At 41.7% G+C, this 144179-nt stretch overlaps 3 protein-coding genes, 1 long non-coding RNA gene and 1 pseudogene across 5 annotated transcripts; 3 read left to right on the plus strand and 2 right to left on the minus strand.

Annotated features, from left to right (window-relative positions):
* Nucleotides 1-4984: 4984 nt before the first annotated feature.
* Nucleotides 4985-11663, minus strand: LOC107542660 (uncharacterized). The gene is made up of 2 exons (XR_001603739.2): nt 11454-11663; nt 4985-10045 (listed from the first exon to the last, which is right to left on the minus strand). It is a non-coding gene; the product is annotated as an uncharacterized LOC107542660 (long non-coding RNA).
* Nucleotides 11664-18892: 7229 nt separating this feature from the next.
* SLK (STE20 like kinase) lies at nt 18893-63076 on the plus strand. Of its 2 annotated transcripts, XM_016219940.2 has the most exons (19): nt 18893-19159; nt 28726-28890; nt 30941-30989; nt 31319-31468; nt 35126-35198; nt 35356-35550; nt 36549-36630; nt 37207-37335; nt 37660-39030; nt 41449-41579; nt 41783-41906; nt 43939-44118; nt 46472-46564; nt 53028-53157; nt 53799-53923; nt 54449-54637; nt 55191-55316; nt 56195-56308; nt 59507-63076. In XM_016219940.2, exons 1-19 carry the CDS (start codon nt 19010-19012, stop codon nt 59651-59653), a joined length of 3723 nt encoding a protein of 1240 aa, XP_016075426.1. In that variant the 5' UTR covers nt 18893-19009; the 3' UTR covers nt 59654-63076. The 2 variants fall into 2 exon arrangements, with proteins under 2 accessions (XP_016075426.1, XP_016075427.1); XM_016219941.2 differs by lacking the exon at nt 46472-46564.
* A 1751-nt stretch (nt 63077-64827) lies between these two features.
* On the minus strand, nt 64828-112093 carry COL17A1 (collagen type XVII alpha 1 chain). Its single transcript, XM_087823928.1, has 54 exons — nt 111936-112093; nt 107104-107166; nt 105079-105123; nt 103968-104072; nt 102858-102989; nt 101172-101219; nt 100237-100272; nt 99131-99178; nt 97492-97635; nt 96031-96189; nt 95351-95419; nt 94015-94086; nt 93178-93246; nt 92079-92240; nt 91615-91695; nt 90521-90565; nt 89286-89492; nt 88492-88713; nt 88119-88148; nt 87725-87751; nt 86282-86308; nt 86117-86179; nt 85239-85343; nt 84440-84493; nt 83721-83756; nt 83033-83086; nt 82746-82781; nt 82226-82261; nt 81539-81601; nt 80288-80323; nt 79971-80042; nt 79462-79488; nt 78518-78553; nt 76517-76552; nt 76165-76245; nt 74755-74790; nt 74154-74231; nt 73236-73289; nt 73076-73117; nt 72459-72482; nt 72297-72362; nt 71939-71980; nt 71228-71353; nt 70540-70677; nt 69969-70040; nt 69469-69609; nt 68802-68891; nt 68592-68702; nt 67935-68081; nt 67358-67657; nt 66669-66806; nt 66344-66406; nt 66115-66195; nt 64828-65797 (listed from the first exon to the last, which is right to left on the minus strand). Exons 2-54 carry the CDS (start codon nt 107153-107155, stop codon nt 65745-65747), a joined length of 4317 nt encoding a protein of 1438 aa, XP_087680054.1. The 5' UTR covers nt 107156-107166; nt 111936-112093; the 3' UTR covers nt 64828-65744.
* A 4429-nt stretch (nt 112094-116522) lies between these two features.
* Nucleotides 116523-116623, plus strand: LOC148091568 (U6 spliceosomal RNA; annotated as a pseudogene).
* A 23658-nt stretch (nt 116624-140281) lies between these two features.
* On the plus strand, nt 140282-143918 carry SFR1 (SWI5 dependent homologous recombination repair protein 1). Its single transcript, XM_016212111.2, has 3 exons — nt 140282-140791; nt 141585-141992; nt 143256-143918. The coding sequence occupies exons 1-3, from the start codon at nt 140696-140698 to the stop codon at nt 143445-143447; spliced, it is 696 nt and encodes a 231-aa protein (XP_016067597.2). The 5' UTR covers nt 140282-140695; the 3' UTR covers nt 143448-143918.
* Nucleotides 143919-144179: the final 261 nt, after the last annotated feature.

The following is a 144179-nucleotide window of genomic DNA, read 5'->3' on the forward strand; positions in this document are numbered from 1 at the left end:
TCACCCCCTCACAGGAGCAGCTCCTGAAAGCTCTCCCTAATATCTCTACAGGCAAATCTAGAATCTGAGAGCTTGGATGAACCTGACCTCCAACAATTGAAACAAGTGTGGGGTAGTCTTAGGAAGCAGATTCCAAAATAAGATTTTGGATTTGGATCACCTGCTGACTGACTTGTAACAAGAACCCCTTGCTAGTGGCAGGAAGAGTTTCTGAGGAAGTAGCAGTGCAATTGTAAAAATTTCAGCGGTGGCAAACTGGGATGGGATGCCAGCGGAAGAGAATGAGCTGCAGGGTGCAGCATCCTGACCATCCAGAGGTTCAGGGAAAGTAGCAATTTAAAGCCAGTGGACTGGGATAGTTCTTACTGGAGAGAGACAAGAAAGGCTGAGTGATTAATCACCAACTGAAGAGACCAGACATCCTGAGGCTGAGGCACAGAACTTAAATTATAAGGTAGCAGAGCTCCAGTGAAGGCAGAATTCTCAATCCTAGCAAGTCAGCTATGTCAAAGGCATGGCCTTATTTGGGAAGAATTGAGATCTTGCGACATGGGATGAGGGCATATGGGTCTATATTCTTGTAAATCTTGACTCCTCAGGTTTCCTCTGAATCCTCTGGGCTGCAGAAGGGGCCCACTCTCCAGGTTAAAAGCTTACACTTCCTACTCTTGAGGTTGATACAGAGATTTTTCCCTTGCAAGACAATACTCCTTCCCTCAAAGAATCTTAACTCGCTCCACCACTCCCACTTCCTACCACAAGCTAGTAACTAGAATTAAGTCACAACATGAGTGATAGTCCTGCTAAGGAGAAAAGAGACTATTCCTTGAATGAACTATATTGGCAGAAGCTGGAAAAGTTTAGATTTTGAGTGTGCGTGGTCAAGGGGAGTGGGCGTGGGGGGAATGAAAAATTGGGTAAGGAAGATTTCATTGATAAGGGAGCCTTCTCCCATGACATAGGAGTTCACCGTGGCAAGGACCCAAGGAGATGATGCTCTCACACTGCTAGGATGACTCTTGGAAGCTTGGAGAAAACAGCACGTCAAATAGGTCTGCTATATCGATATCATATTAATCCCACCAGGTGAGTAAGAAACGCCAGTATGTTGAAGGCCTTGGTAAGACACTTGTGCTCCAGAGGGAGGAAGTTAAACCTACAAAGATTCAAGCCTCTGCCACACCAGTGAATTTGCAGTAGTGAATTTTTGGGGGTGTAGAGGCTGGGCTGTACTGGGATATCCCTCCAAAATAAAGGCCAGATTGTTGCATTTCATGTCTCCCACTACTAAGAAGGAAGCACAATGCCTGGTAGGCTCTTAGGATTCTGCAAGCAGCACTCTCCACACTCATAAATACTTCTGCCCTTTTGCTGGTAACTGAGATGTGTAGCTTTGACCGATGCTTTGAAACAAGGCCAGGGTGCAGTAACAGCAGCTCTGACACTCGGGCCTTTCTAACCAGCACACCTGTTCATTTAAAGTCACTGGCATTGCCAGGTAAACCCCCCTCCATCGCTCCCCTAAAATCTTCAGTGAAGAGGTACCTCTCTCCCAGTGCCGGTGCAGTAGGAGGTGGAATTTGCTGTCCAAACTCCTGTGCTACAAAACAGACTAATACAGACATGTAAAGCCCCAGGCAGCAGAGAACCTAAGTACCCTGAAAACTTCAGAAAACCATGGAAATTGAGCCAAATATGGGATGGGAAGGAAGGCCCCAGCTGACAATTGGGTGGCACATCTAATTTATCATTATACAAATTGGGAAGGTGGTGAAGAGTTGTTAAAAATGAGCCTAATGAGTTATAGAAGGCAATAAAATATTAATGCTTTTCACAGATGTTCTCAAACAGTTTGCATAGAAAATACAAAAGTGCTGCTGAAGCTTTAACTCACGTTCCCTGATTATCCCAGAGAGGGGATAAAACTGGGATTCCGATATAAAGTCGTGTTTCTCTGGCTCTTCCCTCTGATACCAGGTGGCATGACCATTTCCCTCCTCTGGCTCTGCTCCAGCTCCCCAGGATTCTGTCTGCGGCTGAGGCAGCCAGCGCCTGCCTGGGACAGAAGTGCCTGATTTCCCCAGCAGATGCCCCGGCTGCTGCCCCAAAGGCAGGGGAGCCACTGAGGAGGCTGCCAACCCCCAAGCTGCCCCTGCGGCTGCTGGCCTTTGGGCTCGCACAACCCCACAGAGAGTCCAGACAAACTGCCGTCATGGCTTTGACCTCCCTCCATCACAGACTTTTCCTAGGACAGGAGCTGGGCTGGGGGACAACACAAGTAACCCACACTCACTTGTGCCCACCTTTGGCATTTCTAGTGATTTGATTCACAGTGGGAATAATTTTTAAACACCCTTCCATATGATAAAATTATTTTCAGCATTAATCATGCGATAGAATGAATAGTGATAACGGCCAGAAGAGAATTGCAACAGTGAAAATTTACTTTTTTTTGAGCTTTGTGTGCATCATCATGCTGGTAAATAAATAAAAAAGGAAGAAAGAAGGAAAGATTACAGTACAGAAAAAAAAGGAAAGATTAATAAGATTAGTTTTAATTACATGAACATATTTTCCCCACAATTTTATTATGAATTTTTCAAATATATAGCAAAGTTGAAGAAATTTTAGTGAGCACATATACCCAGAATCTAGATTTAACCAGTAATATTTTGCTATATTGGCTTTGTCACACAGTTACCCATCTGTCCACTTCTCTATCCATTTATCAATTTTACTTTTTATATTTAAATAGACTATTTTAAAATAGTGTTAGATTGGCTCTGGCCAGGTAGCTCAGTTAGTTAGAGTGTCATCTCCATACACCAAGGTTGCAGATTCAATTCCTGGTCACTGCACATACAAGGAGCAATCGATGAATGAATAAGTAAGTGGAACAACAAATTGATGTCTCTGTCTCTCCCTGTATGTCTCTCTAAAATCAATCAATAAAAAATTTAATAAAATAAAGTAAATTAGTGTTAGATTAACAGAAAAGGTGCAAAGATGGTACAGAGTATTTTCACATAACCTGCATCTTATTTCCCCTATTAGCATCTTACATTAGATAAGTACATTTGTCACCACTAATGAAACAATATTGATACATTTTTATTAAATAAATTCCATACTTTATTCAGATTTCCTTAGCTTTTCCATATTACCTTTTTTCTGTTCCAGAATCCCATCCAAGCTATCACATTACAGTTTTTAGTTGTCTTGTCTGCTTAGGCTCCTCCCAGCTGTAAGAGTTTCTCAGACTTTCCTTGTTTTTGATGATCTTGACAGTTTTGTGGGGTACTGATCAGATATTTTGTAGAATGTCTCTCAATTTGGATTCATGTGATGTTTTTCTCATGGTTATCCTGGTGTTATGGGTTTTTGCAAAAAAAAGACCACAGAAATCAAGTACCATTCTCAACTAGTTCTGTTTCAGTAATGGGTGATGACATTTCTTATGAGTAATAATATTAACTTCTGCAAATTGGCTAATGACTTCATGAAAATTATCTTTGCTTCTTCATAGTCAAAGGAAATTTGACTTACAGTTAATCAAAGAACACTTTTTATTTATTTTAATTTTGAAAATCTTTTTCACATAAGGTAACAGATGTGAAAAGTTCACAGAAAGGTAAAATCTTATGGCTGTTACATCTATAGGAAAAGATGTTCAATCTTGCTCTAAGGTAGATAGATAGGAAAAAATTATTAAAAAGTATAAAAATTGGCTCACTGGAGCATGGAGGCCAAGAAGTCTCAAGATCTGCCAGGAAAGCTAGTGGTGTGATTCGGTTTGAGTCTAAAGGCCTGAGAATCATGGAAGCCAACGTTGTTAAGTCTAAGTGCAAAGGCCTGAGAATTGGGGAGCTGACCGTATAAATCCCAATCCAAAACTAAAGGCCTGAGAACCAGGAGCACCAATGTCTGAGGGCAGAAGATGGACCCAGCTCATACCTTTCTTCTGCCCACTTTTATTGGTAAGGGAGACCTCTTATCCACATATGAGATATTTATGAGTGTACTTGTTTGATTACTTCACCAACTGGACTCTAAGCTCCATGACGTCAGAAACCATGTCTGTTTTGCTAAGCACTATATTCTTAACTAAAAATTTTGTGTTAAATGAATGAACTAGATTGTGAAACTCACTGAGAAACATAGTTTTGTATATAATGGGAATGTTTTTAAACTACATTGAGGAGAAAAGAAGGAGATAAGTTATTGGAAGCAATGTGTCCTTGGCCATGGAAGATGGTCTGGAAACTATGCTAGGCCTTTTTAGTCTCCAGCCTCCACAAGTGTGCACTGAGACTCATCAGCCTAGATGCTCCAAGGAGGCATAAACTGAATTCAGTACCAGGAAGTTGACCAATTCTCCTTTCCATTGGGAACCGGTTTCTCTTATTCTTCTTTTGTGTAGAAGAGCAAAGGACTTCTTATTTGAAAACATAAGGTTGAACAAAACTATATTATTTTAGCAGCTCCTCCCTAACAGGTCTGTACAGGCTGAGCATGAATTGGATGGAGTTCAAGGCGAAGTTCTACTTCAGGAATTTCCCGAAATAACTCCCCACAAAAGTTTGGCTCTCATAATTGAAGATTATATTGACCTTATGAACTGCTCATGCACATTTTAAAACTTTCTGGGAATCAAGAGGATCATAAAGAAGTTACCAGGTTATAATGATCAGGAGCACTTTGAACATACTTTTCTCCATATTCCATTGTGATCATTGTAATATATTGTAATAATTTGTTTATGCATCTGTCTTTTCTACCTCTGGACTGTGCCCGCCTCAAGGGCAGGCATATAATACAAACAATAAGTATTTCTCGATTTCTTAGAGACAGTCCTAGACCAATTCACCTCTTGTTCTCTAACACGAAACAGATGATTTAAATTCTCTTTATTTACTCTCCTGTAAAACAATTATAACAAATTTAAACATACAAATGTAAAGAGTAATGAAAATTAATGTCTACCACCACTTTCATAAGATTTTATTATTTTGTCAAATGTGACAAAGAGAATGACATGTGTTCATCAAATCCTACTTTCCTTTTCTTCTTTCTGGGCACACAAAGGGAATGTATCTCCCAGCTACTTCGTGGTTAGACTGGTACCTGAGACTAATCGTGCCAATGGGCTGTAAGTAGATGTGCTGTGTGTCCCTTCCAAGGTAAGCCTAGAAGAATGGCTGAATTCTCTGTGTTCTCGTGCCCTGTTGCAGAGACCATGGAAGCCATGCTTTAAAACGGTGGTAACAGAGGACTCTGGAACCTGTATTCCTAAATGAATCAGTGTTTGAGAATCTCCCTTGATCTATCTACATCTTCATCAATGCAGAGTTTTGTCAGCTTTTCAAACTTTTTGTTAGTTTGATGATCTGAGATCATTGTTTTAATTTGTATTTTGCTTATGATTATGAATGAGCAGGAATACTTTATATAGCATTTTGGAAATTGTTTTATCAGTACATTCACTGCAAATACTTTCTCCAGATCCATAGCCTATATTTTTACTTTGTTTAAAGTATCTTGTTTCCCCTTTTCTTTTAAATATGTTTTTTTATTGATTTCAGAGAGAGGGAGAGAAAGATAGAAACTCAACGACTGGCTGCCTCCTGCACACCTCACACTGGGAATGTAGCCCCAACCGGGAATTGAACCATGACTTTCTGGTTCATAGGTCGATGCTCAAGCACCAAGCCATGCCAGCTGGGCTAACGTATCTTTGATATATAGAAGTTTAAATTTATCAGTTTTGTTCTTTTGCTTTGTGTAAGAATTCTTTCCTATCTCATGGTCATAAAGATATTTTTTTATATTTACTTTTGAAAAATTTAAGGGCTTGCTTTTCATTTTTAAGTTTTTAATCCATCAGTAATAGTGTGTGTGTGTTGTGTAATGTAAGAATCTTGGGCCCCAATAGCCGACCAGCACCAACTGCCAGACATGTGAGTGAGACCATCTTGAACCCTCTAGCTCCAGGCAGGTGGCCGTATGGCTACATATGTGACCCCAGTTAAGCCTGAGAAAAAGAAGCCCAAATTGTTAACACATAGGATTGTGAGTCATCATATAGCACAGATATTTTAAATTACTATGTGTTGGGGTAGTTTGTTATACATGGATATCTGAAACACTGTTCCTCATAGATGTCCAACAGCTTCTACTTCACAGGGACTGTAGAGAGAAGGGATTTCTCTTCAAACATATTAACTTATTGTCCAGTTAGTAGAGAGTAAAAAAATTACTTCCTTTTATTTTTGCTTTGTGACCTGAATTTAAGCTTAAATTAATGTTAATCTATACAATTGTCACTTGGTAGTTCTATTTTCTCAGCTACCTACCACCCCAGGGGCAAGAGTACTCATTTCCAGGAGTTCAGTGGTTGAAACTTTTGGGAAACAATATCTTTTAAAATTTTTTTACTTCTCATAGCATTAGATCTAGGAATTTTCCTCTATGAATTTATGCTCTAGATATATCACACAAGTGGGCAAAAATAATATTCAAGGATGTTACTTGCAATATTATTTGTGAAAGGGAAAAACAAAAAAATACTGATCTACTCGCGTAGGAAAGCCTGGTAAAAAAAATTATGGTATATCTATATAATGGTATAATATGGAACCACTATGAAAAAATCTGTGTGTTCTGACACGAAAAGATACACAGAATGTATTCAAATAAAACCAATCAGGTTGCACAACACTTTGCATATTACACTCTCATTTGGGCAAAAAAGTGACATATGTGTATATGATTGTAGATTTACAGGACATGTAGAGGTACAAGCAATAGTTAACAGTGGGTTACTTCTGGGAAACTAAGGGGAGTAGTGATACAGGATTTTAATCTTCTACTTTATATTCTGTTTTGTTTAACTGTTTTTTACATATAAGATGAAAACAAATAAAAGGGTTTTTGGCTTCCATGTTCATTGCAGCATTATTCACATTAGCCAAGATATGAAAACAACCTAAGTGTCTGCCAGTGGATGAGTAGAGATGTGACACACATACTGAAACACACACAATGGAATAGTATTCGCCCATGAGAATGATATTCTGCCATTTGTGACAACAAAGGTGGGCCTCGGGGGCATTATGCTAAATGAAATAAGTCAGACAAAGACAAATACTGTATGGTATTATTTATACAGTATTTTTAAAAAGTCAAACTCATAGAAACAGAGACTAAAATGGTGGTTAACGGGTGGGGGTGGGGGGGTGGAGTAGGGGAAAAAGAGAAGATATTGGTCAAAAGGTACAAACTTCTAGTTATAAGATGAATAAATTCTGGGGATCTAATACACAGCATTGTGGTTATAGTTAATAATTTTGTACTAGACATTTGAAAGTTGTTAAGAGAGTAGATCTTAAATGTTCTCACCACAAAAAAGATATGGTAATTATGTGATAGTTAGCTAACAGCTCTGTGGTGATCACTTTGCAATATGTAAGTGTATCAACATGTTGTACACCTCAAGCTTACACAATGCTATATTTGTTAATTATATCTTTAAAAAGCTGGAGAGGGAGGTTTTGTGGAAGGCAGCCCTGAGACTGAGTTAAGCATCCTGAATGTTTATTATATGGAGAGCCTGGTTGGGTCCAGCACCTGTGGAAAGGAAGGGAAGGAAGTAGGACTGGGCAGGGAGGAAGCGGACTGTGAAGTGGACTCAGCAAAGGCCTCCACTGAGCCTGTTGGGATCTCTGGAGTTGGGATGGCCCCTCAGGGTTGTCCTGCATTGGGGCACATGAGCCAGGCCTTGATGTACCCTGGCATCAACAAGTCGATGGATGAGACAGAGGATGTGACCTGGGGAGAGGGGACTCTTTAGCTGGGTCATTTCTGGAGAGGACTGTCCCCATCACCTGAGGGAGTCAGTCTTTCAGTCCTGAAGTGGGTAGTGGGTGATACATTTAGCACCACTTCTGTAGCAAAACCAGTTTTCTGTCATTCTGCACAATGGCGCTTTAAATTTGTCAATAAAACCCCAGGTAGCCCTTTCAATGACAAGTGATACAGCTAAGAATAACACTGGCTTTCGGCTCTTGCTCCTCAACTCTGGCTTCTTATATTAAAATATTGACCAACATTATTTAGCTGCTGGTCCTCCTGAGTGTTTAACTTCCCATGTTAAGCAAATTGTAAAAGACAAAATGTCTTCCGTATCAGAGACAACACTGTTTTTTTTTTTTACTTTCCATATTATTTTGTACTGGTTTCAGATGCACAGCATAGTGGTTAGACAATCACATACTTTACAAAGTGTTCCCCCAGAAATTTCCAGTGCCCACCTGGCACCATACACAGTTATCACAATATTCACTGTTCTTTTCTTTAAAAAAAATCCTGCTTCCACCCTCTCATTGTTTAAGACTCATTGAAGTAGTTCTAAATCCTCTGATTAATTTTCCACCTGCTCGTGGGAATTAAGGGAATACTGATTTTTTTCCTTCTGTGTATGTAGCACACAAGTAAGAAATATTTCCACTATACAGAAACCTCTGTTCTTTAATAAGTGGTGTTTCATTGAAGCTGAAGAAGCACATCACCTTACAGTGCTTTTATATTACTAATCGAGCCCACTTGTTTTGCCAGCTCAGTAGGGTGAGTAATTTGAAAATAATTCAGTTGGCCTGGTTTACAGGAGTGTACCACACTGTAAATGAGTTTATCTGGGGAATCTGGATGCTATCAAAACATAATGGAACACAACCTCCCTTTGGAAAAGTAAATCATGCAGCTTGAGGGGAAGACAAAGGAAAGCCCTCTGGGAGAGAGCTAGTGCTTCTGAGTTTGTTGGTTTAGCAAGATTGGTTCTGGGGTTGGATGGAAGTAATACTTGGCTTCAAAGCAGTCTTGATCCTTTGGTAATTCCCTAATCCTTGTTTTTATGTGAACCAGCAAACATTGGAAAGGCAAAGCTGTAGAACAGAATTAGGATGGTCTCCTGAGTAAGGCAGAAAGTCTCAGTGGGAGCACAGGACTTGCAGTTCCACTGGAAGCCTATGTTTCAAGGACTTCAGAGAATATTGATAAGAAGCAAAATGTTCCACAGATCTGGGTATAATTATTGGTGCTAACCACAAGTATAAAAACCACCAAAGCGCTTCCATATTATAGGAAGAGTCACAAAAATGGGGACACCTCGCCCATTTAAAGGACGTGTCTGAAGTGCCATGGAATAGGACAGAACCTAAGATAACAGAGAAGATAGGAAAGAGAACCACCGAGATGTTTAAACGACAACACTGAGGTCTAAGAGGCCAGCACTATCACTGTTTTATAAATCATCTTAGTTAAAACAGAAAACGGTGTCCCTTTGGGGAGACAGACTCACAGGCTCTCAGCCTAGTTATTAAAATATGGACTGAATTTCAGCCTCCCCTACCCTTTCAGGGGTGTGCTTTTGTGTGGTGCACAAAATCCAAACACCTGGTCTTTCCACAAGCCAAAGAAAAATCTAGAAACCAGAATTTCCAACTTGGTTGTTTTGGGAGTGAGGTGATTAAAGTCAGCACAGTTTGAACACAAAAGTTCAAACAGAAAAGAACTTTTCTAGCAAGCAGGCACGGATCAGGGCAGATAAGGCTTGGCAGTGAGGTCACGGGATGGAAATCAGGGCACCGTTGACCTAGGCAGGGTATGTCCGAGTGGAATGAGGAAGACTGACTGCAGAACTCTTCTGTCCCAGGGGTCAGGCTCTAGTAGAGGATCTGCAAGGAGAATGATGACCTGGGGAAATGGTCAGTATTCTAGTCTGTGTCATGCTGCACTTGGAGGCTGAAGTTTTTATTCCAACATTCCCTCGTGCTGAAGTGATACATCTGAGCTGAGACACAGGGGAACTGAATGTGTGGGGAGGGGCAACTTGGAATTGGTCTTTGATAAGAAAACCAAAACAAAGCCTCCACTTGATTTTGAGTGGTGACAATGAAGAATGAACTTGAATTTCACCAGACATGCGACAGGATATAAGCTCTCAATTTATCTGCTTCAGTCCAATGCTGTTGTTAAGGCCTGGACAAATCTATAGGCAACACAATAAATTTGTATCAGTATATTAGAAGTATGCTATGTAGTTCAATTTAAGATCAAGTGAGAATTTAAGGAAACATGGAAAGCATTCTATAAAATTCAACATCTAAGTATACATTGCTATTAGCTTCCAAGTAAAAACAGAGTTTATGGTTTTTTGTTTGTTTTTTTGTTTTAACTTACATAGCCATTGATCTTAGGAACTTTGAAATAACTACTGAGATGCCACCTAAGTTTTTTAACTGCCATTAATTTTTCATAAGTAAAAAAATTTCATTAGGCAAATTTACGGTATTTTGCCTGATAACCAGGATTGACTATATTACATATGAATTTTCCAGTTCAAACTATCCTGATGTTAACTCTGCAATTTTAAGGGTTAAAATTTCAGTTTACTGAATTATTGAAAGGTTAGTCTGGTTTTTTTTCAGTCTGGTCCATTTAACACCAATCTTGCAAGATGGTACTTTACAGATTCTGGGTTAAAAATCTTTGAGAAATACTGGATACTCTTGAGCAGAAACACAAAACACATTAGACCATCAAAAGTTCTCTAGCAAGCCCTGGCTTGTGTGGCTCAATTGGTGGGAGTGTCATCTGGGTACACCGAAAGGTCATGGGTTTAATTCCCGGTCAGGGCACATACCTAGATCGCAGGCTTGATAGATGTCTCCCCCCCCCCCCCCAAAAGCAATGAAAATGTCCTTGGGTGAGGATTTTTAAAAAAATTCTGGTGTAAGACAAACTTTAAAACTTTATTTAACCAAGAATTTCCCCCAAGTTCTATGGCTATAGTACTCTTTTTTAAAGCAAAACTTTGATTTACTTAATATTATTTCAGTCATATATATTGCTTAACAAACTTTCCGACAACTTGGTGCCTTAAATTAACAGCAGTTGCTTATTTACTTCATGAATCTGTGGGCAGGGATCAGTGGGGAAGGCTTGGCGCTTCTCCACTTGATGTCAGCTGGGGTCATTTGACTAGAGGCTGGATGATAACTTCAAGATGCTTTACTCACATGGCTGGCACGTTGATGCCAGCTGTTAGGTGGGAGTTCAACCAGGACTGAGATCTCTCCACATGGGCCTTTTCATGGGTTGTTTGGGCTTTCTCAGAGCATGGTGGCTAGTTTCCAAGACTGAGTGTCCAAGTGAGAGGAAGTATAAACTGCCAATTTCTTAAGGAATGGGTCTGGAAACTGGCAGTGTCACTTCTGTCGTATTATATTGGTTAAGCAGTTATAGCTCTAAGATTCACAGAGTACCCCTCTCCTCACCCCTCACCTCTTGACAGGAGTTTCAAAAACATGTAGTCGCTATATGTTAAAATTATACATGCAGAAAAGCATATGGATAATAAGTGCAGAGACTAGTGAATTTTTGCATAATAAACTCACCCAGCCTGGCCTGTGTGGCTCAGCAGTTGCGCATTGACCTAGGATCCAGGAGATCACAGTTTAATTCCCAGTGAGAGCACATGTCTGGGTTGTGGGCTCACTTTCCAGTAGGGGGCGTGCAGGAGGCAGCAGATCAATAACTTTCTCATCATTGACCTCTCTCTCTCCCCCTCTCCCTTCCTCTCTCTGAAATCAATAAAGACATATTTAAATAAACAAATAAACTCACCTATGTAACCAGCATCCAGAAGTATCCCCCTGTGTTTTCTTCTGTGTTCTCTTCTAGCCACTAACCCCTCAAGGGTAACCAACATCCTGATCTCTAATACTAAAGTTTAGTGCAGGGTTTCTCAACCTGAGCTGGATAATTCTTTGTTGGAAGTGGGGATGGGGAACTGTCTTGTGCATTGTAGGATGTTTAGCAGCATTCCTTACCCCTACCTACCGGATGCCAGTAGCACCCCCTCTCCCAGTTGTGACAACCAAAAAAGTCTGCAGAAATTGCCAAATATCCTGGGGTGGGGGGGTGGGGGTGGTGGTGTGTGTGTGTGTGTGTGTGAAAATCACCCTCAGCTGAAAATCACTGGGTTAGAAGATAAGATCTGTCTTTTATTATCTGTCTACATCCCACTTAACCATTGAGAATATAAGTTCCAAGAGGGCTGCAGGTTTTTGTTTATTGTTGTTTTTTTGGTCCATTTTGATTCTGATTGTCCAGTCATCCCTGCTGGGGTATATAGCAGGATACTGCCTAGCATATAGTAGAAAATTGAGACCATCTGTTGAATGAAGGAGTGGATGAAAGGTGGCAATTCTAAATAGTTATTTAAAGAGTCAACTCTGGAATCCATTTTTTTCCAGCTGACCCCTTGATCACAGATAATTGGTTCATTTTCGTTAGAAATGGCCATTTTATAAAGTTCACATGGATAAAAACTCGAAAATAGAGAATGGCTCTAATAGGAATCTATATTGGTTAATTTCCTCCTGCAGCAGCATGAAACATGAGCCAGAGAAATAGAAAACTTTGTGATTTCCCAGACAAACAGGCAGTGTGTTGTGACTGTAATAAGCCACAGATTTTGCTAATTGTTGTGGCAGCTTTGTGAAACAGGAATGCGCAGTAATAAAGTTTTCATTAAAAATCTGCTGCTCTAAAGGTTAGAAGAGTTAAGGAGGAAGATTTTAAGACGATAAAGAACTTGTTATTATAGGGAAAACCTGAAAATGTGTTTTGGAAGGCAGCCACTGACATTACTCTGAAATCACCCCAAGGCACATGGCAGGCTTTCTTATCTTACTAGGTGCATTTCCGAAGGGTTATTCCAAAAATAGTTTTGAATGGAATCAGGATTCTCAATGAATTTTGACAGATAAGTCCTTCATTCTGAAATTCCTAACTGCATTTATTTACTTTTCAGTCATAAGTGTGTCAGAAAAATGGACACAATTACCAGGATATGTATTAGGCAACTAAAGGTGGGGGCAAAATGAAAACAGAATTTTACAGTTACAAGGGCTCTTAAAGATCATATTGAAGAAGCAGTCTACTACCAAACTCATATGTTAGCAGTCATCCTATTTTCTGAGTCATTCTGAATTGTTTCATCTCCCTGAAGCTACCTCTGTTAAAAGTGAAACTGATGCCCTGGCCTATGGTATGGTTCAGTTGGTTGAGATTGTCCCGTGCACCAAAAGGTCGCCGGTTCGATTCCAGTTTGATACCCAGTCAGGGTTCAATCTGTGGAAGGAGGCAACTGAATATCGATGTTTCTCTCATTCTCTCTCTCCCTTCTTCTCTCCCTAAAAAAACCCCCCCAAACCAACCAAACATATATATAAAAAGAAAAAACCTTAAAAACAAAATGAAACTCATGGGTAAGCCTCAAAGTGTACAGTAGTGACTTGCCCCCAGAGCTAGTTAATGAGGGGACAAATAATTTTGAGACAGTGCTCAAAATGATCACATCCAGCTTGCTTGCCTTATAAAACAAAGAAGAACTGCAATACATAAAAGTATGGACAACAGAATGGCACAAAGGCTTTTATTAACTCAAAGGATTGGCTGCCTGAAAGATGCAGCTAATGTCTGAATAGAATAAATTCAACACTGACCTCCCAAGTCCTTAACGTTCAAAAGATTATGGTATCTAAATTTTTAAACTGGAATTTGAGTGCCGCTTGTAACAGAAGTATGTCTGTACAGTTTTTATTTTTTAATTCCCCCAGGATTTGAATATGTTAAGACTTGCCATTACCCTGCCAAGTGTTTATGATTCATTGCAGCAGAAGCAGCTAGGGATGAGGAGAGGGTGGGAGTGTGAGTGCAACAGTTCTGTATGACGCAGAAAGGGACATGAAGTAGAAGGGAGGATATTTTTAGATTCTCTTTTTGAAACAAAAATAGCTTACCAGGTAATTTGTTTTCTTTTAAAGTAGAGGGGAAAAAATGGCCAAAAATCCGTTTTGGAATTTTCTGAATGACACACACTCCTATTTCAGAAGAATGACTGTCATGATTGCAGGTTACTTTTTAAAAATACCTGAGAAAAAATTTCTTTCTAAAAATATAACTCCACAAGGATAGGCAAATGTACTTACACCATAATCCTTGTACACCAAATGAATTTGCTGCTCCCATGTAACCTACGCAGTAGCATTTAAAGAACTCAGTAGTGCCCGGCCGGCATGGCTAAGTGGTTGAGCGTCGACCCATGAACCAGGGGATCACAGTTTGATGATGTTTCTCACCACTGACGTTTCTCTCTCCCTCTCCCTTCCTCTCTGAAATCAATAAAAACATATTTTTAAAAATAAAGAAAATAAAGAACTCAGTAGTAGCCCTGGCCCTGTAGCACAGTTAGTTAGAGCATCATCCCGTCCCGATAGCCAAGGTTGTGGGTTCGTTCGATCCCAGGTACGGGCACACACAAGAATCAACCAATGAGTGTATGGATGAGTGGATGAGTGGAACAATAAATTGATGTTTCTCTCTGTCAAATCAATAAGTAAATTAAAAAAAAAAAAGAACTTAGTAGTAAATTTGCTGCCTAAATTAGAAACAAGGAAGGGAAAGGAATTGACATGCAATTTGCTTTCAGTAGGTATAAAGTTCTTTCATTTTCATTCATTATTCAACACAAATTTATGGAATAGGAAGATACGGTATTGGGCTAGATGCAGGGGTTGTAGGGATGAGCAAGACACAGTCCCTGACCTCAGAGTGCTCTCAGCCTAGAGGGAGAAACATATACATATCATTATACATATACTCAGACATACGCATGCCTACACACAAATGTGCCCTCAAATACCCATATACATATACAGTCACACACATGCTCATACACAAACATGCATGCTCCCATACACTTCCACACATGCACACATATACACACTCACATATAAACACATATACAGTATACATATATACCTACATATACACACTTACACACATACACCCTTGGGGGCTAACAAAGGAGAGACAGTGAGTAGAGTACATTTTGAAGTTAAGAAGGAAAGGAGAAACAGCAGTGGGTGGCAACAGCCCTGTGAGATAGTTATTACAGAAGCTTAGTAAAGCTAAGGAGACAGTCTTAGTTGTTCAACGCTAGCGACTTTGGTTTACCAAGACCTGGATTCCAGTTCATATCTGCTATTATTATCTCTGAGTAATCTTGTCTCAGTTTTCCTCGCTTTTATGGGGGCTATTTTAGAACCTATCTCATAGGGTTGATATGAGGCTTAAATGAGATGATATGTGTAAACCACTTAGCACAGAGCTGGCATGTAGTAAGCAGTCAATACATATTCAATTTTTAATTAAAAATGTTTTTTATTGATTTTCAGAGAGAGGAGGAGGGAGGGAGAGAGGGAGAGAGAAAGAAACATCAATCTGTTGCTCCACTCACCCATGCACTCATTGGTTGATTCCCACAGGTACCCTGATGGTGATCAATCTGAAACCTTGGCCCATTGGGGATGCTCCAACCAACTGAGCTGCAGGGCCAGGGCTCAATTTTTAATTTTTAGTGATATCCTTATTATTTTAGTGAAGGTTAGTTACCTAGAAAATTGTGAAGATAGTTCTCCCCTCACTGAGCTGTTAGTGAGAATGTCTTAAACTATTTTTAAGGTGAGTGGAGCCAAAAAATTGTGTATTATGTGATACTTTACATGACCACTGGTTAAACTTCACTTTTAAAGGTTTAAAAATTCAAGGAAGCCAAACTATGATTTACAAATAACACAAACATCTAGATATCAGGGTCATTACTGGGAAAATCTGAATCTGTCTAAATGATATTTCACCTGTATTAAATAATTTCTGTGGCTATAACTTCATAAAAAAATATATAAGCTACCATTAACTTCATCATTTCACCAATGTTAGACTTGATCACCTCATTTATACAATATTAACAATGACACTTGATATTATTCTTTGATATGATGAGGCAATTCATAAAATAAGACAAATTGGCCAATATACATATGAAAAGGTGTTACATCACTCATAATCAGAGAATTGTAAATGAGAGGTTATTTTGGGCTATCAACTTGACAAAGATTAAAAAGATGAGATAATACCTTGGTGCTATTGAGGGTGTGGTGAAACTGGCACTCTCATATATTGCTAGTAGGAGTGTAATTTAGTACAACATTTCTACAGGCCAATTTGGCAATACAGGTTAAAAACTATTCTGAATATGGTCTTTGACTCAGCGACCCCACTTCTCGTATTTTATCTTAAGGAAATATAATCAGACAAATACACAAAGATGCTTGTACATGCATGCTCACTGTGGTATTGCTTATGATAACAAAAAATTGGAAACCACCTAAATGCCTACGAATAGAGTAATGCTTAAATAAATTGTGGTCAGGTTATACGCTGGGACCCCCATGCACCTATTAAAAAGGATTGGATACATCTATTTGTGCTGGCATGTAAAGATATCCATGATCCATACTGGACACCATTTTTATATTTAAAAAATGTATGCATAGAAAAAAATCTGGTTAAATCTCTATATCTATATCTAACTTTTTAAAAGCAGCTTTATTGTGGTATAATTTACATACCATAAAATTCATCCTCTGTCAGTATACAATCCAATGATTTTTAGTAAATGTATACAGTTGTGCAATCATTACTACAATCAGGTTTTAGAACTTTTTTTGTTACCCACCAAGTTCCCTCATGCTCATAGGCTTAACTTTCACAGAGGTTAGGTTAGGACTGAAGTTGGGTAGGGAGAAGGCAGAGGGGATAGTTATAGACAGCTTCCTAGTTTATTCTATTTTGAAAAGAACAAAAAAAGGAAACAGACTTAAACCCTTTGACCCAAATTTGTTTCTGGTAATCTGCCTAAGGAAATAATCAAATATGTGGAAAAGGATTTGTAAACAGAGATACTTATCAATGTTTTATCTAAAATAGAGAAAAGTTCTATGTAACCTAAATACCTCATATTTGAAGGAAACAATTACTAATGGTACGGGAATATGAAAAGTGTAGAATGCAAACCTTTATGTTCAGTATAATTTAATCCACATTAAAAAAAGTTAATCCGCAGCCCAAAAGTCCTGTGTGGAAATATAATGCAATCTTACCAATGGTTATATCTGGATGGTAGAATTAAAGTATTTCTTATTTTATTCTTTGTGCATTTAAAACTTTTCCACATTGAGTATATATTATCTTTAGATCTAGTGCCACCTACATAAATGATCATTAAAAATTGATTATTGTCGTCACAGGTGTATACATCTGTCAAAGCATAAAAGTGTGTATTTTAAATATGTATAGTTTGTTGTATATCAATTAACCTTAATAAAACCATTTAAAAGAAGAGGGATCTTGAAAAACAAAGTCATTCTAACCCTCTTACTGGAAGAAGAGCTTTGTTAGACTATTTTGGGGCTGGAGGGCAAAATGGTTGGGCATTATATAGATAGCAACTTGGCCTCTGCTCCAGATAACTTCCATTTATTCAAGGGATCTGCCTTCCTATTATATGCCAGGAATGTTGTCAGGTACTTGGATACACTGATGAGCAACAAGCCACTGCCCTGAAAGTGCTCCCTTTTGGTGGAAGACAGGAAGGCAGGTCACTATCTGGTAGATTCCAGCCAACACCCACATGGCCCAGGCAGTCTTCCACCAGCGCTGTCCAAGCGGCCCGGAAGCCAAGGCCTTAGGAAGTGGTCCGGATGGAGTCACGAAGGGTGGCACGGAAATACGGCTGAGGACGTGGCCAGGAGGAGGTAGATTACCCTCAAGGAGTGTCATGGTCATCACTCGAGAAGTGAGCTTAAACGATTTTTATATATCTATGGCTCTTACCTGCACACTTGTCACAACAGCAAGAACTCAAATTGAGCGTTTGCCTGTGCAGGCACCGCGCAAAGGGCTTCCGTCCATTGCCTCCTTCACCCCTCTCCGTAATGAAGAAACTGAGTCTGGGAAAGGTCACCGCCCAAGGTCAGAGCTGGTACTCTCTGGCTGCAAGGCTCCCAGCCAGCACACATACTCCTCTCTCACTGTACTCCCGGACCCATTTGCGAGCGAAAAAGTCCACTTTCGGGCCCCCATCGGGACAGCTCAGCTTTCAGTCTTTACAGAGTCTCCCAGATCCAGAACGGAGGCAACATCCGCTAGCAAAACCAACAGGGTCGAGCCTGCCGGGGCAACTCCACCCCAGCCGTGGGCCGATACGGCGATAGGATTTTAGGACTTAGAGGGTAAATGGGGAGCAATCCTCAAGGAGCGACGAACGCCAGCGTCCACGTCGCGCCCCGCGCGGGACGCCCGCGAGCCCCTCCAGGCCGCCAGCAAGCGGAGCTCAGCGCGCGTGCGCGGGGCCAGAGAGCACGCCCCCCGCCCGAGCGCGCGGCGAGCGGGGCGCGCGACCGGGGGAGGCGGCGGGCGCGCTGCGGCACTGGCGTCGGCGCGGGCGCGCGCTCCGGAGCGAGGCAGTGTGGGCTGGGAAAGGAGCGGGGAGGCGTCGCTGGCGCCCGGGAGCTGAGGGGACGCGCGGGCCTCGCGCCGCGGGAGCGGACAGCTGCGGAGGGGACCCCGGGCTCGCGGCCCGAGGCGGGAGAGCCCGACCCGTCGACTGCTGGCCTCAGAGGTCGCTGGCCGGGTCCCTTGCCCGGAGTGGCCGCCGCCCCTGGAGACTCGCCGTGACACGGGCCTAAGCCGCGGCGACCGCGGGCGTCCGGACCTCTCGGATCCGTCGGGCCGGACCGGCCGGGCCGAGAGTGCGGGCAGGTGCCGCCCCCCTGAGGGCCAGCCGGGGGCGAGGCGCCCATCGCGCGGCCCGCGGGCCGGGCTCGGCGGAGGGACCGCCCGCGCAGCCCCCCTCCCACCCTGTGGGTCGGAGCCCGAGGCGCGCCCCGCCTTCTCCGGGGACGCCCGGCCGGAGCGGCGGGAGCCAGGAGAGCCCGCGCCCGCCGCCGCCCTCCGGGCTCGCGCGGGAGAGGAGGGAGGAGAAACTTTGCCTCTTGTTGTTTTAGCCCCTTAAGTGCCGGGAACTCTGTTGGGAGGAAAAATGTCCTTCTTCAATTTCCGTAAGATCTTCAAGTTGGGGAGCGAGAAGAAGAAGAAGCAGTACGAGCATGTGAAGAGGGACCTGAACCCCGAGGAGTTTTGGGAAATTATTGGAGAATTGGGCGACGGAGCCTTTGGGAAAGTGTACAAGGTAAGAGGGAGAAAAGGGGAAGTTGCGCTGGTGAGGTGGACGGCCGCCGTCCGGGGCGCCTCGAGGTGGTCTCGCCGCCCTTGCCCCGCGCCTGCCCCTCGCCTTCGGAAGCGTCCATCGGAACTTGACTCAGGCTATCAGCCGCGGAGCCGCCGAGACGGGAGGCTTCCAGTGAACAAAATGGGGCCTGGATGTAGTTGAGAGAGTGATTGCTGCAGGGAGGCGAGCTTACACAGGCTCCTCCGTCAGGCTTGCAAGGAAACGCGGGCGCTCTTCAGTTTACAGCAGGGGTCAGGTTGTGGCCTTCAGGTGTTTTAAAGTCGTACTTACTCTAGAAACTCGTGGTACTTTTCAGTGGGTTTATAGTCGTGTACTAGCTGTTTGCAGTCGTATGCATGGTTGTACTAAAACAGTTTCTGTTTTGGAGCCCAGGGCATACACTTGGCTGTGTCAGTAGCTAACACATAAGCAGTCTCTTGGGATGGGAGCAGAGCGATGGCCACTTGCAGGCTCTTCTTGAGCTGGTCGCCTCACAACATACTATAAAATGGAGTGGGATTTCTGGTAGAAAATTGCCAGAAGACAACCTGCATCTGGTGCTAGTTTCAAAGTAAGCATGGGCTAGAAGTCAGTACCAGTGCTTAAGAAATTAAAGACACACACAGATATTTTATATATATGTATATTTACTTTAGTAGAAAGAGCCTTGATGTTTCAACCTGAAGGCATTCGTGTTCATTGTTTACTACCCCAGAAGGGTATATGAATGATGTCATTGGAATATTTTCATCCTGAAGGGTGAGGTTTTTATGAGGCACAGGTTAGGGGGAAAGATCCACAGGGTTGCCTAGAAGTGAAAACATAAATAACTAATGTTTATACAAGACGTCACAGTTTTTAAAGCACTTGCACATAACTTGGCCCCTCGAAAGTCCTGTGAGGCAGACAGGGCAGTAGTATCTACATTTCACAGATGAGGACACTGAGACTCAGAAATTGTTCCGAGTCACACAAGTCACAGTCTAGATTTGAACTCGGGTCTTCTGACCCCTTATTTACTATTGGTTTTTTTTTTTTTTTTACTTTAATGTCCATTGGTAAGAATGACAGAATTTTTTTTCCTCCTTTCTAAGCATTAGCACACTTCTGCTTTTGCCCTGCCTCTGATGTATTTCACAGCCCCTTGTTTTTCTCACTTTACTCAGGCTGAAATACCCACTCCTATCTGTGTGCTTTCAGAACGCATTGTTCACATGGCTCCTGATGACAGTTACATATTCTAGTTAATATGTTTATGTTTTTTATGATAAAATGGGGTGCCATAATTATGATATACATTTGGGTTCATCAATTGCCTTAGCACATAGTGTATCTGTATATTTGTTGAAATGAAAATGTTACCTACATGCGAGTGCTATTGAAGTTATTGTATGTGTGAAAATTGGCAAAGTAAACTTCAGTGCTTGTGTGCAGGGTAGAGAATGGGTTTCAACAAGAGGTAAGGTAGGAAGGAAGGGCTTTTAGTGCAGTGGGAAGGTCACTCCTGGGAATTGTGCTTTAGTGCTGGCTGTCACAAACCAGCTCTGTGGTCTTGGACAGAGTACTTAACTTCTCTGGACTTCCATTTTCTTAGCTGGAGAATCATAGATTTCCCCAAACATTTGTTTAGATTTCTTCACCCATTAGCATTCTGTGAGTATGCAGTTATCTAGGAAAGGCAAAAATAAATCCTCAAGACATCTGGAATCTGGTGTTTAGAAGGCAGTAGGTGATTATGGGCAGTTTTCATGGTATAAGTGTTTTGTTGAATAGAACACAGTAATATTAAGACACTGACTCTGGAGTTGTACTAGATCTTGGCTCCCTCAGTAGCAGCCTGTGAGCTTGGACAAATTATGTTCCGTGTCTCAGTTTCCTGATCAGTAAGACCTGCTCCTCAGTGTGTGAAAATTCAAGGAGATGGTAAATTTAAGGCACATAAAAAGGACCCAGTAAATGGTAGAAATTACTGTTATTATACTTACAACTTAGAAGCAAAATATAGGATGGGACGGGAAAAGGGACCTACGAAAATAGTGAACATTTTCTTATTTTTCATGGCACAGGATGATTGTGTGGACATGCTAATGCTGTGATTTAATTATTTAATGACTTTCTGCGAAGTGTAACATATCTTTCTATAGTGAGATATCAGTTGAAAAATTTCTGAAAAATAAGAGACTCCATGTAGTTGAACATGAAAAAATTGTGTCAAGGATAATTTTTGTGGGCTTGATGACTATTTGTGTGATATTTGAAGAGCTTCAATCCTTTGTATCTTTTCATTTCACTATTCTATGCTTCTAAGTCTCTCAGATTTCTTTAAAAGAAAACTTAAACTTATCTGACCTGTTTTTTCTCTTTTTCCTGAAGGTTTCTGTTTTCCAACATAGTCTAGAAATTTTAAATTATAAACTTCCTTCGGTGTGGGGGAAAAAGCTCTTAAACCTTAATATTGTATGAAGTAGAAAACTATTTCTAAAATTGATTCTAACTATCATTTACTTATGGAAATTAGCAACTATTTTAAAGATTAAATTATAAACAGGCAATCATCTTGTATACCTAGTTTATTTGAAACATTTTATCATCATATAGTTGCATACTTTCCACTCAGTTTAGCACTACACAAATCTGTCTTCCCTATTTTTAATCTATTTTCTCTTTTTTTAAGTCTGACTTTATTTATTTTTTAATTTTCTCTTTTCAATGTAGTATCATTTGACATGTAAATGAAAATATATCCCTCACAACTTTTTTGAATTTCTGTTGTCATTAATGGGAAAAACGGGGAAAATTATGCATTGAATTGAAGCTGACCTCCTGACTGTGTGCTGGATGGAAGTGATTCTTTTTATGGCACTGATAGGTGTGCACCTTTGAAAAAAATAGTGAAATATATCATCTTTGTATCGAAAAAAATATGTGTACATTTAGCAAATAATAATAAATTGAACTAATGTTAATCACCAGAGTCAAGGAATTCTGTTAGCACCCCAGAATCCCTCCCACCTCCCTTCTGAATTGGCCCCTTTCCCCTCCTAAAGGGGGAATGTATGTTTGTATCCCTAAATATTATAATTTAGTTTTGAATGCACTTGAACTTTATATGAATGGACTCATATTGAACGTCTTGCCCCTTTCAAAGTCAGCATTATGTTTGTGAGGTTCATCTTTGTTATCACCTGGAGCTGTAGTGACTTCATTTTCATTATTGCATAGAATTCCATTATATGGTTATATCACCAATTATATACCATTGTACTGTTAATGGTAAATAATGGGTATATCAGTTGTTTCCAGTTTTTGGCTTTTATACACAACCCTGATGCATATATGCATGAGTTTCGCTAAGACTTAGGAGTAGAATTGCTGGATTATAGGGTACTGTATCTTTAATTTTACTAGATGATGCCAAACCGTACTAATTTACATTCCTACCAGCAGCTTATGAGAATTTCCTTGTTCTGCATCCTTGCCAACATTTGATATTGTCAGAATTTTTCAGTTTTGACAATCTGATGTTACATGTTTTTTGTTTTTAATGTATCTTTCTCTGACTACTAATAAGTAATTTCTTTCATATTTTTATTGGTAGATTGGATTTCTCCTTTTGTGTTCAGTTCTCTTGTTCATGTTCCTGTTGGATGTCTTTCTCTTGTTTATTTGTGTATTTTGGATTTTAACCATTTTCCAAATCACTTTTTTACCTTGCCAGCTGCTCACGTTTAATTTTTACAGTTACAGAGCACTATGGGCAGGCTACAAGGAGGCAGAGGAAGAAAGGACTTGCACCTTTCTCTTTGTTTTCTGTGGGCTTCCTGTCTGCTTTCCTGTTACTGTGACACTCATCCTAGTGGAAATTCTTCACCCAGCAACAGGAGTTGAATCCAGTTAGTAATTTTTGCAGAACTCACAGAGGTAGCCTTATCATAACCCTTCCTAACACCAGCTCCAGTTGGCTGTTCCTATCTTCCTCAAAAGTCCCATAAGACCCCTCTTCCAAGTTCAGAGACACCAGCAGCAGCTAAGCAGCCCTCTCTCCTCAGAGACCTGAGTTTCAGCTCTGCAGAACCTTTCCTCCAAGCTTCTTAGTTTTAATCATTCCAAATCCCTTCCCTTGGCTCCTCAGGTCCTAGGGTAGTAGCTTTTTCCTGCAGTTATTACCTCCACCTCCCATACTCTTCACTTCTCTATTTTTTTAATTACCTAGTTAACAACAGAGGCAATAATTATATTAAATTCTCTCTATTAAAATAATCAATATGATTTCTTTTTCCTGGCTGGACCCTTATTGGTACAAAGATTAAATAAGCGAATAAATGGAGAGTGTAGAGAACAGTGCTTGGCACAAGGTAATTGCTCAACAAATAGTACCATCTAATAGCATAATGGATACTATTATATAGAGTAGCATACTTGAAATTTGAGGTTTTTATACCCCATTTCTTTGCAAAATACTAAAATTTCCAATTTACTACATAGCTCAAAAAACAACAGCCCCAACCACATAAAGATAATCATTGAACTTTATTGATACCGATATGCTCAAATATCACCTTCTCAAATATCACCGTCTAACTTAACTACTCTATTTAAGTTGTAACTTCTTCCCTGTGTACCTCCTGCCCATTTCCTCAGCTTTATTACCTTAATTATTTTTTTCCACAGTACTAATCAGCAATATACTATCTTTTTTTTTTTCTTTTGCCTATTGACTGTCCTCTCCCTACAATTATAAGTGTCATGAGGACAGAGGGATTGTGTATATTTTTTATACCATCAACATCTGGAACAGTGCCTAACATATAGAGGGTACACAGTCTCAGTAAGCATTTCTTGAAAGAATGAATTAATTTTAGCAGACCAGTTCTTGAGCATACTTTATTATAATAGACTTTTGTATTACATTTCTTTCTGAGAACAGACTTTTGTGGGGTGTTGTGTTTGTGTTTTCTGCAGCTCCGACTAATACCTTGCATGCAGTAGACGTTCGTGAACTGTGATTTGGCTTGTTTAGTTTTCATATTTTCTTATGCTTGGATGTCCTTATACACTGGACAGGAAGGGACCTCTTGTCCTGATGGGAGGAGGAATATCTTTGAGTTCTCAGGCTTGAGAGCAAATAAATCATCCAAATCAGTAGACTCAGTCCTGGTGATTACTGAAGTGGTCAAATTCATCCCTTTTTATTCTTTGTCTTTTAGAGTCTTTTTTGTTGTTATCCTATTTTTTCCTTCCCCCTTTGATTGACTAACATCTCTGTGGTACTAAAATCATCTGTATTTTCTGTGCTGGTCTTTCAGTGTTCAGCTGAGCATTTCACTAAAATGTATTTCCTATTATGAAAGTGTTATATATTGTCTTAGAAAGTGTAGAAAGAAAATAAGTGAAAATTAAAAAATTACGTGTGTCCTCACCACCCAGGGAGGTAGTTAAACGAGAGTAACATAAAAGGATGTAATTTTTACCCTACTTCATTTAGAACATGAAAGCGGTACGGGAAACTCAGTCAGTTAGGTTTCCCTGTAGCCCCTAGTTGTTTATATAAAGTGGCCAAGCTCTAGTCCTGATTTATGAAAATAACTGATTTTTATGTGATCATGACTGATCTCTGAAAACATTTTATCAATTTAAAGTAATATCTCAGTATGTGGTATTCCATTCTTGTTTTTATTAACATTTGTTTAGTTATTTCATTAAGTCTTTATGTGAACTGTTTTCATGCTTTTAGGTAGTAGATAGATGAGACTGTTTCTTTTTAATACTAATATCCATTATATTTGTTTAAAATGTAGTATCACATGCTTATCAATGTTTATTTCAGTTTTGATTTTCAGAGTTATCTAGAACCAGATCCTGATGAATAATCAATTTATTTTCAAGCAATAATGTAGGAGGCACTATGCTTTCTAATGTAACTTTTATTTATTATTTATATGAAAACAAAAGGTACCATTGTTGATTTAATCAGTATATCCAGGGGAATGCAATAATAAAATTTGTTACTATAAAGAACTTTAGAGATTATCTAATGTTATTTCTTTCCCCTTCATGCTATTCCATTCACAAGGAAAAGACATCTTTAAAATCTCTCAGGACATGAGTAGAGCATGCAGAAGTAGGATGACTTTTAACTCCACTTACAATATCCTTAGTTTCCTACCACACTTTATATTTTATAATGTTCCTCTTCAAGGACAGCTCTTCTGGTCTCTTTCTTCCCAGAGTGTTACATTAAAAGGATGAGAGGAGGGTTTATCTTTCACTGGCTTATTTCCTCTGACTTAGGGGAGGGTGAGTTCTAATTGTTACTGACTCAACTGTAGTATCTTTCTTAGCGATACAACTTAATGCTGTATTTTTACCAGTTATGACAGACTTCTTGCTTTTTAATGCCTCTGAAATTGGGATTGATGCCTTAGTAGTATTGGTGGTCAGGTAGAGGTTATGATATATCTGTCACTGAACTTAGTTGTATCCCTGGTGTCATACAGTTGCAATCCCTTGATGTTTCAATTAATAAACTATTTAAGGACCTTTTGAAGAAAGAATATGAGTCCTGGTTGTCACTTAAAAATCTTTTAGCATCTGTGGTAAGATCAAGGAAGTGGTATCATCATTATAGTTGCAAAATGGGAGACAGTGGCTTCAAAGAAAATTTTGGAGACAGTAGTTAAGGAGCAGTGTTATATCACTGAAGCTTTTAATTTAATGGCCAGAGAATGATACTGTGTAAAACATAAACATTAGGTAACTCAGTGAAAAAGTGATTCAGAAGAGTAAAACTATATGAAGTATTTAATTTTTATGTATGAGCAAGGATAATAGATAAATAACAATTTTTGTCTAAAAGTTCTTTAAAAAGTTGTAAAAAAATTCTAAATAATAAAGTGTTGACATAGTTTAAGTGGAAATTTTTCTTCATTAGTGGAGTATAAGATAATGGCGTATCTTAAAAGGCATTGTAGATTTGTTAAAATATGAGAGTTTAGAATATTCTTCTAGAGTGGTAGTGATGATCAGTATGAAGTTTTTTTGTGTGTGTGCAAAGCATTCTCTGAACCCTAAACATTAGGGTTACTTAATTAGTAATTAGTATTTTTGCCCCTATTTTTTCCTAAGGAAGTAAAACATAGCAATAATGTACTTAGAAAATGTTAAACAAAAGACTTCACAGCCAAAAGTTTTTTGAAAGAAATGTTTTATTGAGCCAAGTGCTAGCCAGGAAAGGACCAGGTCCTGGGGCATGAAGTCTAAACCACCGGCAGCATGGTTGGATGGAAAAGATGAGCGTGTATGTACTAGCATTGATGGGTGCTTTTATACCTTCTGTTTTGGGGAAGAAAGATATAAGTTGTTTTGAAAGAATTTACATTGGTTTCAGATAAGGGGGTGCGGGAAAAGGTGAAGTGGGGGCAGTTTTGTGATAGTTGTACAATCTATATGGAAGAAATATTTACTGGTTTTGATTAGTTACAGGCAGCAGTCCTGAAAGTTCATGCACAGCTGTCTAGTGATTGGCCAGTAGATCCTGGAGGCTGATACAAAGCTCCGACATATGTTCAGGAGTGTGGGCAGTCTTGTTGGCCCAGAGCTAACAGAGTGGAACGATTAATGAGTTGTTCTCTCTCCTGAGTTCTTTCTCTCTCTCTCCTGTCCACTGTAATTTAATTTAGGATGTACAGAATTTTCCTCTTGACAGAAATTCCCACACACAGGCTGACACCTGCTTTGTTTATTTTTTTCTTCATCATTGCCAGAGTTAGGCAATAGATCACTAAGAAATCTCCTGTACACTTTATAGATACTTCTTACACAGCTGTCCGTATGTGAAAATGGATGTGTAGTTTCTGTAAAATTACATACTTCTCATGTTTAATAAGTTGCCTTTTTCCCTGTTCACTGATGTTGTATGGCTACTATTCCATCTTAAGTAATATTAATTGATTAGTCAATTAATTTTGGCTGCAGAATATTTCATTGTAAATTATATTGAACGATTTAAGCAGATTCTTGCGAGGGGACATTTAGGCTGATTCAGTTTTCCTTACCGTTAATAGTGCTTTGATGAATATTTTTATATATGCATATTTTTTATTTTGTTAAATTACCTTCTTATGATCAATTCTTAAAAGTTGAATTTGGGCATTTATTTATTTATTGAAACAGTAGCTTTTAAAAGTTGGATTTTTTTTTTCTGTTAAAGTAATATATTCAGTTTTGCTGCAGTGATAACATAATATTGAAATGTCTTTAAAAAACCTAATTAGTATTTTAAGATCTGATTAAGATATGCACTTGTATAATGCATAGCATGCATTAATTAATATTTATGTTTAGGCTCTCATTCAAAATAAGCATGTAAAAATAACAAGCCACTAACTGGGAGAAAATATTTGCAAAAGATATCTGATAAAGTACTATTACTCAAAAAGAACTCTTAAAACTTAACTATTAGAAACCCAACAATCTGATTAAAAATGGGCAAAAGATCTGGGCAGGCACCTCACCAAAGACTTAGAGATAGTCAATGAGTATATGAAAAGGTGCTCAACATCATATGTCATTAAAACAAGGAGATACCACTATACACCTATGTTGGAATGGTGAAAATCCAAAACACTAACACCAAATGCTGTCAAGGATGTGGCATGACAGAAACTCTCATTCATTGCTGGTGGGAATGCAAAATGTTACAGCCACTTTGGGAGAGAGTTTGGCAGTTTCTTACAAAACTCGACATATTCTTACCATCTGATCCAGTAATTGTGCTCCTTGGTATTTCCCCAAAGGAGATGAAAACTTATGTCCACACAAAAACCTGCACATGTATGTTTATAGCAGCTTTATTCATAGTTGCTGAAGTTTGGCAACAACCACGATGCCTTTCATAGGTGAATGGGTAAATAAACTGGCTCATCTATGTAACAAACTGTTATTCAGTGCTAAAAAGAAATGAGCTGTCAAGCCATGAAAAGACATGGAGGAACCTTAAGTGCATGTTACTAAGTGTCAGAAGCCAATCTGAAAGGCTACATACTATATGATTCCAACTATAGGACATTCTGGAAAACCAAAACTATGGAGTAAAAGATCAGTAGTTTCCAGGGGTTAGGAAGAAGGGCGGGATGAATGGGTAGAGCATAGAGGATTTTTAGGGCAGCAAAACTATTCTTATATTATAGTGACGGATACATGACGTACTTTGTCAGAACCCATAGACTGTACACCAGGAGTGAATCCTAATGTAAACATTGGTCTGGTCTGTGGGTGATAATGATGTGTCAGTATAGGTCATTAATTGTAACAAATGCACCATTCTGGTACAGAATCTTCATAGTGGGGGAGGCTGTGCATGGGTACGTAGAAGCAAGGAGTAAATATATAGGAACTCTTTGTACTTTCTGTTCAACTTTCCTGTGAACCTAAAACAATTCTAAAAAATGAAGTTTATTAAAAAATAGAAAATAAAATTAAAAAAACAAGTATGCATTGAGACATTTTTGATACTTACATTTTTTTAGGCCCAGAATAAAGAGACCAATGTTTTAGCTGCTGCAAAGGTGATTGACACCAAATCTGAAGAAGAACTTGAAGATTACATGGTTGAAATTGATATTTTAGCATCTTGTGATCACCCAAATATAGTCAAGCTTCTAGATGCCTTCTATTATGAGAACAATCTTTGGGTAAGTGTTTTCTGTTAATCTATAGGAGTAGTCAAAATGAGTTAATTGTCCTAAAGAGGTCTGTGAGTTGTGAAAGCCTATTTTGTGTATAACCTCTTTCCTTTAGTTCCTTGTGTTGAGAGTTGATCTGCTAATGAGGGGGTCATTAACAACATAATTACCCTTAACTTCAACAGATACAGGGGTGGGCAAAAGCAGGTTTACAGTTGTATGGAAAAAAGACATGCAGGTAATGATTATTACAATAACTTTATTAACTCTGTGTTTTGCGACTCGCAGCTATAAACCTACTTTGCCCACACCGTGTTCAGACTGTGTATTTCAGATTGTACCATACATATTTCATGATTGTTTGACATTGGACCCAAATGGAGAAACTTGGTTACGAATGTTGTTTCCCAAACTATGAAATTAGATGGCTTTCTCTTATTTTTAAAATTTAAGCATTTACTTAAATTTTTTTTAAAGTTTCTTGTTTTCCTAGAAATTGTTTATAATTTTATTACCCTAAACTTTTTCTAAATCATGTAATAAATTATAAAATGCTTACTAGAAATGTTAAATATTTATCTTAAATAATCAGACCCAGTTTTAGTATATGATGTAAGTGGCTCAAGCTGTATGTATAAATTACGTTCATTTTTAGAAAATATTAGACACAAATAGATATAGAAATAAAAATATTCATTATAATAACCAGTCACTTGCTCTGCACCAATGCTTATTTAATCAAGAGAGTTTTTTGAAATTGAGGTTTTGTTTTTCTCCTTGAAGGAAGAAGCAAAGTGTTGTGAGAGAGGAGTAGGTAGTGCAGGTAATACCTGACTAGAAATCAAAAGCCTTTATTTTTTGATCCTGCTGTTGCTAGGTAGGAGCTTAAATAAATCAATTAACTTTAATGAGTCTGTGTACTCACTTACAGAATGAGTAATGATCTACCTCTCAAATTATTTTTTAAATGATATAATGCATTTGAAATCAATTTGTAATTGGCAAGCATCTGTAAAAAATAAAGTGTTATTCTATAGAGGGAAAACAAGCTGGGAGCTGTACAATTTGTTAAGATTTGTAATTTTAAAAAGTTATAGTTATTATTAGCGTGGTATCTTCTAATACAGTTGCTCAGGTCTCTAGCAAAATGTTTCCAGAGATTATAACGAAAATGAACTCCTAGACAATAAGTAGATAAGATATTTACTTGAGACTATTATAAAATAAAAAGTTGGACATTTGTGAAGGAACATTCTAGTGGGGAGGATAGAAAGTAGTGAACCAAAGCATCATAGTAAATATAAAATTACAACTGTGATAAGGCTTAAGAAGGAGAGGTACATGCTGATATGTATCACGGAGGTCTGGGAAGGCATCTATCAGGAAGTGAGAGCTGAGCTAGGATCTGAAGCTTTTGTGTTTATTTTTTTTCTATTTTTTTTTAAAACTCAAAGAAGTCTCTGTATTTTCAGAATTTATTCCTATTAGTAAAGCTAAAAAATACTACATTTCATTACTTAAATCACAATAGTTACCTTAAAAATGAGAGTAATAAAATCATTCAGGAGTGATGAAATGGATTATATTACTGTCCTGGCCCTGGCAGAGTTGCTCAGTTAGTTAATAGTGTTGTCCCTATACACCAAGGTTGGGTTTTGGTTCTCTGTCAGGGCACATACAAGAAGCAACAGGTGAATGCACAGATGGGTGGAACAGCGGGTCCATGGTTTTTCTCTCTCAAATCAATAAATTAAAAATATATATATATATTCTCCTGAAGAAAAATTCTGTGCCGGTTGTTTTAGAGAAGCAGGGATACTAAAAATGGTGATTAACAAAAAAGCACCTACTTCCAGAATGTGTTCTCTTTGTGCTTTCTCAAATGTATATCATTTAGACTCCTAACACTTTGGACAAAGGTAATCTTTATGGTTAGCATAATATTGTTTCCTTAGCCCAGGTTATTTGATAGCTATTCTTTAATCCTTCTTGCTAAATTAAAGAAAAAATACTCAAACTCAGTGTTGTGTTAGACACATGCTTTTTTATTTGCCCACAGATCCTCATTGAATTTTGTGCAGGTGGAGCAGTGGATGCTGTGATGCTTGGTAAATACCTTTTTCTTTATGTTAATATCTTAAATTATACTTAATAAAAATAAATGGATTTCAAACATTTATACATATATCTTATTGATGGGTGAAGTTCAGTCAATTAAGAAATCAGCTTAATTGTATTTTTATATTCTTAGATAATTATAATAGAATTCTAGAATTAAATGTTGAGTATAAATGTGACGAAAATAATCTTTATATATATTCAGTTCTTCTAAAATAAATTCACTGTATATGATCCTTGACAGTGATGGTAAAAGTAAGAGTTTGCTGACATGTTTTCACTGTGTAAAAATGAAGATTTGTTTACTTTTTCCTTACAGAACTTGAGAGACCATTAACTGAATCCCAAATACAAGTGGTTTGTAAACAGACCTTAGAGGCGTTGAACTACTTACATGATAATAAAATCATCCACAGAGATCTAAAAGCTGGCAACATTCTTTTCACCCTAGATGGAGATATTAAGTTGGGTAAGTTTATTCCCTTAAATAAAACATTTGAATTTGTGCTCTGAAATTTCCCCCTGAATGTATGTGACTTAATATTGTTTTGTTATGACTCAAATATGTGAAACATGGAGAATTAGTCCATATTAATCTTTTAAAATACTCCCTTGGATAAATAATTATTCATTAACTTCCAGATTTCCTAAGTATAGTCATCTAATATAAAGACACTTTAAAAAGAAAGTAAGAAAGGGTAGATGTTTATTTTCAAAAAGGCAAGCTTTTAAAAACTGGTTAATTCTTTTTTCCCCCTTAAATTTCTGTATGTAGGCTTAATACTTATTAATATATATTCAGAATATGATATAGTATGTAAAACTGCTAACTTCATTTTTAATTCTAAAACTCATGTCTAATGAAGTTCTTTTTCCATGTTTAGTTTTATACTCTATACATATGGTATCTTGGCAAAACTAACAAAGTAACTAATCTTAGGTCTGAAAAGGATGTCTAGAAGAAGTATAAGAACTATAGTTTTTACTTTTGTTTTTTATGCTGAGGGAATAAATAAAACTTCATGAGAAGAAATAGATGTAGATTTAAGTGGGAAATTAATTTCATGTATGTACATACAGATGGAAGATATAGTCCTCTTTAAGTACACCTAAGATTAAAAAAAAATCTTGTGATGATGTCTACATTTGTGTAATTGGAAGGACATTAAAAGGAAAAAATATGTTCAAAAAACCTTATTGATAACAGTGATCATAGGCATTTCACCTTACTTTGCATGACATCAAAACAGGTATAATGTGATGTACTACATTTTAACCTTTATATTTTGAAGTAAACAGATATAGGAAACTACACAGACAACCTAGCTTAAGACAATGAATTGGTTCTCTGTCATCCTCAGTTGGTGACCAGTATTTTAAAAAATCATTAATTCATGAATTATTTTTATTTTATAGGTTTCAAGTCTTCCAATTTTTATCCTTATTGAAGCTCACATTATATAATCTTTTGTTTGTTTTGTTTAAACATGTCTATTGATTTCAGAGAGAGGAAGGGAGAGGGAGAGGGAGAGAAACATCAACGATGAGGGAGTCATTGATCGGCTGCCTCCTGCATGCCCTCCACTGGGGATCGGTCCCGCAACCCGACCATGTGCCCCAACGGGGAATTAAACTGTGACTTTCTGGTTCATAGGTTGATGCTCAACCACTGAGCCTTGCCAGCCGGGTTTAATTCTTTTGGTTATTCCAGAAGTGAAATTGCTGGATCATATGGTGATTCTGTGTTAATTTTTTTGAGGAACCACCATATCATTTCCCATAGCAGCTTCACCATTTTATATTCATACCAGCAATGCATGAGGTTTCCAGTTTCTCTGCATCCTTGCAAATACTTGTTATTTTTTGTATTTTTGATGGTAGCCATCCTGATGGGTATGAAGTGGTAATGGGTATGAATTCGTTGTGTTTATCTGCTCTTGCATTCCTCTTAGTTTAGTCTTTTTTTCTAAAATGATTTCTTTATTTATAATTTTAGTTAATACCACCTCATTTCTGAGTTTTTGTAATTCTGACTTATGCTACTCTTTTATGTCTTACCACACCCGAGGATATGTTTTATTGATTTTTTTTTTTTTTTTTAGAGAGAGAGGAAGGCGGGGGAGAGAGAGAGAAAAATCAGATCAGTCACCTCCCATACGTGCCCCAACTGGGGATCGAACCTGCAACCTAGGTATGTGCCCTGACTAGGAATTGAACCTGCAACCTTTTGGTGTGTGGGACGATGCTCCAAGCAACTGAGCCACCTGGCCAGGACTGTCTTAACATTTTTTTAAGTCTGGTAGCTCATTTTGAAATAGTTGTGATATAATTTTGATCCATTTTTGGTGAATGTTTTTCTGTAAATGTATTAAAATCTTATTTGAATAAAAGAACATACTTTTGAGTAAATTAGTGTATACTTTAAAAAATACGTATATTTTTGAAGATTTAGGAATGCAAAATAGTTTTGAGTTGGTTGATATTTAAAATAGTTTCAATTTCACTTTTATTAATTTGTAAATACACAGAACCTTCCATCTCTTTCATACCCTGAACAGTACTATCCTCAAGAACCATAGTACAATACCCAGATTTTTATGATCTTACTGGATCATGTCATTGCAAATGGAAATAAGTAGGTAAAATTCTATTTTAAAAAACCAGTGTGTACATGTCACATCATTATAAGCAGAAATACGAAGCACATAGCAAACTTAATCTTCCCCTTTGCACAGAAAAGAAAGATGCCTTTTGTCCCTCTTTAGTTTATCTCCTGTTCATTGGGGCACTTAGAGAGGTATGGATGTTGACAGTAGACAGTTGTTTAGGCCTGATTCTGGACCCTCTTCCCAGGCATGTTCTGAGGGGAGAAAGTTAAAAAGAATAATGTTGATAGATTCCAGGAAAACACTAGAATAAGTACTGAGCTGACTTTGCATAAGCACAGAACCTCTTGTGGCAGAATTTCATACTGTGATCTCAACTCCTTCCTCCAGAAATAGAAGAAGCTTATAAGTAGAGGAGATGGAGGCTGTTAGTAGGGGTGAGGAGTCCTGAATAAATGTGTTTATATTGCATTTTCTGTAAATAGTATATTCCAGTTATAATATGTTCTGTTTTCTTATTTATTTAATTATAAAACATTAATTAAATATCTAATATTATGAAGGACTTTGTATGTTAGGAAGTTTGAACTTCATTCCACAGGCAATAGGTAGCTGCTTATTTGTGTTTAAGTAGGAGAACTACATGGTCAAAAAAGAAAAAAGAGAACCATATAATAAATACAAATAATTAGATTACAAAGCAGTACTTAATGAGTTTTAAGAGTTCTATCAACAAAGTATCACAAAGGTTAGAATTATAGATGTGGTTAATAATAGTAGTTACCATTTACTGAGTATATATTCTGTGCCAGGCCTTGGGGCATGAGCACTAAATGCTGGATTTTGGTATTTATTTAATTTTGAGAATTGTGTCATGTCAAACACGAAACCTTGAAAGATATATGTATGTATGGCATGAGGTAATTTAGGCAGCAATAGCAGTTTTATGTTGCTATTAATGGTTGTCTGAGCTGTAAGCTTACAAGGTGGAGTTTAACAGCTATTAAAGCTATATTGTTGCTGTTCTCTATAATTTAAATCAGAAAACGTGGTTCCTAATTTTTCCTTTGTACTGTAATTTTATGAGGAAGTTAGCAAGCCATATGCTGTCATAATGGCTGCTTTGGTATAATTTCTGTTTTTCACAGTATAGAAAAAATGTTTATGTCTATTGATTTCATTATAATGTAACACTAGTTGGCATTAGTTTTGAAGTGGATAGACTGGTTTATTTTAAAGTTACTATTTTTTCCTTCAATTCTGGAGAATTTGTGATCTGAAGATGTATAAAGATGGTGATATTAAGTATATTAATGATGGAATCTTTTCTGTGGCAATTTTTGGGATGGGTGTGGTAGAAAGAGGGTGGTCGAAGTTAGAATGGTATAGAAGTTACTTTTCTTACCCTTTAATAAGAGTGGTCTTATGAAAGATTTGATATGCTTTCCCAAACTTTGTTGACTACAGTGAACTTTGCTTAAAAACTATCGTTAACACCCTGTGTGATTATTTATTTCAAGCGGATTTTGGAGTATCAGCTAAAAACACAAGGACAATTCAAAGAAGAGATTCCTTTATTGGCACACCATATTGGTAGGTATTCATTTTTGTGGATTTACAGTGTTAGTTATGTCAGCAGTTACTATACTCATTAACTTGTCCACATAATTGGTGATACTGTCTATCTTTTATGAGTGTTGCCATCACTATTATGTTAAACATTTTAACTTTCAATTTTCTGTCTTCATAGGATGGCTCCTGAGGTAGTCATGTGTGAAACATCGAAGGACAGACCCTATGACTACAAAGCTGATGTTTGGTCCCTGGGTATCACTTTAATAGAAATGGCTGAGATAGAACCACCTCATCATGAATTAAATCCAATGCGAGTGCTGCTAAAAATAGCAAAATCTGAGCCCCCTACATTAGCACAGCCATCAAGATGGTAAAATAAACAAAGCTTTTTATTCTTCCAACTTTCCAAGGGTATTTAAATTTGTGGTACAAAGACTATGTGAAGTAGAAAACGGATTTTTTTTTTTTTTTTTTTTTTAATCCTTCCCCCAGATAATTTTTCCATTGCTTTTCAGAGAGAGTGGAAGGGAGAGAGAAACATTGATGTGAGAGAGACACATCAATTGGTTGCCTCCCACATGCACCCCAACCAGGGCTAGGGATTGAGCCTGCAACCGAGGTACATGCCTCTGGCCAGAATTGAACCCAGAACCCTTCAGTCCACAGGCTGACGCTCTTACCGCTGAGCCAAACCAGCTAGGTCTAGAAAACTGATTTTTGGTATAGTTTCAAGACTTAAGGACCATTTAAACTCTTATAACTAACTTTTCCCATAATTTAAAAAAAAAAAAAAGATTTTAGAGAGGGAGGTGGGGGGGCGGGGAAAAACAAACATCGATGTGAGAGAGAGACATCGATCAGTTGCCTCCCGCATGTACTGACCAGGGATCAAACCCACAACCTAGGTATGTACCCTGACTGGGAATTGAACCTGTGACCTTCAGGTGCACAAGACTAAGCTCTTATCAGCCAAGCTACACGAGCCAGGGCTTTTCCCATAAATTTGAAAATACCAGTAACTTGAGTTCTAAATGAAAAAAGTATTTTCTGTACTATGAGAAAGTGAAGCATATATTTATTTGATCTATACTTGTGGAATTTAATATAGAAGAATTTTTGTGACTTTTGGCATACTTGTGAATACATGGTTATACATCTCACTGGTTAAAACTTTTGAACCTGTTTACATATATGTCTAAATTGTATTTATAAATAAATAACATAAAATCAGTATTCTCATTAACTAGTATTTTTATGTTGAATTAATACTATTGCATACATAATGAAACAAGTTTAATTTATTAGAGTTTTGTTTGATTTTAATAAGAAAGTAAAATAGAATGTCATGGTTAAAATTTTATTTTGAAGGTCTTCAAATTTTAAGGACTTTCTAAAGAAATGCTTGGAAAAAAATGTGGATTCCAGGTGGACAACATCTCAACTGCTGCAGGTAAGATGGGTAGCAGTACAAAACCTTTATTGTACTATCATAAGAGTAGTATGATAAAACAAACCATGTAATTATTTTAACATCTTTTTAAGAAGAATACAACTTCAGATCCATTCATTGTGCTCTCTTTCCACTTTTAGCAGGACTTTTAACACTTCTAACAGAACTTTAAAGCTTTTTGTTAGTCTTTCCTTGAGGCTTTATACTAGATTTATATATATTGTTACTTTTTAAGAACTCATGTTGTACAGTTAACTTGAAACTTACTTTAAATTTTAGATTATGAAATTTTCAAACATACTATGTATGCCTAGTATCCAGATATAATGTGTTGTTATTTTTGACATATTTCCTTCAGATTCTTTAAAAATGGTACCGTAGGGGTTGCAGGCAGCCTCTACTGCTGTTGAATCCCTTTTACTGTCTTCCTTTCCCAGGTGTAACATTGTTTCACGTTGTTTGTATTTTTCCTCCTTACGTATTCATGTTTTTACCACGTAATCATGCATTTAATTACTACTTTACGAGCAAGCGTTTCAAGTGTTACTGAGCATGCTTTTTTTAATGATCAAACAGCATCCCTTTGTTACTGTGGATTCCAACAAACCAATCCGAGAGTTGATTGCAGAGGCGAAGGCGGAGGTAACAGAAGAAGTGGAAGACGGCAAAGAGGAGGATGACGACGAAGAGGCAGAGAGTTCCCTGGTTAGTGGGACGGGCTGCGCGGGCGGTTAGTGTGGGCTCAGGTACCGCACCTGCAGCTAAGGGTTGATTGACGGTAGCAGTACAAGACCTTTAATTTTAAAGGTGAAGGTTAATAGCAAGTTTACTCTTGCTTCCCATTTTTGTCATATGAAGTTAAGATATGTCAGTTCTTTATTTTTATAACTTCATCAGATTTACTGAACAAAGATATTAAATCATTATATATGAATTAGATAATTTTTAAATATAAATAATTAAATAACTAAATAAAACGTTTTGGTCACCATCTTGTTTTAACACTAAAATGTATAAAATCTTTTTCAGCCAATACCTGCAAGTAAGCGTGCCTCCTCTGACCTTAGCATTGCCAGCTCTGAAGAAGATAAACTTTCACAAAATGCTTGCGTTTTGGAATCTGTCTCAGAAAAAACAGAACGTAATACTCCTGAAGATAAGTTTAACAGCAGAGTTCTTAACGAAAAGCCCATTACTAATGAGCCTGAAAAAGCTGTGGAGGGTATTGATGAACATATTAATGATACTCCTTTAGAAGCTATGGCTGAGCTCCACAATGGAACAGTAATAGTCAAGGAAAGTGGGAGAGAGGAGAAGAGACCCAAGCTTGAAAATCTGCCTGATACAAAAGACCAAGAAACAGTAGACATGAGTTCAGTCAGTGAAGGAAAAGAGAATAATATGACTTTAGAAACAAATATTGAACAGAATCTGAAACCTGAGGAAGAAAGGGTTCAGGAAAACCAACAGATATTTGAAAATAAGGTTATAAAATCTGAAGAAGAAATTAAAGATACTGTGATTCAAACAATGGATTTAGTTTCTCAGGAGACTGGAGAAAAAGAGGCAGATATTCAGGCAGTGGACAACGAAGTTGAGCTTACAAAGGAAGACACCCAAGAGAATTTGGGAAAAGATGAGAAAACTCAAAAAGATGTGATCAGTGATACAAGTAATGCAATAGGAGCAAATGAGGCTGTGGATGTTGCTCATAAGGCAGCTGAAAACAATGCTAAGGATGCTCAGAGCAGTGATGGGAAAGAAATGGTTGAAGCAGGCCAGAAATTAGCAAGTAAACCCACAAAGGATCCTGAGGTTGGTGGTACTGAGGAAGTTTCTATTAGAGAAATAGTTGAACCTGATGAGATAGATCAAAAATCTGTACAAGGTAAAGGTGAGAAACAGTTAATCAGCAGTTCCGAGAACATAGTGGAGACCAGTGAGGAACCCAGGACAAATGAAGTTGAAATTACTGAGTCAAGGAGCACTGAAGAAATAGAGGTCAGAAGTGCAGTGATTCATACTGACCAAGAGGCTTCAGGAACTGAAATGCAGGATGCTCATGAAGCCTCTACTCAGACAGATATAGAGCAAAAAGAGATTCCATGTGAAGTGCCAATTAAAACAGAACCTGAAGTTACTGCCGCTTCACGGCCCAGTCAACCTCAGCCTGTTCCAATACCTAGTATTAATGTCAACTCTGAAGATGCAGAAAACAAAGGGGAAATAGGTGTTTTATCAAAAACTGAAACCATGTTGCTACCAGAATCTGAGACTCAAAAGGAAAATGATACTGATTCAGGCACAGGTTCCACTGCTGATAATAGCAGCATTGACTTGAATTTATCCATCTCTAGCTTCCTAAGCAAAAGTAAGGACAGTGGATCAATATCTTTACAAGTAAGTGCATGTGGGTCCTTGTTTGGGTTTTTCTTTGTCGTTTTGGCAATTTAGAGTTTATGTGAAACTGATGTCTTGAAAATAAGACAACACTAAATCAGTGTAGTATTTATTACCCTTATAAAATTCTTACGGCCTACAAAGCAATCAATTAAAAAGAACCAAGGAGAGAGGTTTTGGGTGAGACCTTTAAGTTTTTTGGTAGTACCTACTTATTTTTGCCAACTTCACATAAACAGTTTAATATAGTTGCTTAGTGTGATTTCGGTTCTCTTACTGCACATATGTAGATACTATTTTAGCAAGACTAAATCATGTATGAAAGAATTGAGAAAGAATAATCTTTTTAAAAGCACATTTAGGGTGTTAACAGCCCTTCATTTACCACTGGCCCACACAGATGACCACTGTTGAGTCTTCCTCAGTCATAGCCATCATTGTTGCCATGAGAACCATCGTAGGAAAACAAACAAAACCAAAAGCTAAAACCCAGAACACTTGTTCCTAAATATTAGTGTGCTAAAGAGAACAGGGGGAGCTGTGTAGAATTATGGGGTGGGGCCCAAGAATCAGTATTTATAACAAAAGATCCAGTGGAATTCTGATACAGATGAGCCATGGACTAAAGACTTTGAGTTGACAGGTGGCAGAAGAGAAGACTATAAAAATCAGAAACAACTTAGGAAAACTGACCTTAGGGACAAGACTCTAAGGCATAACTGCCCCAAATTATTACATGTTTTGCCTAGATTGTCTTCAGTTATTTTGTTTCACTGACTGAAATTCTGTTAATCTGAAGTCCATTCACTGACTTAATAGGTAGTGTAACTATGTATACTAACTTTTAAGTTACACTATAAAAATATACTAATATTTTTTTAAAATGCAAATACTGAGAGAATTAAGGTCATGTTAATTATGGATATTTTAGTAGGAACTGAAGAAATGAAAAGTTTGGAGGTTACGGGGAGGTAAATCTATTTTGGGGGCAAGCCCACTTTAAATTATTAGAGGAAGTCTAGATAGGGTGCTTAGGGAGAGGAGCGTGAGGATACTGGAAGCCTGGAGAATAGAACAATAAGAGGTTACAAAAAGGTGACTGGAAAGTACCAAAGACAAAGTTTAAAATCTAATGCGTTTTGAATTTAGTATTTTCACATTCCACTTTTGCTCCCTCTGCTTTCTAACCTTTCCCCATATCAAAACCAAGTAATTATCTTCTCTCAATACTTATGTTTACCAAATCTATTTATAGGAGTGTTATATTTCTGTTATTTCTATTTACATTTAAAAAGCATTTGGGCCCTGCCAGTGCTGCTCAGTGATTGAGCATTGACCTATGTATGATACAGGAGATTGCGGTTTGATTCCCTGTCACGGCACATGCCTGGGTTGTGGGCTCGATCCCCAGTATGGGGCTTGCAGGAGGCAGCTGATCAATGACTTTCTCATCATTGATGTTTCTCTCTCTCTCTCTCTTCCCCTCTTCCTTCCTCTCTCTGAAATCAATAAAGAGATATTTAAAAAAAAGTTACCATCACTAAAAAAAAATAAAAAAGCATTTGGATACCAGTTGAGGAATGAAGAGTTTGGTCTTAATAAAGAATGGTAGGCAGCTCTACCTCTTGGGAACACACCTGAGTCTTTCCCTCTCTCAAGTTCCAAGGGCCGTCTTTGTAACTTGTTTCCTGAGCTTATGCAGCCCCACTGGCTCACTTCTAGTACCTTTGTAACTTTCTAAATGTTTTCTTATAGTTTGAAAGAAAAAAGAATGGTAGGCAATAGCTAGCAGGCAAATGGTTCTTTTGAGGTGCGGTAGAGATGCTTCCTTTCTGTAACTCTAAAATCACACATTCATCTCCAGCCCTGGGATGGAGGAGAGCTGTTGATATTGTTGCTGATGAAATAGATTTTGATTCCCAGTCCCGGCAATGTTTAAAAATTACCTGGGGAGCCTTTTCAAAATACAAATTCCCAGCTACTCTTAGCCCTATTGATTTAGAGTCTTTAAGGGATGAGCCCCAGGAACTCATTTTTATTTTGCCAGTGGTTCTAAAACTGATGAAAAGCAGAGGTATCTGAGAACCTATAAGGTGAAAAGAGGAAGAAAAAAATGTTTAATGTGTAAAAGTTATTATGTTAATTGATCCTTACTGCTGTGCCTGATTATGATTTGGTACATGCACATCATGAAAAGTGATAATTTCACTTGAAAAAATTTAGATTTCATCTGTAAAGTCATGTGAAAGCCAAATGAGGTATAAGATGATATAACTGGTTCCACAGGTGAGTCTTACTGCTTTATATTCTTTATATGTATAGTCTTCATGGCTGTTCAACTTTTTTTTAAAAGAAGAAAATGTTTTCTATCTCTAATATTGCCCATATAAAGCCTAACTAAAGTACAATCTCACTCAGGAAACAAGAAGACAAAAGAAAACATTGAAGAAAACACGCAAATTTGTTGTTGATGGTGTGGAAGTGAGTGTAACGACATCAAAGATAGTTACAGACAGTGATTCCAAAACTGAAGAATTGAGGTTTCTTAGGTGAGTGGAGAAACAACATAACTGAAGCTGGTTTTGTGACTTCTTTTTAGTCTCTGCAAAGTCTGAGAGACAAGAGAAAGAAAGACTTGGCTACTTTTGGACTGTTATTTTAAAAATTATTTTAAAAGGTTTTTTTAAAAAAATCATTACTTCAGATGTGTAATTTTGTTATCTTACCCCGTCATTGCTTTACATTTTGTCAGACGTCAGGAACTCCGGGAATTAAGATTTCTTCAAAAAGAAGAGCAGAGAGCCCAACAGCAGCTCAATAGCAAACTGCAGCAGCAACGAGAACAAATTTTCCGGCGCTTTGAGCAAGAAATGATGGTAAAGTCTTAAGATACTTGTACCATTTTGTTAATTATGAAGTTCAGTGTTTTAAGATAAAATCAATTGGTGGTTTAGGTCTTGTTTTCTGATGCCTGGAGTTTTCTGGCTTTGTGATATGTTTTTGTCCTTTGCCTGAAAGGGCTTCCATTCCGGTCCTATCACTGACTTGTACTGATGGGTGTCCTTATTTTTCTTTGATTAAAATTTGTCATGAAGCCCAGCCGGGCGTGGCTCAGCGGTTGAGCATCGACCTAGGATCCAGGAGATGGGGGTTCAACTCCCAGTCAGGGCACGTGCCCCGGTTGCGGGCTGCAGCCGATCAGTGACTCTCATCATTGATGTTTCGATCTCTGTCTCTCTCCCTCCCTTACTCTCTCTGAAATCAATAAAGATATATTTAAAAAAAAAAAATTGTCATGAAAACCTGGTACCATGAAGCTAGTAGATGGTTTGCAAAGTTCTTTGGTGTGCCTGTTGCTGGATAATTTTTCAGTGTTCAAGTTGACCTCTCAGATTTGGAATCCAAGATTTTAAGCCGGTCTAGAGCCGTTGTCTCTAAACCTTGCTGAGTATTAGAACTTCTTGGGGGATTTTTCAAGATACCCTTCTCTGGCTGCTATAGTTAAGCTGCCATGTCCCTATTCATAGCTGCTAGATGAATTAGTGCTGACTAGTCAAGGGTAATTGTGACTGAGTCTTTTGGTTTTTACCTTGTGTTCAAAGTTAAAAAAGGAATTAGTAATGTGATAAAACATTTTGATAACTTATGTTGAACATCTAGCTTAATGTAGGTTAGAAAAAAGATAATTTGAAATATTACATTGTTTATGCTTTAAACATAGTTCTTTTGCTCTTCTTTTAATTGTAAGTGCTAAGAATTGTGTGAAGTGTGGTATTGTTGATTATATTTGTTGGGGCATAACTCAGAATTCCTAAGAAAATAATTAACTTTTATTTTCCTCACTGAGTATTTTTATAGTACTTATATTCTATTTTCCAGAACCTTATAAAAGCTGGGTTTCTTTTTCCCCCCAAATATTTTTCAGAATGTTTTGCCTTTTAATTTGTTTAAAGAAAACACTGTTTACAAATATTTAACTCAACTTTTATCCAAAATTGCAATGTTACTCAAGTTTTATATAAAGAGCAATCTTTTGTTGAAAGTGCAGATTTATAATTCCAAAAGATTTGTTTCAATGAAATAGAAGTTTATTTTAAGAATCTTAATGAAGAAGAGTAAATCTGAAAATAGATTTACATAATTAAAATAGATTTCAGATAAGACCTTTGATTTATCAAACAACTGATTGTATAAATACTGACATTTTTCTTTCTTTAATACTTCAGAGTAACTGGATGTTCTTTTGGATTGTCTAAAAATTTTGAACATTCTACTACTTGTATAATAGAAAAAAGTACAGTTGGCTCTTGAACAATGCAAGAGTTAGGGGCACTGACCTGCAGCCCTGTCCCCTCCCCAGGGCAGTCGAAAATCCATGTTTAACTTTCAACTGCTTAAAAACTTAACTACAGTTGTCCCTTGGTATCTGTGGGAGATTGGTTTCAGGACCCACCCCCATATATACCAAAAACTGTAGATGTTCAAGTCCCTTCTATAAAATGGTGTAGAACAATGCATACAATAGGCCCTCTGCATCCATGGATTCCCAACTGTGGATCAAAAATACTGTTTTCAGTTTGTGGTTGGTTGAATCTGCCAATGTTAAACCTGGGGATATAGAGGGCCAACTCTATATTTATTGAAAAAGAAATCTGTATATAAGTGGACCTGTGCAGTTCAAACCTGTTCAGGAGTCAACTGTATTTATTTTCCATGTTAGAAGAAAAGAAATGCATGTCTTTGTAAAAAATTTAATATTTTAGTTCATGACTTGCTCAGGACTACAAAGGTTATATATATTACATTACTAAATAAAAATGCTAGTTATGTCTTCCTGACATCTTCATTATAATGAGTTAATATAAGTGATAGAAAAGTTAAATGATCTTGAGCTACATTGTTTCACAGAGCAAAAAGCGACAATATGACCAAGAAATTGAGAATCTAGAAAAACAGCAGAAACAGACTATTGAACGTCTAGAACAAGAACACACAAATCGCTTGCGAGATGAAGCCAAGCGCATTAAAGGAGAACAAGAGAGAGAGTTCTCCAAATTTCAGAGTATGTTGAAGAACCGGAAGAAGGAGGTAAGTGTAACTACTGTTTTTAATTACTAAGGCTATTTTTACTAGTTAAATAGGACTCATTTTTCATTTTTATTTTTGGTCTTCCCAACAGTCATGTAGGGTGGTGGTAAGGTCAGGTGTTGCCCCATTTTACTGCCAAGGAGACTGGAGCAGAAGAGATTTTAATGGCTTATTCACAAACTACCATTAAATGCCCAGCTAAACATTCAACCAGGTCTTCATTTTCCTTCCCAACTGTCATTTCTCGTTTATTAATGCAACATTTAAGGCCTGTTACAGAAGTATATTTTCAAGAAAACTTAGTGTTTTATTGGCAATAATAATTTATCTTAGTATTTCTTTGTAATATCTAATTCATACTTAAACTTTTTTTATTAACTTGTCTTTCTTGCACATTGTGCCAAAACAGAAGCTGAGTAACCTGAAATTCTAAATAGTATCTATAAATTAATCAAATTGTGAGATACTTTGAAGAATCACTGGTAGAAAATATCTGTAAAGTCATTCGAGTAGAATGAATTTTTTCATTTTTCCTGAAATTGTTTCATATTGTGGTAGAATCTGTTTGTGGTATGAAAGATTGCCGTTGACTGAGAAAGAAGACTTATGTATTGTATCAGTGCGTCTTTTTCTCCCCAAGTTAAATAAAACTAAGAGAGCAGTTTTCAGAGGTAATTTATGATTTATTTTATACCTTTAGTGAAGGAGGAGAAATTACCTTTTTATGATTATTAAAGATCCCAGGAACAATAATTATGATCATTACTATTAGATTGGGACCAAGACATCTCAGCCAATCTAGTGAATGTATTTTTACTTTTGTATGCTCTAAATACCCAGCTTCATTGACTCTACTACTTAAATTATGCAGAAAATTGAGCATTGTATTGCTGAACTTGAGGGTCTACTTTAAAAAGGATAGGACCAAATATTAATAAATACAATGTGTTCTATGATTTCTTTAGGTAAAGATGAACAAAATGGTATATAATTTTTTTATGTGGCTACATTTCTAAAAATTACTGTTTTGTCACATTATTATATTTTACATAGAATGGCTCTGTATATCATGATGTATGACTTTTACTGAGGCTACACGTTAATTCTCTTGAAACCACAGGTAGCTTTCATTGAGAGGTTATTTTTAATATCAGATTTAATAAATCAAATTTTCAGATAAATATATGATTTGATCCTAAAGATACAGAAGTCTTTAGGTATTGTTACTGTTTTGGGTAGGAGGGTTTTAGCCAGTGAATATGTTTGAGGTAATGATAATGCATATTTTAAATAATTATATTATGTATTTTTTTTCCATATCACTAAACTTCTTGCATTTGGGGAGTCTCTTCCTTTTAATGGTGATTTGGTTTCATGAGGAATTACTGATGGGAAATTTTAAATACAGTGTTAAATCAAAATCATTCTCTTTCATGGACCATCAATAAATAGCATGTGGTGATTTGGAATTGGGTTGCTTTTGGTGCTTCTACTTGTGTAAACACATGACCGTTTTTCATAGTTGGATTACAGGTCTGTTTTTAGGTGGAATACATATCTAGAATTTTGAAATGATTTAAAAGAAGGAGTTCTAAAATATACTTCATTTTATAATATGCTTTATTGGGTATAATAAATCAGCATATTAAACTGTTATTTTATGAGTGCTTATATTACTGATTTTAAACTTGACAATTAAGCTTGGCTTAAATTGTCAGCAAAGGAGAATGTTATTCTAATCCAACACAAAATCATCAGATATATTCATTTTTATCACACTGTGTATAAAATGGCGTGTTTAATGAAAAAGAAAATGTAGTATCCATTTGTTTCTCCTTTGTGTATTCTAAGGCTTACTTTCCCTTTTGTTTTTCTTTTGGCCTCATTTAATGGATTTTATTTAAAATTATTTCTTTAGTTTTATCAAACCAATTATGAAATGTTTTGCTTTTATAAGTGGCATTAGCTTTCCTTATGCCCACTATTTCAAACAGTGTCAATAGATATGTTTATAATTTTACGAGGTCAGTGAAGCTTATTACCTTTAGTTCAGCATCAGTGCTGTAAGTAATCCTTTACTGACTGTCTTTGGATCTTTAAGAGGGAATTATATATATAGGGATGATTAAGCAACTAATTAACTTCTACATGGTGTAATGTCCCTTTTCTGCACTGAGATTAAGCATGTTCTGTCCTTTCATTCTTTTTCACCAAACTAACACCTATGCTAATGCTAATGCATGTTCAACTTTTTAACAGCTTTAATATTTCACTTGTAGCTTGTCTGCTCACTTAAATGCTTGCTGTGGAGAAAGTATTATTTCCCCACCTCCTGCATGCTTATACACTGTAGGTTATAAATGAAGTGGAGAGAGCACCCAAAGAGCTGAGAAAAGAGCTCATGAAACGCAGGAAAGAGGAGCTTGCACAAATCCAGCATGCTCAGGTAACAGCAGCAGCTTAATGCTACTAAAAACAGAAAGCAGCATTATTCTCACAGCTCAGTAAACCATGGGTGAAAGGGTAGTTTCTAAGTGTACTTATTATATGGTATTGACTTTTCCTCATAGAAAGGTTCCCAGAGTGTTCTTTACGTAGCACTAAATGCACACTAATGGTGACATTTAAGTTGCTAATAGGAAGTTAAGTGGAATGTTTGGAAAGCTGACTCCAGATGAAATAAACAAGTATGCTAATGTATAATCCACTGTATTATTATTTTAATCATAATGGAAGCTTACATTTTTAAGTAATAATGTCAGTGTTTGATCAAAGATATTCAGGACAGAAAAATATGGAGGGTGAGTATGAAGAGAATGCCTATTATTTCTAAAAAGTTCAAAGTTAAAATATAGTGTAATGTTAAATGGTAGATCAAACATGTATTACTGTTAAACTCAACTACAAAAGTAACTTAAGACTCAATTTTAAATATTAAGTCTTTTGTTTTTCTTTTTGACTCAGAATCTAGAGTTAAAAATAAAATAGACTGTTTTTACCCATATAAATTTGATTCTAGCTTATAAGGCTGAGCCAATTAAGATGGGTGAATTCTTTATTAAATTAGGTAAATTAGTATTTTCAGCATATTCTTGTAGAATTGTTTCATATGACTCTACAAGGTTTATACTAGGAATCAACTTTCTTTTAATTAAGTTTGTACTCAGCCTGGAGGCAAAGAAAAGTGAGTTTAATTTGTAGTTACATATGTCAATGAAAAGAAGAGACATGGAATATGTATTAACTGTTGTTTTATATTATCTTTTTAATGTGCTTTTGCGTAACTTAAAAAGTGGTGTCTAGACTTTTAAATTTTACATACCCATGAAAAGAAACATAAAAATAACCAAAAACATTGGAGGCCATGACAAATGGATTGCCATTAAAAAAAATTTATTTTTGCCGAGTTAGGATATTTTAAAACTGCATTTACTTGTCACCATCATTTCAAAGGAAAGACTATTTTAACACCATGAAAAATAAGAAAAATATCTCAGAATTTAAGATTTTAATAGTGAAAAGTTTGTCTTGGCCAGTGTGGTCACTAAATAGCAAACAGCATTTACTGTGTCAAGCACTGTTCTAAATGCTTTACCTGTATAAACTCATTTAACCTCACATCATATGAGGTAGTTACTCTTATTACCTCCATCCTACAGTGAGGGAGCTAAAGCATAGGAAGGTCGAGTGACTTTTCCAAGGTCACACATCTGGTTAATGTAGAACCAGAATTTCTGTCCAGGCAGGTTTGGTTCCACATTTCATACATTGAACCACTGTACCATGCTGCCTCTCATATTTAAGCAACGCTTTCTGTGCCAAATCTAAACTCTAACCAGCCTAGCTTAGTGGTTGTTGGCCATGTCTTGTTATTAGGTGAAAAGGAAGTCCTTGCTGGTTGTACATACATTTTTGGATAATTTGGATTTCAAACCAGATATTATAATAATAATAATAATAATAATAATAATAATAATGTTTTTGCCTTGTAAAGGAATACAGACTGATTAAATTTCCAAAGGTAATACATCAGACTGTAGAGTTGAAGTCGAGAATTTAGTGTTGAATGAATTGGGTGATCCTACGCTTTAGTGAAACTTTGTTGGCGATTATTCATATAATTTTGAGTGCTAGCCTGTATTTTCCAACAAAAGCTAAAAGCAATAATACATTTTTGGGGGGTAAATTTAATAAAGAACTTAGTAGTCTAACAAATTCAGAAGTATTTCTCTTTAGCTACTGCTAAAACTTGGTTACAGAGTCTATTTTAAACTTTTTTGAGCATTTATAAATAATAGCCACATAGTCATGGAGCTAGAATATATTTCATCATCTGGTCCAGTGGTTTTCAAATTGTGTTTCCAGGAGCTCTTGAGTTTGGAAGAAGCACCTCGAGATTCCTTCAAAAAGTGAGGACTGTGGGGCTCTGGGGCCCTGCTTCCACTTCAACTCAAGCAGCACTACTTTTTATCTGTTTTATAAGTTTTATGTATTTTTGGTGAGTTTTTAAAAAGAAGGTTTGACTGATTTAAAAAACAGCACCAGCAAACTAGAGTTGGAAACCACTGATCTAGTTCAAATCCTTCATTTTACAGAGGAGAAGGAGGCCCCTCTGTTCCAGGCCTCAAGAAACTCAACATTTGTATTATTATTTTTCCATTTACAAAAAGTCATTCAACTATATTCTCACCTGGGAGGTGCGCTGTATTCTGATCCACAGGGTCTTGCTCAGGTCATGATTCAGTCTTTTCAGTTGTCATCTTGTGCAGTCTTCAACGCCCAATTGCAGGACGTAAGTCCCGCGTGCCTGTAGGAGGATGCCTTCTCCTGTTTTCCCTGCTGTCTCTGGCTCACATGTGCCTTTTCAGTGCTAGCTTTATTCGTTAAAATCTTAGAAGATCGATAGATGATAATGTCAGTAATGACAAAACAATGGTAACTTGACCTCTATAGAACAGTGTTCTTCAGTTTTCACATTTGATCCTTACTGCCACCGCCCTAATGTAGGGATGGAGTGTATTCATTTTACAGATGAAGAAATCAAGGCACAGAAGTCAAGTGACCTGCCTGAAGTCACCAAGAGATTAATGGTAGACCTGAACTAGAATACTTCTAATACAGTGTTCTTTTCTGTCTACCTGAGCACAAATTTTAACTTTGAGATTTTCATATTTTTCAAGACATATCTTCCCAATAGTATTTTATGAGCTTTGCACATGTGAGAAATGGAATGCTGTGATCAGGTTTTCATCTTTGTGTGAAGTGACATTTTGATTGCGTATATGTAGATGTTTTGATTATGGATATGGTCAGAAAAGCCCTATTAAAAGTGGTGATTTTAGTTCCATTTAACTCTAGTTTTCACTATTCAAATTGCCCGTAATGAATAGTGAGTGGCTATCCTCTTTGTTGTAGTTTTAAATTAAGTCTGGAATTCCAGGCTGTATTCTCTCTCTCAGTTTTTATAGGAAAGCGGCTAGCTCACTTAACACTGTAATTTTTGTTTGTGATGCTTGATATACAAAACTGGAGTAGATAGAATACAGCTTGATTTCAACCCCTTCGTTTCCCCTCTCCTGAAATTAGACTTTTTTTTTTTATTGGCAGCTGTTGGACTCTATAGTTTTCTAAAAGAGTAAACAAAAAAAATGTTTTTTTTAACGAGAGGGAGAAATTATGAATTACGATCACTTTTCTGATCATTACCATTTTTAGTTTTTCTTTTGCATTAAAATGATCAAATTCTGTACAAATAGCCCAATATATCATAACCCTTTCTTACAGTTTTCTAGAACCCAAAGTTGTATTTTTCATGTTCATAGCTGTCTTAATATGATAAAGTTACTTATCAAAATTCAAACTTGTACATTTAAAGGGCACTCATTTTACAATTCATGTGTCCATTTAAAAATTATTTATTACTCCTAGTAATCAGACTCGTTTCTTAATATTTTGTAGGATGAATGTAATTTGTACAGTCTTTTTGAAATGTAACATCACTTTTCATATAGAGCCTAAGAGTAATTTCTAATTAAAAAATCCCATTGTGACGATATTATATTTGGCTTTTGAAGGAAATTTAATGAAAATGCAATAATATTAAAATTTCATTTCTTTTGAGGTAATAAAATATATTAATATGTAAGGGATCTTTCAGGTAATTTTTAGCTTTACTGTAAAAAATTATTTGTGCATTATCCTTGACTATGGAATCGTCCAGACTCGGCTTAATTATTCAAGTCTGTAGCTCTGTAAGGCAGCTGGTGTTTTTCCTAGCTCTGGTTGTTAGCAAGCACTTCCATATGTTGCCTACTTTGACTCTTACCTGGCGATTTGTATTTTGCCTTCTGGAGCAGAGCAGTGCAGCTCTGTCTGCTTTTATACAGTCTTAGCTCTTCTTTTCCCTCACTTGTTGTGAGCTGCTTTGCAGCATGCTTCTGTAGCTCCCTCGGGCATTCATTGTATAGGATGGTCTCTGGACCCTTTATTCCCAGTGTTGAGTTTTCTGTGGTATACTTTTGAACTTTTAAAAGTGCAATATTAAGAGAAGGGGCCCACTATTGCTTAATAAAGGTTTTCTTTTAATTTAATTATTATATTATTTATCTAGACATAAATATGTTATAGTAATGTGACCAAAAATTGCGCTGACAAGAAATTATATTTCCGTGGCACTGGTTTGTATATACTTTTAAATTTTCACATAAATATGTATTCGTCCTATCTTGTACTTTTGCAATAGAGTTCTTTGAGCCTAAATGTGATATTTGTATTTATGCTGGCTAATTTGGACCCATTGTTTCTGTACACAACACACATTTTATTATTATTATTTTTTAAATATATCTTTATTGATTTCAAAGAGAGGAAGGGAGAGGGAGAGAGAGAGAAACATCAGTGATCCGCTGCCTCCAGCATGCCCTCAACTGGGTATCGAGCCCGCATCCCGGGCATGTGCCCTGACGGAATCGAACTGAGATCTCCTGGATCCTAGGTTGATGCTCAACTGTTGAGCCACACTGGCCGGGCCATATATATATTTATCCTCACCTGAGGATATATTTTCTTGTTGATTTTTAGAGAGGAAAGAAGAGACAAAGAGAGAAAAAGAGGAGAGAGAGAAAAAAGAGGAGAAAGAGAGGAACATCAATGTTAAACATCAATTGGTTGCCTCCACTATGTGCCCTGACCAGGGATTGAACCCGAAACCTTTTGGTGTATGGGGTGATACTGCAGCCAACTGAGCCACCTGCCCAGGGCCATGCATTTTTTTTTTTTTTAAAGTTCTTTATGCAAACCAATGGCAAAAATGTTCAACAAAAGAGAACTCTGTGATATGTCTGCAGGTTAATGTAAGTTTATTTAACAAGTTTGCATGTAGAAATTTTATAATGAAATTAGAAAAACAGTTTTTATTACAAGTGATATTTATTTTAGGACAAAGAGAAATTTGAACAACTTTCTTTGTTGTAGCTGCTTAAAAGACAGAGAGATTTTTGCATCTCTTTAAAACTCAAAAGGCCTTATTCTATGTAGTTTAAATGTTTGTTTATTTTTTGCTGTGATAAAGTTATATAAGTGTCTGTAGTCAAGTTGGCAATTGTATTTTACAGAGGCAATTCATTAGTATTTTTTGTACTGTATATTTACATTTATGCTAAAATACAAATTAGGATGCAGATGAGACAGCAGCATTCCTGACTCGGAGTTAATTTAACAGGGCGTCATGGATGCTAAGACCCGATTCTTACCTCCAGAGACAGTAGTAAGGCAGGCGTCTCGAGGAGCACTGCTAGACTTGTTCTTTGTGCATTGAAGGCCAGGCGGGTTGTGATCTAGATCTGTGAGACTCTGTTTAAGGCCTAAAAAATAGTTCCAAAAAGGATCTTGGGGTTTTATCTTCTCTAGGATGTACAAGAGGAGGGATTATAGGTGAAGTGGAGCTTTGACACTAAATTTTAAAACCCACACTCAAATTAATCAGAATATCCTTTGAGCTAATTGCACACTGCTGTAAACTGCCAAGAGAGGGATGGAGATCCAAACATTTACTGGCAAAATTTACATTTCTTCAATTTAGATATTGTTCCTTTTCTTCAGTAAATGTATATTCTAGCACAATGACCATAAGTCACTTTAACATTTCCTTTCTTACACAGTAACCAAAGGATATTTTTAAAGCATAAATTTGGCATTTAAGCAAGTAGTATGTACACTTAGTCAATATTTGTTAAATGAGTGAGTGAATCCCAAACATGCTAGTAATGTTCTCTGATTGTAAGGAATTTTGTTTATAGATTTATAAATGTAGCTCAGTTTCCTATTCCTAGGTCACATTTCTCTGGCAATGCACTCTTTCTTATTAAGTCCTCAAACTATTCTTTTTAGGCACAGGCTGTCGATATAGAAACTGTCTTTCTCTCTTAGTGTAGGCATGGTATTTCTTCCTGATTCTTTATTTGTTAGAAAAATGGAGAGTTTAAAATTCTGGTATCTGTTTTACTTACTTGCTCTTCATTGCCTTTCTCTCTAAAGGGCATTTCGTGCTTGTTCATGCTTATCCACACCATCGTGGGATGGATAGTTGGTTTTAAAGGATGTAAATTTATTTCCCAAAGATGTCATTGTAACAGGGCATTTAAATTATGAGTGGATAATAGACTTTTTTGTATGCTTAATAATGAGTTCAGAATAATATGTATTTTGGTACTTTTTTCTGGGCTTGAATTGACTGATTAATACATTTATATATACACTGTATAATCTTGGTATTTAAAAAATTTCACTAACTTTAGAAACTTGGTTTAGAAATCTTGATAACCATGTAGTCATATATATGCAGTCATATAGCTAAATGGATGTTTTGCTTAGTAAATACTTATTAACTGATGGTTAACTATGTCTAATAGGAACAAGAGTTTGTTCAGAAGCAACAGCAGGAATTAGATGGCTCTCTGAAAAAGATCATCCAGCAGCAGAAGGCAGAGTTAGCCAATATTGAACGAGAGTGCCTGAACAACAAGCAGCAGCTCATGAGAGGTGCGTGAAATTACACAGCACATGTGTAAATGTGGAGTAGCTCAGAGACGTTGCTCAGATGCACCTTGAAAGTTATTTGAATGCTTTCCTTTGCCAGAGTGGTAGAGGGAAAGATAAAGAAAGTTGAGGTAAATAAGAGGGGAAAAAATTATAAAATTAAGAAACACCGTGAGATACAGAAGTCCGTTATGACTGTAGGAGTGAACATAAACTTAATCCTTAAAACACATTTTTGTCCAGATGATGCTAGAAATATACCTGAATAATTTATATACTCATTATGTCTTATAATTGTTGGTATACTTAATGGCTATATGATAGAATGGGATTTTAAGCACTTAGTTCCCCTAAGAAATAGCTTACATTTCTTTTTTTAATTTCTCATGAAGGTGATGAAATGGAATTTTGGTATTAGGGGTGGGGCACTCTCTGTTACAGGACATTAGAACAGAACTGAAAGTACTAATAGATATTATCTTTACATTGGTAATATTTCATTTATAGCTCAGAATTTCAGCATGTGTATGAGTTAATGTATATAGAACACTCTTATGTAAATTTATGTAAATATTAAAGTGAAGACCAAAGTACATTAGTAAAAAGGTCAAAGTGATATTTTGAAAACTGCTTTCTTCTTCTAGCTCGAGAAGCTGCAATTTGGGAGCTTGAAGAACGACACTTACAAGAAAAGCACCAGCTGCTCAAACAGCAACTTAAAGATCAGTATTTCATGCAAAGACATCAGTTACTTAAGCGCCATGAGAAGGTTAATGAAAGGAAAATTTATTTACTTTTTTGTTCATTTTAAAGTTTGCAGAGTGAGAATTTTATTTTTGAAACTTATATTTCTTAGAGAATGCATTTCAGATTTCTTTATTTTATCCTAAAATGTCTTTGATGAAGTTTGGAGTAATTAATTATATGTTGAGCATGATTGCAAACTTTTCTACAAACTCCATGGAAGGTAACTAATTATAATGCCTAATGACCTTGATAATCTTCATCTTGTTCTCAAAGGTAGCTATTGTGGCTCTATTTATGGTTCAGGTATCTCAAAAATGTGGACTCCCTGTACTTAGTAAAAGGGAGCTTCAACATAAGACTCTTATTACTAATAGTTTTGTTTTTCTTATAAATTATTTTTTGCCTAATATTTTGCCAATTTGTATGCAGCAAGGAAGAGAGTAATTTTGGGAAACAACAACAGCAAAATGGCATGTTTGAGCATATGCGTGGGTACTGAGTATTAAATTATATCTACATCACTGGATTCTGTTTAAAACTTTCTTAGGAAACGGAACAAATGCAGCGTTACAATCAACGACTTATTGAGGAATTGAAAAACAGACAGACTCAAGAAAGAGCAAGACTACCTAAGATTCAGCGCAGTGAAGCCAAGACTCGAATGGCCATGTTTAAGAAAAGTTTGAGAATTAACTCCACAGCCACACCAGATCAGGACCGTGAAAAAATTAAACAGGTAAATAAGCAAATTACTCTGTTTTAGGTTAAAAAAATTTGAATGATGTTTAGACATGTCACATAATTGTGCTGTAAACATTTAGAGCCACCTTGCATTTATTGATGTTCACTTTGACTCTGTGGGTTGGGGCTACTAGATATGTGGCATGTACCAACTTAGTCTTCCTAGGGTGGTGATGACAGAGGGCAGAGCCCTCCCTCCCATGCCCCACACCAGATCCTGGACTATACTGTTCCTAAGACTAGCCCTGGGAATGAGATGACTTGGACAACTTTTTAAGTAAAAATATGTGGCCTCACTGTATTTCTATAATCACAGGTTCCACACACAGAGTAACTGAGGTCACTGAGCAGGTAGGAGGAAGAAAGTTTTAGTCAGAAGTCCTCCCTTCCCATCATACAGACTCCAGCTTTGAGTCACAGCATATTATTACATGCAGCTCTAATTTATTGTACTTTAAGGTTTGGTAAATTCCTTAATTATGCCTTTGGAAGATGCAGAAGTTACATTGCTTGTTAACCATATTTACTTTTACTTTTCTTATTTACAGTTTGCTGCTCAGGAAGAAAAGAGGCAGAAAAATGAGAGAATGGCTCAGCATCAAAAACATGAAAATCAAATGCGGGATCTTCAGTTGCAGTGTGAAGCCAACGTCCGAGAGCTGCATCAGCTGCAGGTTAGATACAGGAGCACGAAGACAAAACTGGTAGTAGACGGACAGCACAGGTTTTGGGGAAAGGATAGCTAACCTAAGTAAACTGCACCTTACTCATGAAAATGCTGGGATTTGTTCCTCTGTAGACCCAAATGACAATCACTTGTTTAGATTTTCTATAACTATGGTTAATATAGCATGAAGCTAAATTATAACCTCAGAAGTTGAATCTTTCAAAAGCAGTATTGAGTATTTTTAATATATTTTGCAAAGAAGATGAACAAAGTTTTCAAAGTGATGTAAGCAGTTATGTCAGATTCTGAATTTGAAATTTCATTTAGGGAGAAATAGTTCATTTTCTTCTAGGTTTATGAAAAAGGTGATAAACTAAGCCTATGAGACTTTTTCCCTAAGAAATTTAAAGGTTACTTTAGAGAGGATTATATTTGGACCTTACTTGGAATTCGCAGCACATCTAGTATATAGCCTAAAGTGTTTAAAACTTCAGAGTAGAGTATGCGTTGTGGATACTTTACGTAGTTGCCTAATTTACCAGAGCAGAAGAGTTCTGAATCCTATGTTTGGCACCAGCAGGTACAATGCATACAAGCTGCCTCCTGAAGTGTCAGTTTTATGAGCAAACCTTTGAAAGGGAAAGCAGGATCAAACTAATTCTTTCTCTTTCAGTTCTTTTCATGTGGTAATAGACCCAGCTTCTGAACTTCAAAAATGAAGCTATGACTCATTTCATAATTCTTGGCCCTTGGTTTTTAGAGGAGAATTTAAACCTCAGTAATCGCCTAGTGTTTGATGAATAATTTATTATTTTGGAAGATAATTATGTTTGTGAAAAATTGCTTTGTTGATCTGAAGTTTTTTAATCCAAACTTTATTTTCAGAATGAAAAATGCCACCTTTTGGTTGAGCATGAGACTCAGAAACTAAAGGAGTTAGATGAGGAACACAGCCAGGAATTAAAAGAATGGAGAGAGAAACTGAGACCTAGGAAAAAGGTAATTTAAAAAGTTTTAATTAAAATATGTTTGCATTCGTCTGTCCGTCCGTCCATCCATCCATCCATCCATCCATCCATCCATCCATCCATCCATCCACCCATCCACCCATCCACCCACTCATCTTCCCAGCTGTTGGTTCTTTACCTATATATGTCAGGAACAGGAGATACAGAGGTGAGGAGACAAAGTCTCTGTCCCCCGAAGTTCAGAATCCAGTGACAAGCAATTACAGATCAGTAGGATCATTGCTCTGAGGGAGTTAAGTTCAAGACACAGGAGAGGAGCACAGTGAGCAAGCAAAGGAGGGGGAGTGCTGCAGTCTGCCTGGGAGCCTAGGAAGCTTTAGAGAGAAGACGCCTTGTGAGGCGGGTGAGGCTCGAAGGATGAGTGAGAGCTGACTGGGTGGACAGATGGATTGGGGTGGGATGAGGCAGTTGAAGTACAGAGAAGAGAATGAGTGCAGTTGATGTGCAGGAATTGTAAGCAGCTCATATCATTCGAGCATTAGGGGTGCGTGTTTCTGTGCAGTGTAGGGTGTGTAGGCATTCGAGAGGGAAAGAAGGAAGGAAGGAATGACTGCTTGTTCTAGACAGGCTAACAGGAGCCAGATTGCAAGGCCATTGGGTGCTATATAATTGGACAGTCTAATAAAATAGGAATGGCTTCCCCTCCTTTATCTAACCAGCCAGCCAGATTCCTTATTTGCTCTGGACTCCCTGAGAGCTTGGTCCAGTTGGTCAACCATTTAGTGTTTGCTATCACTATCTGATCCTCTCCCTTTGTTAACTCTCAAACTTAAACCTTTATTTTCTCTTGGGTTTCTTGCCTGCTATACATGTCAACCATTCCTTTCTTTTATTCATCCAATTAACCAATTACAAAAATATGTTTTTAGCACCTAAATATGTTTTTAGCACCTGTTAGGGGTTTCTAGAGGAAATGAAATGACCATGTCCGTTGATAGTGTGGCTTTTTAATTTAAATTTTATTTATTGTTAAATTCTTGAATAGGTAATAGGTTCATGTGGTTCAGAATTCAAAAGGTGTGGAAGAGTAAACAGTGAGAAGTCCCTTTCTCTAGTTTCTTTTAACTCTTTGCAGTCTAGCTTTCACCTCAAACTCCCAAGTTGAACTTTAGCAGGTCACAAGTGAGTTTCTAATAACCAGATCCCATGGCATGATCTAATTTCTGATTAAAAATCTTGTTTCTTAAAATTCTCTTCTCCCCTGACTTTTGTGACATACTCTCTTCTTTGTGCTCTTTATCACCTTTGTCTTCTGGTCACCTGAAATGTAGGCATTTCCCAGTTTTACATCCTTAGCTCTTTTCTTTACCTTGATGATCTCGTAGCTAGTCATGGCTTCAGCTGTTGCATTTTTAAGGACAGTCCCAAAACTTGTGGAGAAGGGGGTGTATAGAGCACAAATTCAGATCTGGATTCAAATCTCAGTGTCGACACTGATTGATTTTGTCACTTAGCATTTCTAAGCCCAGTTCTCCTTATTGTAAAACAGGAACGCCACTGCATGTCTTAGTGGGGTTAAGACGGGTGAAAGAAGCGATGTGTGCACAGCAGCAGTCCCAGGACTTGAGCGTGGTCAGGATTCAGTGAATGGTTGCTATTGCTGCTATTGTTTATTGTTTTACTATTTTTGGTTCATTCTCAGGGCTCTTGTTTTCCACCTGGATGTTTCACTCCTCATTTCACTCAGGCCTCTGCTCCAATATCACCTCATCAAAGGTTCTTTTCTTTGATCACTATATATAAAATAGACTCCATGCCCTTTCATTACCACCAGATACATTTGTTTATTGTTTGTCTTCTCTCACAGGAGCGTAGGCTCCTTGAAAGCCAGGACATTATCTCTTTGGTCACTGATATATATACCTAACTTCCAGAATAGTTCCTGCACGTTGTAAATGATCATTACTCACCTGTTGAATGTTGACTAAAGATTGTAAACTCAGTGGCGATAAAACTAAACACCCTTTTTTCTTCATCTTCATCTTCATCTCACCCGTTCCCCCTCTCTGCATCCCACCCATCAACAGATTTCTTCCCACATTTCTATTCTCTTATTTGACATCTGGGCTAGAAACCTGAATTATTTTTCATTTCCATGATACCCCGTATTTAATCATAATATTTCTCTTTTTCATATTGTTATCTTACTACTTGCTTACAGTTCAGTAATGTCCTAATGGGCCTTCTGGTGTCTAGTTCCCTTTCCTTTTTCCTACTTGTCTGCCATCCCCAGAACATGGACCCTCAAGAGCATCTCTGATACTGTCACAGTGGTACTGGGAAAACTTGAGTTCTAGCAGAAAAAATGTAAATGCCTCAGTCTGACTTTTAAGCCTTATAGTGCCACACATTGGCCACAGTCAACCTTTGTAGCTTCATCTCCCACTAACCGCTTTGTTCCCAATTCATGTTCCAGCATTGGGTGTAATCACCGTTGCTCACACCACCTTGGCAGTTTCCTGCCTCTGCGCTGCTTCCGCTCCCTCTGTTGGTGTGCCTTCCCTCCTGCCTATCAATTTCTTATCTTTCCTTCAAGACTAACTCGTTTCATTTTTTTCTGAGAAACCTTGTAACCTTCCATCTTCTATGCTTTGATTGCCCTCTATGGCAGCACTTTATCCCTGAGTCTCTTATCCGCAAAGTCATTGATACCTCAGATATTTATCAAGCACTTATATTTGCTCTGCATTGTGGGGACATAAAGATAAATCTGATTTAGGTTTTACCTTCAGACAGCTTATAGTCAGTCCAGTGTGGGAGAAAAGATATGCACATCAATAATCAAAATAAAAAATAGAAAATGCTAAGTCCAGATGGGAGTGACAGATAGTAGTTAAGAATAGGTGCCATCTACGGAGTGCCAGGTATGTATAAAGTACCTCATCATCACATTTAACCCTCACACAGCAACCCAGTGGGGTAAGTAGTGTTTTCCCTGCTTATGGAAGAAGAGTGAAATGATTCTGTAAGATAGAGAAGTTAAGTAATTGACTCAAGTTAGCCATTAGTGTGGCTGTGCCCAGCCTTTGATCCTAACTATCAAGCAGCCTGGTCTTCCGTAGGATAATATACAGAGAATGTGTTTGGGGCAAATAGCTTTATCTTGGCTTCCACAGTAAATTCTGTTTGTAATACCAGTACATAATTTCCTTTTCGCTTCCTTTTTAAGACACTGGAAGAAGAATTTGCCAGGAAACTGCAGGAACAGGAAGTGTTCTTTAAAATGACCGGGGAGTCTGAATGCCTTAACCCGTCAGCACAGAGCCGAATTTCCAAATTCTATCCTATTCCAAGCTTGCATTCCACTGGCTCGTGACCCTGGGAAGCGTTCTGTGGTCTGGTTTGGCTTTTAAAATATGTCATTTTATTCTCTCCATCTGCCACAGTCTGCGGTAGAGTGCACGAAGACAATCACCTGCCTCACCTCCTAGGTGTTTTTTTGTCTGTCTTGTTTGTTTAGCAGAGATGAAGGGAAAGGAACTAACAGATGCTGGGCCTTGTTGGCGTAGCAGCATCCTGCAGTAATTCCCTAAGGTAATTCTGTATATTAATCTTAAAAATTGTGTTCTTTAGACACTGTTACCTGAAAAACTCTTAGAGATATAATGTTTAAACTTATTTAAAACAAAAACCTGTTATGTCACTTAGTATTGGCAAATATCTTTTTTCTCAATGAGGCCTGAATTCTATAGTTGAAGCTCTGCTGTAGAGAGTTGCAATAATTTTCTTTTGGTAGATCGCTGTCATGAAAAAGCTATGAGTTGCTCAAAATAGAATACCGATTCATTAAATAAATCAATTTTATCTTTAAATATTTAAAAGAGAAAAATTATTTCAGTAATCTAAAATAATTACCTGTTTAGGCATGAGCTAACAATCAAGGGTGCTAATTTTATTAAGATAGTGCCTAAAACACTAAATTTCAATTGAATCTAAAATAGGATTTTCTTCTTTGATTCAACAGGGACGAAACATCCTTAGTATTAAGCATTATTGTTTTTTAAATCTTGCTTCTATTACCACTTGATAGAATTTTCATCCTAAAGCATGTTATACAAAGTTGGAAACATGAAAAAAAAAAGATAGCTTTTAGATAGCCAAGTTGGAAATGTAAAACTCACCAAATTAAAAAAAATACATGGACTTAGTTTTCCCAGCTTAATTTTTTAAATAATACATGAGCTAGTTAAATGACATCTTCCATCTTAGCAAATTCTGTTCATTGAAAACTCTATCAGAGGCCTGCTGGCTTTGAGTTATATTTATAAATGTATTTTTTTTGAAATTGATTTTAAAAGAGGCATTTATTCAGAATACTTTAAAAACAATTTAAGTAAAATATTTAGGTAAATGTTGGAAATGACGTAGTTGTTTTGAAATAAAGTCATTTATATTTTGGTTTTATTTTGTTCCATGTTTAAATTATTTACTTTGAGTGGGAAAAGCCTGAAACCTTTATCATATGGTTGCTGATATGTGTAATTATTAATGAAATGCTCACTCTTAGTCCCTCTTGAGGCTTAGAATTTCAAGCACGTGTCAGGTCAAACAGTATTATGGACTGTACTGTGGTGTGTGAGACAGTAAGTGATGCTTGCTGCCTGCCATTTGCAACCTTTTTTAAGAGTACTAGGTACCAAATTATACACGTTTCGGTTTTTGTTATATTACATTTCATGCTGGTGAAAATTTAAATATAACTGTGGGAACACTTGGAACACTTAATTCATATTAAGAAAATGTAAATATCTGTAGCACTTTCTTGCAGTTAATTTGAAAACGTTGAATGCTGAACCTTGTCAGTGGTTTAGATGATTTAAATGCATGTGTAATTTTCTTTTTGTAATTGTTTTGACAAGCATAATTTACTTGGACAACTTTGTAGGTAGCCTTAACTTCTGGCCAAGTTTGTTTTTTATATAAATATATACATATATATATATACACTCACACGCATATATTATGTATGGTTGTAAGTTCATACACCTGTCACATGAATGTGTTACTGTATACAAAACTCCTTCAATGCTTTATTCTCAAATGCTGGGTTGAAAAATGTTTTGAAAGCCTTTTAAAATATAAATCTTTATAAAGTAATATTCAGGATGATGGAAATTGATTATGTTATGATAAAAATGGCAGTATAAAGTTCCTCAGTGTATTTAATGATTTATTTGAAGAGGGAAAGAGGAGGAAGGTTCTCAGACCACTTTCTCCTTTTGAAATTTCCAGTATCATTTAAATTATATCCTGTGTGCTTAATAGTCTGCGGCACATAATCCCTTTGGCCTGTGTATTTGGTTCTGTTTGTCTCTTTCAAGTTGACACTCAGAATATTGAGTAAAGGAGAGTGACTCGGAGTAGAATGATTGACATTCTGGTCAGTTTATTTGCAACTGTCGCATCTGCCCTTTGGGTTCAGTATTTATTATGCTCGAGTCTTCTTTCAAAAATGACCATATTGATGTGGGCCCAGGACTACAAAATGATACGTATGTAGAGGTGAAATGTTCATTTTAATAATTAAAGTTTATAAGTCTTTTCAAAAAGTGCTGTTACAGAATATGCTGTTCGTGCCCATCCCGCCCGTTTCTTCTTAGGCCCTGTACTCACATAGATGATGGTGAGCTCTCTTTCTTGCATGTAGTGCAGGTGGGGAGCAGGGAAGGGCACAGACTTGTTTGAAATCAAAGAATACAGTCGGCCCATTCCCGATTTGGTGGCTGCTGCCGTGGCAGAATGTGCTATGAAGTGCATAAAACAAGTTCTTCATACACGCACCCTAATCGCTCACGCTCCCCTCTGCCCTGCGTGCTGTGAGCGCACCAGACCGCCACACTCTGCAGGCCCAGCTCAGCTCGTTGCACCAGGTTGCCTTTCCTAGTCCTGTCAATCCATAGTTGAGTGTGAGTTGCTGAATTAGCTGCTATTCTATATGGAGTCACAATTAAGCTTTTTCTTACCCTTTTCTATGGGGAAGCTGTAGGGTGAGTAAGGAGGAAATTGAGTGCTTATACTTTGCTGAAAATATTAGAACTTTCCTCTGACAGTATACAGCAAATTGTAATTAAATATAAACCAGAACCAGAGCTACCTCTAAGTAGTGTTTCCTCAAGCACAAAGCTCTCAGGCATATGAGACCCACTTTAACGGAGGGTCTCTGATTTCTCAAGCATCAGCGAGTTTCAGAAGCAACTGTCTTTTGTACTCTTCTAAGTTCCCTTGTAACTACACACTTTCCCCCATTCCACACTGTGCTTAAATGACAAAGACTCTTCTGAGAAGCCAAATTCTGTCAAACGATTAGCTAGAGATAGTGTTGATTAAAGGAAAACCTAGAACTGAGGTGAAAGAGGAGAGTTAGTTCTAGCTCTAATAGTCTTCTGATTAAATAAATTAATTCTTTTCTGGGAAATGATCTTTTATAGGAAATGGGATATTTTAAATGCTTACGTTTAAGGCACAGCAGTTAATGCCTCTATTGTTGCTTTTCTGTGGCTGACATGGTTTTGATACAGCTTTACAATTTCTGCTACTAAGCTTTCGTAGAATGTTATACCAGTTTTAAATGTTGGCTGCAGCTTTTCGTGATCCTTCTTTGATTTGCAGTGTAATAACTTCACAAGCTAAATGTTCAGAAGGAATTTTGTTTCAGATTATGCCTCTTGTCTACTTGGGAGCAATGTGTCTTTTCAATCATGGGATTGACAAATGAAAAATAAAGTTGTTTCTTAATCTATGTTGAGAAAACCGTCTTTTATTGAGAACCGTTGAAACTGGATTCATGTGTGAGAATGTTACGCAGCTTTTTTTTTTTGGTCCAAGTTATATTGTAACACTTGCAGTCCTGCAGGTCTTCTGACCCTTTCAGGCTTATTAGAGGTGCTTAAAATACTGCCACCAACATATGTACATATTTTTTATTTCCCTTTTCCCTTTGGGATGGGTTATTTTTCTCAACAAACATTTCACAAGCCATATGACCTCACTTTTGCTAAAAATAAAAATAACCTATTTTTGTCATTGATATGTTCATGCAAGATTCAGTAGACACTAGGCAGCATCATCTAGCTAGTGTTCAGCTTCACTGGATGGAGGCAAAGCATGTCATTTTCTAATCCTGGAGCACTGTACACTATTGAGCTCATTCTTAACTGTTGTTTTTTCTTCAAAAGAGCCCGCCGGGTGTGGCTCAGTGGTTGAGCATTGACCTAGGATCCAGGAGATCACAGTTCGATTCCTGGTCAGGGCACATGCCCGGGTTTCGGACTCGATCCTCAGTAGGGGGCGTGCAGGAGGCAGCCGATCAATGACTCTCTCATCATTGATGTTTTTCTCCTTCTCTCTCCCATCCTCTCTCTGAAATCAATAAAGACATATTTAAATAAATAAAAAAATAAGTAGAAACAAAAGAGGCTCAGAGTCATTGCCCTCAGCTGAGGACATTATCTTCCCGTTTTCTTTCTGGGTTCTGTTCGGAGAAGGTAAGCAGGTTTGGACTTTCACCTATTTCACGTGGTCTTAGGACTCTATGAAGACTTTGGATAGCTTAGAAAGGTCAGTCTAGTAAGTAGGGAAGAAACTCATATGTCTGGTTAATCAAGATAAGAATCATTCAAGGAAATATAATACTTGAACCCACGAAACTACTATTACAAGACTATAAATGGACTCAGCCTTTAGGTAAAACCAAAGTGTTAAAAAGACACAATGTAGTCATTTATTATACATGGTAAGTTTTCATTGGGAAGTAAAAAGTCTGAAATTCTGAAGGCCTTATGAACTCATTTTTTTTAGAATTCCTGTTTTGATTCAGAGCAGGTGACTATAGGATATGAAAAAGGCGGCAAACAGACCATGTAGAATGTTTAGTGCTTGACTAGTGGTTGCTGCCAGCAGTTTGATGTAGTGGAATTAAGTGTTACGTTTTTCCTAGGATAATATGTGAGATAGGAGAGGACACACACACAAAATAGTCCAGTCTTTTACAAGAGTAGAGGTTAGAAGTAGATTTTCATTTAAGCCCACTTTAAATTATCCAGCGACTGAGTGTCACATTTTGTCACAAATTCAATAGTTGGCCAGGGTAGCCTCTTCTGAACTTGCGTGTTGGATTTTACTGAGCATTTCTGTGGGGCATTTGATATTTGTGCGTTTTTCCCCAGTAGGCGTTTTGGTATCTGTATTACTTGCTCTGCAGTTGTAATTCCTTCCCCAGGGTAAATCACTGCATTAATTGAAAAGAATCTTTTTGCTCATCTATTGCATGTGTGTTTATTTCAAGTAACTTATGCTTAGGGAAACCCTTCAGATGCTTTCTAAGTGCCCAAATTGAGTAATTTGTTACAGATAAAGGTCTACGTTTAACGATCTCAATTATTAAACAAAATGCCAGAAAGTGTGTCCCAGAATAGTGTTTGGAATAGTGTTAGAGTCAAAACCAAAATATTCTTTTAACTTTTGGTTCGATGGATCACATTACACATAATATTTAAAAAAGAAGAAAAATCCTTTAATTGGAAATTTTACTTTTGAAATGACTTTTCATCTAATAGATCACGTTAACATTTTTAGACATTGAAAAGTGCTTAAAAAACCAACTGCACCCAGTACCCAATGCCACTTCCTAAGTGCAGAACAGAGGTGACATCTTGCCCCAAGCAGAAGATACTCTATTTTCCCTCCTCTCTTCCTTGCCCTTCCCTTCTCTGTCTGCTGCAGCCCAAACAGTTCAGAACAACATATCTATAAACTCTAGCACAGGCCTACGGATACAGATTATAGCTACAGTCAAAGTTTCTAAGCAAGTGGCAATATATATAGTGAGAAATAACTATTTGAAACCCTGTAGCCACCTTCAGGGGAAGTGAATTTCTTAACTTTTTCAGTTGCAAGAGTTGCTTCTTAGCCAACTCTTCTGTGACTGGAGTGAAGGGGAGGAAGGAGCTGACACCACAGCTTTATGGCATTAACCAGAATACCCCCCAATCAGGTGTCGCCCCCTGGAAGGCGGCCCCTGCCATCCCGGTCTTCCATTTTCCTGGCTCATTTTTAGGCAGAGATCAAGGACTCCTGGGCCAACTTCTGTGTAACTGGCTTTCCTAGGTTAGGGCTTGAACGAGTGTTAGAGAAGCCAAGGAGCTCAGGTGCAGAGAGCAGAGAAGTCAGTCTCGTGCTGCAGGACTGCAACTACTCGAGCCTACCTAACGAAGCTGTTTCAGATTGTGTGTCTTTGAATTATTCATATATGTGTATATTGTTTCAGACTAAAATAAGTGTTTAGTTGACTGGCTATGCTGTGTCAGTAGGAGATTGAGACTCCAGCTTTCATCCTTTGGAGAGATTTTGGCTTAAGCACCATAAGCCATTGCAAGAACTGGTCTGGGGGCTGTTCCGCCAAGGGCAGCTCATGGCTTGGTGGCGATACTTCTCCTCCTCCGCCCAGCATAGACTTGGTCACCTGAGTGTTAGAAGATGGGTATGAAGTTAAAAAATATCTTGTGGCCTGTGGGGACTTTAACTTGGGCAATTACGGCAACCGACTACTTACAAAACTATCTTGAAACCCTTTTGTAAGACTATCAATTTATTTAAATTGTTTACCCTCTCTCAATACCAGATTGGTTTTCCTTTTCCTCCTGCATTGGCATGCGCCTTTCTTTCTCCCCAGCTGTCTGATTGTTAAGCAAATTACGTTGCTGGCAGGGTCTGCCTTTAGTAATTTGCCTTAGTTTTCCAGGCTTGCTAAGGAACAGATCTCTGGCAGCCAAGGCTTACCTTTGTCTCCTTTTTCTCCCTTGGGCCCTTGAGCGCCGGGTGGCCCAGGCCTGCCAGGTGGCCCAGCAGGGCCCCTCTCACCTAGGAGGGGAGAGAGATGCTAAGTAAAGCACGAGTGTGGGACCTGGAGGAGCTGCACAGAGCCCAAGCCCGGCCCAGCACTGGCTGGGGAGCTGGTTTTCAGCATGAGGTTGTTAGGATTTGGTGGCGGTTTCCCGCCACCACTTACCTTTGAGTCCTCGGATGCCAGCCTCTCCCTTCTGCCCAGGGGGTCCAGGAATGGCTCCGTAAGCTGCAAGAGGGGAAAACTGGCCTTAGACTAGCAGTCACCATGAAGCTGGGGAGATAAAGTGATACGTTCACAGATAGGTAGTAGAGTTTGCGCTTGTAGGAGGAAATCAAAGTTTAGGATTTGACAGATTTTTAGCATCTCAGTGTTAATAAGGTTTACATGTGAATGGAGGTTTTCCAGGAGACTGGTTCCTGTGGAGCAGGCTCCATGTGAGGCTATGCAGCAAGTTACATGTTGGGAAAGCAATCGGGGAAGCTCTTACTTCGGAAGAAGTCCATGAGGTCCTCAGTCACATTGCTGTAGGCAGAGAAGACCCTGCTGATGCCGGGGGGGCCCTGGGGCCCAGGCAGGCCTGGTGGGCCCTGGACAGTGTAGGCCATCTCTTGCAGCAGGCCTTGACCTGTAAAGCATGAAAGTGTGGGTGCACTCTTCACAGTGGGGAGTACAGCACCCTCGGATTGTCTGGCTCCCAATGCAGTTAGACAAGGGTAAGTGACAGGAGGGAAAGGCCCTGTGGCTTTCTTGTCTTCACTGTTGAGTGGCACTGGTCTCTGCAGTGGGCTTTCGTCAGAAGCCTTTTGTCTACGTGACTGCACTGACAAGCTATGGGGAGAAAGGGCTTTTTAGCCAACAACCTTCCCTCAGCCCCAGCAGAAACCGTCATAGTTGTCAAGACTTCTGAGACCACACAAGTTAGTGGGAAAGCAAAGAAAAAGACCCCAACATTCTTTCTTCCCCGCAGCAGAGGTTCCAGTCCTGACAGGGTCCCCTTGAATGAGAATTAGGTTGGGGCCTCCTGTCTCCAGATCCTGTCCATCTGATTCCAGATTTGCCAGCCCCACCGCCTGGGTGCTCCGAGAATGAGAGGGTGAGTTTCTGGAGCCTAGACGTGGAAATGCTCGTGTGTTCCCACTCCCCCCACGGCACTGAGGCCTAAGTGCCCCGACTTACGCTGCAAGCTCTCGGACACTCGGACAGCCAGCTCGTTGTAATCCAGACCTCCAGCAAAGCCAGCCCCGAACAATCTGCCATCACCACCATACAAGCCACCTTCGGAGCCAAAGGCCCCCCCTTCCCCCAGGGAGCCTCCGCTGGTTCCTCCTACACCCATGGAAGAGCTGTAGGAGGTGCTCCGGCTGGAGGATGAGCTGCTGTAGGAGCCCTCTGTGGACCCCAGGCGGCTGTCTCCAGGTGGTCCCTGAGGCCCAGGAGGGCCTGGGGGACCCACGATGAAGCTGCGTACATCAGGACCTGTGGGGAGGAAGCTGCGTTAGTGGGGGCTCAAGTCTGGAGAGAAAAGTGGGAGTTAAGGGGTCTTTCAGGGTCTTAACCCTCCTCAGCAGGATATGAACTTCAAGGCTCTGTGCATAAGCAGGATTGTGCTGTCTGGGAAGAAACCGGGCTTTTTCCAACTATTGGCTCTCATGTATTTGGCCTCCCAGGTTCCTTCACCTTCTGCTCCCCTGACAGGGAGAAGCAAGGCCTGGGAAGGGGGCACACGAGGGACAGCGATAATCAGGGCACCTACTTGTCAGGTAGCTAATCAGTTCGCTCCGGAAGCTGTCGCTGTTTTCAGCTGCATAGGTTGCCAGTGCTCCTGAGATACCCGGAGGCCCTCGAGGGCCTGGGGGACCCGGAGGGCCTGGAGGGCCTGGGATGGATGACAAGCCGGCCGCTGAGCGGGAGGCAAGCGAAAGCGAAAGATCAGAGGTCGCCCTGCTGAGAACGCTGAATTCCCAGCTCGGGGGCCCGTGTGTGCCCCTCTTGGAAAGGAGGGGGTGAGGCGGGAACGGCATGGGGAGCCCCCAGGAATGCTGCCCCCGACTGGCCCTCCCGCTCCCAATCCTGAGCTGCATTCAGCCCAGGTCCTATCCTCTCCCCCTCGGCCCTCCTGCCACTGACAGTTGAACTCCGCCTGGCTCCTGATGGCTGATGACACACTGGCTCACCAGTTGTCTAAGGGCTGTGCCTGGGAGCACTGTCTCCCTGCTTCACTCGCTGAGGGGGTTGAAAGCACCTCAAAGCTCATGTCCCTCTCCAGGGCCCCAGGGCCCAGCCCTGTACATGCTACAGGAGGACCTGGTAACTAAGTGGGTTTAACTCCACAGTTGCCCTTACTAAAATCATGGAGCCCTCAAGCCAGCTCCAGCCCTCTGCCCTCCTCACCCCTGCTCCCACGCCTTACTACGCAAGTAAGATGAGAGGTCCTCCGTGCTGATGCTGGACCACGCGTTGCCTGGGATCCCTGGTGGCCCAGGGGGACCTGGCGGCCCAACGATGCCTCTGAATTCAGATCCTGAGATGCCAAGGAAGAGCAAGGAGTTGGTCATGGCCTAGGCCAAGCTCTGCCTTCCATCCCAAACCACTTGGACAGATGTCCCCTGCTCAACCTTACCTTGGAACAAGGAGAGGAGCTCCTCATAGGATGGTCCCGGCAAGCCAGGGAGTCCCGGGGGGCCAGGAGGCCCAAAGCTCATTCCAGAACCTGCAGAACAAAATCCCAAGTTGTGATGGATTCAGATCAGATAGGGAAAGGCAGATGGAAACACCTGTGAGAGGAAGCCAGCCAGAAGCAATGTGAACAGAAGTGGGGATCAAGAAAGGGAAAAGGGGCAGTAGGAAGGGTCAGGCAGAAAGGGGTACTCAGAGAGACACTCCTGGGTAACGACGCCAAGGAGGGGCCCCAGGTCCTGGGAAAAGCATAGGTCAAAAAGGGCCACATCCTTCATCCTGCTGGGCGTGTGGGAGTGTTTGTGTATGTAGAGCAGTGTATGTGCAGGTGTGTACAGAGAAGTGTGTGTGTGTCCAGAGACGTGAGCGTGTGTATAGAGAAGTGGGCGTGAGTCATGTACAAATTCCTTGCAGGATGGTGCCCAGGGCACTCATTTTGCTTCCCTCGCCAGGCTCTCCGACCTGACTGGCAGCCATGGGTTTGAATAGCTCTGAATGCTGCTCACTCCCCTGGGCTTGGTGCAGCCTGGCAGGAGAGGGTCAGTGGGCCATTTCAGGGGCGTTCAGCCTGAACTCCTGACCACCTTTGCCTGCAAAGGACAGACACTCACTCGACATGTAGCTGAGAATGCGATTGCTCAGCTCTGCATAGTCCAAAGACTGGAGGGACCAATCTCCACTGCCTCCTGGTGGCCCCGGGGGGCCCCGAGGGCCCATCAGGAACTGACGGAGATACTGACGTACGTCATCCCCTGAAAGAGAAGACGTGCCCGCTGGACCACCCAGGCCGCGGGACAGCCACAGCCGGGTCTCCCCACCAGACTGGCTGCAGAGAGACCTGTGAGCTCTGGTTTTCAGGCCCACAACGGGGAATCGGCAAGCTCCCAGGTATCTGAAGGGGCACCTGCCCGGTTGCCTGGCACTGGGGCGAGGAGATTTGCTTCCTCCTTTCCAGTCAGTGGTTGGGAGCAGTGAGGGAGTGGCTCCGTGTCCTCAAGGACTGCCTCCCCTTTGCAGCCCTCACCAGGCTCAGGGGGACAAGGTGTGCCGACCAGGACGGTCAGGGGAAGGCAAAGGGGCTGCCGCCTCCAGCCCACTGCAGGAGACTCACGCTTTAGCGCAGCCAGGACGTCTTCAGAAGTGATGGAGGCAGCCGACGACAGGCCGATGCTGTACCCCGAACCTGTCGGAGGAAGCCTGGGGTTACTGCGTATCTGCACTGAAGCAACACCCCATCACTCCAGAATCCCAAAGAATGGTCAACTGGCTGTTTCCATTTGGGGGAGATGAACCAAGGGGGCCCTAGGAGGCTGTTTTTAAAGCATGAAAATGTGGAAGGTTATTTTTGGTTTTGTTTGGTAAGAAATGCTGTTTGTTTTCAAGCGTATGCTTTAGCCTAAGTCCTATGAGATCCCACCAGCCCCACGGATCCCATTTCACATATTTGGGACACATCGGTCAACCGCGGAGAAGGCTCACTGACCACGGCTAAGCAGTGTGTCTTCATCTGAGCAAACCCTTTTTGAAGCCGGCTCCCGGTGGTCTGACTGCTGTGAGTTCAGATTTGAATGTCACGTTCAGAAGAAGGGCAAAGCCAGCAGGAAATTAAGAGACAAGGTTCCAGCAACAACAGTGGACCCTGGGGGAGGGTCATGGTCATTTTAGGGGTGGGAGAGGCTTACTCTGTAAGTAGTTCACGACGAGGCTTGCCAGCTCCGAGTAGTTGAAAGTCTCACCCGTGATGGTGGTGACAGGCCCAGGGGGCCCAGGGGGACCCGGGGGACCCTGAACTCCGGATAGATAAGACCGAACACTATCACCTGCCAACAAAGACAGGAAGCAAAGTCAAGCCTGCCCCCGGTGGGCCTGTTCTCCATGCATACCACGTGGAGGTGACCTACCACACCCTCACATGGGCATGAGGCAGGGCCAGCAGGAGCCTATATGTCTCGTTACAAGTGGAGAAACTGAGGCAGAGGCCTCTGCTGGGTCGGGAGGTACTTGAGGGCTGTGGACCAACAAGACTCTAGTCAACCATCCATTTCGCAAAACTCTGGTGCCCACGTTTGTGGAAATCACACACATCCCTGGGGAGTTCAGGGATGGGGTTAGGGTTGTGCACACAGGTGAAAGTGTGAGCGTGTAGCCGTGGTATGCGTGTGGACAAACGTGAGGGTGTGCGAGCCTCTGCTGGGGTAAGGCTGGGGTTCTGTGGGCAGCTAGCAGGCAGGAGCGCATGGACCTGCTGTCTTGGCTGCAGAAGCGAAGACCTGGGTCTGGCCACGCAGGCTGCTGACCCCCAACACAGATGTGTATGCGTGCTCACACGCGTGTGCGCGCACACCACCCAACCCTGACCCTGGCACTCACTCTGCATGTACTCAGAGATGTACTGCTGAATCTCCAGGCCAGAGCTGCTGAGGGAGCCCGGGGGCCCGGGGGGGCCAGGCGGGCCCGGTGGGCCCTGCATGAACCTGGTGCTGGACGATGATCCCCCTGGGAGAGAGAAAGCCCTCTGAGCTGGTTTCTCCACCCCAGGTCAGACAAGGGGCCCGTGCACTGCTCCCACAGTCTGTAGAGGGGGGTCTTTCTCAGTAGAGAGAGGACAGTGGCAAAGAGAAGTTTCCCCCAAAAAGAGAGGCTAGGAGTACCTGCAGCAGCCGCTGTCTGCAAGGGGCACGGAGGGGGAGCTCTCCAGCCAAGCCCTCCCTCCTCTCTCTCTCTCTCTCTCTCTCTCTCTCTCTCTCTCTCTCTCTCTCTCTCTCTCTCTCTCTCTCTCTCTCGGCAGCCTGCTGGCACCCCGCAGCCTCCCTCACCTCCGAACGCCCCAGCTCCCCTGCCCTGTCTCCATCTCCTGTGGTTGGCGTTGTCAGCCATCTTTACGCACAGGAGTTCCTCCCTCCTGCCCCCACTAACATGTAACCTCCTCAAGGCAGCTCCGAAATCCTAGCATGTGGAGAAACTACCTAATCAACACCGAATCATGGATCAATGAGTGAACAAAGGAACCCAGGTCCTCCCTGGCGTGACCAGCCTTGCCTGGAGGAGGGGAGAGGAACTTTGGTCACCTTCAGTTCTTACCTTGAGAGGGACCACCTGGAATGCCAGGGACACCTGGATCCCCTGGAATCCAAAATGAGAAGCCCTGTTTGCATCACCTCCAGGAAGCCTTCCCTGGTTAAGCCCAACCACACCTATCAGCATGTAGCTCAACAATTGTTTCTGTTTCTGCAACGATACCCCAGGCTCTCTTTGGGCAGAGACTGTGTGTCCCCACATCTCCCCACGTCTCTCTTCTTCTAGCCTCTCCTTTCTTCGACATCCTCCCCGCGCCCCCCAAGGCTTTAGCATTGATAAGTGCACGCTGCTCACTATCTGGGCTCTGGGAGCCAGCTTTACTCCTACTTCTCACTGCCTCCTTAGCTGCTCCCTCACTGACCTTTGTCACCTTTAGGTCCCTGAGGGCCGGGCGGTCCCTGCAGGTCGAGTCCGAGAGAACTGGAACCTAGAAGCCAACACCATACACAGTGCAGTCAGCCAGGGCTGGGCGCGGCTTTAGCGGGGGGGGGGGGGGGGGGGGGGGGGGGGGCTCAGCACTTACCTGAGCTTGAGAACCCTGGGAAGCCTTGCTCAGGAAAAACAAAGAGAGCAGACGGTCAGTAGTGCTCCCTTCCCTTTCCCCAGGGCCCAGCCAGAGACAGCACCTCCCCTCCTGAGGCTCTGCAAGATTCACATCCACACAGAGACGCACACTCTGATTTACTCTCGCTGCAGGCTCTTGGAAGTCGGCTATTGCCACCCCCGCCCCAGGTTTTGTGTGATGCCAGCTCTACTGTACCTTGGTGCCCTCAGGGGCCTGGGGGCCTGAGGGCCTGAGGGAAGGAGGCTCAGAGTTGTGAGATATATATGAACCAGAGATTGTGAATTCAAGGGGCCCATGGGGAGGGTTTGGGGCTCCAGGGCTGGGACAGACACAGCTTGGGGCTCTTCATGCCTCTCCTTCCACCAGGCCAGTACAGAGGCCGGAATTCTGTGTAGAGCTTCTGACCACCATGCCTCCCCCCACCCCATGCTCCAGGGTGCTGAGCTCCTCATGGGATATGGCAAGAGAATGAAGAAATGCCCCAGCTCATCAAGCCTCATCCACATTGTCCTGGCCACCAGTTGGGTATGCTGGGCGCATACAGGCTCCTGCATTCCCTAAAACACTGTTCTCACCTCGGTCTCCTTTGGGACCTGGGGGACCTGGAATGGATAGTCCTGCAGAATAGAGCAAGGAAGAGGCAATGCTGAACTTACCAAGTGCTTCCTCACCAAGGGCCTCAATTCCCCTGTGCCCCACAATTCCCCACCTTCCAGAGATCCCTGTGATGCTCACCTGGTGGCCCAGGTGGTCCAGGTGGGCCTGGGGGACCTCGTAAATCAAGACCTTCTGTAGAGAGAAGAAAACAGAAATTAGCAAAAGCTGACCTGGGGCTGCTTTCCGCCAGCTTCTCCCCTCACCAGGATCATCAATGTCAGGCACCCTGGGCTACACTCAGACCCACACGTCAGACCCCCTCTACTGGGCTGCCCTCGCTCAGAGGCAGGGCAGGGCTGCAGTCAAACTCCCTGGTAGCTAATATGGGTGTATTGAGTGATGGTAAGGACATGGCTTCAGTGCAGAGAGCCTGAGTTCAAGTCCCTGCTCCATCACTTCTAGCTGGTGACTTTGGGCAAGTTCTCAACCTTTCCCAGCAACAGCTTCCTCCTCTGTAAACCAGAGGCACATGACCTATGTCACGGGGCCCTGTGAAGGCTCAGTGAGATGCCAAGGCACAAGTCTGGCACACGTGACTGCAGGATGTCTGTTCAGCTGTCCAGCTACTCAGGTGCTGAGGTGGAGGCCCAGCAGCATCTCCGCCTGGGCTCTTTAAAGGACTTTGGGAACAGGGGGGGTCTACGCTCTCAGGTCAGGCCTAAGGCTGAGAACCCACAGACCCTTGTCATTGCTCCCAGTGCATGGGGGATGCAGTGCTCCTGCCAGCAACACTCGGAGGCCCTGCGTGACACTGGGCCTCCTGGAGTCTGAGAACCTCTTTGGCAGCTGCCCCATCCCCAGTGAATCACCCCCATGGCTGACAAAGCCCTTGCTGTTCCTTACCTGCTCGCATTGCGTCCCAGAGGAACTGGTCATCCTCGCCCACATCTGGGGCTCCGGATGACCCATTGGCGCAGCTGCCACAGCCCCAGTGTCCTGACTCTCTCCCACTCCCACCCCCACATCACCTGCCCTGGAGAACACGGGGGCACTCACGGGCAGAGAGGACTTCGGAGATGGAACTGCTGCTGCTAATGAATGATTCGCCAGCAAGTCCTTGCTCCCCTCTCGGGCCTGCGGGGAGACACAGTTAGGGTGCACGCCGCTGGCAGAAATTCCTCTGCAGGTGGCTACAGTGGCCCAGGTGCCCGGGGCAGGGCAGCCAGAGAGTTGACTGCAAACTTGTCTGTCAGTCGAGAAACACCCCAGGAGGAAGTGGATCGGCTTTCCCTAAGACTGACTGTGTTTTGGTATTTGGATAAGTCTTTGGACAGTGGCATGGTTATCAGGGTCTGGTCATACAGGCTTAAGGCCTGTGAAAATAGCTGAGCTTGACCCTGCCCAGGTGCTTACAGAGCTTCAATCCCCGATCCAGTGGACCCCTGCCTTCTCAGAGCATGGAGGGGGTTAGAGGAGGTGTCTCCCCTTGCAACTGAGGCTTCACAAGACCCTTGGTGAAGAACCATGTTACCCCCTCATCTCCCTTCCCCAAATACATGTCTCTCGCTTCATGTACAGACTGGGGCCCAAGTTCGGCCTGGGAAGGAAGCCCTCCTGACTGAGGCCACAGTCATGTGTTCTTTCAGGCATGACATACCTTGCTGTCCTGGGAGACCAGCTGGGCCAGCAGGGCCTGGAAATGGGTTGGGGAAGAAAAGGTTTTGTCACATCTCTAGGGTCACCGTTTTAGAAAGAGCTGAAGAAAAGGCTGGTCCTGGGTACATGTGTAGCTTCCTCACAGGGCATGGAACAGTAGCCCAAAGAGGCCAGCTTCCTTATTTGAGAGCAGTCCTGTGGTCCATCTGGGTGAGAATTTCTCTGCCAGGCACTGGGCCCCAGGGATGGGCAGGACTTCCCTCTCAGATACTGTCCTTCAACGATGAGGGACTTCTAAATGCCCCCAGTGTCCCCTCTCTCACTTGAGCTTATCAGGAGGGAAGGCTGGTCCATACTTGCATTGGTCATATTAAATCATATATTTCATTTACATGTGAACATTTTTAAATCTTAAAAAATAGATACAGCTGACCCATGAACAACATGGGGGTTAGGGGCACTGACCCTCTGCACAGTTGAAAATTCACATATAACTTTTGACTCTCCAAAAACTCTTACTAATAGCATACTGTTGACTGGAAGCCTTACCAATAACAGTCAATTAACATATATTTTATAGTTATATGTATTATATACTATATTCTTATAATAAAGTAAGCCAGAGAAAAGAAAATGTTATTAAGAAAATCATAAGATTTGTTTGTGAGTTTTTTCAAGTCACAAATCTCCAAAAAATTTCTAAGATATGTATTGAAAACTGTTTGTGGATAACCCATGTATATAGCAAAATAACAGGCTTGTGGGAAAAATAGAAAATATCACCTATAATTCTTTAACTTGTAACATTTTATTTCTTTCCAGCATTTTTTTGCATCTTGTAAAAATATTGTTGCAACCACAGAGCACACTTTATTGAACATTCTGCTCCTTTCAGTAATACTATTATCTCCTAACAACTTTCTTTTAAGTCTTCATATTTTTGTACTGATTTCATTATTGTTGAACAATTTGGGGATATTTTCTCCAAATAGATTCCTAGCATTTTTGTTGCCCTTGTTGCATATTATCAAATTGTTTTCTAAGAGGAAGCAATTTGAGGACCGAGTGTTCTAACTGGCCAAACAGTGGCTCTGGAGGCAGAAGCACCTGGGCCAAATCCCGACTCTGCTACTTCTTAGCTGAGCGACCTTGGGCAAGTCATTTACAGGCTGGAGCCTCCAGCAGTGTTGTGGCGTCTGGTGAAGTAAAGCCTGTGCAGCTCTTGGGATACTTGCTGGTGTGTGATGAGGGCTTGCTAGGCTGGCTATCTGGGAGGGGGCTTTCTCCGCTCCTCCTCACTCTCCTCCCTTGGTTCCTGTCCTGGGTTTCAGGATTTGAGTAAAAGCTGGTACAGTCAAATGCCACCTAGGCCTGATGCTGATTTGGGAGCAAAGCAAGAAAACGGACTGACCTGGGACACCTGGAGGTCCCGGGGGTCCCATGGCTCCAGGAGGTCCTGGTGGACCTGGGACAGTGAGAGTCGATGTCCCGCCTGAAAACAGAACACACATGGAACACTGAGCCCCACTCTCCTGGCTCAGAAGTGCTGGGACCCAGACCAGGCTGTGGGTCAGGCCAAGCCAGCATCTCTTGCTCTCATTACTTCTAAACTCCGCCCACCACCTCGCTGCTGACCCAAGGAGCCCAGCACTGCATCCTGCCCAAAGCACTGTGTCCACTGACGGGCGCTTCTTGGAGGGCGTTAAGGCAGAGCCAGGGCAGATGCCCGGGACATGAGAATACGCAGTGCAGGGCTTGCCTACCTGCAGTCACGATCTTGCCTGGAGCTCCTGGTTCACCTGGGAGGGGAGGAAAAGGAGAGTGGTTGTTCCCTAGATCAATTAGTGTCCCAATAAATCACTTCCAAGGCTTCTGATTGCATTTGAGACCCACTCCTGGGCCTCTAACCTGCAGGGTAACGACATTTTAATGAACTGAGGCGCGTGCAGGATGCATTAAGCACCAGTCTCTGCACCAGACACCCTGGAGACTGGAGCATCAATCTTGGCCCCCATTAGCTTTTGGAAGAAGCTGGGACTCCCCGAAGGGGTTTCATTGGTGAATGTTGAAGAGATTGCCTTTCAGTGAGGCCGGAATGTGGCTGACTTGAGAGTGACTCTCAGACTCTTCTCCTACCGTGGGCATCTCAGGATTTTACTGGGAATGGGCTTGGGTAGGAAAAGTACTGAGAGGTCCAAGGTCAGAGGCATAAGCCTTCCAGGTAGAGCCTAGTTCCAGGGTGCCCCTCAGGATGCTGGTTTCCTGGGATAGTAGTTGGGGCTGTGCAGAGTCAGAAGGGGTTCTGTGGCTGGTATGTTGGGAAAGTTACATCAAGGTTAACAGATCTCTTTCCTGACTGTGTCTTGGAAGGTTGAAAATGCACACGTGCATGGGAGACTTCCAAGAAGGGGATGTCAGATTCACACTTTCCCAAATGTATCTACCACCAGATGCCATGTCAATAAAACATCTCTTGGGACTGAAAATTCACACAGACTCTGGGGAACTGAGTGAGTGAAGCAGAGGACAGAAAAACCCTCCACTGGGGACTTTCAGGGGCCTCTTTTGTCATTTTTTCCATGGTCTGTAAGCAATTCAATCCCCCGCCTGTGAAGTTGCTACTCATGTCCCTCTTGGGGAAGTGGGGAGTGGGGGTGGGTTGGTCTCTGCTTGCCTCCCACCAGCCCCTGCAGGTCAAGGCCAAGAGAGGGGAAAGTATTTGAGTTGGTTTCATTGGAGCCCAGTCCAATATTAGGTAAAATGTCCACCTTTTGTGCACATTGTCCGGGGAGGGTCTGAAGTCCCCTGTGGACAGGAATTCACGGGCCTGGAAGGGCAGGGTGCCTGGTATCCTTGGGAATCCCCAACCTATGTGTCGTACTAAAGGTTCCATCAATTTATGAACATATCTGTGGACTCAGAGATCTCTCTGGGATGTGTGAACTCAGTTATTATTTTGAATAATACCTATTTGTCCTAAAAGAACTCCTTGGCCTAACCAGTCATTGGAAATAGTTTCTGGAAAGTAGTTATTTTATTCCTCAGGTGCCCACAGGTGACAGTGACTGTTGATGACAGAGCACAGCTGCACAAAACGTCAGGGCTCAGGGGTGTGCGGTCACAGGGACAGGAGGAGGAAGACCGGCCCTGAGCACCATTGGTCCTTGGATTGGCTCAGGGTTAGGCCTAATGGTGCAGAAATGGACAATGGCGGAGGAACAGGGCGGGACAAGAATTCCACCCTGTGCACAGGGTCACTACGCTGGTCCTGGTCAATCTCTAAGGACGACTTCCCCTCCTGGCAGCATCTTAGATGCCTCTCCCTGCCTGCATGAAAGCCTGTGTGACTGATAAAACCAAGGTGGTTGCTGGCCCGGGAGTCTGGGTACAGGGACCAAGCCCAAGTGAGGGAGATTGAGCACTAATGGGGGCATGTTAGAGGCAAGCCAGGGGGTGGACTAGCTTTGGGGTAGGAGCAACAACCTCCAGATCCTCCTCCTCCAACAGTGGCCTGGAGACACCCAGGGACCATAGAGAGGCTTTGCTTGTTGGGCAGGGAGGTATGTGGGGCCAGCTGGGGCTTCAGGATTCAGGGCTGAGTTGATCAGAACAGATCCCTGGCTCCCCAGCCTCCACTGAAGCCACTAGATGCCACTGTTGATCCAGGCTCTGCCCAGACAGGGGCTTCCTTCCTGCCAATCCCTCCCCTCCCACAAAAATGACTAGTGGAAAGAAAGAAAATCTAGTTTGGAAAAATCACTTACCTCTAGCGCCTGGTTGGCCAGGGCTTCCAGGAAATCCTGATGTGATTGAAAACAAGTCAGTCAAGATATTTAAGGCCCAGCAACTCTGACACCCTCTGGTAGTGCCTAGCACTCTGTCACTCAGCGTAGCCGCAATCGCAGATGGAAACCTGGAGACCTATCTGGCTTTGCCTTCTGCTCGGCCTAGGTGGCCACTCAGGCAGGCCTCTTGCTCTGAGCCCTGTTCCTTCCCTGGGAAATGGGGCAACAGCTAGGCTTCAGGGAGGCGGAGGCCCATGGACTCAGCTTTGGGGATCCCAGTTCCCCTGTAGCTTGCAAAGCAGCTGCTGTCCCCACCTGTCTCCACAGTCGGGAAGCAGGGGCCAGGCTTCCTACAGCTGATGCCATATCTCCTCCTTGCTGTCTCCTGAACTCCATCAGGGAGTGTCCGGAGGATGTCCCTATGCACTTAATTTTTTGGGGAACTGTTGCTTGACTTACTTTTACATCTTTGCTTAATTTCCTTTAGGAGTTGGAGCTGGGCATGGCGACAGTGCACATGGGCCCAACTATAGGACAGACTTTGATGCCTAGGGTGTCCCAGAGAAGCTGGGCCCCTCTGCACGAGGTGAGCTCCCACTCCTCCACGCCAATGGGATATGGGCTGCTGCGGGGCCGGTGCCACTCCTGGGCCCTGAGCCGAAGGGGAACAGGACACAGGCAGGCAGAACTGGCACATGAACTAACTTTATTTCTACCAGAATGGCTTTCTAGATTGTGTTGTGCATATTTTTCCTTCCTAAGGTCCTTCTCAAGATGCACAATAAAAGGACCTGAACTCATCTTCTCTGAGAGAGTGAGGGGAGGGGAGGAAACTTGAGGTGATTGGAGAAGAGGCATTTGCTGAATGCCGGAAAGCTGGAATGGGAGGCTTCTATGGAGGTGGGAATGACTCAGTGACTCACCCGGAGGTCCTTGGAGTCCTGTGAGACCTACAGAAAATAAAACACATAAGGGGAGAGATGAAAGGTTGAGGAGTCACACCCTCGAATGCAGGAGCAAGTGGGATTGGTGGGGCAAGAGGACAAACCCCAAGTCTGGGGCAGCCAGATGGCTTCTCTCATCAGACTGGTGGGAATTAGTGAGGGCCCAGGTATGGCCCAAGGGAAGGTGGACTGGAGGGAAGGCTCAGAGGAGCTAGATGCTGAGGTGGTGGTAAACTCAGCAATTTTAAAGAAGATTCCTTGCCCCTTTCTAGAGCCCCTTGCTTTCACCCATTAATCTCCCTCTTCCCAGTTGCCAGACTTGGTGACTCAAGGTGTGAGGACACACAGCCACTACACACAGGCAAGCTAGCAGTTGTGCGAGTTATCTGTTGGGATGCTGGAGGAAAATGGGATAAGACAGGCACACACATGCACACACACATACACACACACAGCAGGGCCATGACTCCCTCTTCCCATTCTGTTACCTGGCTTTCCTGGTTCTCCAGCAGGTCCTGGTGGGCCTCGGACTCCAGGCATCCCTGTGAGACCTTGTTCACCTGGAAAGAGTATGGCCAACATGCAAATGTTTTCCTTCTGGGAAAGCTGAACCAGCCAGCATATCTGAGCTGATGCTTTCTTGGTGTTTTACTGAGTAACTTTGAGGCAGGTGGGGAGGAGAAGGGTAATAAGACCTGGCTTTGCATGTTTCTACATGACACAAGCCCCTCTGGGGATGTGGGCAGGGTAGGGAGTGGTAGGCAGGGGAGGCAGTGAAAGTGAGGAGAGCAGATCAGTGACCAACCTCTTAGGCCTTGTTGTCCATCGGGGCCAGCAGGTCCTAGGAAAGCAGAACCACAGCTCGTCAGTGACTCTAGAAGCTACTTCTGGGCCTCCCTCCCTCTACTGCCCATCAGGCTCACATCAAGTTGTCTCCCAGATGGGGAGCCCTTGGGACCTTCTTGTAGACACCAAATGTAGAAAAAGACTAGTCTCTGGTATATCCTTTAGATGCAGCTTTTCCCCTTCCCTCTTCTCCTAAACCAGTAACTGCCTATCTTCCTGCTAAAACTGTTCAGCGAGTCCCCATTGTGTCTCCGGTGCCCTTGGGAGGACTTGGCACACACCAGATGCTCAATAAATGCAGGGCTCATTTACTCAAGGTCCTGGAAGGCAAGGTCCTCCAAGTTCTTGTCCCCTCTGCTCCAATGATGCCAACCTCTCTGAGGTCCTTCTGGGACCATGTCCTGCTTTTCCCCACCTCTGCCTTTCCTTATTTATGCTGTTGTTTCTACATGGAATTTTCCAAATTGATCATAATAAAAATCTTCCTTACTTTTTAGGACAATCTGAAATGCAGCCTCCTCCACCTTTCTGGGTGGAAGCAATCTGTCTACAGTGTCCTCCTCGCACTCTGTACCTCTCACGGCACTTGTCACCTCATACAAGCTTTGTCTCCCCTTGAGGGAGGTGAAGCAACTTACTGGCTCAGCAAGATGTCCTGCATAGAGTCAGCACTTCTTAACAACTTGTTAAATGAATGAGAAAGTGAATAAATCACATCCTCCATTGGTGGAGCTTAATCCCTTCTGGGACTTGGTGCTAAACACCTGGCTCTCTGAGGGTCCTTGGCCAGCTCCATGTCCTGGCCGACAGGTCCCTTGGTAAAGGTCAGCAAAAGGTTGAACCCTGGATTTGGCTGTGACACCAGCCCTGGGATGTCAGGGCGATGTCTGGAATACAGTGGGTTCCAGAGAACCCCAACATTGCCTGTCCTCCCAAGGGCCCTGAGTGGCTTGGGGGCAGGAACTAGATTGGAGGCCATGCCTTGCTGAGTTCCCCCCTGCCCCCCAGCAGTGAGAAACCCACAGAGATGGCTGCTGCACATCTCAGAAGGGATGTGCAGGCCCAGAAACGGCCTATAAATAAGGCCTCTATCAGGAGGTGGGCAGGCCAGAGAATAGGAGAGGTGGCTCTAGAAGGATCTCAACTTCAGAGCCATGGTGATGACTGGAATGGGTCAGACCTGCTGCATTAGCTCCTCTGGGACACTCACCCACTGCTCCTTTAGCTCCAGGTTCACCCGTAGCACCAGGCAGACCTCTCAAGCCTGGCTCACCTGCAAAGGAAATGGGCTAGCTGGTTGGAGGCTTTCAAGCTTTGCATCCTTGTTAGTGGTAGAATGCTGCACCCTCCCTGCCCACCCCCAAGTCTGCCACCTCCCCAACCAGATGAGCTTGGGGTACCAGACAGAGATGTTGGGGACACAGTGTCCACTTAGATTCTACAGTCAGGGCCACCCAGAGCCATGTCTGGTCTGAAGCTGCGTGTGTATGAGTCTTATTTCCTTGGCAACAGAGGGCTGCCCTTGTAGCCAAAGTATTAATTTTCTTTTTAATCATTCAAGTTGTCAGGAGATAAGTGGATGAGGGGAGACAAGTAATGTCAACTTTCTGTTACTTTGGAAGAGCTTAATTTTCTCAACTGGATTCCCCAAAAGAATCAGTGACAATCATAGCTCCCTTTCTGCCCCGGACATTTGCTAGCTGACTATCCATCTTGATGCTGGCGTATCTCCAGTGAGTGCTTCATTTCACTCCTCTTGAGTTTTATAGATTGCAAGTTCCCTGAAGCAGACAGAGGTTCTGTCTCATACTTCTGTATTTTTTTCCCCATCTCCAGTGCCCAATAGATTTACAAAATGTCTTTAAATGATTGAAGTGGATTTCCATGTAGGACTGACCTGTGAGGCCTCGGGGTCCTTTCTCACCCTGGTCACCTAAAACAAACATGAGGGGTGGCAGGAAGCATCAGTCAGGAGGAAGGAAAACATTCTCACCCAGTTAGAGGGACCCCCGCTGCAGCATAGTTCTCACTGTATCTGGAAGCTTCTGTCAGTGGAATCTTGGCGAGAACGCATCATTTACGAAGCCAAAGGGGCCCCTGTGATTCCACCCACAAGCTGACCCCAGCCCCAGCTGTCATACAATGGGTGCTATGGGCACAGGATGGCCAGAGCAGGAGGACCTCAGCACTGCATCCTCGCCACCTGAGGGTCACCCAACGACAGTATTGCAATGTTGGTACTTTGTGGCCCCTCTTTGTGCCTCGGTTTCCCTATCTGAGAGGCACATCCCTCCCAGCCCCAGGGTCCAGGAACCAGAGTCATCTGTGCTCTTGAATACTGGAGCATGGGTCACATTTGGGTTGCCAGGAGTCAGGCAGGCTCTGGTGATGTCTGAGCAGCGGTAGGAACAACATACCTTTAGGTCCTGGTGGTCCCATAGGTCCTTTGTCACCTGAAAAAGTAATGGACACTTAATATAAAGAGCCTTGGTGAGGAAGACCAAGAAGGGCAGTGTCTGTGTCTGAAGACAGGCACCTCCACCCCACCATCCTGACTTCCCCTTCTCTTAGCATGTCTGTCAGCCTGCACAGGCTGTTGGTCATATCCATCTGACCCTCTCTGTCCCCCCAAGACCTTCTTCTTGAATGATTGGCACCTACAGGGTGACATCTCCCCCCACTCAGCTTCTCCCCACCAGCTTACCTTTGACACCAGGGAGTCCCACTTCACCTCGGGACCCTTGGAGACCTACAGGGCCTGCAAGCAGAGGAAACCATGTAGGTGGGTGAATGTCCCGGCTTTGGGATAGACAGACACGCACACACAGACACATACATGCACACAGACAGGCACATACCCATGTACACACACATGCATGTGCACATGGTCAGGTGCTAACACATTCTGGAGTAAAAAGCAAGGGCTGCTCTCCGCAGTTGCTCCCCACCTCCCCTCCACATCAATCCTGGCAGGTTCTTTGCCTCTGTGATTGCCAGGCCCCGGTCATAAGGGCACCTCATGGGACCCTGGCAGAAACATTGGCCTGCATTACAATGTGGGCTGTAGCTTGAGATTCCCAAGATAGCAGGATGAGCTCTGTCCCATTGGGATGAGGTAGAGGCAGGCTTTTGTTCAAATGTGAGGGCAGGATGGGAGCTGCCTGCTGCTGGAGCTTCCAGAGGGCCGCAGGCCCCAAGCCAAGTTGGAATGGCTCTCACAGGGCCCATTGGTACCCGACCTCAGCTGCAGGGGACACAGTGTGGACCTGAGATTTGTGCCTCCAAGCTCTCTTTATAATTGCTTCTTTTGCTTAAATAATGTTTGTTTCTCCTTTTGGCATCCCTTTCTTTGCCCCAGAAATAGCATTTATTACAAGAATAAGTGCACTCACCTGGGGGACCCTGTGGGCCAGGAGAACCACTGGCACCTGAGAAGGACAAAAAACAACAACAGTTATCAGAAGGGTGTGGCACAGGCCAGGGACATCTGCCCCCACGCTGAAGGTCAGGTGGAGGGGTGGGGCTCACTTCCAGGTGAGGGCTGTGTGTATGCATGTCACCCACCCAGCATAGGTTCTTGCCAGGACCCCAGAGCCAGTGGAGTCATGGAAAGATGACCCAAGTCCAGTGCAAAGTCATCCTCAGGGAGAAATCTGAAACTGGTGGGATCAAGAGATCCCTGCTCCTTCCTGGTCATAGTGAAACATTTGGGCTGGAGCAGGGGAGGGAAGAGAGATGACTAATGGGCCTCAAATTGAGAAGGCCCATTCTCTGGGGTTGTTCAGACATGTTGCTTTTGAATGTGTGTATCTGGGACCCAGTCAGGTGAGGAGATTGCCTGACTTCTGATTTCCTGATCCATCCACCTCCTTAGGGGCCACATAATGGGGCTATTGAAAACAGATGGAAATACGGCCCCAAATCCATCATGCAGCCCAAACTAGCCCCAATCCTGACCCCTGACTCCTTTTGGGGGGACCCTCTCTTGGCCCCTAGCTCCTGTACAGGCCTAGGGCAGAGGGTTGGGGCTGTCCGGGATCCCAGCACCTGGACCTCTGTTATCCATCCTGGACACTGCAAACTTGGGTAGCATCCTGGGCACTTGACTTACCTTTGGGACCCACAGAACCCGGGACACCAGGTGGGCCCGGTTCACCAGCAAGTCCTGGGGAGAAATGAGCACTCTGAGAGAGTCCACCCAACCTGGTGGTGTCATTTGGGGGATGGTTCCCACCCTGCTAGTGGCCTCTGATCCATTTGGTGCCTCCCCAAAGCCATGAATCAGCAAAACACCTTCACAGTTTCTACCCTCAGAACCTTTATGCTCCATGAAGCCTGGAGCCCGAGGTACTTGATAAACATTTGTTGCCTTATTGAGCAATATTTTTAAAAGAAAGGGAAGCTAAAAATAAAGCTTCTTGCTCATGGTCTGTTGGCATTGAGAGGATTTCTGGGGTCTGTGCTTGTTTTTTCTTGATAAAAACAGACTCATGCTTAAGAATCTAACTGCAAAATCTTTCCAGGCCCCTCCAGGACTGGGCCTGTGTCTGGGGCTTTCCATGCCTTCTTCACTGACAAGTTCCAGTAAGAGAGGCTGTAGGGACTGAACCCCACTCTGCCTTCTATCAGGGCCTGTCTCAAGCTTTTCACCTCAGCCCTGACTCCTCCCCACCCCATGCAGGAAGCCCCTTTCTCCCATGACTACTTTCTCCGTGCATTCTGAACACTGCAGGGTTCTTAGCCTGGGGCCTGGACCTCACCCTCATTAGACCACTGTCTCCACCAGGCCTGTCCCAGACTGTGGCTCAAAGTGCCCAGCAAATGCTACTGAAAGGAGGGAGGGAGGGAGAGAGATGGAAGAAGGAAGGATGGACGTAGCTACCCCTCTTGGTGAAGGAATTGCCTCTTACCTTTGTCCCCTTTTTCTCCAAACCCAGGTGGCCCTGGTTCACCACGAAGTCCCCTGGGGCCTTCCTGTCCTTTCTGGCCCACAGGTCCCTCCATGCCAGGCTCTCCTAAAAACAGAAGTGGCCATATCAGAGTTAGGGCCCTGAGCCCAGCTGAGGTCTCCACAGGCAGAATCTCGCTGTCAGGATGCCTGCCTGGAGTCTCTGCACTTGTCCCCTGCACCTCCCCTCTCCTCTTGTAGCCCAATATCAACCCAGAAGCCAGAAGAACCCTTTGAAAATGCAAGAGGGTCACATTCCACCCTTTCCCTAAACCTGCAAGTGGCTTCTCCCCTCACTGGGAAGAAAAGTCTTTACAAGGGCCTCCAGGGCCCCACATGGTCAGCCTTGCTCACTGCCCTCCTTCTGGACTCCCTGCCTCCCGCCTGGGTTGCAGCTGAGGCCTCGACGACTTCCTCCTCCTCACTCCTCCTTGACCAGTGGGCACATCCTTGCCCTGGGGCCTGGGGCTGCTCCCTCTGCCCGAAACGTTTCCCCAGGATTTCCTCATGCCCGGCTCCTTCACCCCCTTTGAGTCTTTGCTCAAATGGCACCTTCTCAGTGAGGCCTTTCCTGAGGGCTCCCTCAAGACTCCCTAAGCCTCCTCGGCCCCTGTCTTTCCCGTTACCGAACCACCTCCTACCCTACTTTGAACTTCACATATTTATCACGTCTATTGTCTTTCTTCCCCACCCACACGTAAGCAGGGGTTTCTCTGTTATGTTCACTGATGTATCCCCAGCATGTAATATGGTCTGGCATACAGCAGGCACTTAATAAATGTTTCTTGAGGTAGGGAGGGAGGGAGGGAAGGAAGGAGTGAATGGAGAAGAGGTTCTTACCCATGCTGCCCTTTTGTCCCCTTGGTCCTTCTGGACCTGGTTGTCCCAAGAGCCCAGGGATACCTGTGGATACATGAAAATACCTCAGCCATATTCTCCTCCTGGAACCTGGGATCCGGGACCTAGCAGCCTGCACTAGCAGCCATGCCACCGGAGATTACACACCTGGAGTCCCGGGAAGACCTCGATCTCCTGTGGGAACAGAGATAAGAGAGAGAAGTCATTTTGAAGACTTGGGTCATTACCTAAAGGAGTCACCAGGTGAGATTCAGGCAGGATCGCCAAATGTAGCAAATAAAAATACAGGGTGCTCAGTTAAGCTGAATTATAGATAAACATTGAATACATTTTTAGTATAAGTATGCTTCATGTAATATTTGTGACATACTTACAGTGAAAAATTATTTGTTGTTTATTTGTAATTTGAGTTTAACTGAGCAGCCTGAATTTTATGGTAACTGCAGGCTCAGGGGCTCTAGGACCATCAGTCCCCATCCCCAGCATGGTCAGGGTGTGTGTGGCCTGCATACTGGAGTCCTGGGTAAGGGGTCTGGGGCAGTGACCCAGGGTGTGTGTGTGGGGGGCAGGGAACCCTGAAGAGAAGAAGAGGAAGAACCCCAATTTCTGCATAGGGATCTCCTGGGAAGAAAGATTGAGCTCAGAGAGGAGACTCTATCACTTTATTCTCAGAATGAGCTGTGCACCCCTGGCCTCAGAACCACCTGGGGTCAGGACTGCAGACTCCTGGCCCCACCCACCTGTCCCTGCTGAATCGGAGGCTTGGGAAGTTGGACCCAGAATCTTCTGTCAATTCTCATGTACACTGGAGTGTGTGAACCCCACTCAGCTATAACAAGGGGTGCTGCTGTGGTCCCTGGGACTGGAAACCTTTTCCTCCCACCCATGGGCCTGTCCTTGTCAAACCCCTTCTCTGAGGAAATACATCAATTTCTTATAGCACATAGGTGTATGCCACACAAGTTAGCAGGAGATTGTTCCCCGACTGATTAATACTGTGGGCACCTGTTCCTGTGACTATGCCCGCACAGCCCCTGAAGGCAGGTGGTGTTGCTCCTGCTGGATTCCCCGACAGGGGCTCAGCTCCTGACTGCTGGCGGTTATTCCCAGCCTCCCTGGGCTAAGACCCCTGAGAACAAGTTGCTCACTTGGAATGGTGGTTCCTGACCTGATTTATCAGAATTAAAACCTGGGGGGAGGGTGGGTCTAGCCTCAGAGTGTCTGCTTCAGGAACATCTGATTCGCAGCAGGGCCCAGGAATCTGTATTTCTGGAAATCTCCAGGGGCTGTGTAGTGGCAGGCCCTCAGGCTGCCCTTTGGAGCTGGGGAGATGTAGGCCTTTGACACAGGCCACCTGAGGGTCCATGTTCTAGGAATCCCTGGAGCCCTGAGAAGGGGCGAAGGACAATGATGGAGCCCTGCTCTGTCATGAGGTCCCTGCCCACAAAAGCCCAAGGGTCTGCAGGCTATTCTGCAGTTCACGGTCCTACTACAGAGGGGAGATGGCCAAGATCATGTGAGGTGGGTTCTCTGATACTTGTTGATTGCTTTAAACCGTCAACCCTCATGAATATTTAAGATAAAAATTACCTTTAGGGCCTTGACTTCCCATGTCACCTAAAATAAGAAAGATAAGAAAATTGTGAATGGGGTGAGAACCCAAGGGCTCTTCTCTTGTAGTACTTAAGACCAGCTGACAGTAGGTGAACCGCATTTCAAGGTGAGTTGGCATGGGGCGTGGATTCCGCTCAGTCTCTGTCAGTGTCCTTTGGCACATTGCTGGGTCTCTCTTAGAGGGTGCCTTAGGTCCCTTCCCGTTCTGAGATATTCTGACTGTAAAACCAATTCTCAACCCTCCCGAACAGATGCCATAAAGTTTGTCTACTGCTCCTTCAATTTGGAAGAAAAGGTTTTCCAATCCACCCAGAAAATATGGCTCCAAGTTGAAGAAATGAGAGTGAAAGGGCTCAATCCACCACAGTACCTTTAGGGCCAGGGTTTCCTCGGAGATTGCCTACAAGAGAAAGTAAACCCTGAGTTAGTTGCACATCCTTTGTGAAACACACACACACACACACACACACACACACACACACACACACACACACGAAAGGGATCTCTGTGGTATAGTGGGAAGAAACCAAGGCTAGGACTAGCAATCAGATTCTAAAATGTGCTAGTTGTGTGATCTTGGGCAATACTCCCCAGGTCTCAGTTTTCCCAACAGTGAAATGGGTTCACAATACTGGTCCTGAGTGTGAAGGAAGTGTGAGTGCCCTGAGTGGGCACCACTCCACACACAGGCAAAGGAGCAGTGAGTGGGAGCAGGCCTGCCCTTCGCCCTGGGATGTGCTCACCGTTTTCTTGTTCCATCATCAACTTGTTCCTCACAAACAGCCAGAGCACCTCCTTACTGGAGGCGTCGGGCCCGGACTCGCCCAGGCCTGCGCGCACCTCGGGCGCCAGCCCCTGCAGCCGGTCCTTGCTGCTCCTCTCCATCTGCTCCTGGTACTGCAGCACCCTGCTCCTGTCTCTCTCCAGCTCGTCCACGCGCGCCTTCAGCTTCCTCACCTCCTCGGCTGAAAGGGCACACAGGCGGCGTGAGCCGAGGGTCAGAGCCAGCGCCTTCCCCGCGCACGCCCACTCCCCCAGGGAGCCTGACCTGGGGGCGCTGGGGCCTGCAGCGCCTCTTCATGCTGCTGGGGACATTCTGATGGAATGCTTATGGCTACCAGCTACTCAAAATTGTCATCGAGCCTTAAAGAAACCTGGCCTGGGTGGGGTCAGTCTTCTCATTTGAGACAGTGACAGTGGCCCTCATTCTTCCTGGGAGCTGGTGTGAGGACAACAGAGCATGGAGGGCAAAACTGCTAAGAGAAGGCATGGCCTAACTACTCCGGGGCCGGGTGCTCAGAGCAGTGTGGCAGGCCCGAGGCCCGGGCACCTGGAGCTGCGTTAGAGCCCCGGCTCTGCAACCAGGTGGCCTCGGGACCGTGGCCAGGTGCCTCCTGGAGCCTGTTTCCTCATCTGCAGTAACAAGGGGTCTCATTGATCATGTCTAGCCCCTTAGCCTCAACCTTTGTGACACTGGCCAATTCCTGCCCTTTGAATGGGCAGCGGGACCTGCTGCCCTGCCACCCTCGCCACGTACCCAGAGCAATGAGGCCGAAGAGCAGGCCCAGGAGCAGCAGCCAGGTGAGCAGCAGGCCCAGCAGCCATTTCCACCAGCTGCAACAGGAGCCGCAGGGGCACCAAGCTGGCGCCGCCCCCCACTGGCCCCCGCCAACACTGCCGCCAGCACCACCACTGCCACCTTTAATGCCACTGACACCGTTATGGCGGTCATAGCCATGGATATCTGTGGAAGAGAGGGTAAGTGTAAGGTGAATGCAGGTGGCTCTTGCTCTCTTCCCTCTAAATTCTCTGGCTTTTGGTGGCTCCCTGTGGGCCTGAATGAATGTAAGTGGGTCTTTCAGGTTCCTGTGCAGCTCGGTGAAGGATGAGGCTGGCGCCCGGAACAAACACGGCTGTGGCTGGTGAAGAGCAGAAGTCTGACAATCCTGGGCTTGAGCTGTGTGGCCCTGAGATGGTCACTTAACTACTCCGTTTCCTTTTTTTTTTAATTTTTTTAAATAAGGTTAAAAGATTACTTCATAGGACAGTTGTTGAGTGAAATGAGAGGCATGGAAGTTAATTAGCAGAGGATACAGCCTAGAGTGCTAGGTTTAAAAATCTTGATTATGAACTTTGATCTGCCACAACCTTCTACATTTTATTAGGCCCAAACCAAAGCTGTTCCCATGTCACAGCACACAACTCTTTGTAATCCCCAAGTGCCTACAATTACGTAAACTCAGCACTTAAAGCCTGCCCAGTAAATGTGTGGGGGCTTTTTGTGTGTGTTTTTGTGAAAAGGTTTTTCAGTATCTAAAATGTGTGTTAACCCTTGCTCTGCCTCTCTTACAAGGCTAGAGGAGGGAGAGAGGAAAGTGTAAAGGGCTGGAGATGCATGTGAATTAGTGTCACCCTGAAGCCTGTGTGTGTGTGGGGGGGGGGGTAAGACAACAGCAGCCCTGCTGTGTTGCTCCCTCCATGTGGGGAGACCTTGGACCTGAAGGCAGGTAGCAGGTGCCTAGAGGTGATGGTGGTAGGGGGGGAGCTGTGAGCAACAACCTCTGAACTAAGCTTCTTCTGCCCATTCTCGCCCTAGCTTGCCCCCTCCACCGCCCTTACCCTGCTCCCTTTGAGCCTTCAGGGACACTGTTCAGAGTTTGGTGGCTCAAGTGTGCACTGGTTCCAGGCTTGGAGGCCTTATCTGTTCTGTTCCATTCACCATAACCAGTCCCGTGGGCTTCTGTCACTGCAGGACCTGCCTGTCTCACCTACCTGCGGAGGCGGCCTTGCCCTTTGTGGTCACCGTCTTCACATCTCCTGAAAGACAAGCACCGAGAACAAAGGTTTTGACCTGAGCTTTTAAATGTGAGGAGCCCACAAGACAGCCTCTGTGAAGATACTGGGCAGGGCTTTAGGTAGATATGCCCCTCAGGCATCTTGAACAATTGCGTCGATGCAGACATGGCTTGGCAAACAATTAATGGTGGAAAAAAGCAGTGTCATAACCCTCTTGTGACCTGTAACCTTTAAAGCCCTAGACATTTTCAGAAGACCATCTTAGGAGTGACCCTTGCTTTCAAACAATAAATGTGCTTGTGAGAAATGACTTGATTTTTTGGGTTAAGGGACTTTGAATGCAAGTTCCTGCCCTGAGGTGGAGGGAACTGGACAGCAAGGATGGGTTAGGAGGAGGACTGTTTATGAGTTCCTGATGCTATTTGACCATTGAGTGTTTCTGGGCATGTGCACAATTTTCTGGGAAAATTATTTACAGCTTTCATCAGATTCTGAAAGGGTCTTTTGGCTTGGCTGCCCCATTTCCACCCTTAAAATGTAAGGAACAGCTAAGGCTGAGGGTTAGGCATTGCCAGGACTGAAACTGATTTCATTTGCATTTTATCGAAAAATGTTCTATGATGTACTTTTCCCTTCCTTTACTGAGCCTCCTGAAATCAGTGATTTGGAGAGATGGTTCAGGACCCAGAGCAGTGAAGCAATGTGTTTATCTATGAAAGGATCCAGATATTTTGGAAGAAAAAAATAAAGCCAGCAAGTGCTTTGCAAAACATTTTTCTATTAGTTCTGAAAACTAAGGGAGGACAAGTAAGGTGAGAAAAAAAACAAACCACTGTAGACCTTATGCATGTCATGGGAAAGTTTTTGTTTCAGTGTTGTGCATGCACAAATCAGCTGGAAGCTTGTTAAAATGCAGCCTCTGACTCAGCAGGCCTGGGCTAAGGCCTGGGTGTTGCTCTGCTGCTGGTCCAGGGACCACAATTTGAGTAGTGAGGTCTCAGGAGACAAAGAAATAAATGAAATGTGGATTGGCTGAAGGCAAGGTGGACATCCATCAGATTTGGTCTTACCATTAGTTTCCAAGATTAGCTTGGTGTCAGCGGTGTAGGCAGCTTGCTTTTCCTTTTTTAGGGTGTCCTCTGAAAAAGAAGCTGTGCACACAGCCTGTGACAATCTGGGATATTCTCTCCCCACTCTCCAACCCCACTCTACTTCCTGTTCCACGTGGAAAGGTAAAGGTTAGCCTGGTAGGAAGAGGACCCAACTTTCCTGGGGTTAATTCCCCCATCTGTGTTTGTGGTTGAAAGTCTTGCTGTTGTTGCCCAAAGACCTCTCTGGGAGCTCTTTTCCAGACTTTTCCTGGCTCATCTGCATTCAAGGCAGACCTTGGGAGCACCCTATTTAGCCAGGCATTTTTTCATTTGAATGGATGACTGTGCTTTCACTATTAAAATATCTCAAACCACCTTGCTAGGACATCGGGTCTCCTACATTGTCTTTCTTCTGAACCTGAGTCACTTGGGCTCCCACATACTTGCAGCGATGCTGGCAGGGGAGGCGGTAAAGACCTTCCCGCTGTCCTTGTTCATGATCAGCAGCTCCATCTCCTTCTTGGCAGGCACATTGTCTTTCTCCAGGATCAGGAATTTACAGTCCTTGTGCAAGAGGTCATCATTCTGGACACTTGTGGTACAGGCTAGAGAGGGAAGAAGTAGGTGAGGAGGAAAGAAAAGTTGCCAGGAGAAAGCAGAGGGAAGAAATGACCAGAAGAGAAGGGGGGAGGAGAAGAGAGATTAGTGGGTGTGTCCAAGTGTCTCCGGTCTCCTTGACAGTGGCTGTTAAGAAGCATCTTGGGGACCAAAGACAACCTCCCCTGCTTGGCTGGGCCTGGTCATGAGGAGGTTGGGTCCATGTCAGAAGTACTGGGTGGCTGGCTTATGGGCCACCTCCTACCTGGATGTTATAGGATCTTTAGTGAATGGATAAAAGTCCCCTCCTCAGGCAGCCCCTTCTTTAACTTGGGTTCATTTCGATCCTTAGGTCTCAGTGTTAGCATCCAGGGGTGGGGAGTTTCCTGACCACCCTGCCTAAAATACACACTTTCGCTTTACTACCACCTCAGCTTTTTCTTTCCTTCAAATTATCTTGTGTACTTTGTCCATTGCAATTGTCAGGTTGGTGAGGGCAAGAACCTAGTTCTGCCTTGTTCATTCTGTGGTCTAGGCACTTAAAATCAGAGCAAAGGAGGAAATAGCCCGCCCTGTGTTGTGAGCCCTAGTCGATAAAGATTCTACAGAAAGTAGGGAGGGTGTGGCAGCTTTGACCAGCTCCCTGGTTCTTGAGATGGGTGACATGTAACAGGAGCAGGACAGAGGCTTCCAGACAAGGGTGGAAGCTGGGGTGTAAGTGCCTGACCCTAGGCAGGTGTGGTGGGTGAAGCTTCCTGAGTCCCTTGGACAGAAAGGTTAAGGTAAGGTCAGGGAGATGTTCATTTCTGCTCATTTCTGGAAATAACCGAGAGGCCTAATTGAGAGCTTAGACCACGAATTGGTTATATCCCCTCCTACCATATGCCATGTGTCACCACAGAGCAATTCTCCCTGTACTGCCTTCCAGCTGGGGATAGCACTCACCGGCAGAGGTGGACACGCCAGTGCTCACAACGGCAGGGCTCTGGGATATGTTTCTCTTCATACCGTATGCTGCAAGAAAGGAACCACTGAGTGAGTGGGACCAGTGTGGGAGGGCAGCTCCATGCAACTTCGAAGCAGCCTGACCAGCCCTGGCAAACAGGCAGCCTCTCCAGATGAGAAGAACACAATGATAAAGAATAATAATAATGAATGAATAATGAAATCAACTCTTTCTTGCCATGGGAGCAGCAATGAGAGTCTAGATGGAACTTTCTTTGGTAAAATTCTCATCCTTCTAGGACAGCTCTAAAGGTCATCTCCTCCATGAAGTCCTCCTAGACCCTCCCATATCACCTTCCCTTCTGAACTCCTACAACCCTAACACCTGCTCGGCATAGGTAGATTCATGTTGTCTTACAGAACCCCCCAATTGTTTCATATTTATTATACTTTCTACTCCAACTAAAAGCAAGTTGAGGGTCAGGGTTGAGGCTCATGCCTTTTCTGTTCACCTTCCCCTAGGTTTGCCCAGGGAATAAACCATAAAATCAGCAGTGACAGTGGGCTGTCAGGGACAGCAGTGAGTCATACACAGGTCTGTACAGGTGACACTCCACAGGAATGCTCCCCTGGGGTTTCACATGTCTGAGCCAGCAAATGATCGAGGTTGGCATCTCTACGTTGGGAGTGGGGGCTATTTCTTTGAAGGGAAAGGTCGATTGATTTTTAGGGACATCTTAGTCCCTCTGATTCAGTAATTAAAAACTGATATTGTGAGTTATAGTTGTAAACAGGCATTACTTCCCAGTCCCCAAGCTCCAAACCTCAGTTACTGACCTGTGGAGGTGGTGGCCATGCCATGGGACAGGGCAGATGAGCTGGGGGCCAGATTGTTCTGCATGCCAAACACTGTAAAAGGAATTGAAGACGGGTGAGCTTCGGTGCAGAGAGGAGGGTCCTCAGCTTAAGGCAGCTCCCCTCCCCAGTCCCCAACACCACTTTCATGATAAATACCTTTGCACATGACAGAGATTCCCAAACTTTCTCAGTTCTCACATTTTGTGACACAACAAATTTTTTTTTATGCCCCACTTCCCCATCCCAGGCCAGAAGTTACTAACAGTTCCATTTATTAAGTGGTTAGATCCACACAACTTATAGTGGTAGCTCACACAAGGGCTGACAGATTTCACTGCATTTAAAGATACCCTTGGTATTTAAAAATATCCCAGGGTTCCCTGTTCTCTATGGCACCTTAGGGTGCTTTGGTGTACAGTGTGGGAATTGTGGGCATAGGATATAGACACAAGGGGGCCAAAAGGCATGGCCTTGGTAGAGGCCCCATTTTCCCTTGGGCTCTTCCTTCTAACTCAAACGCGTCAAGTTCCCTTCACCCCCATTCTGATGTCAAAGGCTGGTGTTTTCAGTCCTCCCGTTAATGGCTTCTCTTAATCCACCCTATCTAGTGTTTGGGGCACAAGATCGTGGACCCAATGTCCTTAGTCAGGATTTTACTAAGCAGAATAGCAAAGGTGGAAGAAATGAAGTATGAGCCAGGTGTCTTCTGAGTTTGGTGGGATGCTAGTCAATTGGAGGCGTTGAAAATCAGAACATGAAGTTTGCATTGAGATATGCCAGCCAAGTACATAAGGAGGCCCACATCATTCCAAAGAGAAGGCACATTCCTTTAAAAAAGATGTGGCTGGTAACTTATATACAGGCTGATGCAATGTATTTGGAAATAGAGTGAATAAATCTGAGCTCCCAATGAACTATATTTATAAAAAGATCTGAAGTAAGAGCCTTCTAACTTAACAATGCTTTTTACCTGAAATGCCCTAAGCCAGGCCTCACTTAGCTTCTTTATTTCCATTTCTCCACCTCTTAGAGAAAACATGTAAGTGAGGTCTTAGGCCCCTCTGTCCTCAGACTCTCCCTTCGGGACTGAGCTGTGTCTCTGACTGGAGGCAGGCTCTGTGCCTTCTTACACAGCACCCTGGCCACTGCCTCTGTGTTGGTGCACATGCAGGAATGCTCTCATGCTCCTGGGCAGAAAGGACATCTTCTCTAGAAACCATTAGATTTTCCTCACCAGGAAGGAACATCCTTATATATATATATATTTTTAAAGCAAACCACCTGGAAAAGGTGACTGAAGCTGGTGAGCACTGACCTGAGGAGGTGCTGGTTCCCGGGTGCAGAGCAGTGGAGCAGGATGCCATGTTGTTTGGAACCCCAAAGACTGCAGGGGAGGAGGAAGGCTGGTGAAAGGGACGTCCACCCCAGAACAAAGGGCCCACAGAAGCTCCGGAAGAAACTCCAGGGTTGCATTTTTATATTTTGTTAAATTTGTTTTTAGGAAAGTCTTAGGCTCTTGTCTTGCAGCAGAGAACCATACATTACTCTCTGGTGTGCCTTAGATCATAGCCAAGGGGTGGTCGTAGGTGGGTCAGGTCTCAAATGGATATTGGCTCTGGCCAAAGACCCCCTTGTTAGTGACCATTTTACAGAAAAGGAACTTGAAACTCAGAAAAGGTAAATAACTTGCTCAAGGTCACATAGTTAATCCAAATGAAGTGAAACTAGGTTCCTTGCATCTGTTTTCATGTTCTTTCCCATTGCATTTTTTCTGACTCACTGTGTAATATAGTTCTTTTCATAAAGGACCCACCAACAAAACGCCTTAGAGATAGAATTAACTGAAACTCCAATGGAAAAACCTTGGGGTGTTTGGCCATAGAAAGCCCCTCTAGGAAGCCTTGGGGATGGGGAACATCAGTAGGGTCATTCAGCTCTAGGTAAAGGTGTGAAGGGCTCAGGGGTGGGAGAGGACATGCACTGAACTTCACATACCCGATCCTGTAGAATAGGCGTTGGTGTTGAGGAGGGACGAGCTATGGGTTGTCATGTTGTTGTGATAGGCCCCCATGGAGGACCCTGCTGGCAAGGTGGAGGACCACATGTGGGAGGGAAGGTTGGCATCCAGGATGGTTGCATCGTAGGTGCCAGACACTGGAAATAGACAGACAGGCAGACAGACAGACACACACAGACACACACACCAGTGAGAGACAAACCAGCATTCTGTGCTGGGGTGACCCAATTGGCTCCATTTGCTGGGACTTTCCTGGTTTAGTAATGAAGGTCCCATATCCCAGCAATCTCCTAGTCAAGGGCAAACTGGGGCCATTGGTCATCCCACTTCTGTCTGAAACCTCGGAGCTGGTGCAAACTTGATCTCTTGGTTTAGAAATTCTTGCTGGCTCTTGATGAAATTTGAAGTAGGTAACTTTTGCTCTGGGGTCACTCATTTCTCCTTCTAAGTCCCCCTCTCCACCTCCTGGTGTGTGGTCCCCACAATGTTTTCACCCTCTATCTGTTCCAGCCTTCACCTTCAAAGATACCATGGAGCAGCGAGTGAGGCCCCACGGTGAATGCTGACAGTAGAATTCCAGGCACAGAGCAAGCACAGGTGGGGAGCGCTCACTTCCCAGGCCATACCACAAGGATGGCAGCCTTTTCTGGTTAAACTCTCCTTGCCAATGAGACCCAAGGGGCACTCGGCCCCCCAGAGGGGGTTTGACACTTCTTTAAATCTGAAGCCAATTCTGCCTGTTCCTTATATGAGAGGGAGCTAGCCACATAGGTCATAAAGTGCTCCGAGGTGTTGGTTGTATTAACAAATGCAAGAAGGATCACAGTCTCTAGATGTTTTTGTTTTTAGCAGAAAATAACAGGAAAACTTCACATCCTAGCAGAACTGGCTTCTTTTCTCACCTCTCTCCAAGAATCTTCTCATTCCTCTTCCTGTCTCCCACAGAACCTACCTTACACTTGGTAGGCACGTGATATATGAGTGTTGAACAACGCTCATTGCTTGGTTACCATCTCTTGGTTATCTGACTCTCCCTAGAGACCCTCACCTCCATGAGGGCAGTGGCTATGTCTACCTTGTTCATTGCCTTTTTTCAGTGCCTGGTGCTTGGCATGGAGGAAGCATATAATAAACATTCACTGAATGAATAAATGAATGAATGAAAGAAAACAACTTTTTCCAATATTCTTAATTTAGGGACCCTGGCTCGCACAGTCCTAGGACATGTCAAGAACTTCCTGGAGAGAATCTCTAGGATGTAGAGCCCCACTCAGCGTGCCCACGGGATGGTTGATCAGCCCATATTTTTATGCTGCATAAAGGGCAGAGCTTTGCCACAGTCTGGAAAGCCTGCCAGGGTATGTTTGAATTCCTGGGCCAGGACAAACGTACCACCTTGATCCCTTCCCTCCACAGCAGCCCCAGGCTGTAGGGCTTACCTGATTGGGAGCTCGCTGTCACAGTTTTGGTCTCCACAGTGCCTTTCTTGGGGATGGGGAGTGTATTGGAGGAATTCCGAGTGGGGCTCGCGCTTGCTGATCGGCTTCCCTTGACCAAACGTTTAACTTCATCCAGTTCTGTCCCTGTAAAAGCATCCCCACATTTTCCATTAGGCCCAGGATTGTTTCCTGAGTCCAGCTGCAGTGGAAGTTACATTTATGGCATTCTGAATACTAGAGAGGATGGCATTTACTTTGCATGCTGGAACATTTTTGGTTAGCCTTATAATTTTTTCATTTTGTAAATTTATAGCACTTATTAACCTGGCACTTTGTAATATTAATGGCCTCATAAATATAGAGCCTCTGTGAGGAGGTCAAAGTCGTCAGTAGCTATTTCCTAATTATACCTCATCAGACACCACAGGGATGATTCTGTAGCTGAAAGACACTGTCATCCTGGATCAAGGGAAATTTACACCCAGGGCAAGTAGAGAACCAGGCCCCTTGAAACAAATGGATCGATAGTGATTTCAACCCCTGCACAGGACGCCTCAGGTGTCAGGTCCCTGACCTTGTAGGCTCTGTAGTGTCAAAGGAATTTGTGGCCCATAACTCTGAAACACTATGCTGCTTTTGTGTGAGTTAATTTCAAGTCCGTCTGGCTGATTTTATTTGTAGCACGGTGATCCAGTGGAGCCAGCTCCCTGTGCCTCCCACTGTGGCAAACAGGAGAGGAGGGAGAAGTGGGAGAGCCATGATGCAAGGGCAATGCATAAGAGGAGACAAAGAGACTTGCAGAAAACATGTGCTGGAGGACCTCCCAGGACCTCCTCCCCTGAGATTCCCGTCCTTTGGACTCAGCACCCCAAGCCTGGAAGGGCTCAGGTGAGACCATGTCAGGCCAAGAGTCAGACCCCTTGACCCCAGGCACTGAGCTCTTTGGGTAAGCACCCGTTTCTGATTCCTCCACCCCAGGCACTGAGCTCTTTGGGTAAGTACCCGTTTCTGATTCCTGAGCCACCCAGCCAATTCTTTCTCCTCCTACTCTTTGTACTTGGCTCCCATCCTAACAGTCTGGCTCTTTTCAAAATGTCAAATAACCTCTAATAAGAACAACAGAAGTCTAGCACAGTCAGCAGGCCGAGATGGGGGATCCCAGACATTTGAGATCAAGTTCAAACTCTCATACTCTATTTGTGACCTTCTCTAATCTTAACTATCCCTTGAGGTCCCCTACTGCTGCTTTTCCTTCAGCCACACTGAACGTTTCTCCAAAGTCTCATCATGTGTTCAAATGCCTCTGCTGGCACATCCTGCAGACCCACACTTCAGTCTCCCTCCTTCAGTGACACTAAGCCAGGAAGGCTTCCCAGGACCCCTGCTCTGCTCCCTGAGCTGTCATGGTCAGTTGTTGACTATCTCTCCATTTGTCTATAAACTATGAGACAGCAGGGACTGTGACTTACTCAGCTCCTTACCCACCGCACCTAGCCCAGGGTCCCTCTCACAGAAGGCCCGTAGAGACATTTAATGATTGAGTGGGTGCGCTCACATACACACACACACACACACACACACACACACGGAGCTCTGGATTCCTGGATCCTTTCTTTTCAGCAAGACAGTGACCACTTACATCGGGTAGATGGGGAAGCGCTCTGCAGTCGAACTCGTATTTCACTCTCTGTATGAGGGAAGAGAAGAAGGCTGTGAACAAAGGAACTTGGGTCACAGTACCTGACACCGAGCTCTGAGCAGTGGATAAGTCTTTGGGCTGCTCTGAGGTCTGTGTTCTGAGAACAGAAAACCTAGGTATACCTAGGATGAGTGCTGCTCAAAAAGAGATGTCCTCTCCCTACACCCCAACCTGGCCACTGCACACCTTCAGCCACCTGGAGGGGTTCTGGTAAAACCCCAGGCTGAACAGGGCAGCTCCATTACAATCACCAATAACCGACTCCTTTCCAGTCACCCATTTCCCAATTGCCAGGACCAAGCCCCTTCCTGCCTCGTCTCTCAGGTAGTAGTGATTAGATTCTAAAAACTATAGTGTTTACTTGGCCTCTTTAGAAATGGAAAGGGCAGGAAGTTGGTAGTTTAACATTAGTTTCAGGTGGAACACTGTCATCTCTCAACTGTCAGTGGTTGGCATTCCTGACTTTTCAAGTCACTGCTGCAACAAGGCCCGTAGGAAGTCTAGTCGAGAACTCCCAAAGCCTGTGAAGAATTTTGCCTTCCACGCGGCCCTGACACCTGCTCCTCACCAGGGTCATCAAGGTCAGCTTTCCCCAGGACCACATTTCCCTCCTATAGCCTTATCCATGGGCAGATGTGGGGAGTGCAAAACTGTCACAGAGCCCTTTGTCCCCTGGAATAATTAGAAAGGGAAGGCCTTTTGCTCAGTATTGATGCATAAAGGCAATCATAGTACATCTTGTTAAAGTCAACCAGAAGACTAAAAGTGAAACAATATGTAGTGCCAGCATCTTCAAACAATCCACAGCAGAACCAACTACTGCCCAGGTGGTTACCATATGTTTTCATTCCTGCCTCCATGTGCTTGTTAGATTACCTTCAAATCTACCCTTCCCATCCTGGTAGAGCCAGCAAAAGATTCCCAGGATGCTGTAGGCCCCTTGAAGGCAGAACTGTGACCATTTCCTGGCTCAAGGCTGGACACATGTTAGATGCTCAGAAAATACCTATTGAATGAACTGAATTGAACATAGAGATAGAGCTCACCTCGTGTTTGGCTCCGTCCTCTGGTTGCAGAAGATGCTGAGAAACAAAGAAAAGTTATCTTAGGCACAGATAAGAAGTGGCACGCTAAATAATTTTGACATGGGGGTAGGTCTATTTGGGTTAGGGGAGGAGCTGGGTTTTACAGTATGTTTGTTCCAGATAAGAGTCCTTAAGGATAGTGGGTGCATAATAAATGATGACCACATAGCCAAAAGGCAGAGCAAGTTTTGCAAGACCCCAGTGCATTTACATTGTTAAGGTAGCTAAATGGATGTCAAGTTAGCTCATGCTTAGAGTGTTAAGTTAGCTGAGGTAATCCATTTGGGAGCATGATCCATTTGGACTGGCTGACTACACACTGATCAAATGTATCAAAAGACTGCCAGATCTTTCCTTTAGTTTTTCGTTAGAGATTGCTTTGGTTTTCCCACTGAAAGCAAAGAAATAAAATTACAACCACTCATAGTCAATGATCATATCATCAATTCATATGCACAGTGAGAATCTGAAAATATGGACGAAAGACTTAAGGCCAAATGAAGAACGTGCCCCTTTGAAGCCTGCTATGGTGGAAGTGCTGGGATGTTTGGCATTTGTGTGTTCTAACCCCTGCTCCTCTTTGCTGGGAGGCCTCTGTGGAAGGAAAAATCCTACAATTGTTCCTTGGCCGTGGGGCTTATCTGTCCACGCTCGAGCCTTGTATGAATAGCTTGCTATTTCAGTAGCCTTGTGAGCAAAGGCTACAACAGCAAGTTAATGCGGCCGACAGTCCTCTTAAATGTTTCACAATAAAAAGCAAGGGAAAAACAGGTCAGCAGAGGTTAAACTCTTTTAGAAGAATTCATTTAACTCATACTGTTCCCTCCCCTCAAACCCCAGGCACTTTCCCAGTGCCTCATCTGACCATTTCTTCAGGAAATAAGGAAAAGACATACCAAATTCCTTCCGAGGATACTCTGGAGAAGAGTTGCCACTGGAGCTCCCTGGAGACAAGATAAAACACTCAGTACAGGCACACCTCGCTTTACTGCGCATCATAGGTGTTGCATTTTCTTTTTTTAAAATATATATGTGTGTGTGTGTATATTATATATATATATATATATATATATATATATATATATATAATTGATTTCAAAGAGAGCAAGGGAGAGGGGGAGAGAGAGATAGAAACATCAATGATGAGAGTCATTGATTGGCTGCCTCCTGCACGCCCCCTTCTGGGGATCAAGCCCACAACCTGGGCATGTGCCCTGACGGGAAGTCGAACCTCAATATCTTGGATCATAGGTTGATGCTCAACCTCTGAGCCATGCTGGCCAGGCAGGCGTTGCATTTCCTACAAAGTGAAGGCAAGACCCTCCACCAGCAAAAGATTATGACTTGCTTCATTACAATACTCACTTCACTGTGGTGGCCTGGAACTGAACCCACAATATCTCTGAGGTCTGTCTGTACCAATGATAACCTGAACCCAAATAGCTTCCATGAGGGTGATGCCAGGTCCCTCCTTTATGAACCTCACAGGCTGCATGTTCAGGAGAATGACAGGTGCTCTTCAGCAGGCTCCTGATTTAAACCAGCTTCGCCTATCGGATGAGTCTGTGGCACTTCAATCTGGTCCCTGGTCTACTTCAGTTTGAACAAAGGAAGGCAGGAGCTTTTATTTATTTTTTTGTTTTCACTTCCTCAACTGTTTGACCTATATCAGTGCTGGCTCAGATGGCGTGTCCCTGGTCAAGTAAATGTGCTGTTGGCAGTAGGGTGTTTCTGACATTGTGAATGTCGTCCCGAGTGTGAACTCTGTTAAAATGAAGATACCAGCCCCTGGGCAGGCCTAATATCAGACGGTACTGTGGTGAAACCATCTTCCTCACCTGGATTTGGGGTCCCCCAAGACCCTCTGGCAGTTCTGGGTCTTAAATCATTTACTGGGGGTGTCCATTCCTAATCCTGGTTCTCCAGTCACTGTTAGACTCATTTGCTGCCTGACTTGTCTGTTTTCCACTAAAACTGGTTCAGCACATCACCAGAACTCCTGCCTTCTGTAATCTACCTCCTGCCTTCTCCTTCTTGACCCTGAGCACTTTCTTGCTCTGACTTCAATGACACCACCTTACCCTCCTGCCTGTCTTTGCTGTGCTGCTGCTCCCACAGCCGGGAGTGCCCCATCTCTCCACCTCTGGGTATCAAAATCTTACACATCATGAAGGCCCAGCTCAGATGCCACCTCCCCCTTAGACTCTTCCCTGGAGACTCAACAGAAATGATAATCTCCTTGTACTTTGCATTATGGTTTTTGCCATCTTAACTTGTCTATTTGACTATAAGCTCCTTGAAGACATGTCTGATTCATTTACGTGTCCATCAAGGCATTCTGCATGGTGTCAAATATATGGTACATATTTGATAAAATACCACATGAGAAAGTGACTGACCGAATGAATGAATGAAAGAATGGGTGGGAGATCAGCTAAATCTCTAAGTACATAAACCCTTAAAAGAAATGAAGAAAGAGTGGAGAGAAAGGTGAGGGGCAGATGCAGATGAATATGGGTGGCAATATTGCAGTCTCCAAATGATGAGTGAAGTCACTGGGACAAAGTCCGTAAGACAAATACCTTCGTATGTTCCATGGCGGGTGATGTGAGTTTTCCTTTCAAATGTTGAGCCTGGTGAGTTGGGCAGAGTGGAGGCAGGTGAATGAGCCCTCCTGTAACTGGAGGTGGAGGCATGGCCTCGGGTGCTTCCACCTACAAGCCAGTAAGAGTGTTAGTCCTCATAGCACTTCGGCAGACTGACATCCAGGTCTATTGACCAAGTGCACCAGGCTGCTCATAATGGAAAAGGGCCCTATGGAGGGGCTAGAGGACGTAAGCACTGAAAAGGTCTACCAGCATTCCCTCGGCTGCTCAGAAATGGGGGTGGTTTACTATTCCTGTCCTTCCTTCCCTTCCTCCCCAAACTGACCACTGGAAGGCAGGGGGTCCTTGATGCACATGGCTGCAGTGTATGGAAATGGAGGGGCTTGGGCAGGATGGTTCCTGAGGACCTGGCATTAATTGGAGCTCACTGCTGGAGAGACTAGAACATAATCCCATGTGGAAAGTTCCTCAACAGATGAGGGCAGGCCGCTTCTCTTGGTCAACCTGACCATTTGACTTGAATTGGGTCTTCTTTTTTAGTGTCACTTCAAGATTTTTAAAATGGCTCCATAGGTTATGTGTGTACTTGTTTTTTCCCCTTGTCATGTTTTGTTTTGTTTCAGTTTGAAAGCTATCATGAAGGAGTGTTTGGTGGGGAACAACTGGCCTGTGTCGGATGCTTGTCCAGTGGAAACTTGCATGGTGTGGGGTCAGATTCCCTTAGCATAGTGACCCAGTTGTTCAGTTTCTTTATTGTTGTTAATTAACATTGTAAACCCTCAGATGTGCACACCCTTCTCTAAAAGAGATGGCTTAAAGAGAGTGATTCAGGGGGAAAGGAGCCACCTCTCCATTAAGACTCCTTAATTAATTATTGTTATTTATATTAGGGAAATAATAAAAGTTGATCCCATTAGGTTGGCATCAAATGCCTATGATGTAAAAGTCTCACCTTTCTTGGGTTCTGTGTCATTTACATAGCTCTTTGGGTCATTTGGATGGGTGACAGTTTGGTGGCTCTCCTTGCAGGACCCACTCTCTCCCTGTCTGCTCTTCCCACAACCCCTTCCACCAGCAGAAACTTACTTGAGTTTATGTAGCCACTGCTGCCATGGGTCAGGCTCTGTTTCTCCAGCCGACTCCCTCCACTGAGAGAGCCCGTTTTAGCATAGCCATTGGTGGTTCCCCCTTCTGCAGAAACAAGGAGCAGGTGACAATTTATGGGAAGAGTCAGCCCAAGGGATCCCCCTCATCCCTTGCCCATTGGAAGCCTTCCCTGGTTTCTCAACCATGACCCTCTTGGTTTGGGCTCCCTTTCCCATCTACAGTGCAAGCTGCCAGGCTCTTACTTTGTTTGTTTCTGATATAAATGTCAAAAGCAAATATTCCACTGGATATAAAAGAAATATTTTTGGGCGGAGCATAGCAAGTCATTTATTAGGAAATTTTAAATATTAGAAAAGGTAGTAAGTGATGAAAAGCTCCTTGAGGCCAAGGCCTGGGTTGGGCTTCCTTTTTTCAAATGCCTGGTCAGTGCCCCAGGCATGCAGCCCCTAGAAGTGTTGGAGAGACTAGTAACAGCTGTGTGTCACTAGTGTTCCCTCCAGGAGCCCATCATGCTCCAACCTCCCATGCTGCTGGGTGGAATTTCCACACACCCCTCTCCTCTGTGTGTCAGGCTTCCTGAGAGGGGCAGGGGTAACTTCAGGGCTCAGATCTCCATTATAGAATTCATTAAGCATAAGGACCTCCCGAGGAAAAAGGCTACTCAAACAGAAGCCTCACTGGAGGGTCCCTGCTCCCACTTATGCTCAGGTTGGATACGATTTTCAATATTTAAGCATCCAGATTAGGGAAATCTATAGAGACTGATAGCAGATTTGTGGTTTTCAGGGGCTGGGGAGGGGTAGGGGAGGATTGGAAGTGACTACTAATGGCCATGAGGTTTCTTTTTGGCATGATGAAAATGTTTTAAAATAATTGTTGCAATAGCTACACAACTCTGTAAATATACTAACAACCATTGAATTATATACTTCAAACTGGTGGATTTTATGGTATATTATTGATGTCAATATAATTATAAAGAAAAGAGATTTCAGATATTTTGGATTTGTTCTCCTGGAGTGTGAGTGCCCCTGGGAAAAGTACTTCACACATGACTGACTGAGGAGAAAGCTCTCGAGACATCACTTACTTGGCGGCAAGGATGTAAGTCTTGTCGTTACTGTTTCAGTGATAACTAGAAAAAGACAAGGAAAAGATAAGATCTTATGAGATGCACTGAAATCCCTGCAGTTTGACACAGTCTCATATCTGTCATAGGCTCACACATTAAATTAGATTCAACAGAGATTTTTGTATAGTGCGCGGTAAGGTATGTGATCTTTTTCATTACACATGAAATCATATGCAATAATAATGGAGTTTAAGATATCTGGAAAATGAGTTTATATCCCTTTGGAACCAAAAGGAGGTAGCTACCAACTGATTTGAAAAATGAGTTTTCATGGCATTCGATGTTACACGTTTAACAATTAGATCCAGTCCAGGCCTGGATTTGCCTTTGAAGGAGGACCAGGACCTCAAGTCACTCTCAGGTGTCTCAAGTCACACTCTTTCTCTGCACTGCCCCTTCCAAATGTCACCCAGTCCAGCTGGGAGCAGTGCATCATCCTGGCTGATTTCACTGTGACGTGGAAAATTGCCTTGACTTCTTTTTATGATTTTGGGGGTATCTCAAGGACATCATAATTCATTCTAAAATCTTCAGGGCCACCCCTGAGAGTGAGGAGGTATAGAAAGGAAAGGGGGGGGGGGTCAGTAAGTTACATTTGGTGTTTGGTGAAATCAGGGATAGACGAACATCAAAAACAGACTTGAAAAACCATTCCCTTGACTCCTAAAATTGAGTTTCTCTAGACTCCAAGTGATTGTGAGTCTATGGAGGTCATAAAAGCTTCAGAAGTTTTTTAAAACACCAGTTAAAAGGAAGATCTCCTGCCTTCCTGAGTCGCCTCCCCCCTGTGCCAGCATGGGGGAGGGGGGGTAGATTCCCCAAACCATAGTGGGGCCAATTTTGTACTCTGACCATGACCATAACCACTACCTCCCTTTGTGTTGAACATAAAAGAGCACCTGTCCAGCTGAGGTCACTGGTCTTTAAACGTTTTTCACGTGTGTGTGCTCGCACTGTGTGTGCATGCCCAGGTATATGTGTATGCATGGTATGCATGTGCACATGCATGTGGTTACGGGGTGGGAGGTGAAAGGAGAAAAAGATGGAAAGGGCAGGGTCATTTTGTGCCACCTGAAGCTGTGATGCTCACAACCACCCCATTCTAGTCTTACTACCCACCCTCCTTGCCCTTTCCTTCTCACACTGCAGGTCCTAGCAGGAACATGGGTTAGGAATCTAGCAGAAACAGCTTTCCATGCATAAAAGGAAATGTTTTTCAGACTAAAATGGCAGCTTGATTTGAATAATAGTCTTGAGCTTTCACTAAACCTCTCAGTATATGGACCTTTGGGATTCTTAAACACATAAAAAAATATTATTTCCTAACCTAAAGTTCCAAGTCTGTGGAGCCAGAATTTGTTGTTGTTGTTGAAGATTATATGAAAATCACAGGGCAAACGAAAGAGTTAGAGCTGCTAAGGGGACAGTTTAAATGTATTTGAAGCTATCATTTAGGCCGTTTCACAGAAGAAGTGTGTCTATTTTCAATTTTCAGTGTAGATTGCAACCATGACACTAGTGTTATTCCAACTGTGTCCCTTCAGTAATGGGGATATTATTCTTTTGGTTTTCTGTTGCCCTGTATCCTTAAATAAGGAAATGGTTAAATATATGATAGCAATTTCATTCAACAGAATATTATGCAGCCATTAAAAACGCTGGTTATAAAGACTATACATCAAAATGGCAGTTTTCATCTTTGAAGAAAAAACAGAACACATTTTGATTACAAGTATGTTAAAATAAAAATCAAGAAAAGGCATCTCATGGGAAGGGATAAAGTCTTTTTAGAAATACTTTTAAAATGATAATTTTTTTAAAAGCCAAAACAACAAAAGACAAACTCACACACCCTAAATACAAAAACAAAAAATTAAAAAATAGAACAAAATGATACAGTAGTTATGGTGGAATTAAGGAAGAATTATTTACTCTTTCCAAGATTTTATTACTTTGATAATGACATATATATCATGCTCTTACTTCTTTCAGTGACTTCGGTGCCATCTCGCTTGCTTTTCTTGGTCACATCCATACCATAGCCACCTGTGGAAAAAGCCAGAAGCCATAAACAACCATGCCTCTTACCACCACTTTTCAGAAGCATAGGTCCCTGCTATTCAAGCTGAGTATCTAAAACTTGATTCCTGGAATTCGAAGCATAATTCTTTCATATTTTTTATGAGACATCCCACTTCTTGTAATGTTTATAATAGTGAGTAATTTAATAGTTTCTATTTAGATTCTGTTCTTTGTACTGTGATCTTACCTTTCAGAATCTAATTGAGCAGGCTGCCTGCCCCCTGATGGGCATTAAAGGGCTTACGCAGAAGATGTGGTGCCTTGAAACTTTGACTATAAAACCTCCATTCTTTACCAAAGGAGCAAATAGCTGAAGGATATCTATCTGTCAAAGCACTTAGTGCTTTCAGCTAACTCATTTTGATGTATCCTATAATGTTCAGTGTTTTATATGGAACTCTATGAATATAAGACATTTATGCTTTATTACTTAGAGTTCGGGTATGAGAATGGTTGATGGATTGATTGAAATCAGGATAAAAATCATTATAATGGCCATATTTGTATGGAACTTTATACTTTTAACAATATGAAACTTTCTCGTCGTAACAAACAAGCCCTGGTGTGCTTTTTGGCAGGCATAACTATAAAAAACTATATGAAGAAAATATGTGTAAAATCTATTGAAATATGTAGGAAAATACGTATTCCTACATGTTAGCTATGTTCTCCCTTCATGCTTACTCTGTTTCTGGAAAGGAAAATCACTGAGATCTTGTTCATTGTGTCCTGGAGTGTGAATGGGATGAGGCAGGGCTGACAACAAAGGGGTGGGTTGGGGTGGGCTGGGGTTCAGACCTAACACGCAAGATTATACAGCCCAACTGCACTCTTTTGGCTGTAGATCCCAGTCTCAGGTTCTGGAAGGACTGGCAATCTGGCTTTCCCTTTGGTCCTTCCCCCACCCTGCCCCAAACTTTTTCTTCCTCTCAGGTTATTTGTTGAATGAAGTTCAAATTGGATTCTAGAATTCTGGGGCAAGCCACTTCTGCCCAGGATGTTCCTTGCTTGAAGATTTCTTCTGTCAAGCTTTTTTGCTTGTCTGATGACTCTAGCACCTAATCTTATAGTACTTTTACATGTCCCAAAATGTGTTTCAATTTCTTTTTAAAATCAGGAGGAAAAATGGAAACACTCCAACTGGGATTATCTTCTTCCAATGCAGTTATAAAATAAATACAGTTTTTAAAAGTTTTTTTTTTTTTTTAAATGGAGGAAGGAGTCCCAAAAGCAAAAGTGTCTAGAACCCATGAAAGTCATAACTAGTTCTGGGTAACTTCCTGGCTTGAAAAGCAAGACCACCTGAGACCAGCTGGTCAACTACCCAGTAGAATTAACCAAGATCGGCGCAGTTAGCTTTGGGGCATAGTTGAATGTGCCAACTTCTTGCTCATTGAAGTTTTTTAAATGCAGCCCTAGGCAAGGAATGAAGCATCACGGAAAAACTCCTAGGTGGATCTGAGAAGCCACAGGTCTTTTTTGAAGGTATGTGTCTCAAAGCCAAGAGGAGAGACCCACGGGCAGTTTAACAAGGGAGTGCAGCCTTTGGAAGGCCAAAACTGGCCCATGACTTCTGCATTCCAGCAATAACCTGTATGATTTATGTCATGCAAACTACATACAACCAGACACCTTCTTTGCAATCCTTTGTTTAAGCATTAATTGCCTTGGTACCTCTAAAGCTCCTCTCTATTTTTATATTTTTTTAATTGGTCATTAGCTGTGAAACTGGAGGCATTTGGGAGATTAAATATTTAAATGCACCTGGCTGCCGGTAGGTGCACCTAGGATGGCAGCTGAATGGATATGAAACATTATCCTGGAAGGAACTGTTTATAACAATCCATGGAAACTTTCACTTCTCACAAATTATTGCTTATTTTGATCCTTTTAATGAAAGTTGCTGCCAGCAGCTATAAATTTGGGATTGGATGGGTTTATTCCACCTGTGGCCATCAAGGCAGGCTGATGACAGTTCCCTTTGGTAACAGTTGAAGTGTCCAAGCAGCAAAACTGGCAAGTGTTTTCTTGTTCTTTCTATACCCAGAAAAATAACAGACATTCCTCGGCCCTCCATCTTTTTCTTAAATCCTAATTATGGAGCCTTGAGATCTACAGCAAAAAAAACAAGGGTTTCCCAACTTCCAGAGGGCACAGGGAGACAGCTTGCTAAGAAATCAGATACCCTCCCTCAGGGCCTGGGGGCTCCTCACCAGCAGGTACCCTGGGATAGAATGTGCCCTAGGTGGTTGCAGAGATGGTCCCTTGCCTCTCAGCCTGAAGCCCCTCAAATATGTGTCCCATGGCCAAACACAATGATTTCTTGGGCCTGAAATGTTCAGGATGGAGCTCTGTTGATTTCAAAGCTCTCTCCCAGACTGGTAGTCTGAAGTGGCAGGAATATGTTGGGAGATGGATCCCTTTAAATCAAATTTGAGAGGAAACTTTCTGTAAGTGGATTATCAAATGGAAAATAAGGGGTTGAGGCACAAACCCAGATTGGGATCATCCCATGGGAACTACAGTATTCCCGCAAGGCTTCCTTTTAAAACATTTTAAATGCCAATAGATTTAAAAAGTATAACTAACATTAAGGAAAGGAAATTACATGCCCAGGCGCAAGCCCGATCCTGTCTTTTCCAGCAGCGCTCACCAGTGTGCTCTTCTCCAAAAACACTACTTAATGAAGGCACAGTCAAGTAGAATAATTTTTAACTTCTTGGATGTTTGGACCACTTCACTAGAACTAAGGATGAGCAGATCACTCAAGTTCTCAGTTCCAAAAGTATGCTAATTTCCATCCATAGTTCTAAGGGGCTGCTTCATGGTTATTTCATAGTTAATGCTCTGTTGAATATGTTAAAAATGATCCCAAGCCATTTTCTGATGCAAAAAAAAACAACTGAAAATTATTTTTCTACTTTTATGAGTTTTTTCTTTCCATTTCATCTAAATGATGTTATATCCACCTAGAACTAGTCCAGTGATGATGTGGTGTAACACACATACAAGCCAAGAGCGATAGTAAACTATAGCATAGGCCTTATCTTATTCTAACGACTCATTAAACACTTGGTCTTTGCTACAAAGAGGGGAATAGAGAAACTGTTTTTCTCTCTCTTTTCTATTTTAAAAATAAATGTCCTTATTTTCTGTTAAGGTATCACAAGTATTTTTACAGCTCCTATTACTCTAATCTCTGTACACTTTACATTGTAAAACAGAACAACAACAAAATTGCCCAAGTGTAAGAAAACCATCCACTAGCTATTGATCTATAAACACAGAAGGGCTACGCAGTTTGACTGCAAAAAAGACCAAAGCCCTGGGGTTGATTGTCTGGAAGCTTTTGTCTCTACCCCAGTAATGGGTTTGCCCACTTGCAATATTCGTCACCTTCGATTTTTGGAGCTTAGGAGTGGGGGAGCTTGGGTACCAGCTTTGTGATTGTGCCGCTTGTTTACAGCAGTGTTTGTTTAAATCCTACTGCTGTTTACAACAACAAATGAGCCAAACCGCGCAGACACAGATTTCTTTGCGTCATCTACGAATGTGGTCAGTTCTCAGGTCTGATCGGTTTCACTAAAATGAGGAGTTTCTGTTGAAACTTAAATCAGGATTGTTCTCTTTAGCTTTCCCCATGTAAACTCTGGTGAGATTTTTGTGGGTGTTTTGAAGGGGCTGAGAGTAAAGCAGACCCTTCTGATTCTCTGAAGGGGCTGGACGCCTGCTTTAGTTCAGTTCTGTCTTAGCTCTGGGCCTTAGCTCCAAGACAGAGCATACAGAGGTGGGAAGGAACAATTCTGCTTTCCAAAAGAAGCTCCTTATAAAATCTCACAACACTTTATGGACATAACAAATCCAACTAGTAGGCTACAGATTAACTGCTTCTCAAAAGAAGTGATGTGCCGGAGGCTTTGCTTACACTTCAAAAACTGAAGTGGTACTTTGTCAGTTAGTAGCTAATGTGGTCCAGTGAGACACCTAAGCTGGTAATTCTCACCCCAAAATGATTTTGGGGACCCAAACTGGCCAGCTGAAGTGTGAAAACACAGATTTTTTTTTTTTCTTTTCTCATTTTTGTTTTACATTTGACTCCAGGAAATTCCTGGATTAATTATATCATTTCAGATATTTCACTTTACTTTGGGCAAGCAGTAATTTTAGAGTGTGATAAACAACAGTGTTCACCCAGCCCCTTGAGCTGAATCAGTACCTGCCAGCACAGAGGCCTGGGCAACACCTAAGCTCTTCGTGCTCAGGGGCTGCTTCTAGAAGGCTACCCTTACCTACACTTCACCTCTGCTGACAAGGGGAGAGAGGGAAATAGAGGGAGTGGGAAGGACAAGAGAGAATGAGAGCGATTGAGAGACTGAGAGAGAAGAAATTATAAATTGTTATCATATTCTAAATAAAACAACTTAACACAAGCCATTTTATAATACTGAAAGTAATACCAAAAAAAATCTGGCCACTAGAGCCCAGTTTATCTTAACTAGCCCTTTTCTTCTCTTTACAACTGGTGAATCTTTCCTGTTCCTTTAAAAGACCTATCCTAAGCAGAATGCATCCACCAAAGTAACCATTTCTGATCAGTTAATCACGTCAACCAGAACACTTGAAATTCAACAACTTTCTCTTATCTTCTCCAACAAACATTAAGTTCTAAGTGGCAAACCTCAAATCAAAGTCTCAGGAGAAGGGAGAAAAGTCGAGCTCTTCCTGTTACTTACCTCGTTTGAGATTTTGAAGGAATGGGAACTTTGAATAAATCCCCCTCTCTCTTGCCCTGATGTTTTCTTCTAGACGTTTGCAGTTCCCACTTTTTTTTATCCAGACCCAGCCAAGGTGTGTTAGAGCTGAGTGATCTTTCAAAAATGTTCACTTCTCTCCCCCTTGTTTCTTTCAGTCCTTTGCTCCCAGACAAGTCCAGACAAAGGCGTGTCGTGGTTTACGGCGTTACTCCACCCTTCCAATTATCTGACACTTGCTGGATTGGAAAAAAAAAAAATCTGCCTCCAGGAATCAAACTTTATAGGAGGCAGAAATTTTCTCCTACCTGTTTAGGAGGATTAACCATTTCTGGGCCCATGGGGAAAATGGGTCAAAGGTCAACGTAAAGGAAATTCCCTTTCATTGCTTCTTACCTTCTATAGCCAGAGAACTTCCACAACCTGGTATTCCCCTTCCTCATTGCCATGGAATAGTAAAAACCCCAATATGCATGATTCGTGGTATACTAGGCATGTAAGGGCCTGTGCTCAAGTTGTCTGAATCCTACAAAAACTGTGAAGTTGGCAGGATTGATATTCAAGACCTTTGCCCTCTTTTCCCCCATTCTGACCCAAGCAGGTCAAGTCCACCTGGAAGAAAAAAGTGAGTAAACTAATTTAGAATAAGGCATGAAAGACTGAAAGTGTGGAGCAATTGGTGGGATGGGGCTTCATTTTTTTTAAAAATGAGGTAACCAGATATAGAAATGCTGACTCCAAAGAGTGATATGTTAGTGACAGGATTTTAGGCAACTAACCACCTAAATAATGGAGAGAGATACTGTTGGGGAGGGTTAAGGATCTTCTTGCCCCTCAAATCAGCAACCGCATAGTCTCCACACACTTGTGGACTCCCAGAGGCCCTGTAATTCCAGGTGTGTTCCATGGGACCGTTGGACTTCCCTAGAGGGTCAATTTGCACCAATCTAGATCATTCTTATGAATACCTGGATAGCATCTGGCTTTCCAGGACCCCTAAAGACTGCCTTGGGACTCTTGGTGTAGTGTAATATGGGAAGTCTGAACTTAAAACTCACTCAGGTGCATCTTTGGAGCCATAGCACCTTCTTGGGACCAAATGTCAGATTTGGATTCCCAATTCTGAGGCATCATTCCAAGATCCTGGAGGGAAGCCATGGAATTCTTTTAGCAGAGCACCACTGCGTATCTGCACCCTGCTATTGGGTTACACAAACCGCATGGAAGAGTTTGAGCACTACCCGTGAGGTTCTCACTCCAAAGCTCGCAATATCTTGCTTTGGAGTCACACATTTCAGAACCCTTTCAATGTCCTAGAATGTGACACTATAGGGTTCTTGCTTTCTGAGATGTTCCTGCCTCCCCCTCTGCCCAAAATACTTACTCAACATGAATGCTGTCAGTGTCATAGGAGAAGAGCATTGAAAAATCTGTAAGACAAACAGCATGAAATAGACACAACCCTGCATCATTCATTCACTTATTCATTAATTTATAAATTAACCGAAAATATATGAGCTCCTGCTTGGAGCCAGACATTGAACTATATGCCGAGAGTTCAGGGGTGAAATATAGACATGTCCTTTGTCCTTAGGGAGTTCACAGCCTAGTGGAGTAAGATAGGCTTTAAACAATATAATACTCTGCCAGAACTGCCATAACGAAATTCTGGTAGCTTAAACAACAGAAATTACTTTTCTCACAGTTCTGGAGGCTGAAAGTCCAAGGTGTCAGCAAGTTTGGTTTCTTCTGAGGCCTCTTTCCTTGGCTTGCAGATGGCTATCTTCTTGCTGTGTCCTCACATGGACTTTTCTCTGTGTGTGTGCACCTCTGGTGTCTCTCCCTCTATATTGTAATCTCCTCTTCTTTAAGGACACCAGTCAGATTGGATTAGGGTCCATCTTAACGGCCTCATATTAACTTAATTATTTCTTTAAGGGCCATATCCCCCAGTACTGTCATATTCTAAAGTACTGGGGGTTGGGCTTCAACATTTGAATTTTGGGGGAAACACAATGTATAAAAAATTATGTATACAACAAATAATTATGTACCAATATACAATTAAGAATGTGATAACTATTATGAAGAAAGAATTCTGGATACTATGAGAGAGCAGAAGAGGAGACATAATTTTGAGGAGGGATGTAAGGGAAAGTCCTGCTAAGAAAGTGACATTTAAACAGATAGATGAAGGTTGAGTAGCAATTACACAGGTGAAAGGAGGGGTTGAGAGTGATTTAGAACCTAGACAAGGAAAAGAGTACTTGAGAAGGTTCTGAAGTGGAAGAAGCATGGTGAGTTTGAGGGACAGTGATGCCAGTGCATGTAAGTGCACCAAGCAAAAGGAGGGTGGCATTGGAAGAGAAGCTGGAGAGATAGGCAGGGGCTAGATCACACAAGGTTTCATAGGCCATGGCAGAGAGGTGGCTTTTGGTACTTGGCAAATGTTCTTAAACTTGGGAATAACTCTACATAGGCATTGTATGAACATTTGGATTATTAAGAAATAAGAGAGGCTGCAACTAATGTTTTTTAAAGTCTATTATGTGTCAGATATTTTACATACGTTACTTTATTTAATCGCAACAGCAACTCTAACAGCAACTGTTTATTTTATAGCTGAGAAAGTGAAATTCAGAGAAACTGAATATGCAGTTCCCGAGAGGGTAGAGGGACTAGAAAAGGAGTTAAGTGATGGATCATGCCTATGTGATGAAGCCTCCAAAAAAAATCCCAGTAGTGTGGGGCTCAGAGAGCTCCCAGGTTGCTGAACATACCAGCATGCTGGGAGGGTGACCCGCCCCAACCCCATGAGGACTGAAGCTCCTGTGCTCAGGATTTCCCAGGCCTCCCCCTATGCATCTCTTCATCTGGCTGTTCATCTGTATCCTTCATCGCATTCTTTAATAAATTGGTAAATGTAAGTAAGTGTTCCCCTGAGTTACGTGAACTGTTCTAGCAAATAATTGAATCCAAGGGCTAAAGGGTCATGGGAACCTCCGATTTGTAGCCCCATTGGACAGAAGTTGTGAGTAACTTGGGGCCTACCGTTTGTGATTTGCATCTGAAGTCTCATGGGACTGAGCCCTTAACCCGTGGAATCTGACACTATCTCCAGGTAATGTCAGAATTAATTTAAATGTAGGACACCTAGCTAGTGCCACAGAGAATTGCTTGGTGTCACATTGTAGGGACCCCACCCCATGTCTGGTGTCAGGAGTGTTATATGATAGTAGTGTGAGAGTAAAGAAAGACACAGGAGGAAAACTAGGAGATGTTTTTCTATACAGTACAGAGCCTATATTTCACTTGACTCTTGAACCCTCATTTCCCACTGCCTGTATGTTATATAGATTTAAGTATGCCGATAGCTTGAAATGAAAGGAAATAGGCAATACGTAAACAGAACAGGCTGAGAGCAAATGACAACTTAAATAAGAATAAAAATCATCTGAATAGTGGGGATATTTTCAGTCAGCAGCATTATGGTGTAGGTATAATTTGTTAATGATTTTAGATAAAAATCTGTAATAGGAGCTGGCAATGATAATCCAATCAATTATTCAATTTACATAACTACGACATAAAACCAAACATGCTAACCAACCATTGAAATCAGCATGGCTGTTTTTTTTTTCCTCCTGTTGGGTCCCTGTAATAACTGGTATTCTAGTATATTCTGTATATATTGATTATATTCTATATATATTGAATATATTCTACATATTGAGTATATTCTATATATATTGAGTATATTCTAATTACTCAAGGTTCATAGTTTATTGTGCTGGGCAAAATCATTTCTAATGAGACTTACCTTGGTACATGGAGTGAAAGAAAACCTTATGTTCATTCAACATTCATATGTTAACTTCCTACTATATTCTGGTACTAAGGGAATTGACTTTTAAATGTTTCAAATTAGCTAGAAAGCAACAAAATTCTTGCTAAAATTAAGGAGTAGAGTCAGATTTAGGGGAAAGCAGTGACTAAGACACCGGAAAGGTGTTTCTTGTTTCTTGCTTCATTTGGAACTGTGTTTAATGAGTCACATTTAATCAATTTTTGATGGACCAAAAAGAAAATTTCCTTAAGAGGCAACCAGAAAAATATTCACCCTCCCCAAATTATCTACTGACTTTTAACTAGGTTGGGAAGAAAAGATGTCTGTTTATGTGTATTCCAGACCAGTGCCTGGTGACCAGACTCTCATTACTTGCTGAGCACTGTGAGTAGAGGTACACCCCATTTTCTGTGGCTGATGAGTTTCTGAAAACTGATGTGTAAATCCAGTTTTTGGTGACTAGGGTGGATGGTTTTGTCAAATGACTATTCACTATCTCATTAATCTTTGTGAACACATATTTTTCTGTATTTGTTTTGTTTAAAGGAATGTACCCTATAGATGGATTTCTCTCTACTCTGTGACCCTCCTACCATAAGAGTATTACATGATAGTGATATGTTTTTATCATAAGTTCATCAAGGGATCCTAAAGCTTCAAGGCACATTTGCCTTGCTTTCCTCAGAGACAATGGGAAGTGAAGTTCACTAAAGTAGAAAATGGTGCAGCACATATACTAAAATTGGAATGATACAGAGAAGATTAATTAGCATGACCCCTGCGCAAGGATGACACTCAAATTCATGAAGTCCATAAAAAAAAGGGGGGAGAAAATGATTTTATATTTAGTGAGATAATTCTACTATCTACAATCCTTGATTCAGCTTTTTTGTTGGACAGTAAATTCACTGATTTAAAATAAATTGAGCCCGGCCGGGCGTGGCTCAGCTGTTGAGCATCGACCTAGGATCCAGGCAATCAGGGTTCGATTCCCCGTCAGGGCACATGCCCTGGTTGTGGGCTTGATCAATGATGCTCTCATCATTGATGTTTCTATCTCTCTCTCTCTCCCTCTCCTTCCCTCTCTCTGAAATCAATAAAGATATATTTTAAAAAAATAAAAATTAAAAAAAAATAAATTGAATTCCTATATATTAAAATAAAGATAATATGATTTTTTGTTGCAGGTTGCTACTACATTTCTAAGACTAGAAGACCATATTTCCTCCTAGCTTTATCTTTGGTTAGCATGTACTCCTGGATAATAAGACTTCCCTGTAAACAATTATGACAACAGCTTATGTCACAGTTTATGGAGCACTTGGCTTTTGGAAGGCTGCAGCTGAGAAATAGTACCAAATCCTGCCCTTCAGTCATGGGCTTAAGGTCTTCATCAGTTTTTCTTGTTTATAATGGTTCTTGAATTGCTCCTGCTGCCTTTATTATAATAACAAAGCACCTTGGTTTCCTTTCTTCCATTTCCAATTTCAAGTCTATTCATTCATTTATCCATTCAAAACTCATACATATTTGTTGAATGAGTAAACAAATACCTATTGAGGGTCTACCATGAATAAGGCATTTAGTGGATAGATACAATTGAGGATGAGATGTAAAACCTGTCTTCAAGGAATCAACAATATAAAAAAAAAGATATATGGGTGCATTCACCACATATACAAATAATGACAATATAAAGAAGAATGCAAGTCATTAGAGATTTAGGAACCATGGAAATCCACTTCCAGCTGTTGGGTGGCAACCAATACTTCATGAAAGAGGTGTCACTTGAGCTGGGTTTTAAAAGATGGGTGGTAGTAAGAGGCCAAGAATGGTGCTGGAATTTCAAGCAGGGAGTCCAGCATGAAGGTACACATACAGGAAAAAGTAAGGCTCAGGTGGAGAATGGTAAAACAGTGAAAAAAGAGTAGATGGGGAGAGGTCGGAAGTGTGGAATGTGCCGGTTGAATGTGGGGAATCCGAAAGGCCAGCCTGAGAGGTGTCTATGGGTGGGAAGTAATTTCTAGTCTTATGCTTGGCAATGTTTACCTGCCCACCCAGGCAGTGTTAAGCCTCTCTAAGAACTGGGGCAAGCCAACCTATTTGTCCTTTATTTGCTCAGAAATGACATGGGAAGAATGTCAGACGCATCAAGGAGATGGACAGTTCAATACTGCTCATAGGAAAAGATGTGTGCTCTCAAAAATGAATTGTTTCATGCAAATAGGCCAGTTGTTTAAAATATGTGTGAAGCTTGATCCCTACTGGAGAGTAAGGAAAAACAATTCAACAAAACAGCAGGAAGCCACATGACAGATGGGCTTATTTCTGGATTTTAATGATACTTAGCCCGAAGATCTGAAAAGTCTGTGTCAGGTGATGAGCATTCTCTTGTACTGTAGGCCATGATTCAGAAGACAGGTTTGGTTCTCACAGAACATGTCAACACAAGGACTATCTTTATTAAGATGAAGACCGCACCCTATTATCTGGTTTATGGTTACCACTATTTTCCTCAGGGGTATATCTCTAGTACATAGACTCATGCTGAAAATCAGGTCTTGTTGCCTGACATACTCATTGACTCAATGTTCCACTGATGATAACTCATCCAAGAATTTCTGAACTATGCTGTGCCAGTGATTCCCAACTTGTGTTTGGAACCCCTGGTGTTTTAGCCATTTGCCAGAATCACATGTAAACCAGACAACTTAAATTCAGTAAAATTTGCCCGTTTTAGAGTCCTATAAGTTTTGACAAATGCATATAGTTAAGTCACCACCACCACCACTTTCAAGATCTAGGACAGTTCCATCAGTAATACTTTCAACAATCAAGATAAGTTTTTAAAAAAAGGAAGAACAAATTGCTCTATTTTGTTTTAACACGGCTCCTTTTCTTCTCCTCCTGCCAGAGGAAGAGAGGATTTCCCCCTAATATTTTCTGTGGGAATTTGGTCAAACTCCTAGAGGTAAATCTTACAGTATTGTGGGTACCTGGAGTTTTTAAGTCTCAGAGTTGTCCCTCCTGGGCCTCAGCAATTTGTCAGGTACAGTTCTCGTTTTCTTCCCTAGTACTGGTTTCTGTGTCAGTTTCTGTTGGTGAGTCTCTGCTCCGTTAAGGCTTAGTTCCCTGATTTGCCTCCAATCTTGGGGACAGTGGTTTGTCCTATATTCTCCCTTCTCTTAGGGACCCAGGAAGAGTTGTGGTTTTTCAATCTGTTTATGTTTCTACCTGTTAGAATGGAGTGGAAACTTCCAAGCTTCTTGTATGTGGAACTGGAAGCCAGAAGTTGCTATTGTTTTTATGTTTTCAGTTCCATTGATTTATGCTCTTACTTTTATTATTTCCCCCTTCTGCTTGCTTCTAACTTTGTTTATTGTTTCTTAAGATGGAAGCTTAGATAATTGACTTTAGATCTTTCTTCTTTTCTAGCATTTACTGCTATAAATTTCTGCCTAAGCATTGCTTTAGCTGCATCCCACAAATTATATGTTGTGTTTTAACTTTCATTTGATTTAAGATATCTTCCAATTTCCCATGTGGATTCTTTTTTGTCACACAGATATGTTATTTAATTTTAAAACATTTGGGGAATTTCCCAAATACTTTCTGTTATTAATTTCTAGTTTAATTATGTTGTGGTCAGAGAACATACTTCGTGTGATTTCAATTTCTTTAAATTTGTTGAGGTTTGCTTTATGTCCTAGAAAAGCCTTCCTTTATGAATGTTTCATACACACTTGAAAGAGGATTTTTGAAATTATTTAAAAATTTTGTTTTGTTTGTTGCAATATTTGAGATTTGTCCTCTAGGAAAGATGCACATACAAGGAATGGTGACTTATTTCAGAACTATTCATTTCATTTTTACCCCCTGTCCCCAGAAGAACATAAATCATTAATAGTGTGGTGAGTGTTAACAGACCTTGGTCTTATAAAGAGGATTTCCAGAAGTGGGCATTACATATTGAGTTATTACTGCGGCTCAGTGCATAGCGCTCTGTGTAGACTGAGAATGCATTATGTGGTGGTTGCCTTCCTGTTCTTCCCCCAGTCTGTTCATCTTCATCCATTGCCTTCATTAATGATGGATTTAAGAAGGAGATGTAACCCATTTCTGGCCAATTACATGGAGAAAGCCTGTCCAGGGACTTTTGGGAAAGATTAATTGTACCTAAGGAGACAAAGAAGAGGCAGTTTTTTCTTTTTCAGGACATTTTATGTCCGGATGTGAGGTGGAACTGCTAAATCTCTACCGTCACAGGGGCAAAGTCACCTCAGTGAAGAGATGAGAATTGAAAACATCTTTGCTCCTTAATGACAACATTGAACCCCTGAATAAGCATGGAGCCACTCTACCTCAGATTTCTTGTATGTGAGATGAGAAACTTCTTTGTCATTTAAGCCCATTTGAGTTGGTATTTTCAATTAGAGTTGAAAGCACCCTCATTGATACATAAATAATAAGTAATAGTGTTCTCCAAATATATGTAGGTGTTGTTATGAATCACAAGATACAAATTCATTTTAAATGTTACTGGAGTCCCAGTACCCCTGGCATTGACTGATTTTTCAATCAATTGGCTCCAAAAGTACAAGTATCATCACATGGAACTCTGAAAAATATCTTGACCTTAAGAAGATATATTCACATTTACAAAGGTTGAGAATGATTCACTGAAATCTAAAGACTATAATTTCTTCATTGTGAAGACCACATAGTACACATACCATGAAGAGATTATTCTCAGAAGATGATAGAATCTTTGAGGCTAATTTGAGTAAAAATGGGCATAGTTCTAATGTTAATACTATAGAACCTTGGAGCTCAGAGAGGTCCTTAGAAATCACTTAGTAATGATGCAAATGAGAAAATTGAGACCCAAATGAACTAAGCTAAGTTGTTGAAGGTAATTAATGGCAGAGTCAGAACTAGGACATAGGTGGTTTTTTTTGTTTGCTTGATGGTTTTTCCTATGGCATTTGGGAAAATTGTTTAAGATGTTTTTCTAGGCTCTTAGCTATCTTAAGTACTGAGGAGCTTGAGGAATTACCAAAATTTGCAGACCAAATCTATGCCACTAAAATTGTGTGCAAGTTTTAGCAATTTTCAATGAAATGTGATAGTGATGATGAGCTTAAACAGAATAACTCTTCTCTTGGTGATTTCTACCATCCATTCATTCCTTTTGGAAATAAGAAGTAGGCTCAGCCATTCTACTTACTTACAAGGTACTTGAAAAGGCAGGATAGAGTGGTATAATTTCAGATGTTTTATAAGGTAATTTTTGGCCTCATACAGATATCTTATATTTATCAGATTGTACTAATTTCATATATCTTAAATAAAACAGTCATAGCAAGAAGAGTACCTGAAATTTAAAAGATGTTATCATTCTGATTATCTCAATTCCTCCCCCTCTTTTTGGCCTGTAGCTAAAAACTTAATTAAATTTTTAAATGGGCAAAGCAATGGAGTCAATAAGCAGTCCTTCCCTTTCCCCAGAACGAACAGAAGCAGCTTTATCTTCAATACAAGTATTTCATAATAATCCCTTGTAACTTGCAAGAGTATCATAAATAAGTTTCAAGAAATGATTAATTAATAACATATTACCATAATTTAAATAACATTTTAATAGGTAATTTTGGAAGAAAGTCAAAATCCTGGAAAAACAAACCCGGACATCACTGAGAAGAAACATAAAAGTTGATGACAGCCATATTGAACTTACTATGTGTAGAACCCCACGCCAGTGCTCAGGGCCGCCTGTTTTCTTAGTGATAACTTGTGGCTAGACAGCAATGCTCTTGGCACAGAACAAGCACAAAAGGAGACTTTTCCTTTAAAGGGGTTAAAAATGCAATAGATATGTGACCTTTGGGTTTCCATTTTTAGTTTGTCTGAGTTAACTCAGGCATCTGAGGAAAGACTGAGAAAAGGGAGAGTTAAGTTGTTTATGTAAATCTTAACTTATTTCATCAGCCTATGAAGATTTTTTAGGTTAGGAGAGATGGACACAACGGATGACTTGATGGAAGAGTAGAGAGTTTTCTCTGTTGGTCTAACAAATGGGTTGGGGGTAGGGTAGGGTAGGGTAGGGTAGGGTGGGAGGGAGGGAATTTCCATTAGTTCTAAGATCTGATCAGTTGATAGTCAAAGTGGATTTCATCACAAAAGCTGGGAAGGGTTTCTGAAATAGAAAGCTAATTTTGCTAGATCTCACATGACAGATATTTACCTGTGCTGCTAGGAAGTTCTTGCAGCCCATCAGACTGTCAGCTTTATTAAAACCTGTGCATTCATCCCAGAATCCCTTCAGGCTTGTGCTAGGGCCCAGGAAATGCATGGGAAGAAATGTGAGTGATCACTGGTGATTTTTCAGATTCACCAGAGTTTAGCCTGATAATAAAGCTAAAAACTTCAGGCTTCTTGTAACAACTTGGGAAGGAGCCCTTCCAGGTAGCCATGGATTTCCCCTCTCTATATAGAGATGGAGACTGTTCTGGTACTGGGAGATCAGAATCCAGTTAGAGAAAGAAGAATACATATCAGGAAAGCTAACATCCCATGGGGGAGACTGGCTGGAACAATTTGGTATTGACAGAGCTTTGAGGGCCAACCCCAAATTTAACACCTATGGAGGCCTCTCTGGCTGATCTGCTTAATGAAACTGAAGGACTGACTTCGCCCCATTTCCCTACCTGGGGTACTTCTGACCACTGTTCTTTGTATCTCCTCAGCACGTCCCACTCTTTTACCTCGGCGCCTCTAACACTTGCATACACTTGTTTGTTTTCTTAAAGTCCTTGGAAAAATGGGCTGGGTTTTTCTCTTTTCATCATATGCCCGACACCAACCTAGTGCCTGCAGTGCAATAGGCATTCAGTAAATCTTCCTCTCTCCCAAGCTCCTGATTAGTGTTCCCAGCTGTTACCGTTTACCTCCAAGGATGTCCACTGGCACTTTAAAGTCAGCATGTTCAGAACCAGACTTGTTTCTCTCCCCTCTTTCCCCTCCCCCTTGGCCATGCCTGTGGTGTTGTGTTCGTCTGTGTCTGCAGGGCCTGGGCTGTACCAGGGGCACTGTAAGTATTCAGAAAATGGTCATTCAAAGTGGAATGAGAAGAGGAGTGAGGTGAAAGAGAACAGAAAAGAGGTATGAGAAAAAAAAAAAAAAAAAGAAGGGAATTATGAAGGTTACAAAGAGAAAAGAAGGAAGAGGAGAAGAGGGTGGGTAGGAGCGTGAGAAGGGTATTTTAAGTTGGTTTTTCTCAAATCAGGGGGCACAGAATGCACCTGGACCCCTTGAAAGAAGAGCTAGAACACTTTCCGATCTTCTCCTCTTCCCTTCCAGTGTTTTCTTCACTGCATCCAGTTGGGGTTGGACTCCCAGTGTTTAGGAGTGTGGTGAAAGAAGGGACTTGGGGGCATGTCTCCACCTTTGCAGCCATCCCCACGCATGCAGGTATCAGCAGCTGGCCTATTTTCCACTATGGATCATGTTTCTATACAACAGTTGGCAAAAATTAAAAGTGTGATTAGACCCCTCATTTTTAAACCTCATACTTCTTGAGCTGAGGCTTTGAAATGAAGACCTGGGGTTGAGGTTCATTTGTTTTTCCCATGGGGAATGATTCCCTGTTTTGCCTTAGGTAGGTAAGGGGACAAGATCTTGCTTGCTCTCCTGGTCCTGGAGTTTTTACAGTCCTGTAACTTCTTGTATGTTTTCTTTTGGGGTTCTGTTGCCAGATTATTTTAAGTCAGATGCTCTAATCTCTTTGAGTGATGACATGTCATAACCGTAACCCCAAGACATTTTCAGGTAAAGACAAGATACAGGTATGCCTTGATTTTATTTGTGGGAGGTACATTATAGCCCACAGGGAAATGTGTAATGAATATTCTGTCATTTTAAGGGACTTGGTAAAATCATGCTGACATCTGGCAGTTTTCAAGGGTGCTTACATCTATGAAAAGAGTATGTTCCAGAGAAATAATTTTTTTAAACACTTCTAAACACTGTTCTAAAAAGAGGCATAAAGGACTCCTGTTATTTTTATTTTTATTTTTTTTACCAGTGAAAGCACCTGCTATTCCTAGGGCAGCTGTCCTTGCATGCTGAGTACAAATCTGTGCACCCCAGATGCCTAGCATCCCTGGGAGAAGGGTTTCTATTGAAATGGAGAATTTTAAACTAACTCCTTCAGTCAGCACATGAGGCAGGATGTGAAAACCAACAACAGGAGGTCCCTTCCTGCTGAAACCCTTGGCCTAGAGGGTTGAAGCACATTCTTTTTTTCTGCAACCTTTAAAACAAAACAGTGTAAGTACTCATAGAAATAAATTATTTATAAGGTACAAACTCTAAGAGTTTCCTGTAGGTTTCTAATATAAGTGAATATTGAAAACACAAGTCAGCTTGTTGTCTTCAGGCATGGTACTCACAAGGAAATTAGGCAATGGTGTAGCTCAGGGCTCAGCACAACCCCATGCAACTCAGAGGATTGTCCTAACAAATTGGAGTTCAGAGGAAAGAATAATTTTCATGTAAGAAGAACAACACTTTGATTCTTTCCTTTTTTTAAATATGTCTTTATTGATTTCAGAGAGAGAAAGGGAGAGGGAGAGAGAGAGAGAAACATTAATGATGAGAGAGTCACTGACCGGCTGCCTCCTGCACGCCCCCTGCTGGGGATCAAGCCCGCAACCCGGGCATGTGCCCTGACCGGGAATCAAACTCCGTCTCCTGGATCCTAGGTGGATGCTCAGCTGCTGAGCCACGCCGGCCGGGCTACATTCATTCTTAATAAAGCAAATGGCATCCACCACACAGCAAATGAAGCGAGCACACAACTCATTTTCAGATGAGTCCTGATATTCCACAGATTACTAACACCATGGATGAACTCCGTGGATGAACACCATTCCACTACCAGTGTTTGTATTTGTGCAGCTATATTGACCTAAACACATTTGAGAACCTTGCACTTCAGAAAGCAGCTAATGGCATCTGTCAGAAGACAGACTTGGCCTCAGAATGGGGAAGCCTATTGGTATCTCAGGACCTTTCCAGTCATACCTGAACCCACAGGTCACAATGTTTCATGGGTAAGAAGGTTATCAGGAAAAAAGGATGTTCATATATTTGCTATTTTTAAACAAGGTTTATAATCTGGTGGATGAAAACCTCTAAATAACAACAAAGCTGGGTAATAGAGAAAGAAAATATAATTCAGGCTAGTTTGAGAACTCCCAGGATCTTCATACAAAGGAGTATGATAGTGGTGAAAACTTTAATTAGTGAATGTAATGAGTTAGCTTCTCCCTTTGCAGTAACTAAAAGTCCGGTAACATACTGCTTTGTTGTAGCTGTTGAAGGCACTGTTTCATTGAGCAGGTAATTATTGTCATGATTGTAGGTACATAGATATTAAAGTTTTAACAACAGTTTTATTTTATTAGAGTTCTAAATAATTCCCCCAAATATTTTTAATATTGTCCATGAAGAGAAAGTTCATTAAGCCTAGGGTCATTAGATGTCAATTTAACCCTTCCCAATGTTTTGATTTAGTAAAATTATTGTAATGGGACTGTATCAGTGGTAATTTTGACGTTACCTGACTTAGCCTGTTGGTAAACCCATCCTGCCTCATGACAACTTTGAGCTGCCTCTGATGCTGCTCTTGACTTTAGATTTCATTCGTTCTATTCATGGGTTGTGTCTATGTGACACTTTTTTTTTTTTTTTGGTTGTTTCTAAACACATTCGCATATATCTGCTTTCTCTTCTTCCAATATATATAGTCAACATTCCCAGTATGCTGTTCTTTCAAAGCACTAAAAAGGGGATTTAACCCAGTGCTCATAATTACAAATCCAACAAAGTTCACTCTGAGACTAAAATGCAGCCATTAGTTTCTCCCTGTTGGTCCTGAGCACTTACTAGAGGCCACCACTGCCTGTTTCTTCTTTGTGAGCTAAGGCAGGTGAGAACGGTTATCTTCCTATCCTGTCGTAACATTAAACGTGTCTGAGGTGCTGGCCTGAGGAATGCAGGGGGAGGAGCAGAGAAGAAATCTGCTGTCCAGACCCTCTCCGGGCTGAGTATGGTCCGTATTTACATTTTAAGGTGTACTGAGCCTTTTGAAACGACTGTGCCAGGAGGAAGAACCTGCACATCCTGTGCTGAGTCTTGCGTTGATTCAGAGGGTGACTCAACAGATCCTCAGTGTCAGCGATGAGGGTAGAATGGCCCATGGCAAGTTCTTTCTGAAACACTATAATAGAGTCTTTTACCAGAATGCTGACACATCTAACTACCAAAGACAATTTAAAGTTTGGCTAATTCTGAAATTTAAGGCCTTGGAAGCCAATTCTTTTGCCCAAACACTTCGCCCTAAATCTTGATGATATTTAATTTAAACCATTGGCTAATGGCACACAAAGAAATTTACATCCTCTCTGGGAAATACCTGTAGTTGTAAAGAAGACAAAATCAATCAGCAAGGGGAAATAGTAATCTTTATGGAAACTGTATGAAGCTGGGAAACCAAAGACCAACTTAAACTAAAAATAAATATAAGAATCCATTCAACTGTAACGGTAGACATGTCTTTATATATTTGTCAAAACCCATAGAATACACATTACAAAGAATGAACCCTAAGGTAAACTATGGACTTCAGTTAATAATAATGTATCAATATTGGCTCACGAATTGTAACACATGCAAAATGTTAGTAATAGAGGAAACTGTGGTTTGTGGGGAGAGGAAGTGAGGGGCTATATGGGAACTCTTTGTACTTTCTGTTCCATTTTTTTGTAAATCTAAAAGTGCTCTGAAAAATAAAGTGTATTCATAAAAAGATTTTTAAAATTCAGTAATGTAGCTAATATGTAGAAATGCTTGTTGCTGCCTCAAATCTCCTAATTCAAAAATGGAGCAAACCTGGAAACATAGAGAAAATTCTTGATTCATGCATGGGCTGCTTGTCTTTTGTTTTCATTGCTGTTTTTTAATACACATACAGAAAGGTGCACAAGTCGTAAGTATACAGTTTAATAAATCATCACAAAGTGAACATGTCCACATAACCAACATCTAGGGCAAGAAATAGAACATCACCAGCCCCTCAGAAACTCCACTTTTCAAGAACTTTTAGCAGCATAAATTTTGTCTGTTTTTGAAATTAATAAAGTGGAATTATAAAGTATGTAATCTTTTGTGTCTGGCTTCTTTTGCTCAACATTATGTTTATGAGATTCATCCTTATTTTTGTGTGTAATCCATTTTTATTGCTGTACAGTTTTCCATTGTATGAATATATTACATGCTATTTATATATTGTCTGTTGATGGCAATTCAATGTTTTCAGGCTTTGACTATTATGAAAAATGCTGCTACAAACATTCTTGTACATGCCTTTTGTTGAACATGTGCATAAAAATTCGTACTGTATCTGTACCTAGGAGTGCACTTTCTGGATAACAAGTATGTACACATTTAACCTTAGTAACTAATGTCAGATAGTCCATAGGAGTTACACCGATTTACATTCCCATTAGCAGTGTATAAGAATTTCAGTTGCTTTATATCCATACTAACATTTGGTATGGTCCGTCTTTTTCATTTTTGCCAATTTTGTGGGTCTGTATTGGTATCTCATTGCAGCTTTCATTTGAATCTCCCTTACCTAATGAGGTTTTCTACCTTTTCATATATTAATGGCTATTTCTATATACTCTTTTGTGAAGTATTTGTTCAAGTTTCATGACCAATTTAAAATTAGGATTGTATGTATTTTTCTTACTCATTTCCTTTGTCAGTTGTATACGTTGTAAATACCTTCTCCCAATCTGTGGCACCCATGTCAACTCTCTTAAATGTTTTTTATAAACAGAACATTTAATCTTTTCCTTGATGGTCAGTGTTCATCCAGCCCTCAGCAGTATGGGACCTACCTGGAAAAGCTAGGCTTGAGTTTCCAAATTCAGGCCATGTTTTTTGAGCCAGTTTATTTGTGTCTGGATCATGAGATTTCCAGATCTGTTTCTCCCATGCCTCTGAAAAACATAGAAGACTTACTAGAATAAACCGGGACGAACGCAGCTCTGAGCCACACCACAAGGTGAGGGCTGCCCGAGGCTCTTCAGCACGTCGGCCTCTCGCAGTGCTCGGGAAGCAGTCACGCTCGTCAACACCTAGAAATGTGCTAGACTCAGCTACCTGTCAAGGACAAGCAGGAGACAAGTTGCTCTGAGCCTCTGAAGATTTCTGAGAAGATGAATCAAGATCTAATCATTTTGTGTTTTCCGAACTTTGAGCAGCTGCTTTGTTCAAGTCTTAGCTGTGAACAGCGTGGCTCTCTCGTCTCGAGGATGACTGGTGTTGAGCATGGGCTGAAAGCAGGACATTTCCCCTACATTTTCTATTTCTTCTAACCCCACTCTTTGGGATATCCTCATAGCTCTAGGAGGCATAGATGTACTCACTTATTTAGAGTATATACCATAAATAACAAGTGTGCAGTAACCAAGATTTCAAGTTTTGTGGTTTTTTTGTTTTTTAAATTCTGTATTTGTAAGGCAGTCCTCCTCTAATATAAAAGTGGATTAGGAGATGAAAGGCTGGGCCCTCTGCGGGTATTTTAGTAAAGTCTTAAGGGTGTCCTAATAGCTAAGACTCTGAAGCTTTAGACAATGGGGTGCTGACAATAACAGACCACGTCCTTCCGCAAGTGGGTGGGCGTGGTGGGTAGGACCTGGTGCTTTTTACGTAACAGCATGAAATAAAGGCAAATTTAATTCTGTCCCATGAACCAGGAATAATAATATTAGCAAGAAGTGACCAAGCTACATGCTTACAAGTCTTTACCCAAAAACAAATCCCTTTTAATAAAACAAATTTTTGTTGAATATTGAATAAACACTTAAAATAAATCAGCTTACTGACGTTTCCTCTTAATACTCACTTGCTATCTATTTGTCCTGTCATCTGTTAGCAGATACTAAACTTTTAAGAAGAGCATATAGAAAAAATTTATAATTGAAAGCATTCTACTTCCTTTTTTATTTTTCGCTGTGAATTTAGAAATTGTTGACTGCCATGACTGGCACGTTATCGGTGTCTCTGATCGAAGCTCCTGAAAATCTGCTAAGCCTTTTGTGTGGTTGCTGGGAATACAACGATCAGAGACGCAGTCCCTGCTCTCAGCTAGCTCTGGGTGAGACCCACAGAGTGCTGCGGAAAAGGACAGGTGTCGAATGCTAGCTTCAAGGCCTGGGGGCGGAAAATGGAGTATGTGGGCCACTGGGGTGGGAGGGAGTGGGGATTTCAACTCCTGATCCTACTCTGAAGATGTAAGAATTAGGCAGACGGAAAAGGTGTGTATGCGTGTGCACATGCACATGCGTGTCTGTGTTTTCTAGGCAGAAGAAAAGAGCAACAGGATAAAAAGGAGAGGAGCCTGGACTGTCGTGGGAACTGCAAGCACAGAATTTTTGAAGGCTTGTGTCCGGGGCGTGGGCTGGGAAATGGCACAGGATGGAGTTGGGAAGGTATGCATGAATGGTTTGGTGAAGAGTTTGGATTTTATCCTAACAAGGACTGGGTGTCACTGAAAGACCTGAAGATCTTTAGAAAGATCATCCTGGCAGCCACGTAGAGAACGGATGGGCGTGGAAAATGAGATGGCGTAGGGAGAGCGGTGTGCAGGTCCGGAGGCCAGGAGGCCGTCAGGGGGTTCTTGCAGGCAGGCATCCGTCCAGGCTGGCCTGAGCCCAGGCGGCAGTGGCGACGGTGAAGAGGAGGAGTGAGAGGCAGTGCGTATTTAGGCAAATAAAATGAATAAATGGGGCAAAATAAAACACTAATCTTAGCTTTTCAGATAAATAAAACTTATTTACCCCTTTTATATTTATCTCTGGAAAGATTTACATTTCTCTCTTTTCCAGAGGTGGTACTGCTGGTTTATAACGCAGCAGAATTAATAGAATTAGCGTTCTTTGCAGGAAGCCCAGTATATATTTTCTTGATGGGCCATCGGACTTGTTTTCCTGAAGCTGAAGTTACAGGTTGGTTTCCATGAACCTGCCTCACTTTTACTCCATTCCCTGGCTATACAAACTGCAGATTATGTTGCCTCTCACAAGAGGGCTGGGTAAGGGGCAGAAAAGATAAACTTGTTAAAACTCATCCCACTGGGAACAAAACAACTCAGAAGGCATCACTTCCAAGAGAGCTGGTCTTTAGTGAATATTTCTGATTCTTTGGTCCAATGACAGAAGCATCAGTAAGATAAGACATGCAGCGCAAAGGTTTAGATTAGATCTGAGGAACAGTTTTCCCCTCAGAGCTGTTCCGTATTGATCTCAGTTATGCCAAAGAATATTCTTTTCTGGAGGTTTCTGGGGGGGATGGTGGTAAAATATATACAAAACCAATCTAACCGCTTTAAGTGTACAGTTCTGTAGCATTAAGTACATTCACATTGTTACACAACCATCACCACACCACCATCCAACTCCAGAACCTTTTTATCATCCCAGACTGAAACTCTGTATCCGTTAAGCAAAAACTCTCTAGTCCCCTCTGCCCACAGCATCTGATAACCACTGTTCTACTTTCTATTCCTATGAACTTAACTACTCTAAGTACCTCATATAAGTGGATTCAGACAATATTTGTCCTTTGTGCCTAGCCTATTTCACTAACCATGATGTTGTCAAGGTTCATTCATATTGTAAAATGTATCAGAATTTATACTTTTTTCAGGTTGAATAACATTCCATTATGTACGATATTACATCTTGTTTATCCATTAATCTGTTGATGGGTATTTGGGTTATTTCCACTTTTTGGTTGTTGTAATGTTGCTAGGAGCATTGGTGTACAAATATCTGAGTCCCTGATTTCAATTCTTTTGGGTATATATTAAGAAGTGGAATTGCTGGATCATGTGTATTAGGAAAACCCCAGTTTTTCCTCCTGTGTGTCTCTTCTTTACTTTCACACTACTTTTGACACTCCTGGTCACCAAATGTGTGGGTGTTTTTCCCCCACACCAAGCATTTCTCTGTGACATCAGCTGGGCGTCCTACAATTTAAATCAATTCTGACACTATCTACCTAGGTAGCATCAGATCCCACAGGTTAAGGACTCAGCCCCACTAGACTGCCCCCCTATTTCAGACACCAATCACAAGTAGTAGATCCCGAGGTTACGACAACTTCTGTCCAATTTGGCTACAAATTGGAGGTTCCCATGACCCTCTCACCCTTGGATTGGATTATTTGTTAGAACAACTCACAGAACACAGGGAAACTTGTTTACCAGTTTATCAAAAAAATATGATAAAGGATACAGATAAAGAGCCAGATGAAGGGATACAGAGGGCGAGGTCTGGGAGGGTCCTGGGTGTTAGAGACTCTGTCTCCAGGGAGTTGAGGTGAATCACCCTCCCAGTATGTGCCTGTGTTCACCAGCCTGGAAGCTATCCAATTCACACACTATTGGAATTTTATGGAGGTTTCCTCAAGTAGGCATTACCAATTATTGACTGTATTTTCAGCCCCTCTCCAGAGAAGTGGGAGTGGCAGGAGAGGGACTGAAAATTCCAAGCTTCTAATCATGGTTTGGTCTTCCTGCTGACCAGCCCCCGTCCAGGAGCCCTCCCAGAGTCACCTGATTAGAAGGAAAGACACTCTTATCACCCAGAAAATTCCAAGGAACTTAGGAGCCCACTGTAAGAAACCGGAGTCAAAGACCAAACTTTGAACTAAGGGTGATACTAGTGCTCTTATCACCTAGGAATTTACAAGGGTCTTAGGAGCACCGTGCCAGGAACTGGGGGTGGGGAGATGGGGAGAGGGCAGAGGTCAAGGTATATATTGTCTGTTATCTCACAGTATGGCAATTCTATATTTAATTTTTTGAAGAACCACCATACTGTTTTCCACAGTGACTTTACTAATTTACATTCCCACCAGCAATGCAAGAAATTTTTAAAAATGGTATTTTGCTTGGAGGGGGTGGGGGTTACAACTGCTTCTCCCAAAACTCACTCCTTATTCACCAGGCCATTAAATTCACTAGACTTTTTGCATGTATTAACTATATTTAATTTACATTTTATCATTTATTTTTATTTAAAGATGGATAAATTTAGTAATTTATCAGTAATTTGAAGGGCACAGTGCAAGTTCTACTTGCTGTTAATATTCCCCTCCCTTCCTCTATTCGACTGCTACACTATTACTCTCTTCTTACCTACCTCATTTGTGAGTTATTAAGTAACTAATCCATTCATCCTCACATTTATCCATTCAAAACACATTTATTGAGCACCTATGGTCAGCATCAAATGTTAATAAAAGCAAAGGCATGGGTTCCAGAGGATGACAGTAAAAGTAACCAGAGTTACCAGGAGTGTTTCCTGCAGTGGCAAGTGGGGGATAATGGGACTCAGCCTGAAGCCTTGGGCTTGGGAGACTGGGACTCAGATGATGTGGGACGGCTGCTAAGAGGAAGGGGAAAAAAGTCCTCTATATAACAATTCCCCATCAACTGCCCCCCACCCTCAGGGCTGGTGCTGACCGAATCTATGTGACAAATACTACTGTATCCAATTTGTCTTGGTAAACTCCTCAAAAATATACTTTTTCCATTTTCAGCACCTAGCACACCTTCCATAGCATCGTCATAATGGCTGTTTCTATAGGGAATTTTATCTGTAACTTCAGCTCTCTGTGAACTAAGTAATGGTGGAAACTGGTAATTTCAGGTGCACCAGAATTTACCAAATCAGAGAAACTCAGAACTGGAAGAGATCACCTCTCTCTCTACAATTCATAGGTGAGAAAACAGAGACCACAGAATTTAACTGCCTCTGCCAAAGTCACGTAGCTGGTTAGCTGCTAGTGGCAGGGTCAGTAAGGAATTCAGCTGCTCTGATTCACAGCTGAGCCCTAACCCATGCTGCGGCCACAGTTCCATCAGAATGAATGAATCAGAGAAAAAGGGTTGTAAACATCCCTTGTGTCATTTGTATTCACCGAAACTTGAATTCAAACAAAAATCCCAAATAACTTCCCCCTTTTCCTCCAATTTAAACCGACAACCCATGATTATGTCCTGTTTAGTATGGATTTAAGCAACCTCAGCTTCACAATTTGTGACCACAGCCCATTTAATCCCCAATTCACTGAATACAGCAACAACGATCAACAAAGAAAATGTTTGGACTGCTAAAGACAACACAAGTAAGTAAGGTCTGTGGCTTTACAGCCTTACTCATTTAAAATTTCACCTACTGTGAAATGTGGCTTATCTCATTTACAAGATATAATCTGGCTTAACCTATTATAATGTTCCATCAGTCCCATGAAAGTACGCGTATATCCACACTGCATGTTTACATCTTTACTGACCATAACTCTTGCACTTCCCCAATCCTTTTTATCCTATTGTGTCAAAAGGCCTTAATAACATAAAGTATGCTTTTCTCATCAAGGAAGAAATGATTTTCTCAGAATTTGGCCCCAATTAAATGTGCCCAGGTTTTGTGGTATTCGATCTGCTATTTGGACCTCGAAACCCAGATTAAATCTGCAGAATAACTTATAGCATGAGGCAACCGAGCCTAGTAACCAGTAATCTGTTATAACAAATAGTGTTTTAAAACACAAGAGTTTTGTTCTGGTTAAAGGCAAGAAATATGTACTAAAGATGTCTCCCTTTCCTTTCTTTCCCTCCCCTTGCCTCCCCTCCTCTCCCCTCCCTTTCCCCTTTCTTCCCTCTCCTCTGGCAAAATTCTTGTCACTGAATTCTGAACTCCTGAGGACAGCTTCAGTTATGAATGCAGTGGTCCAGGAAAGCTTCCTGGAGTCCGCGCTTAAGCAGTTATTGATTGGAAGGTTCTGGGTTTGTAAACCTTGCCTTGAGAGCTGCTAATTAGTATTCAAATGTTCAATTTCAGCCTCCTAAGTACTCTCATTAATCCACATAATTCTTACCTGTGGTCTTTCAAACCTGTGATAACATGCTATTTTCATGCCTCAAAATCAAGTCACTTCAGCTAGTGACTCATCACATCTACTGTTTGTTATCCACGAATTTCTTTTTCTGAAATAAATTTTCTTCCTAGAGTCTATTTTGGAGACTTAATCCCATTCTGAACACAGAAGAATTCTACCTAGGGTTAAAGGGAGCAATAAGTCTGATTCTTTTATGCTATAAAAATGAGAAGTATTCATAGCAGACAGTGTTGTATAGGTGGATAAAGTAGTTGATTGATTCATCATAAAAACTAGTGACTGAAAATAAATCTGTTTCTATAGACAGTTATTGGAACAAAACAAAGTCAGCTTTAAATACCTTGCAAACTTGAGGGAAACAGCTCTGAGTGAAAATAATACATACTGACAAAACTGCTTTTTTAAAAGGAGGAACATCTTGCCAAAGATTCAAACTCATTCCTTTCAGGGCAGCTCAATTGCACAAGCTTTATGCTAATTATTGTTATATTTAAGATTTGGCAGCTTCACAAAAATCTTTAAACTTGTACATGCAGGTTCAAAACACCTTATTTCAGTGGCTCAGAGTTAGGCTAGGAAAGCATTTCAGATATTGCCAACCCGTAGTAATGCTTGTTCTTTCTTTCTTTCTTTTTTAAATCTGTGGGCAGCTTATAATTTATAGTTTCATAAGAATTTGCTTAACAAATGTAGACGTAATTAGCTGCCTGCCCTCTAAACCCCAAATCTGTGTACTTTGGTATCTGCCAAATGACAGGCTTTCAAAAATCTGAGAAGACCATCTCTGTTGGTCAGTGTAATACCTGCATTTGGTATGAATTCTACTCACAGCAGATCTTCAGTAACATAGAAGCTGAGTTTTCAATACCCAGCATTCACAGAAGGGCACAGATTCACAAGTTATTGGAAAACAAGTAATCTTCTCTTGATTAAAAAAGATAATAAAAGTAAGGTTTATTAAGTGGCTGTAAGAAAAAGATTATTTGACTCAGAGCCACTTACATCAATTGAAAAAATAACTGAGATGCTAAAAATAACAGTGATGCTGAGTGGCACACAGGAAATTTGGGGAGGTGGAAGAGAAAGAGTTTGAGTTAAAGGTGTACACTACTGAAGGAAAAGTATTATGTCTTAATCTTGCATTAACAAAGTCCAAATAGCTGGGTAAAGTCTTGTCAGGGTGAATGTAGCTGAATTATATGCTTCTTTTCCAAGATCCTACCTGTGGCAAAGATACATTCTCACTATAAAAAATAGTGATATCATTTGGCAATTGAGGGTCACCAGCATCATTATTAAACTTCACACATTATTTTTTTGGTAGCAACAGAGGTGGAGAGCTGGGTAATGCTGATATCACTGATGAGCTGTGTGATTTAAACACAATGTGGGACATGGGCACTAGGCACAATCTCGAAGGTGGAAGAGAGGCGATTGAAAAAGAGACGCCTTTGCTCAAGCCACCTCCCCCACCTTTGATCGGGCCTCTCCCTGGTGATTCGGGCCTGCTGGTCAGGGGCTCTGCATTCAGTGGGTTTGGTATTGCTCATAAGGGCCCAAGATGAAAATCTAAGACATTTTATGTTGCCTTTGGGAATGGTGGAAAGGGTCTACGTGTCAATCTAGCTCTCAGATCCTGAAGTGGGCCAGAAAATTCCTGGTTCTGGCAAATTCACAGATTTTTCTCTACTACTATTTTTTCTCTATCGTCAAAGTTTGCTAAGGGGTGGAAGAGAGAAGCAAAAAGATCAAAGGGGTCCTAGAACATGGTAGAATGTTCTCTTACCTCCTTATTTTTCTGGTAGCATTGACACCCTTGCTCCCCATCTAAAACACATCACTGAGAAGAAATCTTTTATGCTCTCAAGACTGAAATAAAAATGAGAGGCCAGGGTAGAAAACTGAGTTGATTTCTTTGCTGGCACTTCAAACAGATTCCAATACTGTGAAATTATCTTGGGAGTTATCTCTCAAACTTCAGGTAGTTAAAAATGATGATAAGACATGTTCTGTTGCTTAAGGATTTGCTGACATCTAACGCCTCCCCCCCCCCATAAATGCAGTGATGACATTTCTGAGTTAATAAAGGATCTGAGGAAGACATGGCCTCAAGCAACACTTTTATTACCATTACTTCTCCACAAGCTAACTCCTCTGCCACGACCCTCCCACCCAAGTACACCCTACCCCTTGCCTCACTGTTACTAATCCAACTTGAATGACTCTATTCTTCTCTAAGAGAACACACCCTAATAACTGCAGTGAATCATACACACTCTGCTTTTCTGGTCTCTAGTGGACTTGACAAAACGCAGATCTGAGAGAATATAAGGAAAGGAACTTCAGGTGAAAGGAGCTCTTTAGGTTCTTGTTCAGTATATTACTCTCAAATTAGTTACCGGATGAATACTCTAGTTGCCTGGTGGTGGACAGGTTTTTATCATACTGTTGACCATCCCCGAATTTCCATGCTCTCAGGAGACACCCTACTCAGTGAGGCAACCTCATGGTCGTGCCTGCAGCTAAGTCAAGGGCTCTCTCACCTTCAGGCTGAAAGAAAATCTTTTTCTTCTTAACTTGGCTAAAGAATATTGAACAGTTTACTCACAAAGGTCACCTTTTGATAACAAAGTCTTCAATGGTCTCTACGAGTGAATCACCACACATTATAAAAATTCATGTGAGGCCTTTAGGTAATAAAAGAAACGGAAATAGTTCGTCAATTATTCTCAAAGGAAAATTTATGAGACGACAGAGTACTAAAATAAAACACATTTTCTTTACCATGGATATCTTATGATACTGAATTCATGGCAAGAACCTAGAGGCGAGTTTTTGAAGGTAGCTATCAAATTATATGCAAATATCGTAAGAAACATTAAAAGCCAATTAAGAGAATTTAGTAGATTTTCTCAAGAGTGTTATAAATCTGTATTACATTTAGTTTATTTAAATTGTCTTAATATTATTAATCAAATTAATAATGTGTATTCTGCATAATTCCTCACCTAGTGGGTTTAAATCTGGTTTTAAAAGTGTGCATTTACGTCTTTTAATTGTTTAAAAAATACCTATGGATACTATGTCTACATGATATAATTTTTTAATTTTTATTTTTTTAGTCAACACAGAAAATTCAATGGAATGGAACTTAGACCATCCTGAGATTACTGTTAAGATTTAAAAAATAATGCTAAAGCCAAGAATTTAAAAAATAAATATATCTATTGAAACAAAATTTTGAATTGTGGCTTAAAAGTGTGCGTGTGTTTGTATGGAGAAAGAGAAAGGGTGGGGGGACAGGGAGACACTGCTCACTATTCTCTTCTTGCTATTAAAAAAGAATAAAAAAACCTCATAAAGATTTTTTAGGTCTGTGTCATCATCCCACGAACAATAATCACAGAGAATGGAAGATGCATTTTACCTCTCCCCGATGAATAACAAAGTGACTAACAGTAGCCCTGGGTATTGAAGAAATTTAAAAACACAATGAGAAAGCCTGCTTTAGGTTGATATTAATTACTATTATCATTGAATTCCACTGCTCAAATTGTTCTCCATGGTAGGGTAAGGAGTCCTTGCCTTCTGGCTCTCTGGGGCAGTATTTTCCCCTGCCTGGAAGGTTTCATAGGAAATATGCAATGTCCTGTGTCAGAAACACCAAACTCCTTGAAGGTCAATAGATTTGGGGCTCCTAAAGACATGCAAATGTTTGCTAGGCTTTATCTAAGGTACAGTAAAACTACAGAGGCTATATCCCAGATCCCTTACACTAAATTGAGAGTGGAATGCGTGTTTCCATTTTGGTATGTGAAGGGAGTAAGTAAAATACAAACATATAAGGGGAAATCATTCGATTCTAACAACACACGTAACTCCGAGATGTAGGTCAACAAATGAACACTTCTGAAAACAGGTTTTTCTGAGTACTTATTCTGAAGTTCTTTCAAAATCTGGCCAAATGAGTCTTATTTTTATACACTAGCTCACAAAATAAGCAAGTTAGAACATTTGCAAGGCAAGAGGTTTTCCTTTATGCAGCCAGCAAAAACAGCTCTAAGCTTAGGTTGGAATGATAAAAGGATTTTGGAGCAGCTGATTTTATGGAACCATAAAAACAACCCAACCTTATGCCGCAAGGTGTAAAGAATACGCAGAGTCTGCATTGTGCTTCCAGTGTCAGGACAAATCGTTCTGCTTTTTTCAGTGTAACTGATGCCAATGGATGAGTAAAGGGAGAAATAAAAGTACAGACTGGCACCTGTGGCTTGGTTGGGTGAATAACGCCCCTATCACAAAATCTTGAGTTCTCTCTTTCATTTTGTAAATTCCTTGAGGTTAATTTATATAATTTTTGAAAAACCTAGGCGTGGAATACATATTATTGTGGAGGCTCCAAGGTTTCTGCTATTTGTGGCTTAAATTGTGAGAGATCTCGCAGATCACAGGCCCATTTAAAAAAAAAAAAAAAATCTGTGGCCTTTTTTGGAAAGTAAAAGGATGAAAGAATTATGTGATGCGTTGTTTTAAATCAATTAGGGGATGATGAATACAGTTGCTATAGAAAATAGCAACTATTGGCTGCTTCCTAGATACTAGGGCCATTCTCATTGCCTGTAATGAATTCTCACTTAATGCCCCAATCCCTAGGGGGTCGGTATTATAACCCCCTTTTATCCACAGGGAAACCAAGGCACAGAGACACTACACTACAAAGCACATAAAATGATGATGCCGGGATTTGGACCTAGGCCGTGTGACTCCCGCATTCATGCCTTTAAGACTGCATTAGGTTGTCTTCAGGCTCTGTATTTATATCCGACGGCTTGGGACCCAGTGAAGTCCTTCTGGGTCCCGGCTACTTCTAAGCCCAAGTCTTAGCAAAGAGACAGGCTCAGCGTTGACAATGGCCACGCATCCGGACCGAGGACACTGGCCCCTTAACATTCCCAGTTTCCTCCCGACTCAGAAATTACAAAGCTGTCTCTCCCCAAACGCAGTGCTCCACCCAATTTAGGTAACAGACTCCCCCCCCAGGAAACTCGGGGTAGTTTAGACTAAGGCTGCCGCTGCCCAGGCCCCAGCAAGGGCCACGTCGGCCTCAAGCGTCTGCGCTGTGGAACGACACCATCTTACTCGGGTTGTCCCGCTTCCTCTATGGCACCGCAACAAACTTCACAGGATTACATTTTCTCTCAGATTCGAAGCCAAGCTGAGGAAATTTAAATTCTGAGGTAAACACACAACAGCTGTGGCTGGACCGCCGCGTTTGCCGCATGAAAGGCTAGAAATTAGCTCAACCGCACCCGCTGGGACTCTTGGAGAAATTTCCAACATGTCGGAATCTCAACAGACCATTAACCCAGCGCTGCTCTTTTGGGGTCTCTGCCTTTGCAGAGTTTACAGACTGTACATTTAAATTTAACACACAGCAGTCCCTGCGGCTCTCGGTCCGGTCAAGTCTGAGGAAAGGTCTTTGCTGGGGTGAGCGAAGACACAAGACAAACGGGAGTCAGGAGAAGGGGAGAGACATCCCGAGACATACACTTCACAAACACAAAAACAAAGAAGCAGGAAGGAAAGTTTTGCATGGAAAGAGGAGGGAGGGGAAACAGCGAAGAAAAGCGCGCTCCTTCCGAATTGGTCAACCGCCCCCCAGCTCTACCCCGCCCGCCCGACGCCTGCAGAGACGAGCGGCTGCGCGCGCGCAGTCCGGCTGCTTTGGGGCGCTGGGCGGAGCAGAGCCGCGCGCGTTGGTCAGCTTGGCCAATCATGCGTCTCTGCCGCCCCCACGTGATCCGCCACGCCCTCGCCCCCTGGCGGAGACTCGAGGCCGCGCGCGCGCAGTCCGGTCGCTCTCGGGCGCGGGGCGGAGCGAGCTGCGCGCGTCAGTCAATCCGGCCAATCGCGCGCTCCTCCCGCCTCCCGCGAGGCCCTGCCCCTGGAACCGCAGCGCCCGTGGCCGCGGCTGGGCGGGCGCTCTGCGCTGTGGGGATGGCGGAGGGCGGCGGCGTCTGGGCTCGCGGATAGGTGTGTGAAAGCTGAGCTGCTTTGGCGGGCCCTGTGCAGTCGAATAGCGCTCCCTTTCCGCGGTCAGGGGACCGCGCAACTGCGCCTCAGCCCTGGGGTCTCCAAGGCTGGTGTGGTCTCCGGCAGTGGTGGGAGGGAAGGGCGGCCTCCTTCGTTGTCGTGTGTCCCCCCCCTCGCCCCATTAACGTTGATGGCTTTGTTTCAGGAAAACAAACTTCAGTCTACTCTCCTTTTCAGGGTCTTTTCGCTACTTAAACGAAAAACGGTTCAGACGGGCATGAGTTTACCTGCAGTTGTGTTCCTTATTTCTCAGGCCTGGCGGGCCATTGGTTCTAATCACACAGCCTTCAGGGTTTAGGGTAGTGGGACAGGCCTGGACAGGTCTGGTCATGTTCTTCGAGTCAAGATTTCAGTTTTATTTCCTTTCATTGTGAAGCTGACGAAACGAAATTAAAGAGTTCTTAACTATCCCATGTTTGTTCTCTCCAACCCCCATATAGCAGGTTTTGAAGATATTTTGATGAAAACAAATGGAGAGGCTTGTTTATTTGAGAGGCTAGCTGGTTAATTTGTCATGAAAAAAATAGCGGTCACCTTGTAGACCAACACCACCTTATTTAGGAGGGTAAATGGAAAATGACAGCAAAAAGCAATAATGAGTCAGCTAAGTGAAGGAGGAAGATGCTGGCTTACTTGCTGATGTTACTTACAATAAAAAATTATTTGATAAAGACTGAGGAATATATAGAGCTGTGGGTTTATTTGATTTCCATTTTGTGATTATTTTTGTTTTTTAGAGGTAAACCAAGATTCCATTTTCAAGATGGAAAGTCCTTCAGACTCGGCTGTGATTTTGCCTAGCACTCCGCAGGGCTGTGCCAGTCTACCGTCTCCCCATACAAGTAGTTCAAGAAAACAAGTATGAAAATCTTAGTTCTTTCAATGGGTCAATTCTATATTTCCAGTTATTGTGGTGGTTCCAGGTCTACTGAAGATTGATAATTAACAGTGTGTGGCATTAATAAGTGTATTAAATAATTTTAGTTCTAAAATAAAGTATTTGACTCTTCCCTACCCCCAAAGTTTCATTTTGAATCAATTATTTAGTTTCAGGTCAGGTTATTACAACATTACAAATTGAAGAAATTTGAATCTGCAGTGTAATGAAGGTGTTTGGTGGCAGGACCTAGGTCTTTTCCAAAATTTGTAACTGAAGCACCTAGAGCAATGTCAGGCATGTGCTAAGTTGCTGAACAAATGTTTGTGATTACTGGGATAAGTGTATCAACACTGTTGTAGAAGAGTGCTGACTTTGCTAAAATAAAATAAAACTAATGGAGCTTCCAGGAATTAAAGACATCTTGTGATGGTTACTTAAGATATATTGAGCCTGGCCGGGCATGGCTCAGTGGTTGAGCATCGATCTAGGATCCAGGAGATCCTGGTTCAATGCCCGGGTTTCGGGCTGGATCCCTAGTTAGGGGCATGCAGGAGGCAGCTGATCAATGACTCTCTCATTATTGATGTTTCTATCTCTCTCCCTCTTGCTTCCTCTCTCTGAAATCAATAAAGATATATTAAAAAAAAGATATATGGAGACAGAAAGCCATCTAGTGGTATGTACCATAGAAATGTAAGATCTTTATTTCTAGTAGATTTATTTACATCAATAATTTTTTTACTAACATTATTAATGTTTGTGCCTTTTACAGCCTATGAGTGCAACACTTAGAGAACGGTTGAGAAAAACTAGATTTTCATTTAATTCCTGTTACAGTGTGGTAAAACGTCTTAAAGTAGAGAATGAAGAAAACGATAAGACCTTTGTAGAGAAACCAGCATCTTCAACAGAAGAAAACTGTTTGGAATTTCAAGATAATTTTAAACACATAGACAGTGAATTTGAAGAAAGTTCATATTTGAAAAATACCATCAAGAATACCAGTGCGTATGAATCTAAGTCACTTGATACTGGGTCTTGCAGTGATCTCCAGAATGATTTTGATGAGACTCTTCCCCAAAAAGAATTAAATGAAGAAAAGGCAAAATTGGTGAAGCAGATTCAGGAGAAAGAAGACCTTCTTCGGAGGCTAAAACTAGTCAAAATGTATAGATCGAAGGTGAGAGTAATTTCAGGATCATTGCATAATTATTTTTTAAATTGTTAAATTTATTTTTTATTTTTAGGTAAATGATAGGAAAGTCATTTCAAAAAGAGAGCATTTTTTAAGCATAATAAGCATTAAGCCAAATATTCAGAAACCTGGCTTCCAGCAACTTTTAACTCAAATATGTCAGATTTAGAGTAGAGTAGAAGAGGCTTCTAAACACCAGATTCAACTTTTTAAAAGTCCCAGCTCTTGTTTAGTATGCAGTTGAAGTTTTTCTAGCATGTAGCAATATTAAAAGTATTAAATGTTAGATGTAAGTACAGTGAGAACAGAAGTGACAGCTGACAGTGGATGATTTAAAAAGTTAAACATGGGCTACAGAGTATAATAAAAAATATTGTTAGTAGTGATCTTTTGTTCCTCCAGATTATTAAAGGTTCCAGGCATTTTGTTTGGAAAAACAAATACTAGATTTTAGATTTCACCCCAGATAGATTGAATTAAATGGAACTTGGGCACTCGGAAGCAGATAACCTTTGTTTACGTGGATCATTCAAGTATATGCAATTTCTCCTTCCCTAGCAATATGCAATAAATGATGGAATAGTATATTGTATTTGCTGTCTTGAATTTTTAGGATTTTTCTAAATATTACTTGAGTTTTATGAGATAGTGAATGCTGAAAAATATTTTAAATTTGAATAGTCTTATTTTTAAAAGTACAGCTGTAATAAAAAAGATTTTTATTTTATTTATTTTTTAATACATCTTTATTGACTTCAGAGAGAGGAAAGGAGAGGGAGAGAGAGAGACTGAAACATCAATGATGAGTCATTGAGCGGCTGCCTCCTGCATGCCCGCAACTGGGGATCGAGCCCGCAACCCCGGCATATGCCCTGACCAGTAATCAAACCCCGATCACCTGGATCCTAGGTTGACTCTCAATCACTGAGCCACACCTGGCCGGGCTAGAAAAAGATTTTTAAAAACCTGTATTGTTGCTTCTCTACATAGTTTTGCCGTTTTAATTATTTGATTTCCCCCCAAGGACAAGGAAGGCCCAGAGCTCCCACCAAAAATAGCCATAGAACTCAACTGGAGTGTCATTGTAAAAACCACCCTACTTTTTCTGGGTAGAAGGCTCATTCATGACCAAATACGTTGGTACCCTTTAAACCTACTCTTGACTGATTTAACAGCTTTCATTAAGTTAAAATAGGATGCCTATCAGTTATTGACATACATATATATGTGTTTTTTGTTTTGTTTCAGAATGACCTGTCTCAGTTAAAGTTGTTAATAAAGAAATGGAGACGCTGTAGCCAGCTGTTGCTTTATGAGTTGCAGTCAGCTATGTCTGAGGAGAACAAGAAACTCAGCCTTACCGAGTTGATAGACCACTACGGGTTAGATGATAAATTGCTACACTATAACAGAAATGAAGAAGAATTTATAGGTGTTTAATTCATAGTTTTTCCTCCAGAATATTTTTGAGAATGACAGCTTAAATACTTATACATTTTAAAGGGAAGATATAAACCATCAGGGTTTAAAGAAAGGTACCTTGATGAAAATCAATTTAGAGCACTCTGTTAGATAAATATGTTAAGTTCAAAATGAATATTTAGTATTTTGGATAAATCTGCCAAAGAAAATTTGACATTTAAAGAAATGTGAAAAAAAAAAAATGAAATCATGTTATAAAAAATAATTTGGGCAATTCTGGAAGTCAGTTATGTTGTTTCGTTTATTATAAAAAGTAGTTTAATTTTAAATGTTAAAAAATAGTCCCATCTGGTGAATGGCTAAATCTAAACTGGTCTAAAAATGCCTGCCTGTCTCCTAAGTTTATGAACCTTGTTTCCATCCATTTACCATATATGTCCATCTGTATGGTCTATCAGGTAATTAAACTCAGAATGTCCAAAAAGTATATTCATGTCTCTCCACATTTGTTTCTTGTATTCCTCACCTCATTTAGTGACAGGACCATCTCTCTCTTACAAAACCACGTATCCTCTTCTGCCACTTCAAGACATCATGGCTTACAAGGTCTTTTACATTCATTTACCTTTCTAGCTTCATCTGTGAAACAGATGAGTGTCTACTTAGTTCACAGTTACTTCTCAGCTAGAAACCCACCTTCATAGGATTGTGTTTCTGGCTGCTCTGTTGTACAATGTTACCTGTAATCCT

Source organism: Miniopterus natalensis, chromosome 14 (assembly GCF_054644295.1).
Source record: "Miniopterus natalensis isolate mMinNat1 chromosome 14, mMinNat1.hap1, whole genome shotgun sequence".
Lineage (NCBI taxonomy): Eukaryota > Metazoa > Chordata > Mammalia > Chiroptera > Miniopteridae > Miniopterus > Miniopterus natalensis.

Coding starts and splice junctions, on each gene's coding strand:
- SLK (XM_016219940.2), top strand. CDS start 19,010: ATGTCCTTCTTCAATTTCCGTAAGATCTTCAAGTTGGGGAGCGAGAAG. Junction 54,638..55,190: donor ACCGTGAAAAAATTAAACAG/GTAAATAAGCAA, acceptor TCTTATTTACAG/TTTGCTGCTCAGGAAGAAAA. Junction 55,317..56,194: donor GAGAGCTGCATCAGCTGCAG/GTTAGATACAGG, acceptor CTTTATTTTCAG/AATGAAAAATGCCACCTTTT.
- COL17A1 (XM_087823928.1), bottom strand. CDS start 107,155: ATGGATGTGACCAAGAAAAGCAAGCGAGATGGCACCGAAGTCACTGAA. Junction 82,262..82,745: donor GGGACCACCAGGACCTAAAG/GTATGTTGTTCC, acceptor TGTTTGTTTTAG/GTGACCAGGGTGAGAAAGGA. Junction 71,981..72,296: donor GGGACCTAAAGGTGACAAAG/GTCAGTGAGGGA, acceptor TTTGGATTCCAG/GGGATCCAGGTGTCCCTGGC.
- SFR1 (XM_016212111.2), top strand. CDS start 140,696: ATGGAAAGTCCTTCAGACTCGGCTGTGATTTTGCCTAGCACTCCGCAG. Junction 140,792..141,584: donor CAAGTAGTTCAAGAAAACAA/GTATGAAAATCT, acceptor TGCCTTTTACAG/CCTATGAGTGCAACACTTAG. Junction 141,993..143,255: donor TCAAAATGTATAGATCGAAG/GTGAGAGTAATT, acceptor GTTTTGTTTCAG/AATGACCTGTCTCAGTTAAA.